Source organism: Salminus brasiliensis, chromosome 16, assembly GCF_030463535.1.
Source record: "Salminus brasiliensis chromosome 16, fSalBra1.hap2, whole genome shotgun sequence".
NCBI lineage: Eukaryota > Metazoa > Chordata > Actinopteri > Characiformes > Bryconidae > Salminus > Salminus brasiliensis.
This window is the reverse complement of record NC_132893.1, coordinates 9,138,691-9,282,255: the sequence shown is the minus strand read 5'-3', so window position 1 is coordinate 9,282,255 and position 143,565 is coordinate 9,138,691. Positions and strand designations below refer to the sequence as shown.

Genomic DNA, 143,565 nt, shown 5'->3' with positions numbered 1-143,565 from the left:
CAACAGGTTCCTTACTAATAGCCAATCTGACAATATGCAGTCTTTATCATATGCTGTACACATTCGGTTCTATTCCTAAGAACCAATTAATAAAGTATTTTACAGTATTTTACACTTTGTTTCACAGTTATACTCTTGCTTACGTGAGCAATATGGTGATATTTTATCATTATTGCTGGCCTCAACATATTGTCGCTGTATTTCACAAAAATGACAACACAGAAAAAAAACAGCCCTGTTGAATTAGATTTTGTGCATTATATTATGTGAAATGTCAAATGGTGTGGTTAATTTGGTGTGTTTTGTAAATCACTAGTATGTGAATCACAAGTGTGTAATGTTATATTTTTTGCTGTATCGCTTATCCCTAAGTGAAAGCCTGGGTGCTGCTTTCCCATACATAATGTAATATATTAAAAATAACAGTTCTGACCATGTATTCTGATTGGCGTAAAGGTATTCTGTCCAGCATTCTCTGATAGCTGCAGATGGCAGGACATTCTCAGATTTAATAAAATATACTTATAAATCAATGGTCCTTATTTTTCAAGCATTTCAGAGTAAGTAAAACCTAAAGGTGCTATGAATGTTTTTTTGAGTGATATCATAAAAAACACCTTTGGTTCCATAAAGAACTATATTTGTTAAAGAGATCTGTGAATGTGCCTCTAAATCAAGTGTTTACATGAGGATTCTTCACAATCTCTTTCACAAACATGGTTTATTATGGAACCGAAGGTGGTTCTTCTATGATATCACTCAAAGAACAATTGCAGCACTTTTCTTTTTAAGAGTGTAAGATCAGATGCTGATAGCACTGAGCAGTTTAAAGTATTCCTTGACTCAACACACCTGATCCAGATCATTCAGGGCTCGATAACCAGTTGATGAGCTCAGGTGTGTTTCAAGGAGTACCTAAAACCATGTAGTGTTGTGGGTCACCAGGAGCAGGATTAAAAAACACTGCTACAGGGCTCTGTAAGCAACATAACCAATCCCAAGTTGTTGTTTTCTTTTAAATTTGGCTCAATGTTTAAATTTACTTTCTTACTTTTCTATTTTTGTTGTGCAAACCGGTGTAATATACTATAATTCCTCCGTGTGCGACAAAAACATGTTAGCGGCAGATCCTTTAAATTCTATAAATTATGTGGTGGGGCCTCCAACAATCTGACTTCTTGTTCCAGAGCATTGTGCAGATGCTTGATCTTTTGGAGAAATTTGAAAACCAGGGCAACACCATGCACTTTTTGTAATGTTTTTCAAAGATATTACAAATGATCCACCTGAAAACATTCCCAATAATGCAACAATGCATATTACATCACTGGTAAAGATGGTAGTATGTTAATGATTTAGATCCCATTTTACATCATTGGTCCTAATTCACTGATATCTTCCCAAGAATTTGTTCTTGAGAAAATTCCTAACAAAACGTATTTGACTTAGCCAAACATTTGGGAACTAAGTTTTTTTGGATGAGTAATCCAATCTGCTTGTGGACATGGGTGGGTAGACTTGGCCTGAATAAAGGAAGTAACTACATTATCTTAAAGCAGCAATGGCCATGTGCTTCACCTCTCAGGTGTTATTTTATTATATATTTTTTTTTCATTTTAATTTAGAGTATTAGAGATTTAATTTATAATAGTGATCTGCTCATTTCTTAGGTTATATTGGCTTGCAAATGTATTCAACCCATAAAAAGCATTCCCAGCCATAAACACAAAACACGCCTCTAAAATCTCTTTAGACTTCTTGTCTAATCATGTTACACGCATAATCTCCTAACTCTTTTTGGAATAATGGTGGAGCTTGGAATTCATGTCATAATGATTGGCTGCTATGAGAATAGTTTAGTGTATTCATTGTCTGAAAGTTCTTTGTAATGAGTTTTTATGAATTTCATCAGTCACTACCTGTATTAGCAGGTTAGTATCGTTAGCTGCTAACCAACTTTACATATGTCTAAAGGAAGATATGCCCAAAGCATTACTAATATATCTACTCCATTTGTTATGTGAAGTCTGTCACTCAAAAGACATTCTCCAATAAACAAATTTTCCCACCTCAAGCAAACCTCTATTAATAGCTTTTTTTGTTTTCAGACATGGAAGCCATATTTACAATAAATAGTGCGGTGGAAAGTATTTTTGTCATATAATACTTTTTTACTTCTACAAGAAAAATCTGTACTTTTTATTCACTACTTTTCAAAACAGGGTTACTTTAAATGTTTAATTTAAATGCTAAACTAACATTTGAGGTTTTTGAGTATATCTTTAACCATTTCTGCTGCATTATAATGTTTAACTAAGCTAATTAACTAATGTTTAACAGCTAAATGTGTTCTTAAGCCTCAACCTTACTGTCAATATCTGTTTGGTTTGATCCAAAGTAAAAGTGTCAGAGATGCGTATCAAAAGTTGCTTTGACAGATACACTGAGGAGCTGAATGCAACTGTTTTTACCAAAGTTATAACAGTATTTAAAGTCAATGGCTTTAATTTGAGATTATGATATCAAAGAAATACTAAAACAGTATAAGTACAAATAGAAGATATGATGATATGAGAAGTGTATGATTTTGCAGATGATGCTGCAGCTCTACCATAAACCATTATTTACATTCACTGTCATAAATAATAAAACGTGAAAATCATACTTCATGGGATATTTGTACTTTAACTTAAGTATGGGACTTGTGTGCTTCTGGCACTTCTTAAAACATAATGTGACAGGGTGGTAAATTTTATCCTAAAATGGCTGTAGTTCTTCCTGACCTAGCACACATCCCAATCAATTTGAAATATAATTGTCTTTTCATTAAAAGGGTTATATGTTTTCTCTATCTGTTTGTGTGATGAGTGGTTAGGCTGAGCCTGACGAAAAGGTAAAAGAATATCAAGACTTTTTTGTTCCTTTCCTTTTTTTTTGTTCTTGGCCATTCCAAAGGCTCAGATGATGTCACTTCCTGTATGTGATCTCATTTAAAGCGACATATTACAAAACAGTAAAAGTGTGACGGGGTGGTAAGTCAAACTATGGGACACCAAAATCATAAATGTTTTTGCAAAAATGAGAAAATAATAAAGGTTTGATTTAAAAAATACATTTATTCTGTAATATTTTAGATGTAAACGTCATCTTATATATGCAAAAACGACTAATGACAAAATATAAAAAATATCATTATATTTATATATACTTTTAAAGAAAATAAATCCTGTTTTTCATGTAAACAAAAACTTTGGCACAAAAACAAATAATCACAACAAATACACATTAGCAGTGGGTTTCCTTATTGCATGTATATTGCAGTATATTGAAGGCTCTGTTGTGTTTGTTCATTACATTAATAAAAGCTATATTTAAAATTATAATATATTTTAATCTTTTTGTTTAAAACATTTGGGCATATGTTTCAGTGACATACATATATTGAAGATATATATTGACATAATAATGGGCCAATTTGTAATATTGCGAATATTCCAAATATATATTTGAAATATTCCCCAAATGCACGTCTTATATGAAGTAGTCCGTATGAAGAAGCCTAAACCATTTTTAACATTTTTCAAACGTGCTGACTTTGGGCGCTCTTCTTCCTCACAACGCAACTGTTGTCGCACCATCACATTTTCCACTGTTCCTGTCTTTGACAACAGAGGGCGCTGTTTCCTAAAACTTAGCCCTATCGTTTCACTTTCTGTCACACGGATACAACAAACTTTTTTCCACTATGGTTTTCTACAGATTGCAGTTCTGTAGAGCCTTAAACAACAACTCAAGCAAGCCGTAATTAGAAAGCGATACTCTAGCCGTGCAAAATAACACGTCTGGCGGAAGAAAGGCTTTACTTTCACTTTCACTTAACGCTGCATGGAGGTCAGCGTTTTTATTCAGGTTTGTTCATTATTTTTCAAGACGGCAAACCCGCTACAATACCATACGTAAATTAGTTAAACTAGGTTTGTCATCTACATGTGCTATGTCATTCAAATAGTTTGGGCCTCGTTTTACATTCAAGGCTAAAGTTGTTTTTGTTTTCTGCTGTAACTGCTACACCATTTAAGGTTGGAACCAGTAAGGACGTAAACAACGTCTGCTCATTATTTTTTTTATTTGGACAGCCCGGTAGGATGTAAACGCATTTTAACATGGTATTTCATATTACATCAGATTACAAGTGAAAGCTAGTGTTGCTCCCCCGGTCCCTCCAACTGAAAAGCACTTCAACCAGACAAGCAGAACAATGCTGCTGGTAAGCATGATCCTTCTCTCCATCGTCTCTTCTCTTGAAGCAGAGGACCATGGAAATTCAACATTTGCCAGTTTCCCATGGAATATGCGATTGCCAGACAGTGTTAAACCACTCCACTACGATCTCCTGATCCACCCAAACCTGAATTCCCTTAGCTTCACTGGAACAGTACAGATCCGTTTGGAGGTTCAGCAAGAAAGCAGTTACATATTTCTTCACAGCAAGAACCTTCACATCTCCAGAGCACTTCTTTTAGGATCCAGACGTCAGCATCTTCTTCACGTTCACGAGTCCGAACCTTTTGAGCAGATTGCATTGTCTTCTGAAAACCTTACATTTATAAGGGGATTATATGCAATCCAGTTGGATTTCTCAGCTAACCTCTCAGACAGTTTTCATGGCTTTTATAAAGGCACATATAGGACAAGCAGTGGTGAAGTCAGGTAAGAACATATCTTGTGTTTTTTTACATTCATTTAATTTTCATGCAAAAGTACAAGTTACTAAGTCAAAAGAAAATAAGTTAAAAAGCGGGAAACCTAACATCCATGCATGATATTTTAGGCCACACATTTCATCTTTGTGAAAGAGGAGAAAATACACATACACATACACATAGCAAGTGTTTTGATCCATCCTGTCAGTGTTATAGGACAACTCAACACTGTGGTTGTGAAAGAATATAGAGCTGTCAAGCAGACCTTACTGAGAAAATTTGCAAATCAAACAGACAAGCTGTGAGTGTAGGTACACAGTAGGTGTATCTAGTATACTGGCTTCTAAGAGTAAGTTGATTTTATGTATGTTTAGTTAGGCCATTAAAGATTGTGATACATAAAGTGACTTTAGGGGGCTTAAATTCTGGTAACTGATAATATCAGGTCATTTTAAATGTTACATTTGTACTTCAATACTTTTGTGCTTTACTGACTGATACGATAAACAGTTCTAGTCATATATTTAAAGGTGTTTATTTACTGTTTTATATCATTGTCTGATGTCTACGTAGCAGGGTTAATTTATTCAGGTGATTTTGATTTTGTTTGTGTTTTTAATGTAGTTATTGCTATATGTGTAAAAGAGTTAGTCCAGTTTTAATCTTGCATTTTTATTGTTTTACTATTTTAGTGTTTTACTATTGCTAACTTTCCTAAACACTTGCTTAAAACTTATATTATATTTAATAACACAATAACATTCAGTTTTACTCTGATTGAGAGTAAACTTTACAAAATAAAATCTGTTCATATGTAGTCCTAATTTAAGTGGAGCCCAGTTAAATTAATAAATCAGTGGTATCTGAAATTCTACAAAGGGTGTCGAATTTGCTGAACAGCTAAGCTTACACATAGGCCAACCTTTTACCAGCCTTAAATGACACTAAAAACTAAACATGAAATGTGAAACAAAGGTCAGAGTAAACATTATCATATGTTGCATACATACATCTGAAGGCAACATTAGCTTACTTTTTTCTTAATGTCTATGTGGTAGGTACTCAAATGTCATGGTCAGTTTGTCCTTTGTTCCACCCCGATTTAGAAAATGTCATTTTCCAGTCCTAAGAATAAAGTGTAGTATGACTGGTTTAAAAAGAAATGAGTTGATTATTGTCAGCCAATAAATCAGTTAAAGCCTGCTGTTGTGGTCTTGTTTTAGTACCAAAAATGTCAAGTCAGGTAACAGTTTAGTCTGATTTACTTTCAGACTGGAATTACTGCATATCCTCTGTCAAGAAAACTAGGACTTGGTAATCCTTGGGGTTACTTTGAAGTATAAATGAAAAATGTATTTATGTCCATTTCAGGGCATTGGCTTCCACCCAGTTTGAGCCCACACATGCTCGAGCTGCTTTCCCCTGCTTTGATGAACCAGCTTTTAAAGCCAACTTCTCTATCCGTGTACGGCGAGAGCCAAGACATATTTCTATATCCAACATGCCTAAGGTACAGTCAAATATATATATAAATGGTAAGGTTAATCATATATTTGTCTGTCTGTGATGTAACAGATGTTTTTCTTTTAAGTTGAAAACTGTGGAGCTTGCAGGTGGTCTGCTGGAAGATCACTATGATGTGACAGTGAAGATGAGCACTTATCTAGTGGCCTTCATTGTATGTGATTTCCTCTCCATCAGTAAAAGAAGCCAGCATGGCGTAGAGGTGTGTGCCTTTTTTTAGTCTGATTTAGTTGACTGCTGCTAATTGCAGATATTTCTATTGATGAAAATGTTCCTTGTGTAGATATCAGTGTACACAGTCCCAGAGAAGATCAGTCAGGCAGAATATGCCCTAAACACAGCCGTAACACTGCTTGACTTTTATGATGATTACTTTGACATCCCCTATCCACTTCCCAAACAAGGTAAGTAACAATTTTGTATACACTGTTTCAGAGAAAATCAGTTAGCACAGCAGTAACACTACACTACAAGAAGAGTAACATTGTGTAGTTACTTGCAGCAGAACAGATTGTAGATCAATATGAAAAGAGGCTACAAATGTAGATTTTATGTTGCTTTTAGTCAATCAACCAATCTACCTTTAGTTTTACACAGAAGTTAATTGATAAATTTTCTAATCATTATAATCTTTGCCAGTTCATTGAGAAGGCACATTTTAATGAAAGATTTTGGTACTACTAGCTCAGTTTCATATTATGTGATTCCATCTTTTAACTTTGTCATCTTTTAATGTTATTTTCCCAGACCTTGCTGCAATCCCAGATTTTCAGTCAGGTGCTATGGAGAACTGGGGCTTGACCACATACCGAGAGTCAGGGCTGCTATTTGATCCTGAACGCTCTTCTACCTCAGTCAAACTGGGCATCACCAAAGTTATTGCTCATGAGCTTGCCCATCAGGTTAGTGTTTTAGAGTTTTTCTAAATGTCTTGAGCAAGAACAAAGCACTTCCTCATTTATTAACCTATTTTCCCCAGTGGTTTGGTAACCTGGTGACAATGCAGTGGTGGAATGACCTGTGGTTAAACGAAGGCTTTGCCAAGTTCATGGAGTTTGTCTCTGTTAACATCACCAACCCTGAGCTTCAAGTGGTGAGGGATTTTTATCTCTGCATTGGTAACATTAGAATCTTGGGATTATTATATGTCAGTAACAGCTTTCCTGTTTAAAGACTTGTCAGTGTTGTCGGTCTCCAAACCGTGCTATAAGTAGGTAAAACCAACATGACACTTCTAGTAGGTAGTCACCAGAGCGCTGTGCTTCTAGGTGTAAACAGGTCATATGTGATGCTTCTGGTGTTGAATTGATTTTATACCTGTATTTCTGTTTTAGGATGATTATTTCTTAGAGAAATGTTTTACTGCCATGGGGGTGGATTCTTTAAGCTCATCCCATCCTATTTCTACTCCTGTGGAGAATCCGGCTCAGATCAGGGAAATGTTTGATGATGTCTCCTATCAGAAGGTATAGAAGCTAAGGACTTGGTTACTTACTTGAATGTTCTTTGTTTTCATTTATTTAATCAATGTTTCACATAATTGTTTAAAGGGGGCCTGTGTTTTAAATATGTTGAGAGATTTCCTGACGCCAGAAGTATTTAGGATTGGTATCATTCGCTATTTGAAGAAGCACAGCTACCAGAACACTGTGAATGCTGACCTCTGGGACAGTCTGACAAATGTGAGTTGTACATATGCAAATAACTACTACCTACCCATTTGCCATAATTAGCTTTAGTGCTATATTCTATCATTAAAACACAGCTTTTCAGGCATGTCTTTACTTTCTTTTATTTCTTTTTATTGGCCCTCCAGGTGTGGGCTTACAATTATATAATATAGATTTGGTGTTTACATGCTTGCATGGGACAAAATCTAAAATCGAAAAACACCATGCATAGACGGGTTCCTGACTGGTGCAACTGTCTAAATATTGTCCATATCATCAGAAGATTGCGAGGTCCCCTGTGATGTCACAGCCATCTGAGAGTCCAAAAGACCATAATTGGACTTGATATATTGTAGTAGCAGTAGTAGTAGTGTGTATGTAAATGTGCAGATAGTTTTGTTTTATTTAACTCAACTGATGTGTCTTTAAAAGTTTATGTGGGTTGTGGTTTGAGAAATTTAGATCACTGTCCAACTAGAATAAATCTATGTCATGGCATTCCTGGTGGCAAATACAGTAGGCACAGCAGCATGGATTATCCCCTGCATTGCACAAATAGACAGTTCAAACGAATAGTCATAATTGAAGGGTTTGGGGTTTGATTATCTGTTGGTATATGGAAACATTGCTGCTTTCAATTATGTAAATGCATTTATTGCTCTTTTCAGATCTGTCAGTCAGATGATTTAGACCTTGGGAGACTGAAAGTGGATGGATTCTGTTCAGACAAGTCCAGAACATCTGCCTCTGTATGTTACTATCACCTGTTTTGAAGATACATTAGTACAGTAAGAGCACATAGATATTTCATGATAAAATAGTTATGCTGTTAACAAAATCAAATAGCGATCTGGAGTAAAGTGTGCCATTCTTGAGAAACATGCAGAATGAGAATTGTTTATAGCGGTGGTGATAGGAATCACACTTCTGAACGTTTTATTTCACAGAAAACTATTATACAGAATGTTTATGAATATCGCCACTATCCAATGAAAAACATGTATCTCCAAAATTATGACTTTACAGAAGAAGGCAAAATGTTCTTAACTTTGAATGGAAGTCAGTGTAAAATAAGAGTATTTCATGTAATTATTCACACAGTGCACAGAGCAGCTACAGGGTTCTAACCAAAAATGGTCAAAATGAAGATACATAGTTTTCATTGGATAGCAGCGATATGTTTTCTGATGCCCCAAATAGTTTTACAGTTTTGAGAAGATTTTGTCCTAAAACATGTATTTTTAATCTATGCAAGGTAAGATAGTATATAATTTCTGTTTACCAGAAATGGTATATGGAAGATGACCTGAATGTGAAGGCTGTCATGGATACCTGGACACTGCAGGAAGGTTTTCCCATGATTACTGTGGCAGTTAAAGGACGAGAAGTTCAACTAAAACAGGAGAGGTTTCTCAAAGGGGCAGATCCTGCAAATAATTCAAGGTTAGTTTAGATATAATATAATGTTTTTAATTTTTATTAGGACTGTGTTTTGACAAGAACCTGGCAATACAGTTTGTATTGTGGTACAGGTTCAGTATATTGCGATGTATTCTGAAGAATGGTCATATATTGTGTTTTTTTTAACTGTCATAGTATAAAACACACCACCATATGCATACAATCTGTTCTCAAAAAGTTTACTTTTCATGCAGTTAGAACAGTCTTATCTAGCGATAGCACAAAATAACTCAACTGTCTGACACCATTCTTTGCATGTAAACTGTTTATTAATTTTTAAGCCTCAGTACAGTATTGCAAAACATAATATTGACATACTCATGTGTATTGATGTTTTCAAGTGTATTGATGTTTTCTTACACCCCTATTTTTCACTACAACTGAAAATAGTGCAGAGTCATAATGTATTTATTCTCTTGTACCCTTAAACAAAGCTTCCTTTGGCAAGTGCCCTTGACCTACATTACCAGCAGTTCCAGCTCTGTCCAGCGCTTTCTGCTAAAAAACAGACAAGGTTTGTACTGTTCAGGAGAATAGTAATTTCCTAATTTTTTTATTTAAAAAATCTATATTCTATCTATATTTTTTTAAAAACACTCACTTTTTCTACAGATGTGTTATACTTGCCAGCTGAAGTGGAATGGATTAAATTTAATGTGGACATGCGAGGGTATTATATTGTCCATTACGAGGATAGGGGCTGGGATGCTTTGATAAGGCAGCTTCAGCTCAATCATACAGTGTTCAGTGGAAATGACAGAGCTAGCCTCATCCACAACATCTTTCAGCTGGTTAGGTGAGAGCCACTTCCCACATGCAGTATTTATTTCACTTTGAGTGTTTGGCTTGTAGACATGGCATACACACACAGTAGAAGATATGTATTATTTCTACAATATTCAAAATCCTAGCAGATTTCATGGGATGATTTTTAAAAATTAAATGTACACTTTTTTTTTATCTTTCATGTGTCTCAGTTTGGCGCTGTTTGCAGTAAGGGCTCCACAGTATATTCATGAATCAAATTGTGCACACCAGACAGTCATGTCAGTTTGAACACTGTACTAAATATAAAATGTATCTGTAAGTAACTAATGTAATGTAATGTAAAATAGATCTTTTTTTTGTTTTAAGAAATACACTATATGGACAAAATTATTGGGGCATTTTCTCATTTATTGTTTCTTTCGAAATCAGAGATTTCTTGAGTTCTCTTTAAGGCTTTCGACTATACTTTGGAGCATTGCAGTGTGGATTTAATTGCATTCAGTGACAAAAACGTTATTAGGGTCTGAATAATTAATGTATGCATTTGCACATCTGTGTCAGCAATAGGTGCAACTTAAAGTAGCTGAATTTATATATTGCAAGTGGTGTCCACAAACATTAGTACATATAATGTAATTAAAATAATTTCAGTAGATCATGCAGCTGTTAAGTGCAGACTAGGTGTAACGTTTTACATTTCTCTAATCCTTTTAGTCATCATCCAGGTATTAACCAGTGTGAGCACATTTCCCAAAGTGAGCTCAATACTTTGTAGCACTTGATGAACTGGATAGTACACTGTGAAAGTACCTTTTAAGACAGATTGAATAATGTATTTCGACTGCTGATTCTGATGTTTCTTCCTGAATCTTACTTATCTTAGCATTGGAAAGATTCCTCTGGACAAGGCTCTTAGTCTCAGCCTGTATTTGAAGTATGACACCGAGATCATGCCAGTCACACAAGGTTTCAATGAGCTGGTGCCTCTGTACAAGCTAATGGAAAAGAGAGACATGGCAGTCTTGGAGAGTCAGCTGAAAGTGAGTAGAACCTTTCTTATGTCTGAACTCACATTCAGGTAATATTAATTGACCAGACAGTAATGATGTTCTAACTAATATCATGCAAAAATACTAACATGGCTAACAAAGAATGAAAGCTAATTTCCTGGCTAATCTGAACATCATGGCATTGATATTAGATCACTATTTAGTGTTTGGAAGATGTGTAATTATTTAAGCCACAAACAGTTGTAGCCTAAAGCAAAAATATTTGACATAAAACAGTTCTAAAATAATAAAAGTAAATAAATTATAACTGGCTGGATACTATGAATTTTCATCATCTAGCCTGAGAGTGCAACAAATGGCACCTCATTTTACATGGATTTTAAAGCTAAAGGAAGAAAGCTTTTGAAGTGATAGTCCAAAAGTTTTAGAAATCTGCTGAGAATGTGTAAGTGCACTGAGCATGTTTCACTCAGTTTTTCACAATGGTGGCTTATAGCTGCCTACTGGACATATTTGGCTATGCAGTACCAAACATTCTGGTTAAAATGAAATGAAATTAAATGTAAATACTATTGTTTGAGGACTTTGTGTACTCATGCAGGAAGTAATTTTTAACAGCATAATACTGACTGTTTAAGTCACTGTGTTAACACTTGGTGTAACTCTGTTTGCAGGGCTACTTGGTGAATTTGTTCCAGGGGTTAATTAATTCTCAGACCTGGAGTGATGAGGGCTCAGTGTCAGAGAGGATGTTGCGGAACTATCTGCTTCTTTTTGCCTGCATACGCCGTCACCCGCCCTGTGTAAGCACTGCCCAGGAGCTTTTTCAGAAGTGGAAGGAGTCAGATGGCAACTTGAGGTCAGTGTTTTCTACTAGCCATATACACCTACAAATACTTTATTCCTGTTGGTCTTTGTACTCTACTCTGTGCTCAAACCTCCAGATTGCCTGCTGATGTCCGCTTGGTGGTGTACACTGAGGGGGCACGCACAGAAGAAGGCTGGGACTTCCTATTGGAAAAATACTGTCACACCATGTACCCCTCTGAGAAGAGTCAAATTAAAGCAGCACTGTCTTACAGCCCACTGGCTCATAAGCTGGAGTGGTTAGTTCAAATTTGTCTAAATTAGAATTTGATAAGCACAAACATATGAAGTTCCTACAATGTTTCTGTTTTAAATGCCTGCATTTACTGTCAACAGGGTAGAAACCTGTGTTTTGTTTTTTTGTCTGAGTACAGGCTCATGGAGAAAGGTCTAGAAGGCGAAATCGTAAAGACCCATGAGCTGCCATCTCTTGTCATTAGTGTCAGTAAAAACCCCAAAGCCTACAAACTGGCCTGGGACTTCCTGAGATCCAATTGGCAGAAGCTAGTAAAAAAGTGAGTATTTGCTGACTGTGGAACATTTAAAAAAAAAAAAAACATTCCATAGCAACATTTTTCCTGAATTTAAATATTAAATTAAATAAATGAATGTTTTATTTTTTATAAGAGCCAGTTAAGCCAGAAGGCTTTGTGTTCTTGATTTCAAGAAAATAGACTGTCCGCACCACTCACTTAGAAATCATGTTTCATGTTATATTTTTTCCTGTTGTTTGGCTATTTACTTATTGGTAGTACAATTGTCATTTTTAACATCAGTTCTGTCATATGTATTGTTTTGGCTAGAGTTTCTTGTAACATTCTGTTCACCATGTAGAAAAAAGTTGGGAAACTTGGGAAGTGGGAATGCGAGAGAGGGCTACAATATCCCCATTGACTTGGATCTGCACTGCTAAAAAATTATTTAATCAGGGAATAGTAAATATTGGCCTTTTTTAAAATATGTAAATATTTTTAAGAATGTACATTTGTAAGATATATTTTTGCACTGTTTACAGTGGGGAAAAAAAGTATTTAGTCAGTCACCAATTGTGCAAGTTCTCCCACTTAAAAAGATGAGAGAGGCCTGTAATTGACATCATAGGTAGACCTCAACTATGAGAGACAAAATGAGAAAAAAAATTCTGAAAATCAGATTGTCTGATTTTAAGAATTTATTTGCAAATAATGGTGGAACATAAGTATTTGGTCAATAACAAAAGTTAATCTCAATACTTTGTTATATATCCTTTGTTGGCAATGACAGAGGTCAAACGTTTTCTGCAAGTCTTCACAAGGTTGGCACACACCGTTGCTGGTATATTGGCCCATTCCTCCATGCAGATCTCCTCTAGAGCAGTGATGTTTTGGGGCTGTTGGCAGGCAACACTGACTTTCAACTCCCTCCAAAAGTTTTCTATGGGGTTGAGATCTGGAGACTGGCTAGGCCACTCCAGGACCTTGAAATGCTTCTTACGAAGCCACTCCTTTGTTGCCCTGGCAGTGTGCTTGGGATCATTGTCATGCTGAAAGACACAGCCACGTTTCATCTTCAATGCCCTTGCTGATGGAAGGAGGTTTGCACTCAAAATCTCACAATACATGGCCCCATTCATTCTTTTATGTACACGGACCAGTCATCCTAGTCCCTTTGCAGAGAAACAGCCCCAAAGCATGATGTTGCCACCCCCATGCTTCACAGTTGGTATGGTGTTCTTTGGATGCAACTCAGCATTCACTCTCCTCCAAACAATGAGTTGTGTTTGTACCAAACAGTTCTACTTTGGTTTCATCTGACCATAAGACATTCTCCCAATACTCTTCCGGAACATCCAAATGCTCTCTAGCAAACTTCAGACGCGCCCGGATATGTACTGGCTTAAGCAGGGGAACACGTCTGGCACTGCAAGATCTGAGTCCCTGGCGGCGTAGTGTGTTACTGACAGTAGCCTTTGTAACGTTGGTCCCAGCTTTCTGCAGGTCATTCACTAGGTCCCCCCGTGTGGTTCTGGGATTTTTGCTCACCGTTCTTGTGATCATTTTGACCCCACGGGCTGAGATCTTGCGTGGAGCCCCTGATCGAAGGAGATTAGCAGTGGTCTTGTAGGTCTCCCATTTTCTGATTATTGCTCCCACAGTAGATTTCTTCACACCAAGCTGCTTGCCTATTGCTGATTCAGTCTTCCCAGCCTGGGGCAGGTCTACAATTTTGTTTCTGGTGTCTTTCGACTGGTCTTTGGAGTGTGACTGTTTGAGATTGTGGGCAGGTGTCTTTTATACTGTTAACGAGTTCAAACAGGTGCCATTAATACAGGTAATGAGTGAAGGACAGAGAAGCCTCTTAAAGAAGTTACAGGTCTGTGACAGCCAGAAATCTTGCTTGTTTGTAGGTGACCAAATACTTATTTTCCACCATTATTTGCAAGTAAATTCTTTAAAAATCAGACAATGTGATTTTCAGAATTTTTTTTCTCATTTTGTCTCCCCTAGTTGAGGTCTACCTATGATGTCAATTACAGGCCTCTCTCATCTTTTTAAGTGGGAGACCTTGCACAATTGGTGACTGACTAAATACTTTTTTTCCCCCACTGTAAGTCAATGTTGCATTTTCATCACAAGCCAACTCACTGATTGCTTTAGGGTATGTCTCAGTAAATAAAAGTGAATGCAGACTTGCAGGCTTATTCTGAACCCCTAAAGTGTCAAAATACTGTGTTGTTTTTTTACATACAAAAAAATTAACTTTATTATATCCCTTGTTTTAAATACACATTTTTTCCAATCACTGAATATCCTGCCTGATAAGTATTTAAATTAGCATGTAGGTATGACACTATTGGTTTCGGCTGCTTAGCCAACTTGCATAAACACATAGCGTGAGCAGAGTGTATCTCCAATGCATTACATTACATGCAGTGACACACTATTTATTGAAACTAAAAGCGCATATTGGTTTGAGTGATGTCACTATGTATGATATATATGCTTATATAAGTTCATTTGAGATCATTTGGCATTGGAAATTCACTAATGCAGTGTGTGTGAAAATGATTTGCACTTTTCTTCTAGGTTTGATCTTGGTTCTTCCTCTATCTCACGCATGGTTGTTGGAGTGACTAATCAGTACTCAACCAGGGAAAAGCTAGAGGAGGTAAACATCATGCAAACTACATTAACAACTTTATAAATACATTAAATACATTATCATGGTCTACTATACATGGATTAAAGGAAGCTTTAAAGGAAGCTTTACTTGGTATTAAATTCACCTCAACCTGCATTAGGGTTCTCCACCCCACCATGCTATACCAATAAACAAATACAAGAGCTTTTTTGCCCATTTATCCAGAAGAGCACTTGTGAGGTCAGACACTGATGTTGAACAAGAGGGCCTGTCTTGCGATCTCCATAATCTTCTATTTTAACCCATATGTTTTTTAATTGGGTTGAGGTCAAGGCTCTGTGCAGGCAAGTCAAGTTCGTTCACACCAAACTCACCCAACCATGCCTTTATGGACCTTTGTGCACAGGGGCACAGTCATGCTGGAACAGTAAATGGCCTTCCCCAAACAACGTTCCACACCATTGGAAGGTTGCTAAAGCATAATACCAAAGCATTATTGTTATTATGATAAACTAGATTTAAGGGGCTTAGGCCAACACCTTAAAAACAACCCCATGGCATTATTTATCTTCTACCAAACATTACAGTTGGCCCAGTGCGGTCAAGCAAGTAATGTTTTCCTGGCATCTTGAAGCTCTTTTGAATGTTAGTAAAGGCAGATTGCATGGCTTGATGGTCATTTTGTACACCTGTTGCAATGGGACCGAATGGAACACCTAAATTCAATGATTGAGTCACAAAACTTTTTTTCATTAATCAAAGTGTAGTTTTCACTGTTGGATAAACAGTCATACATTCTCTGTCATACATTGTCAGGATAGTTGTTCAGTTTTTGAGTGAACGTGAAACTGTTAAATCAACATTGCCAGGGTCAATAGCCTCATAGCCTTAGCGTAAATCAAAAGCAACTGACTTGTATTAGTTACATTTCAGGTAACAAGAAAATTTTGTACATCGTTGCTATCCCATAAAAACCTGGCATCTCCTTATTTCTTTACATTTTGTCTAAATATCTTGACAAACAGACCAATAGAAGTGCTCCAAAAAAATGTAACAAAAAGACAGAAGTCTTTTTACATTGACGTTCATTAAACGTAAAGATGTTTTCCCTATTCTTGTTAAGTTGTTGTTTTAAGATACAAGGTTTTTGCATGACCCCAAATGCATTGTTTGTAAATAAGGCCCTTGTTCCACTCTCGTTTCTACAGGTCCTGTCATTCTTCAGTTCATTAGAACAGAACATGGGTGCAGGACTGCGCAGTGTTCAGCAGGCCCTGGAGAACATTGAGGAGAATATACGTTGGATGGATAGGAATGTTCCACTTCTGAAAGACTGGCTGAACAGCCACAGCACCTGACTGTAGCTGTAGAACCTCTGCAAATTCAAAAATGAAGTTCATGGCCTTTACTGTAGTGCATGACCACAAGTAAAAAGAACCTACATGCTTTGGACTCCACTAAACTAAACAAGGTTCATGTGAAGCACAGCAAAGAATCCTGCAGGTCATTGTGTTGTCAAATATAGATAGATGTTATGATTCTATTTTTTCCAATGTTGTGTTTGCTTACTCCCATGTCTAATTTAAAAAGAAAATGCTATCTTTTTAATTCCTATGTGGACCACCCTCATACCTAAAAATCTGACATCCTTTTAAATAGTTTTTCCTGTTCAGAGTGCACAGTTTGGTATAAGAACTACTGATCTTATAAAGACAACTGAATTATTTCAGTCCAAATAAATGATTTGAGAAACAAAAAGATTTAAAAACATTTATTTTAACTAATACAAATGTTTAAAAGTCAAATCACCAAAATATCTGAAAATTCTAAAAATATGCAGGCATGATATTTGTATATTTACAGATATAAACATGTTTTGCACACTGAGAGATGCAACATTAAAACAAAATGAAGACATACAACATTCACAGTCTTAAACAACATGAGCATACAGCAGTTTGTACCCAAACAACCTATTAAGTGAAAATACAGCAATGTTGATATTGTTAGAACAGAAATAATAATGTATAAATAAATTAGCAGAAGGAATTAGTACATTGCAAATCTGGAACATCTAGAACAAGTCTTCAAAAGACCCCTTACAACCATAACAAGTAACATTAAAACAATTGGTGTAACTAATGTCAACGGGCACAAAAGCATGACTCTTAAACTCAATTAAATTCTTTTGGCCATACTGACAAAAGCTGCTTTGACCACTTATAAAACCATCCATGTTGATCATGAAGAACTAAATATGATCAGGGCATTACAAATAAGCAAATTTGCTTGGCTTTACCAATATACAGTAATGCCTCCCACAGAGAAAGCCTTCAGTGCTACCACCAGTCCATAACTGTATTATTCCTTACAAATGCGTTCTGACTATTTGCACCGAAACATGACACACCTTTCTAGACTCTCAGAGCTTTCATGCTCGGGCATCATAATCACTGACCATCCTCTTGATGTGGTTCAGCTTGGCTTTGAGATACTTGCATTTTCTTTTCTTCATCTGGTAATCAACACTCTGCAGAGACATTAATTAATTAATTAATTAATTAATTAATAAAAGAGGAAAAGAAAAGCATTACGACAACACTGCTGAATCAGTCCATGGTACTAGTGCCAACTATGTTTTGTTTTTGTTCTTCATAGTTTCAATTACAAATTCTTCTAATGCCTAAACAGATATTTCCACATCACTAAGCATTGAGCATGTGCAAAATAATAGTGAGAATTATAGCGCCACCAGACGTGTGACGGAAGGAAATGTGACAGAGTGGAACATTTCAGGTTAAACAGGTCACATTTGAGGGCCTTTATGAGATTCATGTATTTTTTACATGACCAAGGTTCAACCTCTTTAAGAACAATCTAAGTAATACATACGAATGGTGTTTTTTGTGACTAGTGTCAATATACGGATGTATTGACTGGGGAGTGAGAGGTACATGTTAAACTTTAAACTTAATTTTCTTTTTAATCAAATTTCTTAAATAAAGAAATAAAATACAAATAATAATAATAATAATTATTATTAAATTTATTGATTTATTATAGGAAAGGGAAAAACATTTAAAACCTTTAAAATGTAAAAAAATTTACTTTAAAAGTACTCTCCTCAACTTCAGATATAGTAACATCGCTTTTAAAACCTTGCTGGAGCAAAACAAATGACTGGGTCAGCATTTTTCTATTCTCAAATCTCAGGGTGTTTTTTTACACTAAACTGTGAGAAAAGTCTAAGACACGCTTACCTTCTTTTTGTCCTTTAGCCCGTTGTACTCATCCATAGCATCCTGTTACAGGACAATGACAGGTCAGCAAAAAAAAACTTGTTATACTTAAATTTCATGCAATTTTCATGACTGTGTTGCACTAAACCAGGAGCAACTGTCCAGCTGGAAAGCCTTCATGGGTCAAATCAGATAAATATGAATGTAAAGGTAAACACAGGAGTTTCAGGTCACGCTTGACTCAGCTCTACAGAGTGAATGGAAAAAGAAACAACCCAGATGTTTTTTTTCCTCCTTACCAGGAACTGTGGAGTCCCTTCTTGAAGCTCATCTAGCTCACGATCCACCTCCGCCAGTCGCTTGTTAACATCATCCATTTCTGCCTGCAGGCTCTTGTACTCTTGGTGCTGTCGATCAAACTCACGCTTGTAGTTTTCCCTCTCTTCGTCATAGGCAATGGGTGGGAATTCACTGTGAAGAGAGAAAAACAAACAAGCTTCCATGTTAAAAAGATGATTTTATCCATCTTTAGCTTGTTTAAGGAATACTCTCATTTTGCTGCTGCTTCTGTAGCCATGCATAGTTCCCCTGTGAACCATCGAGAGTGGTAACACTAAGTTTGGTAGTAGAAACCAAATTCAGTAATATTTGCTGATGATTTTGAAAATACCACAGCAACAGTACCCTATATGGACAAACATATAAAGACACTTATCTCTACTGTCCAGGGAAGGCTTCTGCTAGATTTTGGAGCATTGCTGTGAGGATTTGAGCAACAAGAGCTTTAGTCAAGATGTTGAACGATCACCATCCTACCTTATGCCCAACTCCCCAGCTCATTCATGAAAATTTACATAGAATGAATTCATAGAATGGGTGTATTTTAAGAAATCTTATTATTAAAGTATTTTACTTAATATGATCAGTACAAACATAAATGGAGGAAAATTTCAGGATGCTGCAGGCTAGGTCTATTTATTAACATATATATATTTACAGGGTATCATACAGTGCTCTACAACATGTTTACCTACTAAGCCATTTTAGTAAAAACAGACCAAAAGAGAAAATGTCATGTTTCGGAAAAGATAAACCCAGGTGTTATTTTTTGAGAGTTGCTAAATATTCATTTTTCTCAATAATGAAGCTCAGTGGATCAAGCATGAGTAACTGAATGGAATGCTCCATACACATAGGTGGCATAAAAATCCCAGGAAGAAGCAAAAGATTTCTAAATATTTTAGGATAAAAACTGACAATATAATATACAGTAACGAAGAGCTGCAAACAAGATTTTAAAGTGTAATACATTAACTTGCTTACTGCCTCAAATGAAAAAAATTCTCTTTTTGTGGTCCACTCTATAAATAGTCATGTGGAAACTGGGTCTACATTCATCAGGTCTCCAAACATAAAATGGATAAGAGTTTTAATTAGCTTCTCCACTTCATGAACCACCACATCTTTTATACTCAAAACATTATTTTTTTATCTTTGTTTCCCCCTATTGCGCATGTGAATTGCTTCATTTGAACTGGTGTAGAATTGTGGTACTAATATAACTAATATAACAGAAATACCATTTCTGTAAAGAAAATGTGTCATTTTTGACATTACTAGGATTAAAAGTCTACTGGTTTCTATTGAATGAATATTCCTTTTAGATTCTAGCCTGTTTTAGCAGCAGTTACTAATGTAACTTCTAATGTTCTTCGTTTTAATCTTTTCAAAGCTAACAAACATGGCTCATCTCGAGCCCTTCATTGGAATAAAAAGAGTGCAGGGTAGACACTTAATATGCTGCAGTATTCCAAAACCAGGATAATGAAACGGTTCTGTTTTCCACATAGTTTTTGATCTTGTATTTCAGGACTAGACCTAATCCCTGTCCAGGAAACCCAAGACTGTGAATCCTGAGATCCATTAGCCAGTTTCAATCTTTTTTAGGGCATCAAACAAGCTGCATGATCAGTTCACATTTCAAATGCTGGAGGCCAGGTGTGTGAGCTTACCTGGAGAAGTCTTGGTCATCAAGTTCATCTCCAGACGATGCATAGTCTGTGTCATAGTCCTTTCCATCCGTGCGGCGGGGGCGTCCAGCGCGTCTCTTCTTGGGTCGGCTTGCTGAGCTGCCAACATCAGAGCTGCTGTAGTAGGGAGCAGAATTCTGCACTGGAATATTATGCTCCACACCCCTAAACCATGCAAAAACAGAAAGTAGTTGATGACCATGATAAACTGTGCAACTGGGCACAGGGCAAGTAATGCTTATCAATGTAAAATAGACTGACTAGCCCATTTTCTCCCTTTCTGCTTAGGTCTAAATGACATTAAGCATACTTTCAAGGGAGAAAAAACACTTAAAATAAAAAGAAAAAAGCACTTTGTATTTAAAGACAATTACGGTTCCTGCATTTATTTCGAAGAGTATTTTTAAACAGTATTCATAACAGTTTATGGTAAATATAGTTAAAAGGGCAGGAATTACATACAGGCATGTCTATAGGAAGAAATGTAAAACAGCAACTCTACCCTCAGCCCCTACCTTGGCCATCATATATGTACACACACCCTTTGTACCAGATCATGTAACAGGAAACTGCCACATGTTTGTAACCTTCACTTTGCTTCTTGTTCTTTGCAATTAATTCACAGAATATGTATTCCATGACTGAAATGTAAAATGTAAACGGTCAATAATCTGAATAGTTTTTTAATTTATTAAGAAGTGTTTTGGAGTTATGATTTTTTTTAGGATTAATAAATGAATTGACTTTGGACAGCTAATAAATCTTATCTTACAAGAACATAATGCACAGACACATGCATTTTATCACGCAAAAACCTTTACAGGTGAATGGGGAAAAAAACTTTGGAAAAAACGTTCTTTGGAAATCAATATAAAAAATATTTTATTGTATTACTTATTTAGTCATTTTAGAGCATTTATGACTAACGAACAACTGCCAGATTCACATTATGTCAAAAAGTGAAACAGCAAAAATGGAGCTACAGAATGAAGGTTTTTGTGTGAAAGCGAGAATGTCTGCAGTTCACAAAAGAACTGTACTCACGCAAGACTGTCAGGAGGCTTGTCATAGATTGAGCTGTTGTCATCTAAGTAATTCCTCGAACCTCCAAACTTCTCAGGATATTCACTCAGGCCAGGCTCTGGAGCTCCAGACACATTATTCACCTGATAGAGCAAGAGAAAAGCATATAATATAACTCAATTTACAGTGTCAAATAGTATGGTGATGAAATGTAAAATAGTTTATAAAGCAGTAGCAAAGTTTTGAGTGCGTCTTCTGTACACTGCTGCGGACATGCATTAAATATATACTCACATATTATAAATAATATACTGATAAGTTCTGGTCAAAACAACCAAAACAAAAAGAAAACGTTTAACAGAAATCTACACCGGAGACTCAACAGCTCAATGCAATATCAATGATCCAGCATTATGTGTGTTCACTCTTTGAAATATTTTAATAATAAGTTCAGTTTAGAAGTTGAAACATTTTCGGTTTTATCATCATCCAAACATTCCAAACATATTTAATGATGTTGAGGTCTGGACTCTGGGGTGATCAGCAAATGTTTGCAAACGTTTTTTTTTTTTGCCATTTTTCATTTTTTCAGCAAGAGCTTCTTGATCAGATCCACATTCTTTCAGACCCACAGTGTTGAGTCATCCTCTCACAGCAGTATAATGGACAAAAACAGCTGTAGATTTTTTTCAGATCTGAAGCAAGAGTGGATTTCTATTTTTTCACTCTCTGACTTGCACTGTCCTGTACGTACATGTAGAGCGTGTGCCTGTTCATAATGCCTTTGGACTGATGCAAGTTAAAACATGCCACTGTACACTTGCTCAAAAGCAAGTGAAGCAGCCAGATATGTTATGCACAACCGCAAATGTAATGTGTATACATCTTCTAAAATAGTTGAATAGGCTCCTTCCCTTAGATGAGATACAAGTAAACTGAAGTGCTCTTTTCCTGTGCTGAAGGTATATTTTCCTATCACAGCTTTCGGATACTGGTTTAACCGGTCTGCCGTTGCACAGTCAATGTTATTTTGTGAAACTTATTCAAAACATTAGACGCACAAATTAATAAAAAATTTTAAGACAATTTGCAATATAATAATTCTAAAATGATAAAAAAAAAAAAAAAAGCATTGATAACCGTCTATTACTCCTCTAGTGTTTACAATCAAAGTACTGATGGCCAAGTGGTTTTAAAAATGAACATAGTCCTATTTCCTCAAATTATGCCCCAAGATTGTTCCACAAAACACCAGAGCGAAACTGTCACAACAAACCACACCCAGAAACCAATATGTGATTTTCCCTCCCCCACCTGCCACTGTGGCAGAAACTCGTTTTTCCACCTGCAGTACATTACTAAACGAGCAGCCAGGTCTCACTACATCAAAGAACAATTCCTCTGCTGTTTCACTCGCACCACTGAAGGTAAAGGCAGGTGTATCCAAAAGCACAAAAGCAAAAAAAACCCTCAAAATGTATCCAAATAAAAATTAATTAAATTAAAAAATTTAAATTAAAGACTACCAACAGCTCAAAACCAAACCTGATGAAATGAAACCAAGACTTCATAAAACTCTACATACCCAATCCTCTACATCTTGGGGAGGGTTAAGATCTTCTGCAAATTTCTCTCTGCGCCACAGAATATTCTCCTTCCCAAAAGAATTGATCTTCTGACGGGTCTTGATAGCAAACACCAAGATGATGACAAGGCACGCAGTAACCACAAACCCAAAAACTATGGCCACTGCCTGGAAGGGTAAAGGACAAGTGGGAGAAAGAAGTCATAGGATTGTTAGAAAATGGCTGCTGTTATTACTCAAACATAAATTAACTAAGAATATTATTGATTCAAATTTTCTAGGCCAACATTCTTTCATGGTCTTTGAAATGCTAGGAATAGTGTATTTTTGTTCAGTTTAGTTAACCTGTATTGTTTTATACTGTGATCTCAATTAATGGTCATCGTTTGATGAGCTGAATACTGCAGACGTTAAGAGTAATGAAGCTGAGAATGCAACCATAAAAACTTCCTCATATCCCTACTTTTGCCATGGGCTTTTACAAAACCTGAATATACGGATACGTTTGAGGAACTTCAGACAAACAAAAGCCACGGAAGTAACAAAAACAGAATGTGTACGCATTAAAACTTGATGGCACAAATACAGATTTGATACTCTTAAAAACAGAGGTGCTACAAAGGGTTCTTTATAGAAAAAACACTTTTGTTTTCATAAAGAACCATTGTGGAAGTGGATGTAAAAGTTTGTCACACCTATTTTAAACAAATAGATATATTTGGAATCAAAACAGTTCTTCAATGGCATTCCTCAAAGAACCCCTGGTAGCACTTTTATTTTTAAGAGTGTACCTCAAACCATTGGGGACTGCATAGTTTAATTTACTCTGAGAGTTTCAAGGATCACCATGGAGTGCAGTTGGGCAAAGTGCTTACCTCCTGAGGGTCCACCACGCAGTAGTGATACAGGTACTGGTTGACCATCAATTGACCTGCAACCTGAGAGTCCTGGTACTGGGCACACAGGGCTATTATCTGATTATACTGCATAGAGCCTGAGGTCTGAGCCATGGGGTTAACCGCAACCAAGTAGACTATGGTGGCTATAAGCATGAACAGAGCCAGGATGGCAGAGGAGATAATGACAATCAAGTAGAACTTCCTGCTGCGTCCTCGATGGGAGATCAGTATGATGAACATAGCCAGAAGAGCAGCGAAGGTGATTATGGCCATCGTAATCATGAAGCCCTTTGCCTTCCTGGGGTCATTCTGTGAGCCCAGAAGGCCATAGCCGAAGCCAGAATACGGTCCTGAACCAAAACCTCCACCAAAGCTTCCATAGGATCCATAACCTCCACTATAAGATCCTCCATAGGTGCCTCCATAGCCGCCTGAAAAGCCAGCCACCCCTCCGGTAGTGTCCCATGCTAATGTGGAGGCCACACAAGCAAAAATACCCACACAGAGGATAATGCAGATGACTGCCATAATCTTGATAACACCTGGTGGGGAGGTCCAGCGGTAAAAGTGCTGGATTTCATCATCAGGGTAGTAGGAATATGGAGGTTGGGGTACCACATTGCTAGAAGAGATTTTAAAAACATTACTTCAAATATTTGTTGTCAAGAAGAAAAAATCTGTTTTTGCATAAAGAAAAACTAAAGGTGAAGAAAACTATTTGAGCAAAGCCACAGATAATGTTAGGACATAATGTACACTCTACAGATAATACAAAAGAACATATTAAAAATATGTTTATATATTTTTTTAAAAAGCAAAAACACAAAACTTCATTGACTTACTATTCATTTTCAGACTCATAAGGAGGTGGGCTTCCGTTCGGCTTGGAGGACATTTTCTACAGCAGTAAAACGACGGGAAAACACGTTGCAATTATTTGTAAACTTGTAAATTACTCAACACATAACGATATACTATAGACAGACCGCATCTTGGCACCTCGTGTTCCAAGACATTTTTACACTGAGGACGAATTTGTACATCAAAGGAATTAAACTGTGTTTTGTGTGTGCTGTGTGCGTTTCGTGTAGCATAAAGCAATTCGCTACATTCTTTGAATTTGACGGAACAGCGACACATTATGAGAATAAAATAAATTGTTATAAAATTTATATATAAGTACTTAGCATTATTGCAGGTCATGTAAAATGTATGTTAGTTTGTATGCTGAAAGAAACTCACCTGTATGGACGGAGAGTTCACCCCTCCAATTCACTATGTTCCGGGTGCTGTGTGCTGCATTTTCCCCATTAGATGTAGTTGAAGCGTTTCTACGCCCAAACTTGCCCCGCCCACACAACGACTTCACCTCTAATCCCGCCTGCGTTTATCCGCCTCCATCAAGAGAGGTGAATTTAAAAATGGTCCATAATATTAATTGGTTATTTTGTACAAAAATGTAACAAACAAAACAATTTACCACATAATCACTATTTGGCTAATGTTATTATTCTAAAATAATATAATACGTGACAATATGCATCTTTGCACTGTCTATAGCTAGATAGCAAGCAAATATCGGTCCGCTGGCTTGATTGACCACTGCTGGCACACCCTCGGACCACCCAGATAATTGTCATGGGTACAAAATCTAACCATTTTTCACACATTTAAGAAAATAAACATTAATATGTTAATAATGTTAATAAACATTAATAATATACAAATATTACAAACAACTGAGAGGAAATCAATTATGACTAGGTCTGTTCATGATATATAAACCGTACAAAATGCTTTAGTTGAAAATTAATGTTAAATGTTTTTTCAAAATTGAACTGTTGGTGGAAAACGAACAATTAAAAGGGGCATTTTGTCGAATACTCAATTCTGGTTTAACCACCGGATGACCGCATGGAAAATGCCAATGTCAGCTTTGCCTTAAAACAGTGGGTTTCCTCTTTCTATTACCGTTTTTGCCCGGATCACTTCGCAGTTCAATTCATTACAATTACTGTCTATTAAAATCGCATCTCTGCATATATCTTTACACGTTACCAGCAGTCTCTATAAGTATGGTCTTTTGTTATGTAGATGTTATGCATCTTATGTAGATGTTATGCAGATGATCCATTGTTATGCATATGACACCCAGCTCTATATATCAGCCAAATCTGACGATAAATTTAGATATAAAACTTATGTCACATAACTTACTTCTTCTTAACAGTAACAAAACTAAGATTCTCCTTTTAGGTCCAAAAGACACTAGAAATAAAGTCTCAGACTTAATGTTAGACTTGGCTGATGCTTCCATTATTCCTGGTCTAGCAGCTAAAAATCTTGGCGTCCTATTCGATTCAGATCTATCATTTGAGCAACATGTAGCTAATATTAGTAGGACAGCCTTTATGCATCTTAGGAACATCGCCAAACTAAGACATTCCTTATCTCTACAGGATGCAGAAAAGCTAGTACACGCTTTTATTACCTCAAGACTAGATTACTGTAACACACTCAGGTTGTTCCAGCAGGAACCTCTATAAACTTCAACTAGTTTAAAATCCAGTTCTTAGTTAGTAAGTAACTTAGCAAGCATGACAAGCAAAATTCAGAAAACCCCAGCAGGGGAAAGAGTCTTTTCCTATAAAGCCCCCCAACTCTGAAATAGCCTTCCAGATAATGTTCAGGACGCAGACACAGTCTCAGTATTTAAATCTAGGCTAAAAACTCATCTGTTTAGTTTAGCTTTTGGTAGTTAATGTTTTCCCCTAGATAAATGTTGTAGGTTCAGGGAATTGTAGTATACTGAGATGCTGGAGCTGTAGTCTCGCTGTTTGCACACGATCACTCAGGTTTGTGGAACAGATGGTGGAGCAGATGGATGCTAGCGTTTCAGGGTGCTCCCATATCTGTGTTACCTTCTGGCTCTCTGCTTTTAATTAGGTTGTTACAGTCAGACCGGAGTTGTCAGATACACTCTGATACTGTCCAACATTCTCTGCTCTCTATAAAATCCTCTCAGAACTAACTCTGTCTCTTTACCTTCTCAGAGTAAATGGTCACCCAGCCCGACCTGTTGGAAGACTGCCCGCTGAGGTCCCTTCTTCCTGCGTCAGACCAGCTGCCACCCACCAGTCCGACCAGCAGGTCCATTCCCTCCCACCATCACCCATGCCAGACCAGAGGCACACCCTCCTACCACTGCTACCTGCCTAATGACCATGTTAAAACCTGAATGGACTCTTAACTATCATTACTCTCATTACTCTTACCATCACTGCCATGACTATATTAAGTTATACTACACCATGATTATTATATTATGATTATGATCAGAACAGTTTAACAGTATAGATGGTTGGGTAATTTTTCTCAATACTTTATAAGTAGTTCTGATGAGAGGAGGATGGGTCAGGATGGATTGTGAGTCAGGGTTCCTCCTAAGGTAAGGTAACTCCTAGGAGTCTAGTTTTAGTAAGGACCCTGGCTGCAGCATTTTCAACTAATTGAAGTTTACTGAGGTTCCTGCTGGAACAACCTGACCAAAGTGCATTACAATAATCTAGTCTTTAGGTAATAAAAGCGTGTACTAGCTTTTCTGCATCCTGTAGAAATAAGGAATTTCTTAGTTAGGCAATGTTCCTAAGATGCATAAAGGCTGTCCTACTAATTTTATCTATATGTTGCTCAAATGATAGATCTGAATCGAATAGGATGCCAAGATTTTTAACTGCCATGTTCTTGTCCACAGACTGACAATGAGGGAAGCAGGACTTAGGGTGCAACTCAGTTTGAGACGATTTTTGTGTCGAACATAGCGCACATTCAGAGAAGAGAACAGGTACAGTATACTACTGTATTTTTGTAATTGCACATTTACTGTACTACAGTATATGCAGCTGTTTCAATATACATTTGTAAAGTTAATCACTGTATATATTGTACTAAATAAATATTTTTTGAAAACTGCACTTCTACTTTTTGTAGAATTGCAAGACTGCCACTTGTAGGTGGAAGGACAGCTATATTTATTCAGGAGCAAGTTGCAGTTGTAGTGGGCATGGTCCTTCAAGATAATACAATCCGACTGCAGGAAAATAAATCCAGGAGCGAGAGATACAATACAACACACACTTCTAGGGATTTGACAGTGTGAGCATTTCTACAACAGGATGCAAATGGAAAGTACACAGAGTACCTTTTGAGCGTAACTCACCAAGGGTGAAAAAACTGCTCAAATATACAGTACTGCCACATATAGTACTATGTGAATGACATTACTCTAATGTCATTCACATAGTGACATTACATCTATTTGAATTAGAAGTGCATACAGTAGGCCTATTTGTATTCTACAGTATAGCTATACAACTTCTGTATACTGTAGTACATTGCAGTATTTTATAACCCTGAACATTGTGCTTTACATTTGTTTACAATACTGACTTCTCAATAGATTTTGACTGGTTGCAGGTTCATAAAAACAAAGAACAAAAATTGCAGTTGAGCTACTATGATAAATTTTTGTTCATCTTGACAGAAAAATGACATTTGTTTTGAGATTAACATTTTTCTTCTCCCTGAGAACTGTTTTGAACAGTGTGTTTTCTATTTTTTGTGTTTTGTTTACTGACAGCTTGATAGTGTGTCATTTTGATGGTTTGTTTCTGATTTGAGAGCAGTGTTTGGTTTTGAGCATAGGTAAATCTGTTTTGAGGCGAAGGTTTCAAAAATGCTGCTTGAAGATGAGGTTATGTGCTTAATGTTTTAAGAAAAGGTTTCAGAAATGTTTTAGCAATTGAGAGAAACTGTAAATATTCTTTGTTGTGGTGTGCAATGCTGTTTAATGATCCTACAACAAAGATACACATACACAGACTAGTGCTTAGATATGATTTTTAATGAATAAAAACCATTGGTAATACTTTGCACAGCTTGTTGCTTGTTGAACAGAAAACACTTTCTTTAACAAATACAAAACAAATATTCGACAACAACTGCTGAATAACAGAATATTCACGGAATAAACCATATTGAAACAAGCCAACTGACATCAGGAAAATGTGCCTTATTCACAGATTTATTGTTATTACTTTTTTTTTTAAACAAATTCAAAAACATTCTTAAGAAGATATTAATGAATGAGGCCCATTGTCAGTATTTCAGCTTTTAAACTGAAGTGCAGTTAAGTGGTCATCTCAAACGACACATTTTTGGGAGGAAGCAGTGAAGGAAACTGGAAAAACTTCACAGTTTTAAAGTGGTTTAAAATATGAACATTGCAGGAATCTAACAGTAATTCAGCACAAGTGCAAAAGCAACCACAGCAGTAAAAAGAACAAAATGAAGGGAAACAACAACAACAACAAACAAGCAGCAGGAGTTTAGTTATCAATACACCATAACAGAATGAGATCATTCTTTTTTTCAGTCAGTACTCCAATATTGTTCAGCATATTAACAATTCTGTGAAATATTTTTTCATGCTTCCCTTTTGTATATATTTAATATTATCAAATCTTTGTGGCTGCTTGTACAACATAATGAGATGTTCTAGGCAGAAATGAAAATGAAGGACCATAACAGTATGCGCTGTGATCAACTCAGCAACCATTTTAACCATATCCATCGTTCCATGTCATGACCTTGTCATACTCTTGAATTCTATGCTTGATGTGAGCAAGTTTGTTTTTCAGGTATTCACATCTCTCCTTCTTCTCAAGAAATGAAGGGTCCTTTAGGAGAGAAAAAAGAAAAAACAAAATGCTAGAACATTTGCCTCTCTAATTGTATGGCCCTGGATTTCTATAACTATATTACAGTAATTAAGGTAGTGTAAGGGGACTAAGAAAGAAGGGCGCTTTAGTGGGTTTTGACATTTCCCTTGTGGGCCAGCCCCTTTCCGTATCATCCCACCCTTCCTTCTCCGGTCATTCAGACAGTAACGCAACACAACACACGTAACATGGAAGAGGCAAAATAAACACTGGGACCCACCAGCAGGGGCACAGCAACATGTTTTGGGCCCCAGGCACATTAGAGCTTCCTCCTCATCCCAAGAAAACAAAGGAAAATATCAAATACATAATGTATTTGGGTGGAGTGGTGTGGGCTAAACAAAAGGCATAAAGTATCCTTTATGAAGATGCAGTATTATTTATTCGTTATTATAAGGAAGTTTAAAAATTTGTTTAGTTAGGTCTACCCCAACCTGCAGTCTGACTCCTGCCCACCAGATAGTTTTAAAAGACTGTTGATCATATACTAGGTGTGTAAGAAAATAGATCAAAGTATTGCAATATTATTTTGCAGTATTGTATCAATTATCGGCTACACTGCATTGGGATGGCTCCCTGTACAGCTATATGTAATTATGCCTCGCGCCCATAGATTCCAGGTAGGCTCCGGACGCACCGTAGCCCCTACTAGGAAGAAGCCAATAAGATGGATGGATGGATAGATGGATGCATCAACAAAAACACAGTATCCATTTTTAATTAACAGTTTACATGCAAATATTGGTGGCAGACAGAGGGTCATTTTGTGTTGTGTTTAATTCCCACTTTTCATCGACAATTTACTTTTCTTTCACTCAGATTTTATGTATATGGTGTTTTTTCCCATACAATAACAGTGCACAGCCTGAATTTATACTCTTACTATCTGCCACCACTTCTTAATTATTTTTATTTCTTTTTTAAACAAGCACAGCACTCTGCAAATCTAGCAACCTTTTGAATGGTTAAAGTATCAATGAATATTATTCACTACTCCAACAAGTAAAACTTACGTTTTTCTTCCGCTGATATTCCTGAAGGATTCGGTTTATGCGGTCAGATTCCTAAAGGAACAAAGAAATGTGTGACAAACAGTTCTGGTCTGCAAAATTAAAGTTATTTGGAGTTGAAATCCAATTCCAAATTACTATAGTTCTCCCAAAACACCCAGAATTAGAATTAGGTCTGGGGAAATTGGGTGCATAATATGGAAGTCTAGAAAAATACAACATACTACATAAAAACAGGACTGTTACTTCGCATTTTTCAAAATCGGCCCAGGATGGACTGTGTCAGATATCAGAGTAGAAAACACTTTCAGAGTAAATTTCAGAACTGAACTGAACAGAACAGAACAGTTCTTAACAGAACAGTTCAATTGATTACATTAATTCCTGAGTTAACAGAGTCCGTGTTGTATCTCATGTGTATACAATGCTCATGGCAATGTATTGTCGCTATCAGGCAAAGATAACTCTGGATAAGAGTGTCTGCTAAATGCCGTAAATGTAAATGTGTGTTGAAAATCTTATATTTTTTCACTTTTTGACATAATGTGAATCTGGCAGATGTTCCAAAATGCTTGGAATACAATACAAAACGTTGCAATTTTGGAGATGAGGTTATTGCGTAACAGCAACAATATGTATTATTAGGAACATTTCTCACTACTTAAAGTATAATTTAAAAATTACTAGGCATACAAATGTACAAACTGTTACATTTTCTTAACTTAATTAATTAGAACCCAGTTTTTGTGAGCTAGATGAAACAGAACAACATAGGGAACCAGTAAATAACAACAGACCATCTGATTTGAAGGGTGTTGAGGCAAGTTGCGCATCATGCCATCCACCTCATCAAACTTTTTGAGAGTTGCATTCACTTCTGCATGCAGTTCTTTATATTCAGAATATTGATCATTGAACACTGCTTTGTACTGGTCCCGCTCTTCATCAGTTCGGATGGATGGGTATTTCCTGCAAACAAACAAAACAAACGCATCACATATTTGCCAAGGAGAAGACATTCAAACACCTGAAATAAAAAGTACTCACGATATGTAGTCTGGCACGATCACAGGTTTAGGAATGTATCCAGATAAAATAGGCCCTTTAACCAGTTTGGTCTTAGAAGCTGGGGATGCTGCTGGGTATGCATTGTTAACTGGAGCTGCAGAGGAGACAAGTATCGATTCAGGAATTCTTGGTCTATCCACTGTCTGGAAGAGAAGATAAAATAATGCAAGTATTACCTTACAATTTGACATACAATACAACAAATACAACTTCTAAAAACAGAGAGTAATGGACTAGTTACCGAAGACTGGATTGCAGGAAAGTCTGATGGCTGCATCTGAGTAAAAGGAGGGTAGGGGGAAGACAAAAACAGTCAAATAAATAGTTAATATGAAAAACAATTATTATTATATTTTAAATAATGAGAAAAAAATTGCTTTTTATGCGTGATCATCAATATTTAGCATTTGTTTTATTCATTAATATTCACAGAAATGCTACTTCTGTGAACATGCTACAAATTACATTTAGATATAAAATAAAATGTAAAAAAATACTAATATTACTGTGGTTGTATTTACTACTAGAGATGTAACAACACAAAAGTCAATGTATGGTTTACACCACCGTTTGGTTTTGAACTAGTTCTTAAAAAGTTTGGTTTGGTAAAAAACAAAAACAAAAACAAAAATAACTGATTGGTACGAATACACATTATTACTATTAAACCTTTTTATTATTACTTAAGTGATTAGAAATCTCTTAATGAGATCTGATGTTTTCCAACACTCAGAAATACAACAGGCTCACCTCATGTCCATACTTTTCTCTGTAGCGTCGTTTAGCCTCACGCCTCCACAACTTCAGGCACACAATAGCTCCTATCAGGTACACCAGCATGGCCACAAAAAGAAAAATGATAGCTGCTGTCTGACCAGCCTCAGTACGGCAGAAAGCTGCATTGATGCCGTTATTGAAGGCTGGGTAATAGCAAAGCCCGCCTCGCGTTGTGTCCCTTACATAGACAATACCAGCAGCCATATAAAGTATAGCGAGAGCCAGGTTGATTGAAAATTCGGTCAAAGGCCACCAATTTGAATCTAAAAGGATAGCACGATAGTACATGGTCATGCCTAGCACTAGCATGATAACGGTCACTATCCATGCCAGCCCAGCCACAACAAGAACAAATGGTGTCTTAGGACCTGTGTAATAAGCCTCTCCATAGCCTCCACCATAGATGCCGCCATATCCACCGTAGAGCTGAGGCTGGGAGTATCCAAACAAGTTATTCCACTCATTGTCTTTGTGAATGTATGCACAGACACATGCAAAAACTGCTGCCCCTAACAGCAGCTCAATACAACCTAGAATCCTCAGCAGTCCTGCCCAAGACTTCATGTAGGCGTAACGCTGATGGTATTCCTCAACTCTCTCACTGTAGGTCATAACAGTGTGTGCAGTGCGACCATCCACTGATTCCAGATGGTCTCCTAATAGCATAGCTTCTCGTTCTTTGTGAGAGTTATAGCTGCCACCAGAGCCCCCATACTTGTCCTGGTATGAGCTGGGAACTGAGGGTGAGTGAGGAGGTGAGCACCGAACACCCTCTGTGGTGGTGTTGTAATTACTGGATGCAGGCATTGAAGTCTTGCTGCTCCTGTTGCTCCCACGAAAAAAGTTCTTCCACGAGTCTGGAATGAAGCGGTGGACGGGTTTGATGTCGATAGCTGGATCCTCGTTGTCTTCACTCCCGCTGGGGTCAAACTCAGGTCCAATAGGAGGCTGGTCTGGCAGAGGAGGAGGTGGTAGAGGGTCGGAGCTCAGAGCCAGGTCTGAAAACCTCTGACTTCCTAAACCAGGGAGGTCTTCATTTCTCTGTAAAGGGCCTATGGGCAAATCATCATACTGGGCCGCATTTCGGACACGCTCAAAGCGTTCCGGAGAGCCCCTTCCAGAGGACATGGGGAATGGAGTTTGCCCTGGATAGATGTGAATTCAGATTCAGAATTCAGAAATGAAATACATTTGACCTCAATACTTCTATATGAGGGGAAACTTTTTCTGTTGTAAACCATTTTATAAAACTGCAGGGATGCTTTTTAGTACATATTTTGACTCCATAACGCACATTACTACATTGCTCATTATTTTCCCCCTCATTTCAGAAGCCTTAATAAACAAACATTGGCTGTAGACATGCAAGTGCCACCAGGAAGCAAGCAGAGACATACTACCAAACCAAAGTTCACCATGGAAGAGATAATGGATTAGAAAGCAAAGAATACAGCCCATGACAAAAGGATATGTCTTATAGAGCAATGGAGTCCAACGCTGCCTTCACATGTTCCTCAGAAGCTTCTGTTTCCTGTTTTTCAAAACTGATCAATGTGTCAATGTGTTTAACTGATGGGAAGTTGTAGAAACCATTTTACAAGGGTACTTCATGTTTGTATTGTTTTAATATGCACCTGGAGTTCCCCAGTTAGAAGATCATGCAGTTCTGACAGCACATGAAGGCAACATCAGATAAAAACACACACAATTAATGAAATATTAGCCCCATATTTTTAGGCAATGTACACAGAATGTGAAGAATGTAAAGGGAATGAAATCCATGGACCAGCTGTAAGACAATAGGCCTATATCAGACACAGTAGCTCTCTCCAGGACAGGCTATCCAGCTCTGTAACATGAACAGATCTCTGATACTCCTGTAACCGAACCCCACATATCCCTCACAGAGAAACAAGGCTGTTGATTCAGAGCCTGTAGAGGAAAAGGCTGCAGCCCAAACATTTTCTAGGCACAGATAGCCTAAAGAAATTGTTAACTGGCAAGAGAGCAAACAGAACAAGCCCATTCAAGTCATTTAGGATCTGGTGTCTAATCAAAATTTACTTTCGCTGTTTCAGTGGTCAGAGCTTAGGTTAGGTTTGGTTAGGTTTTCGACCATCAAACTCCTTAATTAAACAGAATTTGCCTGCTGAAATAAGATGAACAGAATTATTTCCAAACAAAAAAAAAGCATTTTGTAGAATACCTCTTTCACACGCAGTCACTCAGCAAGACTTACATTGGCTTGCAGTTCATTGGGCATACCTTGCCTGGCTTGGCCATTCATTAACGCAGTGACCTGAGGGAACAAAAAGGCTATAAATGTCTTGCCTAAGCTGTGTCAGTGAATAAAAGACACACCTTGTAAACTACAAATATAGACAGAATTCATGATTACAGGAAATAATTTAATTAGTTTCAACTAATCTAAATTCACAGCTGAAAGATCACAGCTGAGAGATTGTCAGAGCAGGACCTCATCATATCTGACCAAAACACCACCAGTGCAACTTGATCAGAGAAAACCAAAAATGTGTTTTTCGGTAGCTGAATGCTAAACATGACTGAAAAAATACAGATCTGCATTTTTGTGCGGAAATAAGACCCCTTTCCGCTGGCATTCCATAGTTCGTGAGTACTAAGAATGTAAACAACTTTTCAACCTTACAGTGTGTAACCATTTAAAGGGAATTTGGGGAGAAACTAGCATACCTGCCTCTACTTATCGTTTCAAAACAGTCCATCCCTGTTCTGTGATCTATATCCGTCAACAGATAGAAAAAACGGGACACAACCAAAGCAAGCATGAGAGACACGCTTATAACAAACAAGTCTACCATTGGCTGCACAATATCGACGTAGCCACAAGTTATCATTCCGGTCTCTTAAAGAACAGATAAACAGGTAATACTTCAAAAGAAAGTCTGGTTTAGGGAAAATTATTTTGTTAAGAAAAAGATAGGTACGTGAAAATGCCACAGTTTACGTGTTTGACGCTCTTACCTTTCCTTTCTCAGGGAAAATAAGTTAGCAACGGCTCTGTGCATTTTCTCTCCTGAAGCCAGCCAGAGGTTTGGAAATTCACACCACGTGACCGGCCTATCCCCGAGTGTGACGTCAGAGACTGAAACTCGTACATGTACCTGAAGAGGGAAGTAAAGAAGCAGCAAAACTGATCATTAAATTCCGTGTGTATCATCTGCATTCAGTATCTGTGCCAGAGCTGTGTCATAATGACAGTTCTAGGAAACACTGAAACGTTTAGAGGGCAGTAAATTCAGAGGACGGGTAGTGGAAAGAGTTAAAGTAATGTCATGTGAGTTTGACAAAGAGCCCTTAATATGCCTAAAATAATAATTCCAAGAATGTCATACAATAAACACACATCTTCCTTGTGTGTTACCCTAAGTTGTTTAGACTGTATGGAAAGCTATAAGAAAACTGCTTCTAAAAAGGTGCTCATGTGAAGGAGAAGTCTGTGGATAAAATCAGATAAAAATAAACAAAATATAGATTAATTAGTACATTTAATACATATATTAGATTTTGCTCAGGATATAGGTCTTTTTTCCATTTTAGCTTCTCTGACTTAGAGGCTAAAGTCAAAGGTCACATGACCAATGACCAATAGTCAATAGCAGTATAAGAGGTTTTGCCATTAGCCCACCTATAACTCTCAAAAACAAACTTATACTGGTTTGAAGCACACAGCATTTCAGTTATATGATCACTGCAACAGCATATACAAACTATTATTTGTTTTCTTTAAATATTAGCTTTTGTTAAGATGGTGGCTTAGTTATTCTTTAAGTGTAGCTGGCTACAAATAGCATGACAGTATGTTACACACTTACATAGGCCTGTATTTGAATCTGTGCTGTCAGTAAAACACTTTGTCAGAGTTTACAGCCCACCTTTATAAATTGTGCACAATAATACAGTACATGTGGGGGTAGTTGTGTATGTCTCCATGTATATATATATATATATATATATATATATATATATATATATATATATATATATATATATATATATGAACACGCATGCATTTGTCAAATATATATATTGTGTAACACTGTGGCTTGGATGTGGTAATTCATCCACCTACACTCAGTCGTGTTGACCTGCAGCTTAGCAAATCTGCATGATTCTGAGCTGTGATGTACAGGCCACCCCCGCAGCCCAACGGTGCATGAAGGGCATAATCTTGCGAAACTCTGGGCATAGAAGTCTTTTGTGACTGGGACATTAACTGGCTATCCCATCAGTTTTCTTGTGCTTGTATGTTAGCGTATGTTAGGGTCAGGATGTTTATAAAAAAAAAATAAAAAAAAAAAATGTAAAAAAAGAGGACACACGGACGTCAACAATGAATTTTGTGGTAGGGGCATTTAAGGAGACTGTAGAAATGTATATGTGAAGGTAAATAGGACCTTTAAAACATGCAACTACTTTACTACATTAACATATACTCATTTATCAACAGGGATGAAGATTACTAAAATATTCTACTCAAGGGTTAAACTTAACAAAAATACAAAGAATACTCATCTCAGACTGAGCAGCAGAAACCTGTTCTCCAAAATAAATCAACCTCATTAAAAGACCCATCACTACAAGCCTCAGTGGATATGAAAAGTGTACCCCTGTTAAAATTCCAGGTTTAGTGATGTCAAAAATGAGACCAAGATAAATAATTTCAGAACTTTTTCCATCTTTAATGTGACCTATTATCTGTACATCTCAATTGAAAAACTGAAATCTTTAGGGGGGGGAAGTAAAAAATAAAACTAAAATAATGTGGTAGCATAAGTGGACACACCCTTAAACTAATCCTTTGTTGAAGCACCATTTGATGTTATTACAGCACTCAGTCTTTTTGGGAGCATATCAGCATGGCACATCTTGACTTAGCAATAGTTGCCCACTCTTCTTTGCAAAAACGCTCCAAATCCGTAAGATTGCGGGGGCATCTCCTATGTACAGCCCTCTTTAGATCACCCCACAGATTTTTGGATTCAGACCTGGGCTCTGGCTGGGCTGTAACTTGGACAAATGTTTTGGGTCGTTGTCGTGCTGAAAGAAGTTCCTTTTCATCTTCAGCTTTCTTGCAGAAACCTAGAGGTTTTGTGCTAACATTGACTGGTATTTGGAACTGTTCATAATTCCTTCCACCTTCACCAAGGCCCCAGTACCAGCTGAAGAACACCAGCCCTACAGCTGGTGTTGTTTTGGTGATGTGCAGTGTTGTTTTTGCGCCAAACATACCTTTTGTAATTATGGCCGAAAAGTTCAACCTTGGTTTCGTCAGACCATAACACATAATTTTTCCAAATGGTTTTAGGAAAGTTCGTTCCAGAAATTCTTGCAACTCCTTTAATGTTACTGTAGTCCTCTTGGTAACTTCCCTAACCAGTTTTCTACTTGTCTTTTCATCAGTTTTGGAGGGACGTCCTCTTGGCAATGTAACTGTTGTTCTATGTTTTCTCCACTTGATGATGACTGTCTTCACTATGTTCCATGGTATATCTAATGCCTTGGAAATTCCTCTGTAACCTTCTCCTCTGGTGACTGTTGCCTCTGACAATGTGATCCCGCTGATGCTTTAGGAGCTCTCTGCAAAAATATCAGAAAAATGCTACTAGAACAACTGAACTTCTTTGGGGTTAATCAGAGGCACTTTAAATGATGGCAGGTGTCTACTGGTTTCTATTTAACATGAGTATGAATGTAATTGGTTCATTCTGAACACATCCACGCCCCCAGTTAGAAGAGGGTGTGCACTATTTTTTTTACTTTTGACTTCCCCCCTAAAGATTTAAGTTTTTTAGTTTTTCCTCGTGCCTTATGTCTGGCATCTTTGATGAAGAGTTTCTCAACCAATGAGAAGTGCTGCAGCTAATAGAGGGCAGCAGGGATTATTCAGCGGACTAAGGCGCTATCACTATGATCTGAGAAACGCTGGTTTAAATCCTGGTCATGCTGCTAGCCATCGACAGCCGATGCCCCGAGAAAGCGCAATTGGACTTGCTCTTTCCAGGATGGGTAGATGGCGTGCTGGCCAACACTGACGTCTGCAGGCTGGTGCATTGGAGCCGGGAATGCGGCGATTCCCTCCAGGCACGTTGGTTTTTGCTTCGGCGGCAGTTCAAGTCAGTTTAGTTTTTATTTTCATGACAGTATAAAAAATAAATTAATAAAATGGTGAGCTACCTTTAAAAAACATTATTTCACTAAACACTTTTCAGTCCTCCTGGTCTGTGCAACTGGCTATATGTGACACCAATCTGATGATTGATTTGGACATATTCGAATATTTGGTCCACCTTAAATAAACCGTAAATGAAGAGTAAATAGGGAGTTCAGGAGTGAATGCTGAGGTAGACCAGTCTGGTTTGTAAACAGCATGTTGAACGTAAATAGAGAGTATGGTGCAGGAGTAAGTAGCAGCTAGTGTTCAGGTATAAAGAACAGTACACTGCTTATGTCCAGAAAGTAGTTCAGTTAAAAGTGCATACAGTCCCTGAGCTAGTGGACCTCAGTGTGGATATGGTGGATGAATTAGAAGGATCAGAGAAATTAGTGTGTGTATGTATGTTTTGTATTTGATTGGGTTTGTGTTGCTGATGTGTATTTAGGTTAAGGTTAATGGTCTTGAATTCTTGATACCACCAGATACTGTTCTTGAATCTGGTGGTGCTGGCTCTAATGTTCCTGTACCTCTTTCCTGATTGCAGGTATTGAAACAGGAAACAGGTAGAGGAGATGCTAGTGGCTTTCCTCCGGCATCTTTTTTCTTTTTTGTAGAGGTCCTGTATGGGTAGGAAGGCAGCTGCAGTAATGTACTGGGCAGTTTTCACCACTCACTGCAGGGCCTTCATCAATGCTCTCCTCACCTCTTCTGTAGCCAGTGACTGCTTGGATTCCCTGACACATTGACGCATTGAAGTAGGCTGTTATTTGTGCGCTGTCCTTGTGTTTAGCACCACTAATTCCAGCCTTCAAGTTGCATCTGGCAGCTTGTAGTTCCTCACTGTTGCCAGATTTAAAGGCAGCATGCTGCTTTCAGCAGACTGCAGACTTCACTGATCATCCATGTTTTTTGGTTTGGACGTGTGCTTATTAGCTTTGCTTCAGTCATATTATCCACACACTTCTCGATTAACCCAGTGACCATTGTTGCATATTCATTTACATCAACATGAGAGTCATTGGTGCCTAGCTTATAGTTTTTTAGCTACTTGGCAGAGTGGCGTTATAAGCTGCTGACAATACAGAGCAGTCATTGTGAATGAAATTACGAGTGATCAGGAATGTATGTTTTTTCACTGAAACTTTGATTTGACCTGATCAATGTTTAGCTGTCACTGTGTGTGGCAGAGGTGGACATACAAGCAGGAGTTTTATTACCAAGACAACAAAACAAAGCAGATAGACTACAAAGGAACACAAACTGGAGAAACCGAACAGGCATGGCCAAGCCAACATCATATACATGTGAACATGCAGAAGACCAGACAAGGGAAGGCTGAAACAAAGGGGTACCTATACAGAGACAAACAAGGAACCCATGGGACTAACAAGGAGGCGTGGCTACAGAGGAGGCACAGGTGGGAAACAGACACGAAGAGGGCCATGCGCTAGAAAGCACATGGTGAAACCAAACAAAGGGACAGGTGTGACGTCAGCACTAAATGAAGCACCCCTGCAGGCTTTAATTATGTACATAGCCCAAGATTATCAGGCAGATCATTTTATTTATCAGGCAGATTAATATTTAGAAACTAATCAGAAGCACTGTGACTGTGACACCTTCCCTTCTTTTGAGAGTCTTTCCATTACCATTCAGCCCAGCCACAAATAAGAAGGCTTTCTCATTAATTAATGTTTATCGGCCTCCAGGGCCCTACTCAAATTTGTGAAAAGAACAGTAATTTGGATTTGGTTTTTGGTTTGGAAGTGTGCGAATTAGCTTTGTACACACACAGTGCACCACCCCTTGTTTTGAGCGGCGCGTCTGTGCGGTTGGCCCATTGCGCTGTTAGCCCCTGTAGCATGGAGGCCGAGTCTGGAATGCTGCTACGAAGCCATGATTCTGCGAAAATAAAGACACAACAATATTTTAAAATACATATTTTAACCCTGGGTCATCCTGCTTGCCATCAGCAGCTAAGTCCAAGAGAGCACAATTGCTCTCTCCGGGTGTGGTGGGGTTGATGGCACTTCCTCCCCACATCGCTCCTAGTGTGATGTTAGTCAGCACAGGTCTTATGTCTGATGCCGTAATATGCTCTGGCCCAATTCCAGTGAGGTGCCGCACTGGGACTTAAAGTTCAAGGCTTTAATTATGTACATAGCCACGATTATTAGGCATCTAATTTTATTTGATTTAATTCCTTTAAAACTACTCCCAATTTATTAAATCTTAGATCCTAGTGTACTGTCTAATTACAGACCTATTTTAACATAACATTTATATCTAAGGTCTTAGAAAAGGCTGTGGCCCAACAACATAGCTCATACCTGTTCCCTCATGCTTTGTCATACCTCAGGTTTTATGCTTTGTTGATCTCCTGTCCTATTACTGATTCCTGTAAAGCTGCTTTGTGCCAATACCAGTTGTAAAAGTTGTTGAAAATAGTTGATTATTATTATATTATATATTATTATTATATTATATATTATTATTATTAAATGATATTAATAGTGTCATTTTCATTTGCGATCTTAGAACCGTCTGTTGATGGTCTGGTTCTGGTTCAACCTCAATACTAGAGCTGTACAAGCATGAAGCCCTCTGTCCTTCCCGATCCTGCAGCCAGCTGGGGGGGGTGGGGACTCAAAGAATGACAGAGATGGGTCTGTACTCAAATGATTTCCCATTTATTGGTCAGAAAGGCAGAATATATATATATATATACATTGAGAAGAGGAGAGGCACACACAGTCATTATGTAATCATGTGATGGGATACTAGAAATAATAGATAATAGATAATATGTTCCGAGCCCCAAGGACGCTCATTACATCTTGGGTCGACAACAGATAAATTGGAGACTAGTTCATCTACTAACACTGTCACTAAAATGTATGGCCAGATCATATGAAGCACAAGCTACGGCCTATGTGTCATACAGACCTAAATCCCATGTCTATCCCACAATCATGGGTATGCGCTGACACAGATTCTAACAATAGACTAGCAGCATGACCAAATCTAGCCAACCAGTTAGCTTGGTCATGCTAGTCAACCAGCTTCGTCATACTGATTGTCTGGCTTGGTCAGGTTGGTCACGCTTGTAGACCAGTTAAAGCATCAAACTCAAAAACATAACCTATGCTTTTCAAGAGCTACGATGGTCAACCACCTTGAGTAGCTGGGTAGTAGATGATATACAATTAGCCACCTATCATCATCTGTGCAGCTTTTATCTCTGTAAATAAACAAGCAAAAACATATTGTTTAATAGTTCATCAAAACAGACACTTTGCTGTGGGTGAATGTACAGTCATTATTCTGATGGTGGGCAGTTTCATTGTTAGCAGTCCTACTCAACCTCTATTTTAGAGTTATATTTGTGAAATATGTGTTTTCAAGAGTAATTCACAGGCTCCTTCGCCTGTCGCCTATATGTCTACTTTCTAAGTAGGTTACAGGCCCTGATTATGGCTTTCTTAATTTGTTATGGCAGAATGTCATTTTCAAGAGGTCCACAAACACTCACATTTTCTTTGTTGTTTGTTTAAGGAAAACTTCTCTGTACCTGCTGGACCAGCTCAGATCCTACTCTTGCCTCTTTTAACATAGTTTTCTTTAAGCAGTAAACTAATAGCTATCTTTATATGTAATTGAATGTGTCTCCCTTGCTTCACACACACACACACACACACAGCCACAGGTCACATCTATAGCTCTGTCAAATCATATGGAATTATTTCATTAATTTCACAGTTATTTTTCAATGCAAATGCTTTCAAAATATAATTATTCTTTAAATACATTATTAATTATTAATTAAAGTGTTTTCTTTACTGGTTTTCCAAGTGTTGTTACCTGCTAAGGGCAGTGGTGATTTACATAAAGTACATTTTGTACATATAGTAAAATTCTACTCAGTTTAAATGACAATATAGTTTTATGACACGATCACACAAAGATAATTTATGTTCTTACATTAGTGTACTCTAAATATTTATATAATATGATAAATATAAATAATGTTAAGGACCTTTATCTGATCAGACTGACCCTTTTTACACAGGGCCTCTTAATGTTGGATATTTATTTCTCTTAAAACATGAAACAGAACTGATAAACTGAACTCAGCCCATTTTATTAGTTCAACTTACCATATAGTCCATCTGTTTCTCTGCATACTTTGGACGCCTCCCTTCACCCAGTTCTGTAATGGTCAGGACCCCACAGGACCACCACAGAGCAGGTAGTATTTGGGTGGTGGGTCACACCTCTTAATGTGTGTTGCGCTGGTACGAGTCGACCTGATACAGCAGTGTTTTTTTATTTTATTTTATTTTGTTAGTTAGAAGTCTTAAACAATTATTTTTATATTTGGTCACCGAGAAGATCTCTCAAAATGCCTGGCACCATTAATAAAACCTAAAGAAAACATGGAAAACACTGAATGATAGGTACCACATTTACAGTACATAAGCACTGCCTGCTAGTATTAGCATTGATTACAAAACACTACTACTACTGCTGACCTAAAAGGAGTTGTCCTCTACAGTCTTGTCCTACAGTATCAGAGTGAACTTATTGTCTGTTATAACCTACCACACCTACTGCTCTTTGTTCTTAGAATTAGAATCGAAACAGCACAGAAGTGGATAATTTTGAAGGACCCATGTCCTACACTGTTCTTGTATTTCTTAGTAATTTATGTGTGGAAGTACCAAAGACAATCACAATTCATTCATTTCATGGTAATTTTTTTTATTACTTACAATTCCACATGCTTTTAGGGAAGGAAGTGGGGAAAGTGTATTAAATACATTTCAATATGCGTTGAACCACCAAAAAAATAATCCAACAATGAACCTTTTTTTAACAGTTAAAAATATTACTGTGCTTTTCTCACAGCAAATGTTGGCAGTGGCAGAGCCCTGCTCTTACACAAGAGGGGGCACAAACCTTTTTTTTTAAATGGTGTGTTGCACTTCCTCATATTCTCCTAGTCTTAAATTACATTTTGTTTGAGGATCTGAAACCATTCAGTGTGACCCATGCAAAAAGAAGAAATCAGCAAAAGCAAATACTTTTTCACACCACTTTATCCTGCTACAACATTCCTGATGTACCAGTGCCTTGCATGTTATAGTTGTTTCCCTGCTCTAACACTCAGTTCACCTACGAAAGAGTTAGTTAATTAGTTCATTTATCACATCAAGCCTGAGTTGAACTCTCCTGCTGAGTTTATAGTTGCAGTAGACAAGCTAGAATGGTTTAAGACTAGATTACAACAACTACAAGTTCAGAATTTGATTCTATGCAATATGAGTTTCAATTCAACATATTTTTCCATATTGAAAAAATTGAATGTGCTGAAAAAAGTGACTTACATTAGCATGTCATTGTTTTTTATATTTTTAATATTTTTATTTAAAGCATCATGTAGCATATTCATAGCTTTAAAATAATAGCTTTAGAAGAAGAAAACAATCAGTAAAAGCACCTCTTCATCAACTGTCAATCAATTACAATAAATGTCTCAAGTTTCTTGGTACAGCAATAATCTGAAATGGGACCCCAATACCAATCATCTAATATAAACGTGCAACAAAAACTCATTTTCCTGAGACAACTAAGAAAAACAGAGTAGGGTCTACCAGTTTAATGTTACACAGCACTTCCGATTACTGTTCTAAGCACATAATATAGAATATGGACAGAATTGTCATTAGAGCATCAAAGAGCATAGGTTGTAAACTTCCTACACTGGTTTCAATATACACACAACATACTATTTCACAAGCAACCAAGATCATTGAGGACCCTTACCATCCAGCTCACTCTGTTTCAGTTTCTCCCCTCTGGTAGAAGATATAAATCATTTGGGGGTAAGACAGAATGCCTAAATCAAAGTTTCTCCTGATCATGGAGTAGATTTATTCAATCATTAACATTTCATACTGTTACTGCAATATTTAACCAAAAAAGAAAAGAAAAAGTGTTTTATAAAATCCATTACCTTAAAAAGTGAAAACTGTCATTACTGCACCACTCATAACCAAAACATACAGTGGGGCCAAAAAGTATTTAGTCAGCCACTGATTGTGCAAGTTCTCCTACTTAGAAAGATAAGAGAGTAGAAAGATAAGAGAGAGTGGGGCCAAAAATACTTAAACTGTAACTGGTTATGATGGTAATTATTTATTTGTTTCAGTTTAGAAATAAGTGAAATGCATTACTTTCTAAGCTTATGTTCACTGTTTTCAGTCAGTACAGTTGTAAGACATCAGTAGACAGCTTTTGAGAAGGCATATAAGGCAAAAGATGATAAAATAAGTGAATTCTTTAGGAATCACCTGGATTTCTGCACCAAAAACAATAGCTCAGCCTTGGCCATTGTTAAGTCTTTGCTTAAGATGAGACACGGCAGGGAAAAACAGTTTTATCATGCACTGGTCAAATCACAAAAGTGAGTACACCCCTTACATTTCTGCAGATATTTCCCCTTCCATGGGACAACACTGACAAAATGACACTTTGACACAATGAAAAGTAGTTTGTGTGCAGCTTATATAACAGTGTAAATTTATTCTTCCCTCAAAATAACTCAATATACAGCCATTAATGTCTAAACCACCGGCAACGAAAGTGAGTACAGCCCTTAGTGAAAGTTCCTGAAGTGTCAATATTTTGTGTGGCCACCATTATTTTCCAGAACTGCCTTAACTCTCCTGGGCATGGAGTTTACCAGAGCTTTACAGGTTGCCACTGGAATGCTTTTCCACTCCTCCATGACAACATCACGGAGCTGGCGGATATTCGAGACTTTGCGCTCCTCCACCTTCCGCTTGAGGATACCCCAAAGATGTTCTATTGGATTTAGGTCTGGAGACATGCTTGGCCAGTCCATCACCTTTTCCCTTAGCCTCTTCAGTAAAGCAGTGGTCGTCTTAGAGGTGTGTTTGGGGTCATTATCATGCTGGAACACCGCCCTGTGACCCAGTTTTCCGGAGGGAGGGGATCATGCTCTGCTTCAGTATTTCACAGTACATATTGAAGTTCATGTGTCCCTCAATGAAATGTAACTGCCCAACACCTGCTGCACTCATGCAGCTCCAGACCATGGCATTCCCATCACCATGCTTGACTGTAGGCATGACACACTTATCTTTGTACTCCTCACCACACATGCTTGAGACCATCTGAACTAAACAAATTAATCTTGGTCTCATCAGACCATAGGACATGGTTCCAGTAATCCTTTGTTGACATGTCTTCAGCAAACATGTCTTGTGTACAGACTTCAGAAGAGGCTTCCTTCTGGGGTGACGGCCATGCAGACCGATTTGATGTAGTGTGCGGCGTATGGTCTGAGCACTGACAGTCTGACCCCCTACCTCTTCAATCTCTGCAGCAATGCTGACAGCACTTCTGTGCCTATCTTTTAAAGACAGCATTTGGATGTGATGCTGAGCACGTGCACTGAGCTTCTTTGGACGACCAATGCGAGGTCTGTTCTGAGTGGACCCTGCTCTTTTAAAACGCTGGATGATCTTGGCCACTGTGCTGCAGCTCAGTTTCAGGGTGTTGGCAATCTTCTTGTAGCCTTGGCCATTTTCATGTAGCGCAACAATTCATCTTTTAAGATCCTCAGAGAGTTCTTTGCCATGAGGTGCCATGTTGGAACTTTCTGTAACCAGTATGAGGGAGTGTGAGAGTTGTACTACAAAATTGAACACACCTGCTCCCTATGCACACCTGAGACCTAGTAACACTAATGAGTCACATGACATTTTGGAGGGAAAATGACAAGCAGTGCTCAATTTAGACATTTAGGGGTGTACTCACTTTCGTTGGTGGTTTAGACATTAATGGCTGTATATTGAGTTATTTTAAGGGGGGGGAAGAATACATTTACACTGTTATATAAGCTGCACACAGACTACTTTTCATTGTGTCAAAGTGACATTTTGTCAGTGTTGTCCCATAAAAAGATATACTTAAATATCTGCAGAAATATGAGGGGTGTACTCACTTTTGTGATACATTGTAACATTGAATGCCCAAATATATGGCAAAGATGTTTTTTATGGCTATTGACATTATTTTCTGATTTATGGAGTCATAAAAAGAGAGATCCGATGTAAAACCATTGATTCTAATGTGTCACAATTTTTAGCCTGATTTTATCGACTTTAGATGTACTGGTCTAGATATACTGGTTTATCTCTATTGGGTAAAATGTTCACTCAATTCCGCCGTAGTGCCTTGCCTTAAAGCATGTAAACATTGTATTGACATTAATAAAAAGTTCATTTTTTAGCTTTTACGTTATGTTGGTAAAAAAAAAGAGTAATTGAAGAATCGTCTGAATAAGGAGAGCCGGTCTGGAGTGTGGGAGTGAAAGAGCTGTGCTTCTTAACAAATATGAACACTGCGCCTTTAAGAGAGTTGCTAACCTGCTAACGGGAACACACCGGCGCACACAGCAGCAGAACTGAAACAACTGTGGGATTTATGTGGAATAAACAGATTGTTAGCTTACGTCAATCACTTCAGAAGAGGACCGAATAGATCCAATAAGGCACCGAAGACCGAAGATTGAGCTATGAGGCATTTCATGGTAGCTAGCTTACAAAAGATGACTAGTCATTTCACTGGGGCTTGTTTGGGTAAACGGTTAGCTTGCTAACGTAGTGCTAACTAAATTGGAAGCGAGTGAACAGCGAACTTAGCTAGCTCTAGCTGCATTAGCTAGCTAGCTAACTAGTTGTTCCGTGTTGGCGAGAGTTTTACATTTCATAGCCTGAAACATAGCTAGCTATTTAGGGTAGCTCGATAGCCAGCAGTGTTTCCTTTTAACGTACACCACTGTGATTTACAGATGTTTAGTTTAATATATCTATTTATATAGCTAGTTAGCTAGCTATGTGCTATATTTTCCTGAACGTTCTGTTGCCCAGCTACTGAAGTAAAGAGAAATACCGTATTCAGCTCACTAAATAGGACATTTCTTGGCTAGACTTTGTAGCTCATTAACTTGAATCTAGTTCGCTATTATTAGCAACGAAGTTAACAAAGGTCAGTCTGAACGACTAACTGTAGCTAGCTAGCTCAGTGAGGAAAAGAAGATTATCTCGCCAAACTCAATTTAGCAAGCTTGTTGGACGTTTGAGGGAAAAAATATTATATAGTCATTGACGTAGATACAGTAGCTAGCTATAGCTATGTATTTGAATGTCAACTAGCAACATGGCTAGCTACCCTGTTGGAAAACAAACAGCTTGCCTAAGCTGGTTGATCAGTTTAGCTCTTGAGCATTATAGGGTATGTTTGAGGTTGATTGTTTAGCTGGTCTAACAGCATGACCCACCTTACCCAGCTAGTCTACCACGATGGTTTGGCCAGCATGGCGACCAGTATGACCAAGATGGCATGACGGACACGATCACACTGATCCCCCAGTATGACAGGCTTGATAAAACCAGGTTAACCCACTTGGTCACGTTGGTCATGGTGATAGACCAGCTAGTCCATTGAACTGGATTGAAAACATGCACTATTCTAATTGAGAGCCAAGATGGTCAACCCCATCTCTAACTCAAAACGCTTCTTTCTACAGGGGTGATAGAAGCATATTGTTGCCCCTAGGATGGACAGTTACTTCAAAGCTGCTGTGTGTGACTTGGACAAGCTTTTGGATGACTTTGAGTTAAACTCAGGTGAGAGAAAATTTTCTTTCATTGTACTGTAATTACCCATGTGGAAATAAGAACATGGCGTATTTTTTTCAGATTAATTGCTGTGTACACACTGAAGGCATGGCTATTATCTTTTATTCAGACATTTGTTGTTTTGTTAATGTTAATAAAACTCAAACTTCAAAAACATCAGCATTGTGACTCAATAACTGCTGGGGTAGAAGAGCAAATAATAACATTGTTCAAAACTGGCTGGTTGTCTGTAAAAAGTACCTGTGTGAACTGGTTTAAGTGCATCTTTATAGAGAGGTAGGGTGATTTTCGGTTAAGAATACAAATGTAAAATTGTTATGAATTTTCACTTTTCCAGAGAATCACAGAATGGCACCTAATTTAATGTGTAATCACAGCAGAGATGATCAGCTGCTTTCTTTGTCCCTTCTCTGATTTGCCTTGCCAAACAATTAATCAGCAGCTGAATTTTTTGGTGAAACATGGCCAACCTTAGTTCCAGACAGTGATGTTGCAAAAAGTATGATTATGATTTGAGGAGAGTATAGACTTCTTCAGCTAAGCTTTCCGGAGTCTTTTGAAATGACAGCGCTGCCATATCATATTTTTGGCTCTTACTTGTTTCTAAAACCTTTCCCTTTTGCTCCTTGAGATTAGTATTTTCATTTGTCACTGTCTTTAAAAGCCATTGACTGACTTAACAGCTGTGAAGATCTTTTTTTTTTTCCTCAGTTGTCTTATTTCTTAAGTGAGCTGCCACCTTCTCTGTGTCCAACAGTTATTTTTATACTACAGTCACATGACAAGTAATGGAAGCATAAAAACAAAGACATGGGACAAATCAGATGTTCGTTAGAACAGAATATTAGTGTATGTATAGTACTGACACATTTGTTTGGGGGGGGGGCACTAATTGTACTAAAGCTGTTTTATGACTTTTTATTTACTTGTTTATTCTTTCTTTACAAACTAACCAATGGGGCACTGCACTATAAAGCTTACTAACATGCTTTTGTTTGTCAATTTTTGTTCTCTTTTCAGAGGAAGTGGAGAGCAAAGCTACATTTGCAGATTCAGCATGTCAGGACCCAACCCTCTTTACTCATCACTGTTTTAGCTCGCCATGCTTTATACCTGAGCCACCCACAGTGCCACAGGTCCTACCTGATGTAAATGCACTGTGCTATGGTCCAGCTACATCTAGCAGTACCCAGAACCAAAGAGATGAAAATACAAAAGTGAAAGAATTAACAGGTGTTGACCTCCTGTTTTCTGTCGACAGCAGAGCTTCCAAACGTTTGACTCCTCCTTGTCCAGATAGGTCCTTGAAACCTGTCTGTGACCTTGTTAGTGATACAGGATCTGCCAAGCTCCCACAGACAAACAGTCACGATGCCTTTAAACAGCTGGAGGTTGTTGAAAAGCGGCTTGATGAAAAACTGCTGGTAGATTTTGATAGTCCAATCGTGTCATATCCAAGGGATGTTTTTAAGTCCAGTCATGATGAGCTACAGGGATTTGATTCTGGTGGCCATCTCAATGACTCCTCAAACTCTCTTAGTTTGCTAGATATTATACTGCCTGCAGCTGTGGACAGGACTTGTGAAAATCAGCATACTTCAGATGACCTAATACCTTTAGAGAGTAATGAAGTAAGGGGGCCTCAAAGTAGCTGTCCAGGTGAACTAGCCTCTTCTGAACTTTACAACAACTCTCAGTGCTCTTTAGAAGATGAAATAACCCTAAATAGCCCAATTTCCTTAAGTGGAATACAAGACATTGTAGCGCCCAATGATGTCAGTACAAGTCTGCCTAACTCAACAACCATGCAGCGCCCTGAAGACAACAGTGTTAAGGACCAAGACGGTTCATCACCCCTTTCCTCCAAAGAAAAGGAAACTTCCCTCTCCTGCCTCCCAATAGCTGTATCCATGTGTGGATCTCTTGTGGCCTCTTCAGACCCTGAGGAGACAACGGTGCATGAAACCAAAGACAAGACAGAAGTCCTTTCCCCTGACTCTGAAGAGCCACCACTCACTGAAGATGCAAGGAGCCTTTCTGTTCCTTCTGAGGAAGTTGGGGTGTCCATATGTCACAGCCAGTCAGATTCCTGCCCTGAGGATGACCCTGAACTGGTACAAATAATGGCAAATCCAGAAGGGATGACATCAGTTACAACTCCTCTTTCTGACAGAAACTTTGAATGCACCTTATCTCTTCCAGAGAAACTTATGTCTAGAGACCTGCCTGATAGTAAGTCTCCTAGCGATGCCGGGACTCCCGATTACCCCTCAGAGTTTGGTTTTACCAGTGATTACCTTCCAGAAAGTGAGCAAAATATGATAATGGTAACTGATGAAGAATTGGATGCATATTTAATGGGTCAAGCACAGAGAAGCGATTCTGAGATTCCAGGTGAGAAATTTGTAGATGATGGCTTTTCAGAATTCAATGGAGATTTGGAGGGAGACAGCCTTTTAGAGGAAGAGTTGCAAAGCTGTAGAGTAACTACATTTGCATCACCTGAGAGTGATCGCTCTCTTCGTTTTTTAGAGGAGAGCGAAGGTTCCAATATTTCCTCATCATCTCAGGACAGTAGTCCCTTGAAAGCAGAAACAATGCAGACCATTAAAATACAGGACATGCCCAGCTCTGCTGAAATTCAGGCAGTCTGCAATGCAAGTCATCAACCATGTTATGGAGGAGCACGGCCAAAGCAGTTGTCTAACCAATCAGCAAGAATATTACCACAAGAGGGCCAAAGTAGTAACAGCCAGTGTGAGGACAACGTGTTTAGTTCAGAGGAGGAGAACAGTGGACAGTCTTCTCCTGCAACCCCTGTAGTGAGACAGACTCCCAGCTTCAGTGAGGGTAACTCTGAATGTCCCAGTCATGAACAATATGATGACAGTTATGGCCATGAAGAGCTTTCAGAGCCTCCTCCATACCCAGGAGAGATTTCCGGAGAAGGAGAATCCTCACTTGAACTTGACCGTTCAGAAACAGAGGAGGGTGGCCTGGGCTCTAGGCAGCCTCCTTGGGTCCCTGATTCTGAAGCTCCGAACTGCATGAAATGTGGGCAAAGGTTTACCTTCACAAAGAGGAGACATCACTGCAGAGCATGTGGTAAAGTAAGTAAATTCCTGCTCTTTTGGATCTCTCTTGGACTCTGTAGTTTCACTAACAAGTGGAGTGTATATTGGATTGGATTAAATGCAGTGTTTGCTCATAGCCTCTGCTGACTATTTCAGGTGTACTGTGCAATTTGTTGCAACCGAAAATGTAGACTGAAATACTTGGAGAAAGAGGCCAGAGTTTGTGTAGTCTGCTATGAAACCATACAAAGAGGTGAGTGTGTTTGATTCCATCCCTTATTTACCTTTAAGCTTGTACATTGGTACTGATATTGTTTGTTGATCATTATTACTAGAACTGTCCAAATATGGTTTTGTCCCTGGTGCGATCTGAGCACCTCAACATTGAGTATTGTCAGATACCTTTTTCATACTGATAGCAATTGGTACAATGAAAAATATTATAGTATGTTATATATCTTACAATGCAATTTCCCTGATTTTACTGGATGATACCAGGTAGTAAAACATTTTAGTAAAATCACTTAATGTTTGATGTATACAGTAGCATGTGCTCTACACACATATGTACTTTTTATTATTGTAGACGAATATGGAATAACTGTTTCACGGTTCGCTGTGTTTACGGTTTATTAGCCAGAGTTTAGAGGAAGTATTGGATGTGGATCAGGCTTAAAATAGCAAATACTCAAGCTGCTAGATCAGTTGTTCTCAGATGTTCTTTTATTTGAGTGATCTGACAGATAAATATATTTTTTTAAATATGCAGGCTGATCTTTAAACAAAAGATCTACCAATCTGTTTTAATGTAATGCAAGAGATATGACTATTACTATTTGAAGCAATGCAATCACAATATGGCATTTTGTCCATGTTGTGCAGCCTTGCTTTACATCAGTTAAAACAGTCTTTATAAAGCTTGTATTTGATTCATTGAAAGAACTACTGACTGCGTGACTTGCAGATGACCCTTGGCTATAGAAACAGGATGGCTCGGGGTGGCTGGATTTTACACTCTGATGTTGTGAGGTCAACTTTGTGCTCTTAGAGTATGTTGTCTGCAAGTGGGTATTTTAATAGCATTTTAGATGCTATTACACATTTTTAGAAGATATTCTCACTTAGCATATATAGTAATACTTTCAAACTTTTTTTAACCAATGTAATTGACCATTTTATAGTGTATTTTTAATATAGATTTTGATTCAATTTGGCTTAAACAGCATCTCCCAGCCAACTTTGTAATATTTGTTTCTTAGTGTGACTGATCTAGTATAAGGTGTGCAAAAAGAGTTACATTATTCAGGTGTTAGTACAATATTGGTGAGTAGGGGTAAGCTCCAGAGGAGTCTAAAAAGGGTCTCCAACGTTTAGCAGTGCATGAAGTCCATTTGCACATTAAAAAGGACATTCATCAGCTTTCTGAGGTAATGGTGCAAAGAGAGCGAGAGCGATGCTGGGTGGAGCCTCTGGGTAATGGTGTGTGTGTGTGTGTGTGTGTGTGTGTGTGTGTGTGTGTGTGTGTGACCCACCTGGTGCGAGTGTGCTCTCAGACTTTCCACTTTTGGCACAGATTCTGACACACACACATTCAACCACCTCCTCGACATCTCCCATAAAGAGAGGGAGATGTGCGTCACCTTCCTTCATTCTGCTCAGTCTTCCCTCATCCCGGGGCAGCCATTTAAGATACACTCGTCCATCTTAGCAGGCATTTGACAAAGGTAGGGAGCGAGAGAGGATTTGGAGCGCATTTGTTTTATTGTTGAGGTTTGAGCCAGGACAGGGCTGGAGGGGGCCCGGGGACAGACGGGTCCTCAGCATGAGCAAGCGAAAGTGGGCCGCTCCACGTCCTGAGCAAAAATACTAAGGCAAAAGGATGCGTGCCCTTCCTCGCGCCCTTTTTCTTTCTCTCTCTCGCGCTCGCGCTCGCGCTCTCTCTCTCTTTCTCTCCCTCTCCGTCTCGCTTGCTCGTTCGTCAGCATGGGATATGCTCACACCCCCCCCCCCTCCTTTTAGTTCAGGCTGAAACACTCCAGGGAGACTGCATCTAACACACTCCACTGGGCTAAGATGAAAGGGAATTCGGGTGCTGAATTGAACGAGTGAGGTAAGAGAAATTATTAGTCAGATGAAATCAAGGATATGTTATGCAGTTTGACAAGCAGGTTCTGTATTCTGTATGTAGTGGATTTGGGCTTGTATTATAACTTCCTTGAAGTCTGCGTTTGTACTAATGAAAGTGCATTTGGTCACTGTTTGTGGTCAGAACAGGGTCAGATACAAAACATGGTTGAAGGACATCCTAGCTCTTCCTCTCTGTCTTAGCTTGCCACTGTTTTGATTCCTGACTTTAGTGTCTTCTAACTAGAAGCCCTCTCTCTGTATGTGGATGTTTGGAGGTTGTACTCCTTGCTTTACATGTTCACTCGTGTTCAGATCCGATGCCAGTGTAATCGGGTTGATGAGGTTGTATGATACTTAATCAATATACTGCAAGGCAAGGCTTACTCAGCACTTTAGTAGGAGTCAGCAGCTATGGCCACAGCTGGCACTGGATGTTCTTTTTGAAAACAACTTTTACTTACCCTAATGTACTGTCCCTTGACCAGGCCTGTGCAATTGTTATGCTTGTCCGTCGGCTTAAACGTACAGGCTGTAACTGATCTGCATCGTTGTGGTAAACATTAAAGCTGATTCTCTTGTCTGAATGTAAAGAGCCATTACTACATTGATTTCACTGTATTATTAATTGTTGGACTTTAGCCATTACTACATTATAAATGTGTGTATTCTATTGGTTTATAATTTTTATTAATATTCAGCCAAAATAGGAAAAGAGCCTAAGGTTGGTTCAATAACTAACATATTTTTGCTCTTTTTGACACATCCTCTCAATATAGTTAAATATATATATCCTCTCCAAAAAACAAAAAAAAATTAAGAAATGTTGTTTTTTTCTTTCTAGCTCAGGCCCTAGAGAGAATGATGAGCCCTACTGGGCCTAGTCCCAACCCCAACGTACCCTCTGAGTACTGCTCCACTATCCCCCCCATGCAGCAGGCTCGAGCTGCCGGCACCCTCAATTCCCCCCCACCTACGGTCATGGTGCCTGTGTCTGTACTCAAGCATCCTGGCAGTGACGGTACACACACAGCAACACATATACACACAAGCACACACTTCTCCTACGCTTCATTGCGCCAAGCTTGAGTATACATACAGACAACAGCTGTTTTTCAGCCAGTTCTCACTGCTTTTAGGAAAAAAAGCATTTGCGTCAGGTTATCTAACATCTGAAGTGAGATCAGGTTTATTCTTCCACATAAGGTAAAGGGTTTTCAACAAGACAGCCATGTTATCTAGATCATTTTGGTGTGGATTGGGGCAATACTTTGCAAAAATATTCAACCCTCTTGAAAGTCATTAGATTTGTCTGATTTACAAATTATGTACACATGATGAGGGCTTTTAAAATAACACAACACAGCTCAAAATATCAAGGTGTTATTTGTTATCCAGGCAAATATGTTGCCTTTCAAAGACGTTGAATGCTTTTGTATGTAATTGAGTAATCTACTAATTACTTTGCTTAATCAAGTATACTGTGAATATACTGTGTGAAGACTGTGAATAAACAATTACGAGCTTACAAGCTATTTGTACAGTATTAAAGATTCCAAAATACATATTGGACAGTGGATAAACTAGGAAGCCTTTAAATATGTAATATTTCTAACGTTAAAACCACTGACTGGTTAAGTGAATAATATTGGTCATTTGGTTCCAGTAGCACCTGTCAAGGGGTTGCTTTATATGGCAGCAAGTGAACAGTCAGTTCTTGAAGTTAAAAGGCTAGACGAAGGCTAGACAAATTGTGGATCAGAACAGCCAAAACATCAGGCAGGTCTGTGGGTTTTCTGCAGTGGTTTTTATGCAGTGGTTCCTATTAAAAGTATTTCAAAACGGGGCAATCAGTGAAACAGAGACCAGGTCAAGGACACTCAAGACTCCTTTTTGCAGTCCGTGGAGGCCCTACACAATATGCCACCTTTAATATATAAATGGATCTTTTGCTTTGCTGTAAGAATTATAATATTAAATACTCTTTACCCTCTTGCTCACAGGTTTCCCTAGAGAACAGAAACACGTATGGTTTGCTGATGGAATACTGCCCAATGGTGAGGTGGCAGATACCACAAAGCTCTCTGTAAGGCCACGGAGATCCTCACAGGAGTCAAGCCCTGTTACACCCGACCTGCCAACAGTATGTCTATAACTCTTTAGTAATGTTTTACATCTGTTAAGTTTACTTCCTATTTGTAGTTTTAAACAGTTAAAAAGTTAAAAAAGTTAAATATTTAATAATTATAATAATAAATAACAAGCCATTTATCTTAATGACCCAGTTTTACAGACAACAATTCCCCATTTAAAATGGTCATGCCACATCAGAACATTTAAAGATGGTTTAATTATCTGTTATTTAATGTCGTCTTTTAGTTTACTGGCAAATTTCCAGAAGTCAGTGATTGTCCCAGGGACATTTCTGAGAGTAATGCAGAGATGCCACGCCGGAAAATCAGTGGACCCTGGGACTACGCCCTACTGTGCGGTCTTGCCAGCAGTGTACAGGGTGCTGCCAGTCTTGTGCCAGAGGATGAGGAGGGGCTGCCTCCGCTGCTTATTACCACAGGAGAGGAAGATGGAGGGGGTGAGAACAGCTTCAGTACAGTGCTAATAACTTGGGGTGAAAACAGAATATGCTGAAGTCACACAAATATGTTAAGTATGAGGCTTATGCTCATCAATCTGATGACCATAAATGATTAAATATGTATGTGTATGTGTCATGCAGTGTGTTAAACTCCATATTTCTCCATAACTCTTGTTTTGACATACAGGGGTGAGTTTCTTGAAAGCGTCTTTGCACAAATATAATTCTTGAATGGTCAAGTGATTACACACTTTCTCTACCAATTAAGATGATTTGAGCACGGATTGACTTTTACAAATACCATATTCAGCATTTGTTTTGGACAGCATCTGAAATTTGGCTGCTAAATGTCTTAAATATAAATGCAGTGGACAGTGAGGACAGTGGCCAGGGAGCAGCGAAGGTTAAGGACCTTGCTCAAGGGCCTAAAAGTGGAAGTATACAGAGCATGGGTATCAAACCCACAACCCTGTAGTCAGTAGCCTGGTGCTCTTTATCTGCTGAGCCACCAATGTCCCTGTTATATGGTTGTACAGCTCTAGTGTATGTCCTGGTATGTCCTGACCTGGTGAAGCCTTATGCACCCTTTTACTCCTCATGCTCCGTTAGTTCTCTCACTCTACAGCAGCCTCCCTGCAAAGTTAAACCCATGGGTGAGAGAGCTTTTTCTTGTAGAGCACTTCAATTATGGAATTCCCTACCTGACACTATTAAAAAAAATAAAAAAACAAAAAAGGTCCTTCCCTTGAATGTTTAAAAAATTACTTAAAACGCATCTTTTTAGGGACATTTGATATTTGGTGTATTGCTGTTTTATTTGTTATGATTTTTTTATGGTGGGACTTTGAGTTTATGAAAAATGGAATTTATTATTATTATTGTTGTTGTTGTTGTTGTTACAGATTTACTAGTAGAGGAACGCCCTGCTGTCTGCCAGATAATGCTGCTGTTAGAAGAAGGAGGTCCAAGACCTTTGACGTTTGTGCTGAATGCCAACCTCGTGGTTAATGTCAAGCTGGTCACATGTATGTTTTATTTCAAAAGATCAAAATAAATGTATTTTCTCATACTTTTTCTAACCCCCTTTTAAATGTCTAAGTAAATTAAACCTATTTACTTATTTAGTGTCTATTTCTTTCCACATTTTACTGAAAACTGTGTGTTTTTTATGTGTTTTAGATTGTGGGCGAAAGTGTTGGTGTTTGAGCTCTAATGGTCTGCAGGGTGTGGGCCAGAGAGAGCTTGCATTTGTTATTGAGTGCCTCCCAGAGGAAAACAGTCTGCCTAGAGATGTCTTTAGCCTGTATGTTAACATATACCAAGATGCTCAGAAGGGTAAGTCTCTCTCTCTCTCTCTCTCTCTCTCTCTCTCTCTCTCTCTCTCTCTCTCTCTCTCTCTCTCTCTTTTTTATGTGTGTGTGTGTGTGGATAGAAGAGAGTGGACAGAGTCACACTTCTTTTTTTTTTTTCCTTTTTCTAATAATGCTATTCGTGGGACATATTCTAATATTGCTATTCATTCCAGGAAAATTTCTTGAGGAACTCTGCAATGTGACGTTTACGGACAGTTTTCTGGGCAGCAAGGAACATGGTGGCTTTCTTTTCTTTTCTCCAAGCTTTCAGCCTTTGGATGGGCTCAGCCTACCTCACAGATCCTTTCTATGTGGGGTTCTCATTCAGAAACTGGAGGTACCCTGGGCCAAAGTGTTCCCTCTCCGCCTGTTACTTACTTTGGGAGCAGAATACAAAGGTAAGCTTTCACAAAATTTTGGTTTTTTTTGGTCTTGAAACACTCTGGCAATCCTGGAACATAATGTGAATGCAGTCTTTGAGAACCTGTCATTTTCAGGTGTTCACGGAAAGGAAGAAACGCATAATGTACTGGAGATAATGGTAGTTTGAAATAATGTAGTTAGATAACAAATGTTCTCACCGCCTCTATAGGCATCCTTTAAGTGAGTGCAGTCTAAAAAAAACTTACAAAACCATTTGTTGCTGTAAAAGAATGTGAAAAGTGTGGTGACTGTATGAGCTTCGTAAAGTGAAGTGGGTGTCACTAAAAGCAGTTGTACAACAGTCTGTATTCATGTTAAGGAATTCTTACTCATGGCTATAATGTGTGTTCAAATTCCTGCATACCAGTGTTCACCAATGGCTATAATATGTTCATGCTTACAAATGACTTGACAGTGTATTGACGGTGTATTACCTTTAACCCTTCCTGTGCAAATTTCTTTGGTTGTTTATTTATTTTCTTTCCAGTGTATCCCACCCCACTCGTCAGTATCAGGTTTCGTGAATCTGTCTTCAGAGAAACAGGACATACAATCATGAACTTGCTCGCTGTACGTACTATCGCATCACTCTACGTTCTGTCTCTATTATGAGCCTGTGCAGCAGTCCATATTCATGAGATGCTGCTGAAGATAAAACTTTAAACTGTATTACCTCCAGCCAGTTCTTAAAGTAACTTATGCACTTTAAAATGTACATTTTAATGGTAAACTTTGTACATTATAGCGAAGGTTTAAACTAATCCAGAAAAATGTGAATTTATTAACATAGAACATCAGCAGGCAATGACGCAGCGGGGCATTTACTGCTTCTGTTCGCAAAAGTTATACTGTGCTTTATTCATGGCACCAAGTTAAAAACAGAAACAGAGCTATGCACGTCCAGCCTTTGTTTCAGGTGAGAAAACATAAGGACCTTTTGCTAATTTCAAGAAACATTTTATTGGAATGAATACTACTAAACATTTTACACCCATACATAAATGTGGTCGTTAAAAGTTTCAGACACTTTCTACTACCTGAAGTATGTGATGAAATCCTTACTTTTACAAATTACTGTTTTAGAGTGTGTGTGTTAAATGGTGTATTGTTTTATGCGCATTTTGTCAGTGGATAAAGATACATTTGTAAAACTCTTATTTTGTGGAGTGACTTGGTTCTTTAGAAGGGAGCTTTTGTAATCTTCTGATTGAGCAGACAACAGACAAGCAACTGATTAGATTAGTGCTGGATGTGAGTGTATGCATCCTCTGGGGCGGGGTGGGGGGGCTTGAGTCTTGGACATGTTTCATTCTTTTAATCTTGCCTGCTGCTACTCACATACAAACATGGGATCTTAACAATATAGAATATAATAATAATATCAAATGTCTTGACTTGTTAGTAGAATCATTCATTGTCTTACTTTGAAAAAATGAGTATCACACTGCCAGTGGCAAATTTGCTTTATGATTTCTAATGCAGGACCTGAGGAACTACCAGTATAGTGTGCCTGTTGTTGATGGTCTGCACATCCACATGGAAGTGGGTAACAGTTATATTGACATACCCAAGTCAAAGTTTAACGAGGTGAGATTTCAGTCAAGTAACTGGCTCCTTAACCTTACTTAATGATGATATTTATATAATAAAAAAACACATTGCTGAATTAAATGGTATGTGTTGTCTACAGATGCTAAAAGTGGTAAATTCATCCAATGAACACGTAATAAGTGTTGGAGCTTGTTTCAGTACTGAGGCAGACTCCCACTTAGTCTGCACTCAGAATGAGGATGGAGGATACCAGACACAAGCCAACAGCATTCAGGGAAAGACCAGGAGAGGTTAGTTTTTTTTATTTTTTCTTTCCTCAACACTACAATTCATTTTGCTATTTTATGAACAATAATAACTTGGAACTATGTTGATTTTAATCGTTAAAATTAACACTATTTTTATATGTAACAATGTACACTGCTCAAAAAAATAAAGGAAACACTTAAACAACACAATATAACTCAAACTTCTGTGAAATCAAACTGTCCACTTAGGAAGCAACACTGATTGACAATCAATTTCACATGCTGTTGTGCAAATGAAATAGACAACAGGTGGAAATTATTGGCAATTAGCAAGACACACTTAATAAAGAAGTGTTTTTGCAGGTGGGGACCACAGACTCAGTTCACTCCCTTCTCAGTACCTATGCTTTCTGGCTGATGTTTTGATCACTTTTGAATGTTGGTGGTGCTTTCACACTCGTGGTAGCATGAGACGGACTCTACAACCCACACAAGTGGCTCAGGTAGTGCAGCTCAACCAGGATGGCACATCAATGCAAGCTGTGGCAAGAAGGTTTGCTGTGTCTGTCAGCGTAGTGTCCAGAGGCTGGAGGTGCTACCAGGAGACAGGCCACTACACTAGGAGACGTGGAGGAGGCCGTAGGAGAGCAACAACCCAGCAGCAGGACCGCTACCTCCGCCTTTGCGCAAGGAGGAACAGGAGGAGCACTGCCAGAGCCCTGCAAAATGACCTCCAGCAGGCCACAAATGTGCATGTGTCTGCACAAATGGTTAGAAACCGACTCCATAATGATAGTATGAGGGCCCGACGTCCACAGATGTGCTCACAGCCCAACACCATGCAGGACGCTTTGCATTTGCCAGAGAACACCAGGATAGGCAAATTCGCCACTGGCGCCCTGTGCTCTTCACTGATGAAAGCAGGTTCACGCTGAGCACATGTGACAGACGTGACAGAGTCTGGAGATGCCGTGGAGAGCAATCTGCTGCCTGCAACATCCTTCAGCATGACCGGTTTGGCAGTGGGTCAGTAATGGTGTGGGGTGGCATTTCTTTGGAGGGCCACACAGCCCTCCATGTGTTTGCCAGAGGTAGCCTGACTGCCATTAGGTACCGAGATGAGATCCTCAGACCCCTTGAGACCATATGCTGGTGCGGTTGGCCCTGGGTTCCTCCTAATGCAGGACAATGCTTGACCTCATGTGGCTGGAGTGTGTCAGCTTCAATGCCTTCATCTTGCAGGAACTGCTATGTACTGGCCCGCCCGTTCCCCAATCCGTTTGAGCACATCTGGGACATCATGTCTTGCTCCATCCACTAACATCATGTTGCACCACAGACTGTCCAGGAGTTGGCTCAGGATCTCTCAGGAGACCGTCCGCCACCTCATCAGGAGTATGCCCAGGCGTTGTAGGGAGGTCATACAGGCACGTGGAGGCCACACACAATACTGAGCCTCATTTTGACTTGTTTTAAGGACATTACATCAAAGTTGGATCAGCCTGTAGTGTATTTTCCCACCTTTCCACTGTTGTGTGTGACTCCAAATCCAGGCCTCCATTGGTTAATAAATGCAATTTATGTGATTTTTGTTGTCGGCACATTCCACTTTGTACAGAACAAAGTATTCAATGAGAATATTTCATTCATTCAGATCTAGGATGTGTTATTTGGGTGTTCCCTTTATTTTTTTGAGCAGTGTAAATATGACAAGTATTTTAGAAACAACAAGAATTTAGTCACTGTGAATGAGAGGTATATGTCTGCTATGAGAAGATCATATGAAAATAGTATCCCATAAATCCATAACAAATTAGTTTTATTGAAAATGATGCCGAATTTTGAATGATTTCAGCTTTTTAAATAGAGTTTAAATAGTCCACACTTTTGCATCAGACTGTATGTAAGTTAATTAGTCTGCCCTACCTTAAATTATTTCTTCAGTGGCATCCATTTTCATTTTATTGTTTTATTTTTGCAGTGACTGGAGCAAGCTTTGTGGTTTTCAATGGTGCTCTAAAAGCCTCTTCAGGATTTATTGCCAAATCTAGCATTGTTGAAGGTAATGTGTTTCCATCTTCTTTGGGCCATAGGAGTTAAGAGCACTATGCCACCAAAAGGTAGTTGGCGTATTATGTATTTTTTATATATATATATATATATATATATATATATATATATATATATATATATATATATATATATATATATATATATATATATATATATATGTGTGTGTGTATTTCATACATGACATATACAAAAACAGTTTTAAATGCTTTCATTATTTTAAAAACTAGGATGAAACTGCTACATTTTGCTACATCTTAGATCTTTTAGGAGGTGGTTCCAGGTCTATGTAGCATAAAAGGTAAAGGCTGCTTCATGTGTAGTTTAGACTCTAGGCTCTACTAGCTGACCTGCGTCCATGGATCTTGGAGCCCTATTCAGGTTATGCTCCCCAAACATTTCAGTGATGTATTCTAGGCCTAAATTATTGGGTGATTTTATAGACTAGTAGCAACACTTAAATCTATTCTTTGTCTAACCTTCAGTTCCACTTTAAATCTAATCCTGTTGGCCATCTAACTAACTGAAGATGTATAGAGGACTCCCAAAGTGTGTTCCTAACATTAGCATTAGTGAGCGAGCTACTGCAATAAAATACTTGGTATTATAGGTTATGTTTTTTTAGTAGCTTTATCTAACTTGATGCGTGATCTTACATTTCCATTCTGCGGAACTTTCAGATGGGTTAATGGTCCAAATCCCTCCGGATACAATGGAGGCTCTGCGCCAGGCCCTAAGGGATCAGGCAGACTTCCAGATCACCTGTGGGAAAGCCAACTCTGCAGACACCCGGGAAAATGTTAGCGTGCGCTGGGTGGATTGGACAGCTCCCGTCAATACTGGGTACTACTGGGAGTTGCTGAATTTCATGCAGATCAATACTAATCAAAAGCTTGAGGTTACTCACCTGCTTGTCAGCTTGAGTGCTTTGTAGTAAACAAACCTGCTAATGAGTTGTCGATATTCAGTACATTTAATATAGTCCCTGGCCTTGTTTTTTTTTTTTTAAATCAGTGTTATGGGAGTCATCACGAACACTGATTAGTGTATGGCAAAGCTCATGTAGTCCCGTTCACAGTAAAGGGAGCCATTCAAGTGCTTTATCATCACAGGCATCATGTATTTATTGTGCATCTATGCATGCATGTGTGTCTCTTTACCTGTTACATTAACAGCATCACCAGCCCTATAGATGGGAAGTCTCTGGAGGGGGTATCCAGTATCCAGATCCAACAGGACTCAGAGTTTGAGATGGATGCGCGGACAATCAGGTGTACTGAGGTGTGTTTAAACTGTGCATGGCAGTAACAGGAATACATATTACCTTAATATTAAGTTTTTATTGTTCACTCTCCACTTGGTAAGTAGAGCCTGTTTCCTTTTCATGACCGTCAAATAATGGAGAAATTTGAGAGGGTGTGATGCATTAAACTATTTTCAAAAGAATGAAAATCTAATGGTTGGGAGTTGAGCTCTACAGCTGAACTTCACACTCTGCTCTATTCACCTGTCTCCTGTCATATCAGGTATTTTACTTGCTAAAGAGCCCAGACTGCTCCCTTTCTGCCATTCTCCAATCCTGCAGCCAGTTCCAGAGAGAGATCGCCACTGCAGGCTGTGCAGCACTCTGTCCTCACCTCTCTATACTCATAGGAAATGGAATCAACTTTCTTGCCCTCAGAGTTTCTACTGATACTGACATGGTTAGTAGTCAGTCTGTCTCTGTCTGTCTTTATCTGTGTGTATAATCAGAAACTGAGGTTTTCTGCTCTCTGGTGGATTATCCATGCATTGCATGCTCCAGAAATGTACAGAAAAACCTGCTGTGAGCAGTAAATTCTAGATGTGTAAATATGATGCATAATAAGTAATATATGCAAAGTGCAATTGAAATTCTTTTTTTGTAGTTGCTCAGAGGGTCAAGAAACACTTCAGTTTAAAAAAAAATATTTCAGACATTAAAGGTTTAATGCCTAATTAAGCAGAGTACAAGTTATCGCTTAGTCCACTGTCAGACAAAGGTGTTGCCCTTGTGTTCTAATCAGTATTTGTCCATGCAGAATGGAACACTTTTGGCACACTGAAATAATTTAATGCATTGATTTTTGATTTATTTTTTTAATATATATGTTTAAAGGTTGAGTACCAGGCAGGCTCAGGCGGGTGTCCTCTGCCTCAGAAATACATGAACGAGTTGGATGGAGCCCTTATTCCTGTCATTCATGGCGGAAGCTCATGTGTGCCTCACCAAGCAATGGATATGGAGTTCTTCTTCTACATCACTCAGAGCATTTAAATAGATCTTGACACCAATAAATGGAAGTGCATGTCGAATGTTGCAGGCCTGTGATAAACACTTGCAAAGGTATGCAAAGTATAAAATGTTTGTAGGGGAAAATTGTTTTTGTAATTAGTCATAGACCTCAAAATTACCAGGAAGGGCATAGGCTTGCAATGTGTGTTCATTAGATGCAGATTGATATGTCTGTGGACGTAAATGAGAAGAATAAGAACATTTATTATTATTATTATTATTATGTAAGTTTAGGGAGAGCAGACTTTGATCCTTACTGAAGTGCAACAAAGCTTGTATTGAATGATTCTTCTTATGACATACATCGAATATACGGTCTGTTTTTCATCCATAGTTCTGTCACGCCTTGAAGTTGCATCATTTGAACCCGTGGTCCATCTGACTGTTTTATTCGCGGTTCTATATCTTTAATTACAATTTACGACCTGTCAGTTTTCTCTGGTTTGTAAAATACACTGGGGTTACCAAACGCCTCTGTTCGTTTTGAAAAGTGTAGATGGAATCATCTCTTACTTCTGTTAAGCTTTTATTAAGCTTACTGTTTTGAAATAGTCCCATTAGTTAAATAAAAGTGATATTTTTGATAGACCATTTATGTTACTTTTGCAAGATGTCTGATTGCAAAAGAGCTGATTTTGAACTGCAATTCAGTGAGTCAAGGTTTTTTCACACACATTCATTGTATGTTATATGTTGTGAAATGTTAAGAACACTTTAAACAAAAAAAAGACACTTATTAGCATTATTTGCATAATGAATACTTTGTTTTCTTCACTCTACTGCATGGGGCAGTTGGTTTTGAAAACTCATTAAACCTAATTTTAGGTATGTAAAATAACACTAAAACAAAAAAAAACTACTTTTTGTATCAAAACATTGTACATGAATATATATATTTTTTTCAGTATGGCTGTTTTAATAATGAATCAATAAAATAATTGCAATACAAGTAATACAAATTTGACTAGAGCAACATCAGTCAACCTACAAATAATGCAAATAATGTAGCTCTGAAAAATGTTCTGATTTGTTTTTTCAGGACTTCTCACTTGTTGTGAGGTTATTTCAAGAATGTTTAACAGCCATAGTTTTTCCCCCTCAGTAGAGAATGTTTTTGTTAAATTCGGTTATGTTACACCATCATCTTAGATGATGGTGGAGCCTTAATTCCTGTACCAGAGTTATCTTGGAAATGTAGCTGCTAATTTCTTGAAGAATCAGTCACTATAGTATTTCCTCAAAAGATCACAATTCTCATTTCATGATCAGCGTAGGCTTCATGCTTCTACTGCAGTTTGCTGAAGAGAGTAGAATTAAATGATGTCTATATGACATGATTTGTCCATTAGATGGTGCTCATGGAGTTTTTAGGTCTCACCTTAAAACAGACATTTTGCACCTCTGGCAAATGAGGCTGGTCTGTATGAAGTGCCACTTGTGCTGCTGTCACATTTTTGTGATTTGTTGTATGTGATGACTTGGATGACCCTTACACCAAGAGAATAACGCCTATAATGAGAAGTCATGGTTGTTCCATTGGAGCGAATTTGATAGATGCCTAGTAAATGCAGAAAGAGGGAGGGAAAGGAGAGCGCTTAAAAAATGTGTCCTTGAAAACCAGCAAAATGAAGTCCTTAGATGCCAACCATTAACATTGTTTTGAAATTTACAATATGCACTTTCACAATGAGATGTGAACTGACTAAGAAGTGATTGTACTTTCTTATTTCATTGTCTTGTACTGTGCTGACTGGAATAGTACACTCCTTAAGTGGGATTTTTATCTGAGGTCAATAAGGTATGATAGACCATGTATGATTCAGAATTCAATATACTTTTTAAAGTCTGTGTTTCCTTGTTAGGTTCCCATAAGAACAGTCTAGTAAATGATTAAGCAGTGTTTTTCTTTTTCAGTCTCAGTTTTGTTTATACAGATTTGACAAATTCTGTAAGTCTTCACATACTTTGAGAAATGCAAATGCTGTGTAAATACAGATGATTGTTTTGGAAGGTTTTGAGATTAAATGTGATCATTTTGTAGACATCCTACATTAATTTTTACTCCTTTATATCTGGAGTTTGCAAAATATGGGGGGGATCTAAATTATTTTTCACAGTCATTGATTAATTAAAAAATCATCACAAAGTATTTTATGCTTTACAAAGAGCTGTTTAACTGTGTCATTTTGCATAATGTATATCTATTTATTCATGAAAACCAGCTTTATTTGGTAATACTGGTATCTGGGACCTAAGGATGTTCTTCAAACATTCATTTCTAATATGTATCACATGTAGAATAAAATTTTGATATACATATGAGCTTGTTTTATGTGTTTATTTTGTACAATTTGATTGCTGTTTATCATATTTACAAAATAACACCACATGGAGAAACACTCTTTTTATCATTTATTAACCATTTTACCCTTTAGGTGTCCAGTAATGGACTGTAGCTCATCCATCTTCCTCCCCTAATACATAAAAAGGGACTGTAGGACCACCACTTAACATATTACTGTTGTTATTGTTATTATTATTATTATTATTATTATTATTATTACTATTTTGCATGAGTTCTTGTTCCTTGTTTCAGCAGTGACAACAGCGTGGTAATGGTGTCACAAACACTGCATTCTGTAGACATGCTTGTCATTTTATCAGACATATTTACATTGGCATATTTTGTAGGTGGACATTTAGAGACAGTAGCTCCTCTTTCTCTGCACTCATTCTGTGTCAGCCGCCCACTAGCTCCTCATCAGTAGTCTGTTTCCAGAATTCGGCCGAATACTTTGGAAACTGTAGTAATGGGTGATTACTGAATACAGTTGCAGTTGCTTTAGCAACACTAAGATAAATGGCTATATATACATACACACTAGGTTGAATGTGTGCTGATTATCATCTGAACATTTGATCCAATTGGTCCTATGATTCTTATAGGCTATTATGGCCATTTGTTGGTCTTGTAAAAGTACAGCGAAATGTGTCCTCCGCATTTAACCCATCTGTGGTAGTGAACACACACAGTGAACTAGGGGCAGTGAGTACGCACACCCAGAGCGGTGGGCAGCCAACTCCAGCGCCCGGGAGCAGAGAGGGTAAAGTGCCTTGCTCAAGGCCCAACAGTGACAGCTTGACAAGCCCGGGAATCGAACCCACAACCCTGTTATCGTCTGTTGCAAGTGTTTTGTGTGTTTGTTGTTTTAGTGAGAATGAAAATAACTACTAACTTTAAATCAACCTGATCAGGGACTGCAGATAGATAAAAAACAATTATTCAAAAAAGTCAAAGAAGGAGAGTTCAGGTAACATGATTTATTTTGGAAAGCCAAGAACAGTTTTTTTTTTTGTTTGTTTTTTTTTTCCTGATTTTGGTCATTGTCCTAATGCACAGTGAAGCCCCATCCAGTTATTAGACATTAAGTTTAATCTGAGTAAGTGCTGGTTGAAGAGCGTTCTCAACTGTCCATAAGACTCTTGCTTGCTTTTTTGGCTGTCTTGTCTGTATTGTTTACAGCAAACTATAACCAGGCCTTTCTGGTCTTTTTGTCTTTCAGTTCATGCTGGTGCTGGTTTTCCTATTTATGGTTCACTAAAAAGGTGTGTGTGTGGGGGGGGGGAGATATATTTTGATTCTTATATGTTTACTTAATGTATATTCAAGTACCCCCTAATGCAGAGCCATGTCTGGCTCCCAAAAGTTCCTAAAATTGTGTTGGTTTCCTGTAATGTTGAACAAAATTACAGTCCATTTGGTACCAATGTATGCATTTATTTCCCCCCAGAAATCCAAATGCCATCAAATAGTTGTCAGCAGAAACGTGTCCTCAGACTACTTTACCACCAGACCAGTGGTACCACTTTAAAGTCAAATAAACTCAAATTCAAACATTGGTATTTACGTAAGTATTACCCTGCAAAATAGCTTATTTTTTAGTTGTCAGCTGTGACCAGGCCACAGCTTAAGTTCCATTGTAACAACAACATTGTAAGTTCCAACAGAAGGTCATTTTTTTTAATTAATGTTGGGTGTCATTAGCTTCACTGTAAGCTGTGTATTGTTAGCAGGCCATGATGTATTCCAGGCAGCTTCCCTTGTATCCTAAGTCTGACTTGTGAGATAATAATATATGTGTGGATCATTTTACTGTTAGTTTCTTTACAAGGAATATAGATTATACACTTCCTGAGCTCTTTATTGGGAACTATTAATACTGAGTTGGGCCACCTTTGCTCTAAAAACAGATTACATTCTTTATGGCATGGATTCTACAATATGTTGGAAACACACCTTTGTGATTCTGGTTCCTTATGATGTCCATGCTGCAAATCACCCCAAAACAACAATGGTGTTCTGTTGGATTCAGTTCAGGCTACATTTTGTCCAACCGTCCAGTTTGGGTGAACCTGTGCACCCTTAGCTTTCTGTTCCTGGCTGACAGAAGTGGAACCCAACATGATCTTCTGCTATTGTGGTCCATGCCTCTCAAGGTTGGATGTGTTGTACATTCTAAGATTAGATTAGATAGCTTTTTTGCTCAACACAATTGTACAAAAGGGTTATCTGAATTAGCGTAGCCTAGCATGATTTTATGCATTGCACTGCTGCCACACGATTGGCTGTTTAGATAATTGCATGAATGTGTAGTTGTACACATAAAAATGGCTTGGTGAGTGTACATAGTACTTAATTTGTAAGTCACAAAAAAACAAAACACACAACAGAGTTGTTCATGTTTAACTGTGTGATTGTGTGCTGCATGAGAAAAATTTGATGTAAGCAGAGTTTTAAAGGTATGGGGATATTGACCTTTTGCAGACCCCATTCAAAACGTTATTTTTTTTTTTAGATCCGTTAAAAGTACTTAATAATAATAATAATAATAATAATTCTATCCTGGCATCTTTACAGTATTTCCAATGCCATCATCTCAATCAACCATTTATGAGTAATCAATGGCCAAGGATGTCTTTGAAATCACCTAGCTGTTTGATTTGCTCAGTTTGCATGGAGTGCCTTCTCATGAGCATTCTCCTGGTCTTTAGATCCTTTGGGAAGCCAGTTGGAGCGGATGGGAGGTAGGGCATTATCCCTGTCACTAAACCACAAGTTGGCTTGTTGCTGGCACAAAGAGCATTGGAACTGCATGCTCCAGCAATTTGAGAGATTGGAGTGTGCTGATTCAGTGGTGGCAGGAATCCTGGCCGAGGGTGAGAAGTGTGATCCATGAGAAGAGCACCCGATCCCCTGCGCTCAAGGTTATTTGGATATTTTTTTTGTGTATACACCAGCGAAGTGTTGTCAAGAGACTCTCGTGAGCCTATTAAAGTGGAGGAGCGTGAGCTCACAAGTTGCCTTCTCTCAAGCTGTCTTTTCCGTTCCTCTGGGGTGTTTCCTGATACTGAGAGCTGGGAGTCAGAGCTGTAGTGGTCCATTCCAAGCCTTCGACGCTGGATGATGTTGCAGAGACTGGACACTGCTAAATTAGGAAGAGACTTTTCTGGGTCCTTCTCTGTTGCTATGACCTCTGTACTGCTTTTGGAGTGAAGATTTGGGTGAGAGTGGGAGTGCAGTGAAGACAAACCATCAAAGGACATGTTACGAGACAGTGCTTCCTCTGGTCTTAGACAGCTACCATCTCTTGCTTTGCTGTCTTGAAGCAAGGTCTGGGTTGAACTGGTTGCTTCTTTGAGGTCAATGCTGCAGTGGCGCGATAGAGGTGAACCAAAAGCTATTCGATTCATTCTGAAAGAAAGCTCTTCCTCAGGTGTTATATCAGGTAGCTCTTCCATTGGAAAGGAGCATTTGTCTCGCTGTTGTGTTAGGAAGGATTGGGGTATCTTCAGCCAAGGTTCTGAGTGTAGCCTCTGGAGATGATGAAGCTTGTTCACTTTCCCATGGACCAGAGGTGGATGATGAGATGGAGAGGTTGGCTGAGAGTTGGTCATGCTCTGTAGGTCCTGGAACGAGAACATAGGCTCTGTGGAGCTGGAGGAGACTGTTCCTTGGGGTGATGTGCTAAGATGAATCTCAGAAGGAGATGCACAAGGTATTGAAGAGAAATTCATCTTACCCCATTGGTCTGTTGTTCCCAGTGGAGGAACTTTAAGGTACTGCTTGGCCATCTGCCTTCCACAAGCAAGTGTGTCTGTAGTGATGATAATGACTTCTTTACCTCTAGCCTTGCAGGCTTCCATTAGCAGCTTCAGTGTTTCCTCATCACTGACGTGGATGGCATGGACCAGAGCAGAAGAATCCATGTGGTCCTTTAGGCAGGGATCAGCCCCACTAGCTAAGAGCAAGGACACTACCTCAGGTCCAGCTTGCTCTAAGCAGGCATGCATCAATGCAGTCTTTCCGCTCTTGTCTTGGATGTTTGGGTCAGCGCCATTCTCCAGCAGATACCCCACCATCTTTGCCTTTGGAACCCCCTGGTGGTCAGTTTGTCTGCTTTTGCAGGCAATCATTAGAGGTGTCTCCCCACGCTCATTGCTCTCATTTATGTAAGCCCCACCCTCAAGGAGAAGGCGTGTGAGACGGAGTCGGCTCAGGTAAACAGCTTTGAGGAGAGAGTTGCTGTCTGTGTGGACTACCTGCGCACCATTCATCCTTACTTCTTTCACTGTGATTCACACTTGGCAGATGTTGCCATCACAACCTGTGAAGACATGTAAAACCATGTTTAGTGTTTTCATTGTTCTATTTCCTCTCTTTTTTTCCCCTGCCACAACCCCCTCTTTTAGGAGAAACATATATTTGTTAGGAATTATACACACTGGGCAGATCATCATGTCTGAGGGAAGTAAATAAACTTATACCATGATATCAAATGGGAAAAAAGGGTAAGGAAGAGGAAACAACAAGTTTTACACAGTAGCTCTATAAATGTGAAAAATGAAAGTTGTAGTAAGACAATAACTAATTTATCATACATTATGAAACCCTCACAGCACCATTAACTATTAACATTGTCATTATTTAATGTGTGTGTGTGTGTGTGTGTGTGTGTTTCCAAAGTGGGTATGAGTCTCAGTATGTGGTATTGCTATAATGGTTTCTCTGAATTGTTCTCTTTCATAGTTTTTTGTTCTTCATTGGTTTACTCTAATATTGGCATTCGCAATTCAATGTTTCCTTAATTTAAACATAATTTACATAATTTAAACAAAATTCTAACAGCTAGTCATCAAGTCTGTCATAATATTAATCTGGTGAGTGACAGAAAACAGAAAACACTGATTTCTGCAGTGTGGTAGTCTTGTAGGAATTCATTTTGACATCACTGGTCCATTAGTTTTGAATCGTGGTCCTAGAGTACCCCGCCCCCACACTTTTATCCCTTCTGATTCAGTAAATCAGCCAAAAACTAAGCCTTCCCTGAATTGAGTTGAGTTAAGCAGGAAACAGATTGACCTGTTCAGGGCAACTCCAAGTTGTACTCCTAGTATATGCAGTATACTCTTAATATACACTATACATACACTATTGCACTATTCCAAGCTAGTTATGAAAGTTATGAATAACAGTCATGGGAAAATTAAAGTATACCCTCTTTGAAGTCTATGGTTTACATATAAGGACATAAGACATTAAGCATCTAGCCCTTAGAAGATATTAAAATTAGGTAAAAACAACCTCAGATGAACAACACCTCATGAAAAATTTATTTAGAATATTTAGAACTGTAGAACTACCTTTTGAAGCAATAACTTGAAGTAATCATTTTCTGTATGAAGTTTCTCACATTGTTCTGAAGGAACTATGGAGGAATGACTAGGCCATTACAACCCCTTAATTAATTTCAGCCAGTCTGTTGTTCGGCCAAGCTTTAGATGTTGAATAGATGGTATCAGTATTTTTATTTCAATTGTCTTAGTTTTGCCACAGTGGCATCACTCTAAAATACTTTGGTATACAGAGGACCTTATGGTCGATCTAATGACTGCAAGGTTCCCAGGTCATATGGCTGCAAAACAAGCCCACATCATCACTCCTCCACCACTGTGCTTGACAGTTGGCATGAAGGGTTTTGCTGATATGCTGTGTTTAGTTTTTGCCAAACATGGCGCTGTGCGGTATGGACAAAAAAATCTACTTTGGTCTTGTCCGTCCAAAGCAAATTATTCCAGAAATGTTGTGGTTTGTTCATATGCTACTCTGCAAACTTCATGCAACTTCATGCAACCCTTCCAAACAAGCCATACTTGTTCAGTCTTTTTTTAATTGTACTGTCATTAACTTGAACATTAAACATGCTGAGGACTGTAGAGTCTGAGGTGTAGCTCCTTGGTTTGTTTTTTTACAATTTCTCTGAGCATTACACGGTCTGACATTGGGGTGAAATTGGGGTGAATTAATCTCTCTCACTGTAGGATGGTGGACTTTAGATACTTCCCAGATTAATGGGCAGCAGCAATTGCTTCTAAACTGCTTAAATGTCTGCTTTTATAGAGATGGACTTGATCAATTATTTAAGGGGATTTGATTACCTTTTCAATTCCCATGGAAGCACTTAAAAATGGGTGTACTTCATTTTTAACACATTTTTGTATTTTGGTCGTTTTTGTTAAATAAATAATGAGGTTGTATTATGTCCTGATACATATAACCATAGAATTGAAGTTACACATTGCAATTTACATACAGACATATACTAAAGTACTGTGACTGGCCTTTTAGTTCCAGTTCCAGGTTGTGCAGGTCTCAGTTTAAGCCTCTCCAGCTTTCTCTGCAATATTTTTGTATGAGGCTATGTGAACTCAGTAAGCTGATGCAAAGACCTTGGCTTCATTGTTTGCCAACAGCACAAGATAACATCTTTTGAAGTGCCTGTTCCCTTTCAGCAATCATAGAGAGCTCAGCCTCCCTTTCACTTTCCTGAGTGATGCCATCACTGTAAAGCCCATTGTGTCAGCTGGCCTTGCTGTTACCATCTCCACACAGCACCCTGTGCTTGCAGAACGTCATGTCTCAGATAAGCTTATTGTTTTGAAAATTAAATGTCTGAATGCATCAGTTGGACAGAACATTACACAGGTCTTACCTCAAGCTGTTGCAGAACAGACCCTGTAATGTGAATCTGAGCTATATGTATGTATTTAAATAAATATTAACTATCAAAGGGTGATTATTTAATTAGGGAAACATTTATAATTCATGCTAGAATTTTTATATTTATTCCACCACCAAATAATTAAGCACTGATATCATTATGATTTAAATATAAAAATTTTAATTTTTTAAACAACAGTACTTTGCAACCTTGTCTTTGTCCCCAACCTAGACTTTACTGCCCCAGAAAAAAAGATTAAAAGTGAATAATTCACTACAAATGAATGTTTTTATATAATGACTTACAAAGATAAAATATATATTATTTACATTCATATAACTATTTTGAATATTTTAACAATATATTAACATCCCTAACATTACCATCATGTACTATAACAGCCTGCGATATATTTTCTAAATATGACACTTCTTATATTATATAACAATTTCTTAAGATGTATTCAGTCAATAACATTTATAGTTACACACTATTTTACCAAAACAATTAAATGTTCACATTATTGTTTATATGTATTTAAAGTGCATTGTAAACTAGCTAATAAGCATTGTTAGAAAAAAAAATCCTCTTTTTTCTGATTTCCATTTATTTAAAGTGTCATTACCGTAACACATCTTTACCAACACAAAACTGGTTATGTTAATGACAGGTTTTCAATTTCACCATCAGTGTCTTTAAACTGTTTAGAAGTTATCTTAAATACATTACTTCCTAAAACTAATGTTTTATAGATAATATGGCTGTAAGAAATCAGTAGAGCTCTAGAAAATATAGGAAATAAGTAAAGTGTGAAAATTAAGTAAACCCTTTGGAACTACCTGGATTTCTGCTACATATCCATTATCATTAATGCATTAAGCAAAGATTCCCCTGAATGACACAGCCTCATTCCTCCTATATCTGTTTTTTTTTTTTCAAGTTGGCTTTTGAATGTAATGAATGTCTTTGCTGCATTAAGAAAAAGCAACGTGAAATTGCAGCTTTTCAAAGCTGCCCTTGAGAGACTCTGTCTGTCAGATAGTCAGTAATGACAGTCCATTTCCACACAGCAAACACGACTGAGTGTGTTAAGCCAATAGAAGAGATAGCAAATGTACAGCCTTTGTTGTTTTTCCTGGAATTGGCCTTAATTCAAGCCGAGGGGATGTGCATAACCACAGTGTGTAAACCGCACTTTCCAGAATGTTCAAACGGAGATCGTTTTGAATTAATTAAAAAAAATATTCAGTCTGGGGATTTGAGTAAAATCCTGGAAACAAATGTATGTTCTAAAGAAGATGAAGCATTATCCCTGTTACTAAATGCATTATTAACATTTTATTCACTAGACTACAAACACCTAAAAAATTTACCAACAAGGTGGTCTACAAAAGTGTCCACTAAGTCTACACAGTGTTTAAAAATATCAGCAACAATAGTATGCTTTACAATACTGTAATAAAAACAAAGTATATATTTTTAATTAATAGTTTACATGTAAAGATTGGTGTCAGACAGTGGCTCATTTCACAAGTTGTGTTTAAACCCTGACCGCTAGATATCAGAGTTTGTCTTCAGATCTCACTGTTCTGATTGTGTAAAAAGGAAACTTTTTGTTTACTGTAGATTTTCTGCATATGATGGTGTGTTTATAAAAAAATTTATAATATATCACCTTGCTTACAGTATCACAATATATGCCAATATATTTAATTGTAACCCCTGCATTGTGATACATATTGTAACTTCCATCATCATGAACCTACAAAGTGCATCAATATGGTATCAGATGTAACTTATAAAGGTGTTTCACCCTTATATCATCACAGTATCTTATCCACTATCTCAAATTACACTGATAAAAAAAAATACAAAAAATGAAAGAAAAAAAATTAGAAATAACAACAAAAGGCAGGATGGATACAGAACGCATTGCTGTTAGCAACGGTCACCCAGTTACCATGGAGCACCTGTGCATTGCATGAGTGTAGCAACAACTTCTGCCCCTGTCAGCAATGTTCTGCTGAGCTCCACCGGGAGAACCTGCGAAGCTTCATTTGTGTAGGGATTTAAGCAGGAACCACACAGATGAGTGTACACCAAACAGAGTGAAGAGGCCTCTGGACCCCCTCCAGCTGTTCTACTCTACCAAATTTTGTAAAAAGCAAAGAATCATAGTCTTGTATGCATTTGCACTGAACATGGAGAAAGATGTATTGGTTGTACGCAGTGTGTTAAAAGGGATGCTGAATGTGTACTCGAGATTTTGAAGAGGTCGCAGAGTGTTTCTATTCTCATCAAAGTACAGCTATTGAAAATGCTTTCAGTGCTGTTCTCTAACAACAGCAGTGCTCAAAGGGAAATGAGAGAGATACATTTGGTTGGGACTTGAATTTGTGCACATCAAATACTGCAGTGAATACTCTTGTTTATATCCTTATGAGGAGGGGAAAACAGGTACTACTGACAATTAAATGTATTGAAAATAAAAAGACATGCTGATGAATGAAGCACTCACCCAATAAGCTTGTAGGGAGATGTTAGCCGTGCTGGTCTCCTCTTGGTTGTGTTAACGCTGGTTTGCCTGGCTGATTTGCCTGAATGTGGAGTAAATGTGATAGAGTGTGCGTGCATAGCAGGTGTGACGTTGGTTCGGTCTGAGCGACAATGAGCAGAATTACTCACACGCAAGAGAGCTGTACTGGGAGGGAGAAGGAGAGAGGGAGAGAAATAGCAGCGAATAGACAGTTACAGACTCAAGCTCTTGATTTTCAGGCAAGAACATAACATGAACATATGAGAGTTAGTGTTTTCTAGGCAACATTTTAATTCGGACAAGTAAAACATCCACATCTTCATTGAAGAATGAAAAATAGTTCCTTTCTCTACCTTCAGACAGCAATGTATGGAAAATTACATGTCTTCTGTGAAGACATATAAATATCAGAAGGTGGGATCCATAAAATAATCCCTCAGTGGAATTACTGGGCACTTTATTAGAAAATATGTCTTGGTCCACCTACATCTAGAAAATGTTGCCCATCTGCTGATGCATAATTCCTGTTATGCTGTTTCATCCTGTAGTTCAGTTTCTGACCACAGAGTCGCTCTTGGCTGGAAGACCATTCTCAACCCAACAGAGAGATGACTGAGGTGGGTAAAAAGCCCAGGCAAACACGGACACACTCACACCAATACCACCCACAATACATAGTTGTTGTCTACTACTGTGCTGAGAATGATTCACTGCCAAAATAATATTTGATCAGCAGCAGTCCTGTGCTCAGAGTTCCAATAATGAGGAGGTAGATATGAGGTAGAGGAAGTAGGACAAATTGTACATAACATAGATATAGTCTATAGTTGTACACCTACAGAGAGAGGGCCTAAAAGGTATGAGGAGCTTATAAAGAGGTCAATAAGTGGAAGGACAAGATATGTGTTTCTTATTTAGGGAATGATCATTGAATGTTCCTGTCCATCTATTTTCTTATGTTATTTGCTTCAGCGCAGTGATGCCCAACTCGTGCCAGTGTCATTTATCTGTCTCTGCCATCTGTGAGTGTCCTACGCACTGGTTCCCAGACAAAGTGGATGATGGCGCCATCAAGTGTATTGCAGGGCCTGTACAAAACAGGAAATAACTCTGACATGAATTCGAGAATTATGATTTTCCTGAAATAATGAGAATTGTGTATCTGCCTTGCTGGCTCTAAAATAAGAAGCAGCTTTAACATCTACAATAACTGTCGCCAGGTTGAGTGGAAGGTGAGATGGCGTAGTTTCAGTGCACTTGAGCAATGCCATCGCCATGACAACCAGTGAAGGGAAGATTGGACGCATATGAGCCTTGTTTCGTGAGATTGTGCACACAAAAAGCAAGGGGGGCGGTGTCACTCGAGTTCACATGACGATTACTTCCACTTTACAGCAAGTCGCCATTTCTGTCATCAGTGCCTGCTTGTGTTTTCTTGTTTTTTTTTATGACATAGATGAAAAGATGACATAAAGGTTTGTTATGTTGTATTACTACTCTGTAATCACCTCTATAAACTTTACAATCTACATGAAACTCTCTTGTAATATATAAAATATAGCTTGTGATCTCAGTCCAGGGAGAGGCTGAGTCACCAATCATACCCAAAACACTACATCTCTTGTATGAGTCTCTGTGGTGGCTCTCGCTACTTAGCTGGGAGGCTAGAGTCCTCTCTCTCATGCCAGAAAGAACTAAGCTTTTGCTAAGCTTCGCCACTTCACCCCACCCCACCAGCCACCCAGGTTGAAAGTGCCTGGGCATGCACTGGAGCCCAAGGAATGCAGTATTGCCATGTACAGGGATTTTCGAATGTGACCTGGCTTGCTCTGCCCCAGGTCCCGAGGCTGCTTGAGCACAACCTCTGCCCCAGCCTGCATGGCCATGCTAAGGTGGCAGGCAATGACATCAGCTTTGCCACAAAGCTCTGCTTCTGCTACTTGTAGCTACACACATGGACAAAAGTGTTGGTACCACTCGGTTAATGAAAGAAAAACCCACAATGGTCACAGAAATAACTTCAAACTGACAAAGGTAATAATAAATAAAAATGAAACAATGATATGAAATATATAAATGAACAAATGAAAATCCAACACTGATTTTGACCCATGTTTCAAAAGAATTATTTTAAAAAGTTATCTCATTAAACAGGCCTGGACAAAAAATTATGGTACCCCTGAAAATAATGTGACCAAAGGGACATGTTAAATCAAGGTGTGTCCACAAATTAGCATCACAGGTGTCTACAATCTTGTAATCAGTCAGTGGGCCTATATATATAGGACTACAGGTAGTCACTGTGCTGTTTGGTGACATGGTGTGTACCATACTCGACATGGACCAGAGGAAGCAAAGGAAAAAGTTGTCAGAAATTATTTTCCGAAATTTAAGATCCATGGGACTGTAGCCAACCTCCCTGGACACAGGAGGAAAATTGATGACAAATCAAAGAGACAAAGAACATCAGTGTTAGATTGCACCATCCATCATTGTTTGAGCCATGGAGGACACCATTGTTGAAAACAAATAATAAAAAAGCCAGGCTGGAATTTGCCAAACTACATGTTGACTTTTGGGAGAATGTCCTATGGACAGATGAGACTTTTTGCCAAGGCACATCAGTTCTATGTTCACAGACAGAAAAATAAAGCATATCAGGAGAAGAACACGGTCCCTACTGTGAAACATGGAGGAGGCTCTGTTATGTTCTGGGGCTGCTTTGCTGCATCTGGCACAGGGTGTCTTGAATCTGTGCAGGGTACAATGAAATCTCAAGACTATCAAGGGATTCTAGAGAGACATGTGCTGCCCAGTGTCAGAAAGCTTGCTCTAATCGCAGGTCATGGGTCTTGCAACAGGATAATGACCCAAAATACACAGCTAAAACACCCAAGAATGGAGGAAAACATTGGACTATTGTGAAGTGGCCATCTATGAGCCCTGACCTAAATACTATTGAGAATCTTTGGAAGGAGCTGAAACATGCCTTCTGGAAAAGACGCCCTTCAAACCTGAGACAACTGGAGCAGTTTTCTCATGAGGAGTGGGCCAAAATACCTGCTGAGAGGTACAGAAGTCTCATTGACAGTTACAGGAATTGTTTGATTGCAGTGATTGCCTCAAAAGGTTGTGCAACAAAATATTAAGTTAAGGGTACCATTATTTTTGTCCAGGCCTGTTTCATTAATTTATTATTAATATTTATATATATTATTTATATATAAATATATATTATTTATATATAAATATATATTATTTATATAATAATTTATTTTTTATAATTCTGTTGAAGCATGGTTAAAAATGTTTATGTTTATGTTAAAAATGATTATTATTACTACCATTATCCATAATCATTACTTTCATTATAATATGATTACCAACCACCGGAGCAGAAGAACATATGTGTCTTAAGTCTTATTAGGTTTCTTCCTCCAGCTCTGAGGGGGTTCCGTATCACTGTTGCCTTTAGCTTGCTAAAGGGGGGTTGGGGGGGTGTTCATGTGTTTCATTTCATCTTATGTTTCATTACTGGATACCTGTAAAGTGGTATTGCAACAACGCCAGTTGTTAAAGCGTTATACAAATAAATTTGATTTGATTTGATTTGAAAATGCTGCTAACTGCACTATGTAACTCTAGTGCAGTTGGCAGGACAATGCTTGCAAAAACTGTATAATGCTGTGGAAGTCATATTTGTGTAAAATCCTGCAATATTTCCCCAGCCCACATGCTTTTTTTTAAACATTGCAAATATGACACCAAAATGATAGCAAACGGTTCAAAGGTAGTGTATTTCTCATTTCACGGTAGTATGTGGTTGTATGTATGTAGTTTTGTTTGTTTGTTTGTTTGTTTGTTTGTTTTTTGCTTCTAATCCACAAAGAACCAGCTGATTATGGTCATGGCAACTGTTCAGGGAGACAGTAGTATATTGCTCTTCACACTAAGGCTACTAACCTCCTCTTACTTCCTTGAGGTGAGGTTAGGTTACTGGATGAAGTTTTCAATTGCTTGAACTTTTAAAGAACTGCCATAAGATGGCAGTGTGTGAACATGTTGTACCTCAACATGAACCTTAATGTCAAGGTGAACTGTGAGGAATTGACTGGCTGACCTAACAATACACAGCTTTTATGTTAATCACACTTCCTGACATACAATACAAATTCACTGGAGCCAGTGGATGCTAGAGAGAATCCTTTGTGTTTTTGGCAAGAAGGCTTTCTGGGGTCATAAACAAAAATCTGTCTATATTTCAGAAGGCTGAAGCCACGGTTATCTCAGATTTTATGATATTTAAACAATTTTTCAGTCCCTAAACAAACTGCTCAGAAGAGGTTTTGTGTAGTGGCCTACCCATCATGAGCACGCCTGGTCTTTAAAGCCTTTTTCATTTTTAGCATTTGCTGCATCTGTTTTAAAACAAAACATCAACAAAATGGATTGCCATACCAGCCCCATTTTATGGACTTATGAGCATGTAGCTATTTTTGGGATTGACAGACATACTAGTAATCCACTATAATCCCCCAGTATTGCCTTTCCCTTCAGCACAAACACAGGCTAAAAGAGAGAGCTCTAACAGATTTTCAATAACTGCCTGTTATCGCTGGGATTTCTATTATTATTAATGTTATGTTGTGATTTTTATTATAACCTTATTGATTATAGTCAATACTGGCTTTCTAAACTCTTTAAAGATCACTGTTTTACTGTGTTTCTATAAGGATAAGTCTTAGTGGTAATTGTGTAGCTATAACAAGTTCACAAATGAATACTGCTAATTGACTAAATTCCCCATCTGAGTCAACAAGGAAACCTCTTAGTGCACAGCTGCTACTCTACAACCAACAGACAGGCTGTGCTAGTGTCCTGATTTCGCCTTTGCCTCAGAAAGTGCTACATTTTTCCATTTGTCCTACTTTGCTCATCATTACAGGGCCAATATCTTTTTATATTATTGCTTTATATACTTGGGGTTGTGGCCTACAACAAACAGATTGTGCCATGAGACTTGTATATGTAAAAGAGTGCTGTAGATAAGTTCAAATTGTTTGCCCTGTATTGTGTGTCACTCAAAAAGCAGTCCAGGTGAAAACACTCCTTATAACTTATGTGGCTAAAGTGCAGAAGACTAAGTTGGCGCATATATAGTAGCATCATTTAAGAATCCCTGCTCATTCACCTTTTCCTCTGAAATCAAGGGCATTGAAAGAGTGTATCCTGCTTTTGTTGGAGTAACTGTTTCTACTGTCCAGGGAATCTTTCTACTAGATTTTGGAGCATTGCTGTGAGGATTTAATAGAATTCAGAGACAAGAGTGTTAGTAAGGTCAGGATGTTGAATGATCACCACTTCAACTCATGTCAAACTCCCCAACTCATACTCCAAAAGTATTAGATGGAGCACACCTATTCCGGAGAACACAGTTCCACTGCTTCACCCTTCTAGCCCACACCTGCCATTCATCTTATGGAACCCATACCACAGAGATCTGAGGCTTTGAGAACTGGTTAGAACTGTGTAATGCTGAGTAATATTTATGTAAAATCCAGAACGGTTCTGCATGTCTCAGCTTGTCCAGAAATGCATGTGAAAAGTTGTTATGGGAGGTGTTCATTGTGGATTGAGTTCATTTTAATAAACTTGATGTGTGGATTTATCTCTGTGACAAATTATTCACTACAGCTGGAAATGTCTATAAAACAAAAAGGTTGTGTTTTTTCATGTAGATACTTTGTATAAAGATCACTAATAATAAATGCAGCTCTATATCTAAATGTGTATATTTTTAAGACATTTTTACAAAATCCTACTGATCCTACTGATCTATTACCTTTAAAATCTATCCTTACTCCACAATAACACAGTTTTAATGTTGTACTCTGTTTTCATTCTGCCGGTGTCTGAAACCAAAATAATCAATAGACAGAGAGTAAACTCTCATTACTGGCATAAACACTTTAAAACAAAAGCATTCAACTACCCTTATGCTCCTGTGATTCAGTTTTCTGTTAACTACCAAAACAATAAAAAAAGAAATTACAATATCTGATTTATGGAGCTTAATATTATCATAAAATATGAAACACACTTTCATATGAGAATATAAACATAACATAACATTTTCAGCATTCAACGTTCCTGTGTTTTCTGCAAATGATATCAAACAACATATATATCAAACTGCATCAAACAACATCTATAAATCTATAAATGTGCTTTTGACACACAACATTGTCACAACATTGCCTACTTTCTTGCGACATTGCTACTATGTTGTCAAAAGGTGGTACTGTTTATGTTATCTCAAAAAGGTTGTCTCAACATTGTCACAACCTCATTGTTACATTAAAACATAAGGGGGACGAGATTACATTTCTACGAGGTCCTGGGGTAGTTCTGTGTTCCCTTATTATTTCACCTTACCACTGCGTTGTCACAACCTCTTAAAACCTTGTCAGATAACGTTTGCACAATTTTCTGAGGAATTACATTAAACGTCAACGTTCAACGTTGTGACCACGTAAAGAGCATGGCACAGGCAACGTCGTTGGCACCAAAACAATGGGTTGTCCCAACGTTGTCTCAATGTAACTGTGTTTGCTGGGTTATTATTATATGCGTGATTCACGGCACTGGTGTTTTACTGGGGGTGTGACAAAATAGACACAAAATATCAGAATATGCCAGAAAGGGGGTGTGTATGTTTTTTTTAAACAGTTTTAATGCTTATGGTTGCAGCAACGCTGTGTCTGCTGGGATGCAGTTAGCCTAGCACATCCTCCCCACACCACCGAGTAAACAGAGCTGTCTCTTTAAGTTGGTGTCAAAGCCGATTACCGCTGATCTCGGTCGTGATTCTGGTTTTACCGTCTGTTCACTGAATCTGTTTGTGTTTTATGGAGGATTCCCGAACAAAAACGCAGGAAAGTCTTAGGTGAAAGGTTTTTGTTTGTGGATTTACCTCAGACTCGTCGTGGTAAAAATTGAGACGGACTACTGGAGTGTTTTAAGGAGCTCAACGCTCCGTTTAGCGCGCAAGCAACTTTCCACAGCGCGTCCCAGTGCGTCTGGATTATCTTTACGCGGCTGTGTTTCACTTCCTTCACCCTAAACTAGACCCTCTTTGTTGACCTCTGAGGAAACATGGGCTCGTTTGAAGCGGCGTGAGACACCGAGCTGGAAGATGCAGAAAAGTGTGCGCTACAATGAGGGGCACGCACTCTACCTGTCCGTGATCGCGCGCAAAGAGGGAGCGAAGCGCGGCTACCTGAGCAAGAAGACGACCGAGAACAGTCGCTGGAATGAAAAGTACTTCGCTCTCCACCAGAATGTTCTGTTTTACTTCGAGAACGAGCAGAGCGCCAGACCGACCGGGATTTACCTGCTGGAGGGCTGCACCTGCGAGCGCGTCCCCGCGCCCAAAGTGTCCGTCGTGGGGAGAGACACCTCGGATAAGCAGCAGGTAGGCCTACCTGTCTTTCATTTTCATTATGAGCAGATAAAGGACTTTATTTGCTTTGTGATGGGAAGCCTAAAAGAGAGGAGAGACTATGCAGGAGCGCGCACGCCAGACGGGTGATGAGTGAAGTTGGTACCACGTGTGCACGCCACTGAAGTGCGGTTTAATTGTACAGCTTGTACAATACTATGTTTGCATTAATAGGGAACTCTATCAGTCTGATAATAAATCATTGAATAATATAACAAATCTTTCGTCACTGTCACGCAAAAACTAATGTTTCATTTTCGTTTTTTTAGTTTGTGACAATGTGAATCTGTATCAATATGTAATGATGAATGTTTCAAAAATGTCAGGAAAGCTATGCATCACATAAATCTAATCAAATAGAGGATAAATATCAAATAAATTTAAAACGAGGAACATACACTATGAATTAAAAAGTACCTACAGGTGCTTTTATGACATCTCATTCTATATTCATGGATGTTAATATGGAGTTGTTACCCCCTTTGTAGCTATAACAGTTTACACTCTTCTGGGAAGGCTTTCTACAAGATGGGTCTGTTAAATATTGTTCAAATTAGTAATGCTGGAACAGAAAAGTGCCTTCCACAAAGTTGGAAGCATAAAGTTGTCCATGTCTTTATATGCAAAAGCATTACGATTTCCCTTTATGGGAACTAAGGCCAACCCCTGAAAAACAACCCCATAGCATAATCCCTCCTCCACCAGTTGGCACAATGCAGTCAGGCAGGTAACATTCTCCTGTCATTTGCCAAACCCAGGCTCTTCTATCAGACTGGCTGATAGAGAAGAGTGATTTGTCACTCCACAGAACATGATTCCGCTGAGTCCAGTGGCGATGTGATTTACATCACTCCATCTGACACTTGGAATTGTGCTTGATGGTGTAAGGCTTGCATGCAGGTGCCTGCCATGGAAATGCATGTCTTGAAGGTCTCAGCGCACAGTTTTCGTGCTGATGTTAATGCCAGAGGAGATTTGGAACTCTTAAGTCGGCAGAGCGCAGACAATGCACTATGTGCTTCAGCACTCAGCGACCTCGCCTTATAACTTTACGTGGTCTGCCACTTATTCTCTCACAAATGTTTATAAAGGTGACTGCATAGCTTAGTGCTTGACAACAGCATAGAATGTAATTAGTAGAAATACAGTTAGAACACCCTCACATTTATTACTACTTATAATTCATGAATTCAGACACATAACATCAGCTGAAAATCATTAGTGAGGATTTTGAAGGAGACTATCTTATTTAAAACTTATTTAAAAGGAAAAGTTTCAGAAATAAAGTTGTAGATGCCTATCAGTTAGGGAAAGGAATTTAAAATACCCCATGAACAATTAGACATCAGACATTCCAATGTCTGCAAAATAATTTACGAGTGAAACAACTGCCAACATGACCAGGTCAGGTCATTCTAGCAAGTTCAGCCCCAGAGCAGACCACAAGATGCGTTAAAAAAGTCTCCAACAATCCTAAAATCATCACGGGACCTACAGGTAGCTCCTGCCACAGATGTCAAGTATAGCATCTACCATCAGAGAGAGTACGAACAAGTTTGCAAATGAAAATACATTTTTTGGTTTTATGTGTTTAGTTATATTAACTCCAAATGAGAGGCCTTTGTGATGTGCAAAATGTTCAGAATATTGATAACACTGTAGTGTATGGATAGAGCTATTATAAGACCAGTGGCAAACCACAAAAAATTGAAAGAGAGAAGACATTCTAAATCTTCTCAAGAAATACAGGTACAACACACTAAGTAAACATGTCTGTGTATGTGTGCTATGGCCTTTACAGATAGAAATCGTATGAGGAAATGAGAATTCAGGGTGAAAACAGAGTGTTACTAAAACGTCACTGTATAGTATTTTATGTTTTTGTGATAATATAAGACTTAATTGTGAAAGACTGCTGTTGGAATGTAATTTGAAAGCCTATAACATCTTAAAAAATCATAATAAATTAAATAAATTTTGTGGTTACACATTCAGCTGCTGTAGAAAAGATCTTCAGTAAGTATAATAAATTGTAATTGGTTTACTCAAACCATCAACATGGCTATAAGTGAAGGTAGTGTAATTATCATTGTGTAATTGCCATTTGCTGGGGAAAAATGTACTATAAATTTTTTTAATAGTAAAACTTAAAATTTACCATCAGTCAAATTTTTATGTTTCAATGTTTACAGTCCTGCATTTGGACAAGCGTGAATTGTTATTCTTGCTCCTGGGTTTCCCAGTTGGGAAATGTAATTCGCATTTGAGTCACCCCCTCAAAAATTTGGAATATGACTTGGGTTACACAGCATTACGCAGATCTTGTGAGCATTGTCCTGTCTGCTTTACCAGAGCTACATAGTGCGGTTAGCAGAGTGCCGAGCCTGGAGTAGCATCAATAGAGATTATATTATCCCTTGTACAATGAGTGAGGCATCATTATGATTTTGAAGTGGCTATTTAAAAAAAAAAAAAGAAAAGAAAATGTTTAACAAATTAACATGTTGGCTTAATGTCCACTGAGAAAAATATACCTTGTGTAGAAGACATCAAGTTTCCTCAGCAGCTGTTCTGATTAGTATTGTTAGTCTGCTAAAGATCACAAAAAGCTTCAAATTCCCCTCAGCAATATTTAAATGATAAAACATTTTGAAATGTATCATGGCCTATACTACAAACTTTTCAACTTGTCTTAAGTGACATTTTAAAAAGACTAAGCTTTGGAGAGCTTCAAAGTTTAAAAAGTCTGAAAAGTAAAAGCAAACGACTCATTGTGATTCGCTTTATCGACCAGCTTGTTTGAAGAGGTCTTTGTGATGTGTAAAGTATTCTGCATATTGATAACATATTGTTTGTGGATAGAGCTCTTAAAAGCTCAATTATAAAGTCAGAATTAGCTCAAAATACATACAAAACATTCCTATTAAGCTGTTATGCTGAGCAAACACTGCTGAGTCTGTTAACGACACAGTCTGTTTCTTTGATGGTACCTGCTAAAGATTCAGATGCAAATGGAACATACTTGACAGAACTGCCAGCAACCAAATGACTTGGGTTACCATGGAAATCGGGGTTGATGTTATGCTGAAGTGGCACTGTATTATTATGCTCGAAGCACTTGCCACAAAATGTTACGCAAGATATCCCACCACCCTCCTACCAAATTGGTGAACCCTGGCCACAGGGTTGCATCCTTTTGCAGGGAATTAGATTAGATTGTGTCTTTTTATTTGCAGTGTATCAGTTTGTTGATTCTAAAGCCGGCTGTGAGGCCAGCATGTTTGTGCACTTGTTTAGTGCACTGTTCCTGACTAGGTTCTGTAGACCACTGGAAGTATATCTCTGCTCAATGCACAATGCACTGCCGACTTACTAATAATAGCAGCCCTCCCGGTAGCGTGTTGCCCCCGGACACCGCCACTTGAATAAAAAAAAAATTCTACAATGTCTGTAGAAAAAAGTAATCCAGTCTGTGTGAGCGAGCAGAGGAGTAGATCTGTGCATGAGAGATGGAGCCAGATAGGACATTATGCACACAAAGGAGTCTTAAATGTGAATTTTACCCTTGAGCGTGAGCGTACTGGGTGCAGCGGATAGTCAGTGTTCTGAATTTATTTCAGAGGAATAGAAGGAATGTCAGTTGAGGACTGATGTGGTGGGTTGGTGAGTTGGTTATGTGGTAGAGGTGATTGAGAAGTGTGTGTGGGGAAGCAGTGGCTCTATTGTTATCTCCCAGCTTAAACAAGGCCTGGGGCTGAGGACAGCGCATTAAAGGCAGAGAGGAGAAGCACTGGCTGTTACATAAGTATGTGCACACACACACACACACACACACACACACTCACCAGCCGCTCTGCCATGCAGCAGGAGAACATGAACAAGCCCTTAAGCCTGCGTCCTATAACATGCTTGCATTCTCACACAGTCTCTCTCACACTCCTAGTTAATCACTTTTGGACATTGCAAAACACACCTGAAATAAAAAAAAATCTCCTGAACATCTGCTTAAGATGAGTTGTATTTTTGGAAAATGTCAAAAGCATGACCAAGTCTAGTCTAGTCCCTGTTAAGAAGTATTGCCAATAAAATAGGATTAGGATAGGAGAATAAAAGCAGATAAACATGAACCTATTAGCCATGCTTTATGCCATCACTGAGCTGTGAAGCAGTGGAACTGTGCTCTCTGAAATGATGGCGCTCCATCCAATACTTTTGGGATGAGTTGGGGATGAGGTAGGGTGGTGATCATCCAACATCCTGACCTCAGTAACGCTCACTGAATGCAAGCAAATCCTCACAGCAATGCTCCAACATCTAGTAGAAAGTCTTCCTGGACAGTAGAGACAGTTACTCCAACAAAAGCAGCATAAACTTCCATAAAACCTTGATTTTGGAGGAAGCAATAATTGAGCAGGTGTCCCAATACTTTTGTCCATATAGTCTATGTCCTGTACATAAAATGCAGATGTTTCACAGCGTGCATTAACTAATCCTTTTTCTTTTACTGTCCCTCACTAAGCACTATTTCCTGGTCATCTTTGGCCATGACGGCCAGAAACCTCTGGAGCTGCGAACTGAAGAGGATGCAGACTGCAGTGAGTGGGTGGAAGCCATTCAGCAGGCCAGGTACAGCAATAAATGAAGGCCATTTTATTTATTTTTTTCCCTTCTGACAAAGAAGTAGCTTCAGCTTAGGTATGGCCTAGTTCACTTACATTCCAGATGTACCAAAGCTCTGAGAAGTCCAGGCTGTAGAGATGGGCAGCATTCATAAGGCTACGACACCAACATACGTCTTTCATGGCATATGTATAAAGCCATATTACAACTGTGATGAGAGTACGTTGTCATAAAGGCTGCATTTGTAAATTTTAATTGACTGTACAAAAGCCTTTATTAATATCTGTATCCCTTTTAGTGTCAGTTGTCATGAAAGGCTTATATTGGTGTTGTACAACTTAATGGAAATTCTCTTTCAGTAATGGATTCTTATTATTATTATTATTATTATTATTATTATTATATGTTAACTTATATTAATATCATGACCCTTAGATCATCACATAATTCTAATTCTTTAAACTGGAATGGTTATTCAAATACACACAATTACTAAATTAATTATAAATATTATATATTAATAATGAAATATTATATTATTATTATGGTCATTAACTTGCTACTGTGATTTCTATTTTCATCACGCACAGGAAGGAAAAACATCAAGGCAAAAAAATATATATATATTTTTAGAGGGATTTATGGAGAACTATTTCGGTGTTGGCCAGCCCAGAGAGAGAGAGAGTCAGAGAGAATCTGGACTCACTGATGATCCACACAAATCCCTGTGTTTTCCCACACATTCACCATCTGTAATTTTCAGCACTCTGAATTTTAGTGGTTCAGTGTCAGGTCACCCGCTGATGCTCTATGACACCAGTGTTTATAGATTACATCACAGTGTTGAAGATGGCATGCATAGTTCAGGACCTCTGCAATGCCATACTGGCTTTTTCCAGAGAGCTTCATTACACACACATGAATATTCTTTCACGGATACAAAAAAAATGAAAACAGTTGCAAATACCAAAACATGTACTCACAGATGGATTTCAATGATTCACTAGGCCATGCCCACTAAATGTCCCTGACATTGTCCTTGATGTTCGAGAAGCATGAGTGGGATGCATGTGCAGATTTGCTTCATTAGGGTCTCTTAGATAATCAAGATCATGACAAATAGCATGGTCCAAAAACACCAACACGACAATCCATAGAAAAAAACTAATGTAATCAGAAGTAGGTCAAAGTTTATAGTCCAAATGAACTGGACACCAGCCAAAATAAAACAATGCAGACATCACTACATTTGTTGTAAACATTAATTTTCACATCCTACAGTGTGCCACAGTAGTAGGTAGAAAACCACCTTCTAATGACATATCATACAGTACAACAGCTTTAGATGGTTGAGGCTATTTGATTTTTTGTTGTTATTTGTTTTTGGCTAGCTGGCCAAGCCTGATAGCGAACAATACTGCTAGAACATTGCACATATGCTTGCAAGTGTTTAACTGTAGAAGCTTTTTTGAAATCATCATTACAATAGAAAGAGTGAATGACGGAATGACAGAACTGAAATGACAGAAAAGACAAACAAGCTAAAGTTTGCATGGTAGTTACCTTGAACTGTTCTGTTTCTGTTCTAATAGAAACAAACAAGAATATGAAATTAATATTTATTCAAATTAAGAACATCATGGAGAGGAGCTGTGTCATTGTAATCTATCAGCAAAACTACATGTACCACTGCATCGTTATTAGAGACACTGAGTGGAACTGAAAATTATTTCAGAATTGTGAATACTTACTTGTTTGGTTTGTACATGATGTTGTTTGTGTCACTCTTTTACACTCTTTTACACCCATTCTTCATCCCATCCAGCTATTCTGACCTCATCATCGAGCGGGAGGTGCTCATGCAGAAGTACATTCACCTGGTGCAGATCTTGGAGACTGAGAAAGTGGCAGCCAATCAGCTTCGTACACAACTGGAGGACCAGGACACAGAGATCGAGAGGCTCAAGTCTGAGGTCAAACCTCTCCTCAAAATTGACAGTGACAGTCTATAGATCTGAACTTAGACACTCCAAATAAAGTGAAAAAAAGTCTTCAGTAAAGGTCTCTTGATAATCTACTGAATGTTCAGTTGCTGTTACATTATTGATGTCTGATGAGTGTTTATTTCATTTAACAAGGACCACTCCAAACAAAGTGTCTCTCACTTTTAAACAAATGAAAACATACAGAAAACAAAATTGTTTAGCCCATTTTACTCCATGTTACCTTTAAAATGTAAGTAATTTTATAGCAATTTAAAACTTGATTATCAGTGCAGTAATTGTATTGTCTTCATTATTTATTTTTTTCATTTTGAGTAAAGTTATTATTTGTGGGTTATACATTTGGCTTTGAAAGGTAAAGGAAAAACCTTTATTCCACTATGATGAGGTTAATAAGGCGATTTGTATCTTTTTTCCACAGATTGTTGTCCTGAACAAAACAAAGGAAAGAATGCTACCATATCAATCCAATCAAGAAGATGAAGACCCTGATATAAAGAAAATCAAAAAGGCATATAATCTAAATTCACTGGGTTTTTTTCTTACTTACTCACTTAGGTTCTATACTAATCATACTTGCAGTTTAGTACATTGAGTAAACATCCAAAGTTCAGGCTAGAAAAGGTAAGTGAGTCCCTGTGTTAATGGCAGTTGGCAAAAGGTTTTTCAATCAAGGAAATTAGATGATTAAATGATTGGATGAGGGCAATTTACATATTACTGAATTCATTGTCAACTCAATTAACTTTTTTTCCTCAATACAGTGCTAGTTAGAGAAAATAGTGAATGCTAACATATCTACCAACAACAACCAATGCTCATGTGGCTAATAATAAAAGCAAACGTTCCCAAGTCTGGACTTCATCATTCTGGAATGTTATCATGTTTTGGTCAAACCATACCCTTTAACTATGTGTGGGCTTTTCTTTCAGGTGCAAAGCTTCATGCGTGGATGGCTTTGTCGGAGAAAGTGGAAGATCATTGTGCAGGACTACATTTGCTCCCCCCACGCTGAAAGCATGAGAAAGAGAAACCAGATTGTCTTCAACATGGTTGAAGCTGAGACTGAATATGTGCTTCAACTGTCCATTCTGGTCAATTGTTTCCTGCGGCCGCTCAGAATGGCTGCAAGTTCCAAGAAGCCTCCAATCAGTCATGATGATGTCAGCAGCATTTTCCTAAATAGGTATTTAGATAAGATAAGCAGATAAGCCAGCCATTGTAGATGTATTGTGGTGTTATAGCAAGCATATTATATAATGTGAAAGTACAATGTATGAAGTGATCTGTTGTCTCCATTCTGATTCATATGTTTTGTTTTCTTTTTTTTAAGTGAGACTATAATGTTTCTTCATGAGATCTTTCACCAAGGACTAAAAGCGAGAATCGCCAACTGGCCAACATTAGTTTTAGGTGAGTGCCTTGGCTTTAAAATGATATTTGTGCTGCCAGGGAAAAAATAGTATTTCACCATTAAAATTTTCTTCATTTTCTTATAATTCTCTTATTTCTTATCATTAAAGCATGAACAGATCCTACAATTCAAAAAATATTATCACTGTATATTTTAAATGCCTTTTTCCAGCTGATCTCTTTGACATTTTGCTGCCAATGCTTAACATCTACCAAGAGTTTGTGCGGAACCACCAGTACAGCCTGCAGGTTCTAGCTAACTGTAAGCAGAACCGGGACTTTGACAAGCTGTTGAAGCAGTATGAGTCCAATGCTGCCTGCGAAGGCCGAATGCTGGAGACATTCCTCACCTACCCCATGTTTCAGGTAAGCAACAAGATTTCAGAACCTTTCACTGCTTAGATAATGTTCCCCTGAGTCCTTCATCAGTTTGTTTGTGCACAGTGTAAATAGACACAGTGTTAATAATAAAGAATATAAATATTTCATTGAAATGTCAAAATTGTTTAATCATTAACATTCCTTCTATTACAGATACCTCGATACATCATTACACTCCATGAATTGCTTGCCCATACACCCCATGAACATGTTGAGCGCAAGAGTCTGGAATTTGCCAAGTCAAAACTGGAGGAACTCTCCAAGTAAGTTGTGTACTAGTCATGTAGCTGTTGACAATTGCTTAATCACTGACCTCATGCTTTCTTTGAGAAATGAATAAGAAATTATTAAGATTTTTGCTAAAATGGGATCAAATTAATTAAATATAATTGGTGCAGCTCACATTCAGAAATGACGTGAAGTAAACCTTCTTTTAGGCCTCATTATGGAGTTTTGAGACCACTGGCAAGCACCATGTAGTTATATGAACATTTAAGAAAGAACAAATCTGACTATTATAATTATAAAATAAATAACATCTCATAAAAATTAGACATTTTCCAAAGAAAATAACCATCCATTCATCTATTCATCCATCCATCCAGATAGAATTGTAGTTGTAGAACTGGACAATATATCACTTCAGCATCGCCATCACAATGTATTCACCAGAAGCAAGTTTTATCTTGTAAAACATTTCTTTTACTCCAATATTCTACATTATTGGATTACTAATATCATGACATGTCGGCTCACTGACGTTAAGTGACATCTAGTAAACATTTCTGTATTTTTTAATATCACAATATATTGCTGAAAAAAAATATTGCTATGTCTTTTTTTCAATACCCTGCAGCCCAGATAGAAAGATAGACGGATAAATGGATGGATGGATGTACAGGGACATGTGGATGTTACAGCTGTGCCATTTACAAGAACTGCATTAAGTGGTTATTGAGTTATTGATCCTGGAAGAACTGTCATTGTATTATGGAACTGTTGACTGTCATTATACATTTATTTAAAAGAATGATGGCTTGTGTGTGTTTGTTTTCAGAATGATGCATGACGAAGTGAGCGACACTGAGAACATCCGTAAAAATCTTGCAATTGAGCGCATGATAGTGGAAGGCTGTGACATTCTCCTGGATACCAGCCAGACGTTTATACGGCAAGGTGAGATTAACATTGCCACACACAGAATCCTGTAGCTTAAAAAGCGTTTGTATGTCAATGCAAGGTACCTCTTTCTGTACACTTTTAAATGCCTTATCAGCTAACTCATATTTCATTTGATCTGGCATTAGGTTTTATCCAGTGTCTTCTAATTAGACTGAGTGCTAGTTTAAATTACACACACACTCTCTGAAAGCCTTCCTCACTAGGACAGCTCTGATCCATTTTCCTATTATCATTAATGGAACTTTCAGCTTCTTATTCTTGTATTTTGTGTGGATAATTATATTTCTTTTTATTATAATTATATTGTAAAGTAGCTTTGTATAGCAGTTCTGCCTTAAAAACTTTCATGCAGTGCATATGATAATAATAAAAAGAAGAATAATGAGAAGTTATTTTATTTACAAGCACATTTCAGAATACCCAAGGTCAGAGAAGAGAGCAAGGAATAATAACATATATCTTTATTCTTGCCTGTTTTTAGTTTTCTCATACTGTTATTTGTCATCGGGAAAGTGGTTTTTATGATTTTTGCTTCAGAAATCAATGGTAGAAGTGATTCCAAAATCTTTTTCTTATTTTGATGTTGGAAGTGAATTGTATTATCCATGATGGGGAAAGGTGTTTCTTCAGTTAGTTTGGGCAGGTGAAGATTTGTCTACTTTCTTTGCTCACCTATCTTACTCTGACAAACACACACATACAATTATACACATTCCTACATACACACACACCTGTACTGGCCAACTAACCCTCAGTCATTTATTATCTTTCATTATCATATTTGATATATATATATATATCATATAAGTGTTACAATTGTTAAAGTTGTAAAAGTTGTTGGTAGTGTTCAATATGTATTGAATATTTATGTTTTTCTTCCATCATATTTATATAATCTGACTTAAAATAATAATAACACCCTCCAAAGAAGGGGGGGTGTAGGAATATTAATAAGTAACAATTAATAAGTAATATTTACAAATAAACTACAATAAAATACAAAGGTAAGATTATTATTATTTATTTATCACACACACAGTCAAACACTGTACAACTAGCAGTGGAATGCTTTGATAACTGTCACATTACACAAAAGGATAAAATAATAAGGATAGTATGTATAAAATATTAAGATTAAAGCACAAATGTCAAATAAAAATAAAATAAAGGTAAGATACAAATATATACAGAGATTATAATAATTTAAAATATATAGCAAAAGGGATGGCATATTTATATATATCAGCATTGTGCAGGAGGTAATTAAGAAATAAATCATTTAAATAATTATATTATAATAAATGAAAACTAAATGGTGCCTCAGTTTATGATACCAGTGACAGACTTTTACATCTGGGAATTTATAATTGCTTATTTTGGCTGGACTTGATTGGCTGATTCTATGATGATATTAATGAGGATTTAATTTTATTATATTATTGTCCTCTATCCTTTTGCAGGCTCGCTGATCCAGCTGCCTTCGGCAGAGAAGGGGAAGCTCAGCAAGGTGCGACTGGGCTCTCTGTCTTTGCGGAAAGAGGGTGAACGCCAGTGTTTCCTATTTACCAAGCACCTCCTCATTTGCACCCGCACTTCTGGTGGCAAGCTTCATCTGCTCAAAGTGAGTCTTTTGCAGGCAACAAAACTGTTGAGGTTGTATACAGCAATACAGTACTGCCTAAGGGGGGAACAGAATGAATAACTGAATTATGAATAATTTATACATTTTCTATGCATGTGTAACAATACATAAATTTAACAAGAATATGAATAGTGTGTTTTGCAACATAATATATATGAGTGCATACCTGGTGATACAATCACCATCACTGGTGACCCTGCTCTTTGACGACTCGCAACTCGCACCCGCACAGTAGAAATGAGGAACAAAGAAAACAGAGCCCAGTGTTTGTATGTAAAGAACGTGAAGGGAATAGCATAAATAAAATAGATCACATACACATTGATAAGAGGTAAAAATACCCTGCACTGCACTGCTGACTGTTATGCTGAGGTGCTTTTTTAAACCTACAGTTTTGCACTTAACATCTAAAGCTTTACTTACAGTTTTGTCAAGCTCAAAGCTGAACCTTTTTGGAGTAAAATTAATTGCTTACATTAACTGACTAATTGACAAAAATTAATCTATAGAAAAATAGACGTTAGTGGCAGCCCTATGCTCCATGCGTGTTTAGCTGTCCAGTAGTGTTAGTGGTAGCTGAAAAGATGTAAAGGCACTTAATGGAGGAAGCATGTGCTAGCATATCTCCCAGTGGCGATAGCATCCTTTGATTGGAAGACCTAATTAGCAGAAAGACAATGGCTAAGTATACAAAAATAATCATAATTTTAATGGAGCTGAGAAACTATCCTTCTGATGTCAAAAAGTTGTTGTTACAAAGGTACAGCCAATCTGTTATCTTGCCTGTCACCAAGCCAATACAACAAACAGGTTCATGTCACAAAAGGGTCAAAATTAAATGATGTGGGGAATGTTTTCTTTGGGGCATTAATATGAATCACTTGAATATTGTTATATATATATATATTGTTGCTGACCATATTTATTCCTTAGTGGCAACAATTCTAATGGGTTTCAGCATGATAATGCACCATGTCCCAAATCAAAACCAGTCTGAAACTGGTTTCATGAATGTGACAATGAGTTATTAAGTGTTCTTCCCAGAGTCTAAATTCAGTAGAACACTTTGGGATGTGGTAGAACAGGAGATTCCAAGCATGAAAGATCTGATTTTTGTTTAAGAATTGCGTGACGCAGTATAGACCAAAATCTGAAAGGAATGATTCCAACATCTTGTGAAATCCATGCCAAGAAGAACTGATGCTGTTTTGAGAGTACAGGGAGGCCCTACCTACTAGTTTAGTGTTCCTAATAAATTGTTCAGCGAATTTAGATACAATTTATACAACTCAAAAGCACACTACTTTAAGGGAATAACTGTACAGTGACACAGCACTTGCTATATGTTGTGATTTACAGCAAGGAGGCACACTGTCTCTGATAGAATGCACCCTCATTGAAGAACTAGACTCCAGTGATGAGGACTGTAAGTACTCTGCCAGCCTACAAATTTAACTGGGTGATGAATTTTGCCTTGATTTTTGATCAGCTCACTGTCCACATTTTTACTGATTTAGTTTGGAGATTGACATAAATAGCTGTTAGATTGTTCAGATCATTACTTTGCCTTGATTTTTATGTCATGTATTTCGATATCTTGTAGATAATGCTGCAGGTCAAGGCTTTAGTCATCTGGAGTTTAAGGTTGTGGTCGAGCCAACAGATGGTCCGTCCTTTTCAGTGGTCCTGCTGGCTCCTTCTCGCCAGGAGAAGGCAGCCTGGACCAGCGATATCAGTCAGGTAGGCTTCAGTCTGCATTGGTCTTGTGTCTGTACACTACACCATAGCTATAGGAGATTAAAGGTTTTAGCCCCTATTGTCTTAAGGGTCAAAAGTGACCCACCACTATTTTTAACATCACATCAGAGCATCTCAGATTTTTCAGAGCATCTCAGAAAAAGGAGCATCTTTTTTTTCAGCTCATAATTTAATGATTTGACCTTGTGTGACCCCAACATAATACACTGCTTTTGTTCAGACTTCCATTAAAGTTGTACATCATCAGGGTACATAGATTAATTTTTGACCCATGGACAAGGGGAGTATACAGAATGTTAAGACTACACAAGGGATAATGATTGGCTGTACTCAGGACACTAGGCTGAAAGTAAGCATCATGCTTGTTTTTCTGTAATTCTCAAGATTGTAAATGCAGAGGGACTGTAGTGTGTGTACACAGACTAACATACACAAGAATAGAACACACAGAGAGTCTAGTAGAACACCAGGCCCAGTAGCAGGTGTGTCTCTGGAGTGCTGTATGTTTTGTGGTGCAGGCGAGGTTGAGGCTCTGGGGACACAGAGCTACTTGTTTTGTTTTGAAGATCAGGGTGTTTCCAGTCCCTCCCTCCACCTGCATTATCCCCACAGGGCCTGAACACTCTGTGGTGTTCGCTCAGCTCACTCAGCTATGTATGCTCCCATACTCTAGCATGTAACATTGTTTAACCATTTAACCCTGATCTTAACCTTCTATATACTCTCCTTGTCATAATGGTCAAAAATGACCCATAGAGTGAACAGCTTTTGTGGAAGAATAACCTATTATGAAGTATGAAGCTAAAATGTTTTGTGTAAATACTTTTAATAATTATATTTTCATGTTTAATAAGAGTGATGATTTTAGAGGCTAGGTGCACATTTCCCTGCTGAAAAAACAGCTTGGTTGTCCAGCTTAGCTTTTGACCAGAATAGGGTATTTTTTGTTTGAGTTTGATAGATTAGATTAACAGGCATTAGTTAACAGGCATGACCAGTCTGACCAAGAAAATGACCAGTATGATCAAGCTGGTTGATTAGCATAACCACATTGGTCGACCAACATGATCCCACTGGCCCACCAGTATTATCATCTTAAAAAAACTGATCTACTATCCCACCACTTTGACCAGCTTGACGGTCACCTTGGACGAGTTTGTCATGTTGATAGATCATCTAGTCCATCAAATTCAAATAAAACATACGCTATGCTGGTCATGAGCTGGTTAGCCAACTGCATGACCAGTATACCATCTGAACCATCTGAAACAAGCTATCAGCAAAAACAGGTCTTGAGCTGGATTTTTCCGAATGGCAATACAATGAAAGGGAAGTGAAAATATTGACAGATAAATATACATTGTTTTTCTTCCTGTTTCTGGGTCTCTCATGAAGTGCATCGACAATATTCGCTGCAATGGCCTGATGACCAGTGTGTTTGAGGAGAACTCTAAAGTCACTGTGCCTCACATGCTCAAGTAAGATATTCAGCAAGATACATTTACAATAGCATTTATTTTAAACTGCTAATATGGATAGCAAATGAAGGGGGGGGGTCATTCTGCGTTATTTATTTTAAACTTGAAGGGAAAGCTAAGTGTATCATATATTTGATACAGTTTTTAAACTTCTGAAACATCCGTATGATAAAGCATTTCTTAAATTGGTAATAAATAAATTTGAAATTACATAAATAAGTATATATTTTATACATGCACCAGAAACATACTTACAGATTTCTAAGTTGGAAATCACTTAAGTAAAATGCAAAGGCAACTTATAGTATTAGGTGTTAAAAATTGTATTCTACAGGTTTTAGTTTGTTTAAAAATGTTGTAAACAATAAATACTGAATGTATTAAATAGTATACAAAATGAAAGTCTATATGAAAGTGTATATTTAGTTTCTTAAATAATTAGTCAGAAGGTAAAATAAACACTAGACTTTTGCCAATTATTTGATGGTTCAGGCTTTAACGGGTTAAAACACACTATTAGTTATTTTACTACGGGCCCTCCTGAGTTCAAGTGATGTGACAGTGTGGAACTCTTGTAGAAATCATAACTCTTAAGAAACCCTTTCCAACTGACTTTCCAAGTGGAAATTATGATTCAAGACAAGGCCAAGTTTCTGTGTGGCCATAAGGTTAAAGAATTGGTAATGTTGCTCATCAAACAAAGTCTGTGTCTACACCTTGCAGGTCTGACATCCGGCTACACAAAGATGATGTGGATATTTGCTTCAGCAAGACGCTGAACTCCTGCAAAGTGCCACAAATCCGCTACGCCAGTGTGGAGCGGCTTCTGGAGAGGCTGACCGACCTGCGTTTCCTTTCCATTGACTTCCTTAACACCTTCCTGCACACATATCGCATCTTCACCACCGCAGCCGTGGTCATGGACAAGCTGGCTGACATCTACAAGAAGCCTTTTACCTCCATCCCTGTCAGGTCAGGCCTGTGATTATATCACAAGATTGGTATTGTGTTGATAATTTGAATTGCAATGCTAATAAATGTGGACTATTCATTTTAATCCGGCATTGGCAATATTCACATTTCTGGTTAATTTTAATGTAATTATTATTTTTTTAAATTTGAGTTATGAGTTATTTTAAAATATTGAGTTATTTATTCAAATTGAGTTCTATTTCATGGTTTTTATCTTGTGTGTTTAACACAGGTCTGTTTTTATCCTCAATTTAACACCTTTAAGAACAACTATTGGTCAAATTAATAGTCAATTCCTGTCCTTTTATCTCAGTTAGGTCAAATCAAAGTAAACCACAGTCTTTATTGCATCATTAATAGTTAACTCTGTTGAACTGGTGGAACTAATTAGCAAAATGAATCTTATATTATACACTGTTAGTTCACTTGGCAAATTTACCACACTAAGTATAACAGCAGGATAACTAGTAGATTAACGTTGTAGTTAAGATTGTTAAATTCAGCAAAGCTTATTAGTGTATCTGATGAAGTGTTTATACATTATTACTTGCCACCTCTGTCTTTTACTGCTGTCTATTACCAGCCTTGCACATCAGGATGAGGTTTTCTGGAGAATTTCTCGAAACAAAAATGTTTCAGTTCATGTATATTTCTGGTGTGTCTTGCTTCAGTGGTCTGTTGCACCTAACTTTCCCAGCATTACAGTGAGTCTGAGGCCAGCACTCTTCATTCTAAAACACATAATTTATTTTCACTTTCTTGTGATTTACTTGTATGCTTTGGGTTGCTGGTATATGACATGTCCAAATGTCCAATTTTTCTGAATGTGCAGTTAATAATATTAATAATTTGCTTAGGCATGAGGGTTTTATTCTATTTTTGCCCAGTTGCTGTTTCCAGAAACAACTGAGCCTTTGTGGATGTGGATGTAGTGGCAATTTCATTGTCCAACAGTGAGGAGTCCCATTCTTAACACAATTGCAAGTGAAAAATGATATACTTCAGATGCTTTAGAAGATCTGTTCTCCAAATCCCCTCAACTCCTTCAGAAGGCCACTGTTGCCAGTCTAGAGTGCGAGTAAAATTCAGAGCGGCAGCTGTAGTCAGATATATCTGGAGGTTGTTACGAGGTTGTTGAAACGGGTTATTAAAAATATGTGAGATATGGCAAATGTGGCATGGGAGCTTGAGATTACAGTCCATTACTTGAGTGTCACTGCAAGTGCATGTAAATTGGCAGTCCTGTGGTTGCAAATAGAAATTGTGGTGAAGTGCAAGAGATGCCTGAATATCTTTAGCTGTTGACAAGGGTTCTTGGGTTCAAGGGTTTTTATCTATTTGCCATCTCCATTGACTCGCGCTTCTTCAGATATGTGTCATACCTACGTTACAAAAGTGGAAACGAAGAAGGATCCGAATTTTGGATCGGAATGCACCCTCAGCTTGGTTATCCCAAGTGTGCTAATCAGCTAGCCATGCTAACTTTACAGTATAAAATGTTTTCTGAGATGTTTGAACAAAAAATGAACAAAAATATAATATTATATTATAATATTTTCTGTTGTTATTAGCCATGTAGCCACCCTTCCTCAGCTAGCTAGTAGGCTGGAACAGTAAAGTAATGAGGCATAATATTACAGACGGTGATGTTTACAATGTAAAGACCAGCAAATTGAATGTTTTATTTTTTAAATATTCAACTTTTTTATATTTAAAAAAGAGAAATGCATCAGGATGCAGTGATTACTGGGTTCAGCCACCAGAGTTGACACTAAGGGTCATTTGATATCTTGCCCCAGAAGGCTTGTGTAACAAGGGTTTGTTAGGCAAACAGTTTAAGCCCTTGCACCCTTCTAAAACATCCTTTACATAGTTCTCAGTATGCATTGTTGCTGAATCTCTTTAATCTTAATAAGTCATTCATGTATACATTTCGAGTGTTCCAAAAGGTTCACAACTTCTTACAGCTGTGTCATGATACCAGAAATTTGGTAGTCTATACCAATACCACTGAAATTCTACTGAACTTCTACCAATACCACTGTAATTCTCTATTTTCAAATCCAATTTGATTACCACAAAAAAATAAAAAACCAATTAAAGAAATGTATTTCAACATCAACAGGAAGATAGGAAGGCAGGAAGGCACCCAGTCATGTCTAAGACGAATGTTAGTCAGCAAGCTACTTCCTGTTTCTGACAAAGCCTTTGTCAAGCATTAAAATACAAGCTAATGTCTGTATCGTTTAAATAACAGTGTGAAAAACTGAAGTAGCAGTATGCCTGTTTTCCACACTATTATGGTTCAACTTTAGCAGTTCGTTGTGTGCACGTCAAGCCATACCAGGGGCCATTATTGATGCAATGGTCATTGCATGCCTTGCAATCTTTTCCTACACGATAGCTGTTGCTGTATGCTCACAGACTCATCCCCGCCTCCGACAGAGAGCAGACAAGAGAACAGAAGAGCTCAACAGGCTAAAATCAACATCTCTGCTAAAAGGTCATGTCCATATAATGTGCTATAAATCAATAACCTAATTATCATGGCCTAATTGCAATAAGTCCCTTATTCAGGTTTTCTGTGCTTTTTGATGAATGAAATCCTGCATGTGTTTGAAAAAATACTTGTAGCGCAGTAGTGCAGGCCAATCTATAATTATATTATAGATTATATGCGTAATATTTTGTCCACATTGTGCAGTGCTGGTGTACAGTGTAAGGAACAAATATAAAAGTATGTAAACTAAATCAGGTATAGACCTACATGTGTTCCTGTGTAATAGCAGTAGGTACAGTATGGTTGGCCCTAACCCAAACCCTCCTCCCTTCCTCCCTGCTTCACTCTCACTGTCACTCACAGGATTCAGTACCACTCATCTGACCGTTTGTCCATCTCCTCCATCTGTCCAGACTACAGTCTGAAGATCACAAGGCTTGCCCTGGACCAGTCTAAGTAAACACATTGTGCCTGTCTGTCTCTCCTTCCCCTCCTCCATGTTCTCCTCCTGGTGATCTTCTGTGTGTCATACCTTTCTACTTATATATATATATATAGAGAGAGTAAACCATAAAAACACTGTGCAAGATAAAGATGTAAAATTAGCTGCTATATGATGAGATGAGATATAAGGGAATAGTATTCTAGAGTTTTGGGCCTGCCACACTAAAAGCTCCAAATCTCCAAATGTGTGGAAAAAAAAGTGCCAGTCAGGTCTCTTATAAGGTCAGACTTATCAGGTCTGACCATATAAGTAACTATAATAAACCATAATAAGTAAAGTAAACAATAATGTGTTTTGTACTGTATATGGAAGTAAACAGGGAGACCGTGTAATCGTATCATAGAAGGCATTAAATGTTTCTGTAGTGTGTGAGCACTAGGAGCTACATTCAGGACATTTATATTTAAGGCATTTAGCAGATGCTCTTATCCATAGCGACTTACAAAAGTGTTGTTTACTCAGGAAATATCCTTAGCTAGTTTGTAGAGACTAGGATCCAAACGATAGCTCTAAACTTAGATGCTACAAAATCCAGTCGTTAAGAACTCAGCTCAAGATTTGGAGATCTGGATCTGTTTTTTTTTTTTTAAGCAGTTCTGAATGTTCTGAATATTCATTTATATCTCTCTGTCTTTCCTCCTCACTCTGTCCCTACCTTTGCACCTATTCTTTCCCCTCAGGTCTCTTGAGCTCTTCTTTGCAACTAACCAGGGCCCCTGGGGTAGCGAGCACCTGAACAACAAGTCCCCCCGACTGTCACGCAAGTTCTCCTCACCCCCACCCCTCTCCATCCCCTCTCGCACCTCCTCGCCTGTGCACTCCCGCAAGCTCTCGCTCAGCTCCCCAGTGGGAGGCGGGAGGACAGGAGCTTTGGACCTTTCAGCTGCCGCCTCGTCCTCTGCTGCCAGCAGTCCCACCTCCACCTATAACCCTGTGGTCTCTTCCCCTCCACCCACCTGCACGAAGGCCCCACTAGACCTCAGCCGGGGCCCCAGCTCACCTGAGCTGGTCCCCACCACACCAGAGGAGGGGGGCGAGCTGCCCCGGATAGACGCTTTCTGTGGCAAACTAAGGAGAAGCATCCGACGGGGTAAGTGTCATCCTCAGTGAGTGTACCCGGGTTGAGGCTACACCAACTGGCTATTTAATCAAGTCTCTTTAACCCTTGTGTTGTCTGAAGAGTCTGAAATGACACGTCCCCCTGTTTAATAGAGAGAAAATTATAACCTAAATTATCTTTTTATGTTGGAATTTAATAACTTTTCCCCAACAATAGAGAAAGTGAAACATTATCTTTAAACAACACCATGAAGTTGTACACCACCAAAGTAAATGCATTGGCTTCAGATCAAATATAGTGAATAATGCAGGCACAGTGCCTTTAGTAGTCTGGCGCCCCTTTTTTTTTTGACTGGTGCAAGCCACCGTCAATGCAGCACCCATCTAGTTAATTTAGTTTGGGATTTATTTTGGGATTTCGCCAAAAACAACAACACCCCTGTGTGTCCCGAAGGATGCACTACAGCCACATGGCCTGAATCAGCAGCATCACTGCAAATCTCAGAGCACACACTGGAGCACCTGCATGCCCCCTTGACAGCTCTGCCAGAGCCGCAGCCTGATAGCTGACCTAACCAGGCAGTCACCGTATACCTCATCAGTGCTGCAGATACATTTTGCATAATGCAGTCCTCCTCAAGGGTCCAACAGTGGCAGCATGGCAGGCCTGGGTATTTAACCCAATCTGTCATGATAACGTTTGGCATAAAGCACAAGTGCTACTAAAAAATCACAAGTACAATAGTCATAACTGCTGACCATTGCTGGTGTTCCATTGTGCACACATGCAGCTTGTAAAATGTCTACACTGGATTTAAAATGAATCAGTCACGATACGATTAATATATAGAATATCAGTTTTTATTGAATAATTTAGGCATAACTAGCCATCTTCTACTTGCCGTCTGCCCATTTGTGGGAACATGAGTAATTCAACAATTGGCTACCCAATTGCTTCTTGGCTTGTTGTGTTTTATTGCATCAGTAGTTCATATACAAAAAATCTAACAAATGGACAAGTATTGATTGTATATGTGGCACTTCTCTGGATCTGGTATCAGAGCAAAAAGTGTTAATGCCAGTAAAGCAGAAAACCTAGAATATATAAAGCATAACAGATATATAGCAAAACATAAAGCAGGTCATTATTAGCTGTTAAATTGTTAAGAAGTAGGAACTTGTAAACAACCTGCCAAACCACATAAGGCACAATTACAGTGCAAATACACTTAACCTGAACTGACAGCACATGGATTTACTTAATGCAAGCAAAAAAGCCCTCTCAAAGACAAAGGAACACATGCGCATATGAATATGAACTTCACAGGTCAGTTGGCTTTTAAACAAACAGTATTCTAATCCTTACTCTAAACCCTAACTCATAATATAGATGAGTTGCATTATGTAAGAGCTGTGTAGCCTGTTAACTGCCTTCTGCCAGTCTGCCAGACTACAGAGTTTTATATGGGAAGGTTATTTAATCACTCAGAATAAATGTATGTGCAAAGATAATGGCACATTAAAAAGTTTTTTTTCTTCCAATATGTTAAATTCAGAAAATAAACATGAATTGTGCTTTAAAATGTGAAGAAAATGCAATATTAAGTTTTGTAGATCACAACTAGTTTTTTATTTTAGGCCTGACTTTGCCTGAGAAGGGTTAATGTCACTTTGTGATGCATTCTTGGAGAGGGACTCCTAAAGGATTCCCACAAACAACTAATAAATGTAGATGGCTCTTACTGAGCATTTCAGATATGCAATGACTGCCTGAATAGCCTTCCTTAATTCTGGTTTTACTGTTATCATGATTAGGAGAAAATTAGCATTGTTTTATACCACAGTTATATATTACAAATTTAGATTTTTTTTGCAATATCACCCACCCATGTCTAAAAGGTTCTCCTATCAATGTTCCTATAGTGTTTCTTTTAAATTGCTAAGTCTTTGATTAAAGGAGCATACCTAGACATTCCACTATGGATTCATGAATACATATTAGCAGTGTTAGTGGATCAGGTACTTTAAGAACATAAAATATTTTGTTATATTTTGTTATTATAATTTTCATTCCTGGATGAAACAGATTATGCCATTTGCTCTGCTGCCACCAAGAGGACAAGTATACAATGTTGTAATTTCTACCCAAAACACTTTACACCAGAAATGATGGCCTTTATTACTAACCATCTTTATACTACATTGTACATTGGCTATGCTGTTATGAATGTACTGCATACAATGTTTAAATATTCTTAAATATTTCTTAAATGTGTAATTGCACATAAAGTTCTACAAAGGGTTCTTTAAGAGATGCCATAGGAACATTTTGTAAAAGTGATGAATGTGTAAAGAAAGTTTAACAGGTTCAAAGCAGTCGATTTAAAGGCTCTTTGTTAATATAAAGGTCCTTCAAACTCACTTTTCCTAATTACTGATTGTGTAAAGCCGCTTTGAGCCGCTTAAAGCCATTTGACTTGACTATTACATTACATCATTTTAATAAAGCAGGGTATTTTGTGTCTTGACAGCTGTGTTAGAGTCTGTGTCATTGGACAAGTTCATCCCAGAGACGCCCACTTCCGCAGAGGCAGGAGACATGTCCCCATGCCGCTCACCGTCAACCCCCCGACACCTCCGCTACAGACCACCAGGAGGTATAGGATTTGGCATTACTCCTAAATATTTTCATTAAATGGATATATTCCCTAGCATTTGTACATACCATAGCTGTTATTTGGTCATAAAATGAACTTTCTGGTTTACTGTAACGTTAAAAAGAGATATTGTAATGTATTTACCTATCCATACATTAGGATTATCTGTTAAATTACTCCCAAAAAATGTGGCACTAGCATGTTTTTCCATCATTTGTATGCTCTGTTTGCAATTCATCAATTCATTATTACCAAAACACTGTAATGCAGAATCAGCTGTAATAGTAAAAGGTAAAATATTCTGGTAAAGAAAAGGAAAAGAAACCTAGTCAGCTGAGTAACCAGTTTAAGATACATTTTGATATGTTTGATTTTAGCATGATAACCAACATGTTATGATTATTAATAGTATTGTATTTTATCTTTTTGTATCATTTTCATCATTTTTATCATTTATATAATTTTTTATATCAATAAATTTTATATCAATAAATGGTTTTATTATTTTTTAAAAAGGTTCTCGTCTACTATACCCTGACTTCAACATCGAAATGTTGTGATCATTTTTGTTTTCTTTGAAAGTTGTCATGTTATTTGACACACTTTTACCCTGTTGGGTTCCGACAGGGCAGTCTACAGAAAACACGCGCTGCGCCATGTCCCCCGCCTCTGCTTTCGCTATTGCCACGGCTGCAGCTGGACACAGTGGCCCGCAAGGTCAGACGGCGCTGATGCACTCGGACAGCTTCCCACGACTCTGTTACACATCCCCTGCTGGGTCGTTGTCCGATATGACAAGGCCTTGAAGGGTGGCTAGCTTTCCTCTAAACCTCTGTAAACACAATGTGTGTTATGTTAAATTTAATGCTGCTGTATCACTCACTCTCACTAGGTTTTACCAACCCGGAGAAGTCATATGACAAGGAGTTCCTCATCCGCAGGGCAGCCACAAACAGGGTGCTCAACGTTCTGCGACACTGGGTTTCCAAGCACTCACAGGTGATTTTCTTTTTTTTTTTATCAACTTAATACTAATCCATTTTTTTCGCATATGAATCTTGTTTTTGCCTCTGAATAACCCAATTGCTGCCATTAGTTTACATTACCATTCATTGCCAATGGATTACATTGAATTGAAAATCTTTTAAGATGGCACAAGGTTTAATATAGTGATTAATAAAGTCTGTTAACAGTAGGCTGTAGTGACCAAGCAAACATTTTGCAGCATCAGACATGACTCGGCCTATTAGATGTTTAAATGGCTTTATGAATACCTACAAACAGAAACGGATTAATGACACAGATAATGATTCTGAATTTTAAAGCTACACAGAATTCTCTAAATTTTATTCCAGAATTCAGTACTGTGCAAAACTCTTAGGTCCCTGTGAAAATAAAGTGTTTATTTCCTCAGTAAAACACTAATATTAGAATAAATACAAATAACAGCGGTTTTGCATCACTGTGTTCATTAACACATCTCCAAAGCTCTCCTAATGGGAATCGAGTATTATTTATAGTTATCATCCAATACCGGGTTTGGTAAATCATTGCTTAATAATGTTAAATCACATGAACTCATGATGGAACTGAACACAGTAGCTGGGCAAGTCCATGCTTTTTACTGTATTTGTGTTCACCTGCATCTGTTCACATTTGATCTGCTTTTAAACAATGTGCTTAGGTGCTGCACAGTGTTTGTGGGAAAATTCCTGCTTTAGTTGGAATACTGTCAACAGCGAGTAGAGATACAGCGAGTTGCCCCACACCTTTACTTGGTAGCCACTGTCAGACTTGCTTTGCTTCTCTGCCCCATGCCGTGCATGGTGACAATGGCAGTGAAATGTCAGCAGCCACCCAACCCAACCCCCCGGGGCTCTGCACTGTTAACCTCAGTGTCCATCTTTGTCAGGGCAGGGGTGAAGCCAAGGTTTTAGCAAGCGACTAGTGGGATGAGGCTCAGAGGGGGGTTCTTGTCTTCTTTCAAACATAAGCTGACCTGCTGTGTTTATTACAAGTTGCATATTACAGGCTGTAATGTAAAGTGTATGTTTGTATACTGCACAGGACTTTGATACGAATGGTGAACTAAAGGCTGGAGTTTTTACTCTGCTGGAGGAGGTACTGAGAGATCCTGACCTGTTGCCTCAGGAGAGAAAAGCTACAGCCAACATACTAAGGTTAAATCTGAGGAAATTGCATTCATATTCAGTATATTATGACTTGTGCATTTACCAGTTACACTCATCATATATGTGCATTTTGTAGTTGTACAGTTATAGCTTATCTGTTGCTGCACAATCTGTCAGACACTTTCTACCCAACCCAAACATGGAATTGGACCACCACAGGGCCACCACTGCCTTTATCGTATATAAATGGTAGACCTTTCACAGCACAGCAGTGACCTTGACATGTTAGTAGCATGTTAGTGTGTGTTACACTGGTAACCGTGTGCCGGGCACATCAGTGCTGCTGTGTATATCTTATAGATCACAACAATACATAGAACACATATCAGATGTTGAAAGTGAGTGTCTACAATTTGTAGCATCCCCTCTTCTTTTAACAACAATCTATAAACGTTTGGGAAGTAAGGAGACCAATTGCTGGAGTTTTGGGAGAGGAATGTCCCATTCTTGTCTGATGTAGGACTGTAGCTACTGCCTCTGTAGCTACTGTCTTCTTTGCCGGATTTTTCTGTTTCATGAAGTACCAGATAGTTTCTCTTGGTGAAAGGTCTGACCTGCAGGTCAGGCCTCTTCAGCACCATGACTCCTCTTTTGCGAAGCCATGCTGTTGTGATTGATGCAGTATGTGGATTAGCATTGTCTTGCTGAAATATGCAGACCTTTCCTGGAAAGGAAGAATGGGACCATATGTTTTTAAACCTTTATAAACTGTTCAGCATTTATAGCGCTTTTCCAGATGTGTAAACTGCCCACACCATAGGCACTAATGTAACCTCATACCATCAGAGATGTAGCTTTTGAACTGTGCGGATTTCTTTCCGCAGACATGTTGTAGTGGTATCTACAAAGAATTTAAAATTTTGATTCGTCTAACCCTTATACCCTGAACAATATTTAATTTTGCCTCAGTCCATTTGAAATGAGCCATGCAGTGATTTCCAGTAGAGAATCCTGCCTATTTTTAATACAGCGCTGCCTGAGGGCCTGAAGATCACAAGCATTCAATATTGACCGTCCTGTTCCACAATGTTTAGATGTAGTTTTTAGTGTTCTATGTTCTGTTGTGAATAAAATATGGTTCACTGAGATTTGCATTTGTTTTTATTTATATTTATCTATTTACATTTTACATAGCATCCCAACTTTTTGGGAATTTGGGTGGTAAATATTTAACGCCAAGTGGGAAAGACAAAGACCATAGTGGCAAGGAACCACATGTGCACACCACATATGTGTACTATTATAATCATTGATATGTTTAGCAGCAGTGATATAAATAATTAAAAGCAATAATATTAATAATATTAATAATATTAAAAGCAATGATGACGGTTAATAATACGAAGAAAAATAGCAGCAATTATATTAATAATTGAATGACCAGAACTATCACCTGCACAACCTATTAGATTTAGCTTACACTAACAATTAACATTACTCACACTAATGAAACATGCAATTCACAGGGTTGCATCTAGCTTTAGGGAACATATACAGTTGCCTTGGGCCTCCAGGCTGTTGTGGGCATCCTCATTTAACAGTGAAATCTTGCCTTGTGTGCTTATCTACAGCACAGATGGAAATGAAGAGTGTGACTATGGTCCATAACTCTGTAGTCATCCTTCTCTTCTTCTTCAGTGCCCTTTCTCAAGAAGACCAAGATGACTCCCAGCTGAAAATTGAAGATATTCTCCAAATGGTAAATTATTAAGCATAAAAGTATGTGTGCTTCACTGTGAATGCTAATTGTAGGGGGGTAGTAATGATTAGGACATATAATCAGTCTCTGTTTATTTGGTTTGTTCTTGAATTGTGGAACAGAAAACTTGTCCACTACTTCACTTCATCTTGGTAAGCCAAGCGCCAGTGTGATGAGAAACCAGAGCTATAGATCCTATGTGCATCTCCTTCACATATCTGGTTGTGTATTAGCCCAAACAAATAATCACTTCTGATTATTGAGCTGATCTGCTAGTCTTGATAATGGTAGTAACTGGTTTAACTGGTTTAATCTGTGTAACCAGTGATACGGTTTATAATCATGTAATTAGTACAGCTCATTTAGCACTTGTGTTTTAACTGAATATGATAATAATCTCCCTGTCCTTTGTATGTGTGCTTCTAGGCTGAATACCCCAAAACAGAGTGTTTTGAGTCCCTCTCTGCCATGGAGCTCGCAGAGCAGATCACCTTACTGGACCACATTGTATTCAGAAGTATTCCTTATGAGTGAGTACCCTTCAATGCCAAGACTGTCTAACTGTCTAATATCACAAATGGCTCCCGACTCTATACATGGTCAGGAAATAATGGGTCCAACATTCAAATAGTGCTTTAAAGCAACAGTATGTATCATTTTACCTTAAAAACACGGCTTCAAAATCATTGTGATGCTCCACTGACTGTAGTAGGGAGAACAGCGTCTTTATCGTTGCTACTTCAGGCTTAGCAAGCTGCTACCTGCCCTATGTAACTTTAGTGAAGTGGGCAGGGCAACATTGTAATGCTGCATAACCCAAGTCCAATTTATGTAAAATCCTGTAATACTGCCCCCATATTGCCTCAGTCCACATGCTTCTTTCGAATCCAGTGATTGTTCTGTATCTCTCAGCTTGTCCAGGCATGCAAAAAAGTGTATCAAAGCACAAATTGCAATTCCCTACTGTAGGAGCAACAAATACAAATTGTTGCATAATGTATTTTTAAATGTATCTCATAGTATCTCATAAATAATGGTATGTAATCTAATGTTATAATACTGTATTAAAATTTAAAAGAAAATGATTGCCTTCCTGTCATCACAAACCTGTTGCTCTCCAATAGGGAGTTTCTTGGTCAAGGTTGGATGAAAGTGGACAAAAATGAGAAGACTCCATACATCATGAAGACTAGCCAGCACTTCAATGATGTAAGCAAGTATTAGAAACAGAAAGCAAAAGCAGCCATATGCTATCAAGTAAAGCATGTTTAATTATTGATCATCCCTCTCTCACTCACTCTTTCTCTCTCTCTTTAGATGAGTAATCTGGTTGCATCTCAGATAATGACCCACACAGATGTGGGATCCAGGGCCAGCTCGATTGAGAAATGGCTGGCTGTTGCTGATATCTGTCGCTGCCTCAACAACTACAACGGAGTGCTGGAGATTACTTCCGCTCTCAATCGCAGTGCCATCTACAGGCTGAAGAAGACCTGGGCCAAGGTCTGCAAGCAGGTGAGTGCAGCTTCAGTTGCTTTTGTAAAGATGAATTGGTCTAAAATGAATGGAAAGTTGATTTATTAAGACAAAGATTTATTTCCTCATAGACCAAAGCACTTATGGACAGGTTGCAGAAAATAGTCTCATCTGAAGGGAGATTTAAAAACCTGAGGGAAACCCTGAAAAAGTATGTTTGTATTTTATACAGAGCTGTTTTCAATTAAAAAATACTACAGTGATACAATAATGGTGTTTTGTGTTTACAATATTTTTCACTCACAGCTGCAATCCTCCATGTGTACCCTATTTGGGAATGTATCTAACAGACCTGGCATTTATTGAAGAGGGTACACCCAACTTCACAGAGGAGGGGCTTGTTAATTTTTCCAAAATGAGGATGGTAGGCATGAGTCTCCTGAGACATATCACATTTGTGCACTGCTCAGTGTGTGACACTAATAAAGAATTCTCTCTATGTAAATGCTCTTTGGTTATGTCCTGCAGATTTCTCACATCATAAGAGAGATACGGCAGTTCCAGCAGAGTCCCTACCGGATAGAACACCAAGCTAAGGTATTTTACTTTAATTGCTGTCTTTGTTGCTAAAGAGGTTACTGTGGTGGGCTCCAGTCTGACTCACATAAGAGTTTAAGCTTTTTTCCAACCATTCAGTAATGCTTTCTATTCAGCAGCTCACTGTAAAGAATATCCTAGCAAAATCATATTGAATCTAGTCGAATTATCTGCTATTTCTCATGTTTTTACATTGCTCTATGAATATTATAAGACTATGACTAAGTCATTTTACTTGTTTAAGGTAACTGTATTTAAATTTGGTCTTATTCCACTGGCAGATCATTTTGCTTCTTCAAGAGGTATTTCTTGTCAAGAGCTTCCCGAATTTAGCAAAATTATCTCAATAATCTCAATCTCAAGTCTTGCATGTCTTGTATTCCTTGTTCAGTGGGGACAGATATCCTACTCTTTAATATCACTTTACAGTTTACACACATTTTAATTCTTTCAGTTGATGGTACTCATTACTTCATACAATCCAATCTATACATCACTCTGTACCATAACATCATATGATTAAATCTTTAAAAGTAATTACAAGATTTTATATAAGATTCACCCACTTTAGGGATTGCCAGACTGACAGACTAAAGATTGACCACAGACACTTGTTTACCTTCATATTAGTGATAAAAGCTGACATTCTAAACCTGACTTTGAGGTTTACAATGCAGGAATAGACATTGTGATCTAGAGCGTGATTAACACACCTGAGCTACTGAGATTATTTATTCTTTTAAAAATTACAATCATCCTGTTTTCTGACCAGGTGACACAGTTCCTGTTGGACAAAGCCTTTGTTATGGATGAGGACACTCTGTACGATTTGTCTCTAAAGATCGAACCAAGACTGCCCCATGCCAACTGACAACTGACGTGCTGTAGCACTTATGCTGCACCAATGCTGGAAAAGAACATACAATGGATGATTTTTTTTTATTGTCCCCAGTTTGCCAGTAAACACTGATGTGGGAATGAGGTTTGAAGCAGTTAATAGTGGAGCCAAGCACACATGCTGTGGCAACAACAAGGGAACCATGGCTATCATTCCAGAAGCATTCCATAGGAGCATTTTTATACATTAGTACAGCGATGTCATGAAACCAATATCCCTCAGCTTTGTTACTGTCAATCCAAATGTTACAATTTTTGCGACAGAATACAAAACATTCTTTTTATCTGGTTGTTATGAGTGTTCTGTTGTATAAGTGAAATTTAGATGTTTATTCACAATACTCAGGTCATAATGTGCCTTTATCTAAATGCAAAATATAGGAGTGACCATTTCATACTAATAGATATTTAGGATTGTAATTTTAGGATTTTTGGTCACTAAAAATGTCAAAACTCAACAATGGCATCACACTACTAGCCTGGCCTTTATGAAGAGGATCACATTTTAGCATTGTTGTTGACCTCTTTTTATCAGTTTTTAAATAGCCAACTAAGTGTTCAGTATGGTAGGGTGACATACCAGACAATGTTTAGGGTGAAACCCTGCAAAGCTTTGTTTTCTTTGAATTCATCCTAAATAGCATATGCGATGATGTTATTTATGTAAAAAAAATCATTATTTGTTTTACCTGATTTCAGCAATGGCAAGTTATTGAGTATAAACTCTTTTTTTTAAAAAGCAAAGAATTCTGCTTTAATTTAGTATTTAGTCATTTATCTGTTTATGTTTATACAATTGTTTCATAGTTTTACGCATGTTGTTTTAATAGCATGGATTTAGTTTAATTGCATTCTGCTCCTAATTGTTAAAACATTTGTAGCAAACACAAACGCAAATTGTGTGAATGGATTTACTCTAGAATTTGAACACCTCTGCCAATACTTCAGGTTTTGTAGTGTTTCAGAGCTCCAAATTAATCTTTAGAAGTATTTATGGATCATATGTTTTACCCTTATTTCACTGTAAAAAAAATTCTTGTTACAAATTTACATAGATTTCGATTTACACAAATAATTTAATTAGTTCAGCACATGACATAAATATATGTCATGACATTAATATATGTATTTTTTCTGTGTATTTATTTGTTCTTTTGATTTTTTAATTAAAATATAAAGAAAGAATTTAGCATGTCCTGCACAATATAATTGCTTCTGTTTTTATACAGTGCTGCAGAGTTGTATGTAAGCCAATGCGGTCAGTCAATGGAGGTGCCTAATAGATTCAAAGTCTTCACTTTTATATGTGTTCTAACAGTCTATGTTTGTTTCTGTTTTTCCATAGGCATCCATAACATTACATTCACAGAGTAGGCATTGTATATGTAATAAAATATCTTCAATTGTTACTAGATTTTTTAAATTGTTTTAATTTATTAGTCAATGCCTTGTCTATACATATATTTTGGACACCCAGTTGTAAAATCTCTTAGTTTGTCGGCTTTGATTGAAACATTAGGACTGCTTGAGAATTATCATTTAGAATTGTCAAGTGATGACAAGTTTAGAGCATAATAATTTTTTTGACTTCTCAAACCTTGTGTTAATATTCCAACTATGCTGTCCTCTGAGCAGTTAAATGAGAATTAAGATAATGGACAGCTCAATTGTTACTGTACAAAATGTCCTCAAGAACATACCTTGTAAGACCTCAAGCAAGGTAAAATCTGTAAGACAGAAACAAAGACAGATCTGCTTGCATTCTGACCAGAAAGGCAAAGAAAAATCCCTGTATGACAGCAAAGGACATGAAGGATGTTTTTGGCATATTTTGAGTTGAGGTGAATTTATTTAGTTGAGTTATACTGACTGCACTGAACTGTGACTTTTAGTATGTGCCTTATGTTTGGGCAGTGCAACCTTGCACCCCCTGGCACCATCTGTTTGCATCACCCCCCCCCCCAACTCACACACACACACACCTGTGTGTAGTCATGTCCCCAGGCGCTCAACCTGCAGGCGCAATATAGATTACATACTATATTTTGCCTCTATCATAATTTAATTAAAAAAATCTATAACTTGAGAACATGCCACACATCAAAACAATTAGAAACTTTACAGATTTATTTGGGAGTACACTATGTGATAGCCTTTTTTTTGTTAGCCATTTTTTGTGCATGTACATCATTAGGTGGTGCAATAAATACTACATAAAAATGCTCAGCAGCCATATATTCAATCAAGTGGATTTTTTGCAGACTTTGCATTCATTGATAAATTGAAATATCTGGATGCTGTCAGCCAATCAGCATTTAGTAGGCATTTGACAGGCTTATCATTGACCAATCAGGATGAAACGTGAATGGTATGTTAATGTAGACCCTGAACTGGATTTAAACAAAAATTAATTTAATTTAACTTCATTTCTTTTAATTAATCCTTAATAGCTTGAAAATAGTTTTTTCAAACTAGTCTGGAATTGTGTCCAATCACTTCAAATTCAAATTCAAATGTTTTTCCTTAATATGGTCTCTATCAATTAATCATTGCAACCTTGGCATTTTAAACTTAAATTGCTATAGCTTATCAGCATTGGACCTATAAACTCAAAATTACGATGATGATATGATGTCTATAGATGTCAAATGGTACTGTTCTCTGACCTGAATAATGTTGCAGTTACATATCATGTCAGAAATTAGCTGTGACTAGTGGTTACCTTAGAGACCTGATTGTTAACTCTCACTCTTCTGTGTTATAGGGATCAAATAAATTAAAAACCAAACTATGAAAGATAGACATGAAATAGGATTCACGCAGAGTGACTCCTGCAAAAGTGTCAGACCCTCCATGTCCTCCATGTTGAGTAGCGGTGATATAGAAGCTCAAGGGTGAACTGGATGACAGACACACAGGTCATGACCTGACACTTTGAAGAGGATTGGCCAGCAGGACAGGGTCTAATCCAATAGCAAGGCTGGAGAGCCATCTCTTCTTACAGATTGTGCTTCTTCTGAGTGAACACTGGAGTCTGGAGCAACAGCGACAGGTACCTATTTCAAATATATCCAATTTTGCTTAAGCTTTTGTTTAGAGAACTGATAGAACTGTCTTGTCTGAGTACATTGTTCACAACAAACTTAAATACTGAAGTGTCATAGGTTGATTGGAGAGAAGCAGCTACTGAAGTCATTTTGAATGGCAATGTAGAGTGTATTAATAAAATGGGGACTTATTGTTGACAGTCCATGCTATAGGAACTGAGGCTTATGCTATTGATTCTTGTTTTGTCTAAGCATTTTCTGCAACTGGCTTATAAACTGCAATTTAAATGTTAAACAAGCAAAATGTAGTCTTCAGTGAAAAAAACAGGTTTGATCTTTACATTAAGGCCCTATCATTAAAGGGTTATAATCCACTGGGACCAGGACCAGAGCTAAATCTTAAATGTGGGTAAAACTCTGACAAACTACTTGTTAAGGTCAAAAAATCATCTGCTTTCAATATTTTATACAGTAAATAGATGTAAAGATGTTGGCCTTTGGTTTCCCAGCAGAATGCTATGATTGCCCAAGAGGCTTTTAAGTAGGATTGGTCCAGGATCCAAATATTTTATTTTCAGTCCTCTATTCTATGTTACAGGTAAACTAGACCATGCTTGCTTTTTGGGTCTTGATGGATTATACAGTTGTGCTACCTCAGAACTGTATTTTAAAATATAGTGAAGGCTATGTCAGTCAGGGAACATGTTGCTGAAGGTCAGCCACATTGTTGTTTTTAATAAAGGGAAGATTCTTGATGTAATAAATTCAACTTGAAAGACCATCAGTCAATTAACTTCCAAAGGTGACCTATGAACAGGACAGCCATCTTGGAGTAGTCAAGTCAAGCCTGTACTGTAAGTCGAGTGTCATCCCTCAGCTTAGGTCATCTCACTCTATCAGCTCTATCGGTCAGCCTTTATTTTCACTTGAAAGCACATTGAAAGTGACCATTTTCAATGTAGCCAGGTTTAAAGTATAAGTAAAGTATAAGTAACAAATCAAACCGAACGAACCAAAATTACATACATAAAACCCTAATAAAACTCCCAATAAAAGCATTGGGAGAGAAATAAAGATATGGAAATATATAGGTCAACATAAGAAATGACCAACAAATTTTGTTATTATGTCCCTTGATAACTAGGTCAGTGCAAAATTCTCATGAAATTAGTGATAACAGAAATAGGTTAACATCATTTAACTGCTGTGTTAATGCTTCATCTTTCATTCTTCCTCCTATGTAGCCCTAACCGGTGTGACTTGGATCTAGAAACACATTTACGATGGCAAGCTCCTTCACCAAGTTGCTAACTGGCCGGAACACTAGCCTGCTTCTGGCCAGCTTGGGCGCTGGCACCATAGCAGCTGGCTACCTCATGCGGGAGAATGCCAAGATCTCAGCTGCAGAGAAAAGGAAGCTCTACCCCCCAAGGTATTTCCACTTGCCCTGTAGATCACTATATTGATGCATATTGCATATCTTTAACTTTACTCATGTTAAGTGTCTGGAGAATTGCATAGTAAAAAATAAAAAATTGCAAAACATTGTAGTACAAGTTTGATATATGTAATGTAGATGCACTAGCCTATAGTACAGACTGCTATAGTGTCACACTGAAACTAAGTGAAAGGTAAAAGGGGGGGAACTGTTAAACTTAAGAAGCTTATGTGCAGACTTGCCAACAACCTCCTGCGCCCTTTCTTCTTCACACTGGAAAGATCAAAACAGATTTTCTGTCGAGACATAAGCTTCTCTTCAGAGATATCCCTAGACAGTCTGTTGCGTTAATTAACTGGCAAATTGGTGGAATGTGTAAAAGCAGGGGAAACACTACACTGCAAAAAATGATATCTCAGCAAGTGAAATTCTGTAAAAAGCATATGTTGTTGTAAGTATATGATTATTCAGCTTATTACTAACTTATTTGTATTTTTTATTTAATTTAATCTACGAAAAGTATCTTTTTCCTCTTGCAAATCATTTTGCTTTTTTGAAGCATTATTTATTGACAGGCTAAATTATCTATTTTTATTTGTTGAATTAAACTAATAAAGTAAGTACATTTTAGTAGATAAAATCACTTAAGTAAAAATAAGTTAATATAATGAATAAATATTAACATTAATAATATTCCTGCAATAATCTGAAAATGAGAAATATTAGATATTAAGCATACACTTGCTAGGATATTTTTTGCAGCATAACCTGTATAGGACTGTGGCATCCTGATACTGGCTTTAAAAACCTCTGTTGCAGAGATTTTTGTTAATCAATTAATTCATCACTCTATAAGGCCTCAGAAGACACCTTGACTGTAAGGATCTTAGGAAGGCCTAACTTTGTTATGCTGTTTCTCCTAATAGCGCTGACTTCCCTGATCTTCGAAAGCACAACAACTGCATGGCCAGTGCTTTGACCCCAGCCATCTATGCCAAGCTCAGGGACAAAGTCACCTCAAACAACTGGACCCTCGACCAGTGCATCCAGACCGGTGTAGACAACCCTGGTCACCCCTTCATCAAGACAGTGGGTATGGTTGCTGGTGATGAGGAAAGCTATGAGGTAAAGTACAAAGGATAGTATAAATGTGTAATTCATCTAACATAATTATAGCTCAAATATTTATTTAAAATATCCAAAAAAAAAGTCCCTCACATATCTTCAGCCCATTGTTCTTTCTCTTCCCTTTTTTCTACAATGACAATGCAGGTGTTTGCTGAGCTTTTTGATCCAGTGATTAAGGACAGACACAATGGCTACGACCCAAGGACCATGAAGCATCCCACGGACCTGGATGCCTCCAAGGTCTCATCTTTGTCATGTTGTGATTCTAACAGCTTGGTTTCTTTGAGTTCTACAGTTTGTTTACACCATGCTGTTTCCATTGGCTCTATGTAGATCTCTTCTGGCATGTTTGATGAACGCTACGTGCTGTCATCCCGCGTCCGTACAGGCCGCAGTATCAGGGGCCTGAGCCTACCCCCTGCATGCTCCCGCTCGGAACGTCGAGAGGTAGAGAAGGTCGCAGTCCAAGCCTTGTCTGGCCTGAGAGGTGACTTGGCTGGGCGCTACTACAGCTTGAGTGAAATGACCGAGCTGGAGCAGCAGAGACTTATTGACGTGAGTAGCAACCTCAAGAACTTCAGGATAGTGGTTTTTGCATAATTCTGAGAAATAGGAGATGAGTGAGTCATTCCAGTTACAGAAAGCCATTGTCATTCTTAAAGACACTTTCTTGAAGCCCATTGTCAGACTTGACATGCTCACAGAACAATCAAGTGTGGTAGAGCTGAGAGTGCAGTCCTGTGGTCTTCTAGGGCTGACATTTCCCATTTCCTTATAATCTTATAGACAGGTTGTATTGGGGTTTCCTCTCACAAAGTAATAACAAACTCCTAATTTGCTTTCCATGCTGCTGTGGTTCAGGAACACTTTCTGTTTGACAAGCCAGTCTCTCCCCTGCTCACTGCAGCTGGGATGGCCAGGGACTGGCCAGATGCCCGCGGTATCTGGTAAGGCAAAATGAAGAGCGACTTGAGAGAGACCAGTTTAGAAGCCTGACCACTTCCTGTTCCTGTCTTTACATTCACACTTTAGGATGTTGTTTACCTTAGCTTTCCCCAGTTTTGTAGCATTTTTTTCTTCATTTTTCCTTTTTTTTAGAACCATATCTTGTTTAACAAACCTGTCTCTCCATATGTTGATGGTAGCAGTTGAAATCCTCTTTTAATTCCTTTTTCAATTCTTTCTATTATAAATGTCATCAATGACATTTTACTTTTGCAGATGATTTTATTTAATTCAAGAAATAACAGATGATTTAACTTTTGTCAAAAAATGATGCTTGAAACAAAGTGTATCTTATCATTTTACTACAGTAATCCCAAAAATGTTAAGAATTAGGAATTACCCACAGAGTCTCTGTTTAACTCATTTAGAACTTGAGCTGCATGCTCTTGAATCACTAAAACATAACATTTCTATTATGATTCAAAAGGCACAACAATGACAAGAACTTCTTGATATGGATTAATGAGGAGGACCACACCCGCATCATCTCCATGGAGAAAGGTGGCAACATGAAGAGAGTGTTTGAGAGATTCTGCAGAGGGCTTAAACAGGTATGCAAGCATATCACAAGCCTGTTTATAAAATTAGAACCTTATACATTGTTTCCCAACCTATTCCCATTTTACTCAATCATGCTTATTAATTTTCAGGTGGAGCACTTGATTCAGGAGAGGGGCTGGGAGTTTATGTGGAATGAACGCCTGGGTTACATCCTTACCTGCCCATCCAACCTGGGCACTGGTCTGAGGGCTGGAGTACATATCCGCTTACCAAAGCTAGGCAAGGTGATCACCAACAACAAACCCAATCATTTCTACTCTGCATGTTTTCTATTATAGATTTAATACAAACAATATGGTTGATATTTAAGATCACAGATGCACAGCCACTTCATTAAGACCACCTCCTTTTTTCACTTTTGGCCATTTTATCAGCACTTCACCTAGCATTTAGGAGCACTTTGTAGTTCTATAATTACAGACTGTAGACCATCTATTTCTTTGCATATATCAGCAGGTATTATTTGGGTGGTGGGTCATTCTCAGCACTGCAGTGAATCTGACATGGTGGCGGTAGTGTGTGTTGGCTGGTACACGTGGATCAGACACAGCAGTGCTGCTGGAGTTTTTAAAAAATGTGTCCATTCACTAATCACTCTATTAGACGTGATGACTAGATGTTTCTGGTTGGTGGACTATTCTCTGTCCAGCAGTGACGCTGAGGTGAGGAGTGAGGTGCTGAGAATGACCCACCACCACAGGACCACCTGCTCTGACCATTAAAGAACAGGATTAGTGGGGCCCTAGTTATGCTACAATATGCAAACACCTATGTTGCCTTCTGCAGGATCCTCGCTTCAACAAGATCCTGGATAACCTGAGGCTGCAAAAGCGTGGCACAGGAGGAGTGGACACTGCAGCAGTTGGTGACATATTTGACATCTCAAACAATGACCGTCTGGGCAGATCTGAGGTAGGCAAAAAAAAAGAGCCTTAAAATGCACCCTTGGTGAACATCCTCTCTTTCTAGCTGTGCAAAAACAAGATTTCTATTACTGTTTTCATAGGTGGAGCTGGTGCAGTTGGTTATTGACGGTGTTAATTATCTAATCGAGTGTGAGAAGAGACTGGAGAAAGGCCAGGACATCAAAATTCCAGCCCCTCTATCTCAGTTCAGGAAGTGAGATGTTGTCACTTGGTCAAGCTGGTCCCAGCACAACAGCGAAGCACACAAACACTTTTACCAATCATTAACAGTCTTCTCCTAACCTCAATAAAAATGAGCCCTAAAAACATTTACAGTTCTTAAGACTGATTTCTTATTTGAAAATTGTTCTTTCTTCAAGGATGATGAGATCCATCATAATAAGAGGAGAATTGTTAGGACCTTCCTCTAGAACAAATTTAGGACAATCCTTAGGAAGATATTGGTAAATGACACCCAATGTCATTGACTTGACAAAGTTGTAGGAACCTCAATGGGAATAGTTCTTGTATTTAAACTGTTGTGTTTAGTCACTTGTTTAAGTGCCAGTGGCCTGTTCCTCTAAGCCCCAGGGTGGCTTTAGCAACATAAGTTACTTCATGCTGATCTTCAGTTAGAGCCTTTAAAGGGTTTATAGTAGTAACACTGACATAAGCTCCTAAGAGACAAGAGGTCTGACACATAACCCCCATTTACTCTGAGCAGCCATTGACTGAGGCCTAGTCTTTCTAAAGCCAGTAACTCATGAGTTTATTTACCTGTTACAACTAACTAACAAACAAAACAAAAAGTTTTACTGCTTCAACCATTGTTAGAGAGTTAGAGAGGGTTATTAAACACAGGGTTGTGGGTTCGATTCCCTTGCCTAATAAGCTGCCACTGTTGGGCCTTTGAGCAAGGCACATGGCTCTCTTTTACAGGAATACTGTAGCATGGCTGACACTGTGGTCTGAACAAGTGAAGAGAACAATTTTGTGGTACTGTACAACGACAATTATAAAGTATAATAATAATGGCAAGCATAATGACAATTATGACAATTAAAAGTAATAAAATTTGATTTTTCCTTTTAGATTGTAAAACCAGTTGATTCAGTTGATTCAACTGATTAATGCAAGATGTCCTACAGTAATCACTGGGCTTTCCAAAAGCACTGGTGCCGACCACAACCATCTTTAAAGCTTATTAGAACTATATCTACACAACCTTTTTGCCATGAGTGGGAGATTTACCTTAACTACAGACTACAACCTCCCATCATTAGACAGTCTAATCCTGTGGGCCTAATTTCTCCTCGTAGATCTTCTTAGTGACGTGTACCTAATAACGCTAATCTTCAGTCTATACCTAAGAACGAAGTGGGTTAAGAATGGGCATATAGCATGCAACACAGTGGCATAGTGGTAGTGTATGTCTCTGTGTGCACAAAATATATTTAGTCTACTGTTGCTTGTCAAAAACCTTACTGTAGGTGAAAGGCTTATGTAGAAGTCAGCCCAAAGAATACTGCCCAGTTACAGAATGGTTGTACTGTGAACTGTGTATAGAAAACACTGGAATAAAACAAGTAAGTGCTGAAGTAGTTTTACATGCAGACCACCGACATTCCCTTGCAAAAAGGCAAAACATCAACATGAAGACAACTAAACTATGTTAATGTACAACACCTCAAACAAAGAATACGCTGTAATAAAACACAGAGCTTACTTGTTCTCATCCATATATTTATTGTTTTGTATCAGGCTTCCTATTCTCCCTTCCCTAAAATTATTTTAAAGCAAGCAAGGCTTTAATGTAAAACACCCTTTTGAAAAAACACATGGGAATCAGTTCAGCTGCACAATGACTATATTAGAAAACTGTTTGAAAATATCTAATGTTTTGGCAGTCCCACAATACTGTAAGAGATGGGACCACCAAGAGATAAGTTATAATGCCGCTAGCCATTTCTACCTTTGAGTTAAAATGCCCCCTAATGGCCACAAGGCTCAAACACGCCAACTTAAACAACCCAGCTTATTTAATGCTGTGCAAGATTTTAAGAAGACTTTAAAGTTATAAGCCTCATGTGGAGTCATCCTCAAGTTTATATATTTTTTTCTGGTTGTAAAGGTGAATAAAATGAAAAGGCAGTGAAATACCTCTTAATAAATGAAAGTTAAATAAATTACTTCTAAAATAAATCTAAATGTTGCTGCCACGCCAAAACCTTTTAATAAATCCAAATTTCATTATAAATAATCCAGCAGAAATACTCCTAAGATTTCTTCCTTCTCCTGTAAAGATTGCAATATTGGAAATACAAGGTTTTTGCCCGACAGCAGCAATATGTATCTGTTATAAGCTTTTAACATGGCCAGATTAAAAAGCTATAAAAAATAAAGTTTAAAAATAAACACATATCAGCTAGTGTTGACTTTCCTGTGGTGATTTACAGAATTTGCAGAGTATTCGCTATACAAACAGGAAATATCTCCATCAACCTTATTGTAGTATTTTCTAGTTACCACTTCTGCCCCTACGAGTAGCCCCCACACCTTTCTTTCAACATACGTGTTAAATGTTCTTAAATGCATGTGTTCTTGATCTGTTAAAAACTGGAGAAAATGGACCAAGTAATAAGGTATAGAGAACAAATATACATTATCTGCATTCTAATAACGCTGAGAGAAGTTTATAAATTTGAACAGCTCTGGACTAAATGATGTGAAACCTGCCTTCCACCTTGAGCCAAGGCTTAGTATTGCAGTTCTATGTAAATGAGCCAAATAATTTTAGTGTTTAATTCATAAAGCATAGGTAATAACAGATCCGAGTAGTCCCCTACACCTCATGTACAAACCAAATCATACACAATCAGAGATTAAGCCTGGGTTGAAAACTCTGATCCTAAAAGGCGGAATTCCTTTGCAGTTATGTGTTTTTCCTGCTTAATCACACCTTATTCTATTCAACTGTTAGTCGGCAGGTTTGGGAGATGTGTTCGATCAGGAGAATCAGCAAGCTGTGCCAGAATTCTGCATGGTCCAGGACTAGCTCCATGAAACCGACCCACTGTTGGTTCATTTTAGTGGTGCCTTTTAGGCACAGATATCATTTAAATTTGAAATAAAAGCTGAGCATAAAACTACATCGTTCCAGATCTACCAGAACTTGTGAGGATTATTAACAGAATTAAACAAGTGATCTTGGTCCCAGTTTTCCTGCTTGCCAAACTAATCAATGTCCAGGAGCAGTTAACAGTGCAACAAGTGGTAAAATGTAAAATGTTCAGAAGTTCAAGAACATAACACAACACAAAATAGTGTTCTTTATCTTCTTAGTCAAATTTGAAACTAGTTTAAGGCAAACTACTCCCCAGTGCTTTGGCTTACAGGAACATGACTAGTAAAGCATGATAAAAAAGGACTGTTAAATGAGACAAGTTTTGTTTTTCCTTTTTTTTTTATAACATCATAAACATTGTATTGGTAACAGTGACTAAGCTGCAGTTTTGAATATTGGATGAGTTACAAACAGAGGTTATGAAGAACATAACACCTTGTTCCACAGAATACAGTGCAATCTAAGCAAAAAAACAACATAATAAAAAGAAATATAAAAGAAATGTCTGCCACACACCTTTTGAACCTCAAATGCAATAAGTGTCGCCTATCATTTAGTACAAGGTTTTCAACAAAAGACAAAGGTGTGGAAGGGAAAGACAGTGAAAGGACATTATATTATAATCAAGTTTACCGTAGTACTCTGCTCTGAAAACAGTCAAGATTCATTGCACAGCAGGTTGCGCGACCAGTACACATCTCTGTGCAAATTAAGAACAAATTAAAAGAAACAGCATTCACCCCCAACTCTCACTCCCACCGTCCAATTCTTGCAATTTTTTCTTTAAATCAAGTTCCCATTTAGGCTCATATTTGGACCATATTTTCTTTACACTATAGAAAAATCAGCCATCCAGTTGGCACCCAAAGGGCAAGTAGACTGATTCAGAAAAATCCTGTAGCAAGGTTGAAACGCTTTTGAGATGCTCTGCTCCAAGCTCTGAGAGGGTGTTGTGGGTTTAAGTGTGAGGGCAGGTTGGAAGGGTACAGGTAGAGGCAGAGGTTTATAGATTTGGAGGGATGGGCAAAGTGAGTGGGAGCCACACTCGCGTTATTAGTCCACTGGTCGCTTTTCCCCATGTTTCTTTGTAAACTCTTCTGCGTTCTTAAAGAACTTTTTACGGTCTTTTGAGTATTCCTCTGCTAAGTCGGCCCTCAGTGGGTGCTCTGGTTGAGGGTCGTTGACAAGGGCGATGAGGGACTGGATTACTAATTGGGGGAAGAAAAAAAAGAACACAATGCACTGTTGGATAAAAATACCATGACACTTACTCCTCACCTCCATAAAAGAGCCAAATACAGGGCTTCATTCAACAATACCGTTCTAAGAATACGCTTATATTTGTTTTTGAGAAAAGTGGCTTTTAGGATGATTTTTTTTCTCTTAAGAACAGTTGGTAAATAATGATCACACTCTATATTTGTTTTCTAAATGCCACATGAAAGTGTCATAGGAGAGTTAAAACAGCTGAGGTACTGTACCTTGATCAGTTTTGGTTGCTGGTTTCCAGTTTTCAGCACTTATAACTGGCAGGCAGACCTGGCCTTTCTCGTCAATGTTTGGGTGATAGATCTTTGTTTTGAAAGTGATTTTGGGAGGCTTAAACGGATACTCCGCAGGGAATATGATCTCAATCCGGAATGCACCTTTATCGTATGGGGGGTTGTCCTGCACAAAACAAAAAAGAACACATTTTTAACAGCATTTTGTTTTCACATAACTGTGATTCACATTCAGCAAGGGCAACATTTTAATTTTGGGATATCTTCCACTACATATTTTATAACCCGTCAAGAGTCTCTATGCTCAACAAACAGTATGTCTAACTACCTTTTGTCACCGTACAAAGACAATTCCTACCACTTGCTGTGTACCACTGACAACACTATGTACAATACTCCCCAGTAGTGTAACATACAAAAAACATATCTGAAGGTTAGATCTATCCATCACAATGTAAACTGATCTCAGGTCAGTTTTAAGCCTCTTTCACATAAGCACGTTTACCTACGCATTTATTTATAATTAAACAAAAAAAGGGTTAAGTGTGAATACAAGCAGGAGTTAAAATTTGACCTACCATTTTACCCACACCAGACCTAGTATAATACCTGGGTAGTTACCAGGAGGGCTTGTGTAAACAGAAGCAGATATATTATCTAGGAGATACTGCAACATCAACGGGTACAGACAGCAAAGAGAAATGTTTATCTGGATTTAGTTTGACAGTTTAAGTTTAGTTTTTGCAAACAGTATTTTATTCATGATTTTAGAAACAAGTAGCAAAAAAGTACCCTGCTTGTGCGTACGTGCAGCAACAAAGCACAACCAGCAAAAACTTCGATTGCATCCTGCTTACTAGGACTTCCACTGCAAGTATAACCACATGCATCCTGGTTGAGTGTAAAATGAGCTTTAGGTTTAGGATTTTAGGTTTACATTGTAAATTAATACAATTCTGTATACAACAGAACATACATGCAGGTGATAAAATAAGCTCCACAAACTGCAACCACTAAAACGGACAGCAACTTCAGAGTCAACTCATGAGCCGCTCCCTACCTAAACTGTAGGTCATACCACTGCTCATAGGCAGTCTTTATTAGCGTTCCAATTTAAAGTCCACTGTGATCTTGAGAAGGAGAAACTGACAGGCCAGTGTTTTCTACTGAAACAAAGGCATATGAACAACAACAAAGGAGCAAGACCACACCCAACATTCACCTTGCGCTCAGTTAGTAAAATCCAGGGTCAGCAACATTGCTGATTCAGCCGTCCTACAAAAGGGCTTTAAACAAAAAGAAACTAGGGCATTAACCTGAGCAATGGCATTTAATGGCACCTGTTAAAAGGGATTTGAAAGTATTATTTTAATTAAGTTATAAATGAGAAAATGTTTCTACTGTATACTGTGTTTTTATTTTTGTTAAATGTTTATAATGAAAAGGCTTATTATTCATGGACTAAATAATCATTTAAATGTTGCCATAATTTAGACGTGTTGCTTATCTGGACCTTACTAAGTAAGCATTTTAAGTACTTCCACACTTTTTGCTGAATAACTGTGCTACATCGTACATATCAAAGATAACTATGTCTTCGGAAGGATAGAGTACAAATACTTGATAATACTCACTGGAACAATGAGCCCTTGCCAAGTCAAAATGTTTGACTCGTCAACTTGGATGTTGCGGAAATTTTTCATTCCAGACTTGCGGATTTCATCAAGTTCCTGTATTTAAAAATAAAAGAAAGAAAGAAGAAAAAAAAAAAAGCAGCTCACATCTGAGATTCTCAACATCAGAGTTAGTGTATCTCCCCTTTCCTATTTAGTTCACAAACACACTGAAACAAAACACACATGACTTAATCATTGAGTACATCATGAGTGTCTGAGTTTTCAATACCAAGAAAAAAAATAAGTATCTTTCAATTGATTAAATGAGATCAAATCTAAATAACAATGAAAACCATATGTGGCCTCAACTAATCCACAGATCCAGCTTTAATTCAAATTCACCAGAATGTCTCAGAGAAAAGATAAATCACGCGACCCACAGATTGGCCTGTGAAGAACGCACCTTCTACCTTTGTCTGAATAAGCGGTCAATTTCCATAAAGGGAGAACAGAGGGATCAGAGCTGCTAATACCGACTAGGCTGTGAAACCTCCTAACTTTATTTATTAAGAAGTGACAGGGGGGACAAAAATAAATAAATAATAAAACTGCGCTCTGAATGCCCAACATTTGATGTCCTGCTATCAGAAAGCATTAAGCATGCATACGACAAACAATGCTAAATAATCCAACTGTATAATGCCTTTAATACACTTGTTAGCTAATGTTATAAATAGGAGTAAACAATTCATACAGAGCAGGTAAATATGAAGGTAAATATCATTTAATAAACCTTTCCGTCAAAGTAACACATTGTTTAGATTTAGTAAGTCCTTCCCTCGGTTTCCTTGATTTACTAAACCATTAACTACAGCCTCCCCTCTAAACTTGATTTATTAAACTGAAAGAACAATTTCAAGTGTCTAAATGTTATTCGTCTCCCTTGATACTTTAGAGGCTCAGTATTTTAACAAAGTTGGTTAGGCTATAAGGAGAGTACACAATTCTCTAATTAACCTAAATAACATCTTTGTTGTTTAGTTTGAAGCTCAAACAGAAACTATACTGTCAGGCCATCTGGGTCATTAGCTGGCTAGCGCTAACTGTGTTCGCTAGCCTAACAGTTTCTTTTTCCTCAAAACCAAAGCAGGCAGTTGGCGATGGCCGGCTGAACAAAACCGCTCCAATTACAAATACGAGACAACCCATTTAGGAGAAATACGGAACATCTGAGCGAAGTTCACATGTCGTCCATGGCACGTCCGGATCTATTTGCCAGGACTTCTGTGGAAGAAACGGGCGGCTGTTTTCCCTAGCTCACGGCTAACCTGCTAAACGGCTAACTAGACTTGATAGCCAGGAAGCAATGATAAAGGCGAAGGAACATAGTCAACTTCTTTAATGATTTTTAAATGTTTAAAAAGATAAAAATCAACAACGTTGCCTCGTGTTATGTGGTGTATTTGAGACTTCACTTTGCAAATTACCATTGTAAAATTATCTACTGAATTGTTAAATTAGAGCCATTAAACCTGAGAAACGCATTTAGTTCAAACCTGAAAACACCAGCCAGACATAACAAACAGGACAAGTTAGCTAGCTACTTCAGCGCAGAGCAAATGTCGTAACAGGTGTTACGCCAAAATTTGTGGACGCGGATGTGTGTGACCGTGGAGGGCGCTGTTCCGCATTATCTGTTCACATGCACGAGTGCTCTACGTAGCTAAGACTACGTAAAGTACTCAGACAAGCTTTAGCTTCTTCCTTGCATAAACACATCACTGTCAATACGTTGTCTCCTTCTTGTTTATATTGTTTCAAATGGATTGTAACAACCTACACTACTGTCAGATTTTACAGCTTTAGCACCCACTGATTCTGATCGCTACCGTCAGAATTTGTTACCTTAAAAGTATCTCCATAAACAACAGGTGAACACTAAATAAATCTTGTCATGTGACATTATGCCTTTTGAGAACGTTATTTTCTGCGGTGTTCATATAATGTCTCAGATTTTCAGGATTGTTCAACGAGAATCCAAAGCGCGTCCCAGTAATTTACGTAGTCTGCGTAAGCTCTAGCGTGTGACCATATCTTGTGAAACAACGCCCTCTACGGTCACACAATTTGGCGCTCACAGTTTTCGGTGTAACACCTGCTATTTCTGGTCATTTTTACCGGGACCTCAGCGGGATAAGCTGCTGCTAACTAGCTTTCGTAGCCTGCTGTCATACAGAGAACCGAGCTCTCTCGATAGATTCTCTTACATATTTATAAGTCGTCAGCTAAAAACGTCGGAAACCTTCGCTTTTACATTCGCCTGCTGTGTGAGCGAAGCTCCTAATTTCTGAGCTCCTCTTTTCTGACTGATCGGTATATTTACCTTATGCAGCCTCCTGCTTGCCGCCATCTTGGACTCACTGTCTGATTACCCACAATCCAGCGGTGGAGTCTCTGTGAGTCGCTGTGAGGCTTCTGGAAAAAAAAACCCTGAGATCACCGCGTACCGAGCCTCCATGAGTCAGCACCGCTTACACACACACTTACACTGTATTAAAATAGTTTTTTGTTTTTTTTTTATCTCATGGACGCATACACATAAAACGTGGAATTATACATTTTATAATAACTGTATTCCAAATATCTATATTCCACATAAATGCATAATGTATGAACTATGTTTTAAATGTATCATATGTTGTGGTATTTTGGTTATACTTGTATGTAACATATACCTTTCATATTTGCCTTAGAAACAGAACTAGAGACTTAGAGACTTGATCGTCATGTTCCTGATTATCATTTTTAGTGTGCAAGACTGAAGTTCATTTCAAGAAAGATCTAGCCAATATATATTTTAGCTAACAGATGCAGCACAAAAGAAATCTTATGAAAACTGACCTGTTATGCAAATACATCTCTCTTTCTCTGCAAGGGGCAAAGTGATTTGAACAGCATTAAATATATCCATGCACATGGGGCTGTATGTGTGAAAGGTATGTACACACAAAAAGATGTAGAGCAACAATCTGGAAAATGTAATATTTATTAATATATGTATTTTATGTATTTTAAATGTATATGCTCCTCTGAATACTCTTGAAAAGTGCCATCGTTTTGGGAGAGAAAGGGGATTACTGACAACCACTGGAAAGGAGAGGAACTGTATGTAATGTCACTTTTTCCTCAGGTTTGAATATGATAGTAAAATATTGCCAATGCCACTGGAGGTAGCATGCTTTACCGTTGGCCAGTTTCATCACAGGTAACGTTTCTTTATGACTCTTCCATGAAGACTACATTTGTTCATTCTGCACTGCACAGTAAAACGGTGCGCCACCACTCTCGACTCTAAACCTCCCTGCAGGTTGAAGGAAGTCTTATTTTGACTTGCCTTTTTTACCAGCATGTTAGTATTTCTCTCAAAGAGTGTTCTTGGTCTTTCAGCTCTCATCTTGACCTCTTGTATGCTGGTCTTCTAACCATAGAATAAAAAAAACTTTTAACAGCAAAGGGACTGCAGGAAGGATCAGCCACTACAGGAGCCGTGGTGCACTGCTCTACCAGTGTTTCTTACAGAACATAACTTGCAAAAGAAAACCTTACCTGCAAGCTCATTAAAAAAGACCACAAGCTTTCAAAATGATCATACTACTCAGGCAAAAGCAGTGTCTTCATAACCATTTCAGGTACTTTTCTGTGAGGTACCTTCAAAGATATTTAACACTTTAGATGCCTGGTTCCCTTCACCACCATTAACAATTCACATCAAACCACTCTGAATAACTTTCCTGACATATTGTGAAACCAGTCCCCTTCAAGCTCCTGCTTCCTAATTCAAACCTAGAGGTGTTGCTATAGGTGCATCACAAAAAGATCATATTGAACAAGCATATATCAAAAAACATAATTAAGATAAATAAGTAAATATCGTTGCTGTCTAATCTCTAAAAAGTATCTCAAAAATGTTACAGTATTTCTATTGGTCTATTCATCCAGAATTATTTACACAGTGAACAAAGCACCTATTCATATATTAGAAAAGCAACTTAAAGTGCTTTACATAACAAAGTAAAACAGAAGAGAAAAAATGATAATCTAATAAAAACAACAAATAAAAATTCAACAAATAAAAGTGATATCAGAAAAGGTTATATATTAATAAAAATAATAGGCACAATGCATAATATAAAAGAACCTATAAAATTACATTAAAAACACAAGAAGAAAAAAGAATATTTCAGTAAAACAAGGAAAATTTGCACTCGTTTAAGTTTCGTCCTCGGAACATGGAAAAGGCTAGCACTAGATGATTTATTTGCAACCAAATCTAACCATTCGCTCCTCCCACAGTCTGTCCAGATAGCTAGCTTTTATTTATTATTCATTTCTTTATCTACTATTCCCAACAGATCCTTCTAAGTGTGAGTGTGTGTAATGACATGTACCGGTTTTGTCCAGCAGGTGGTAGCAATGACATTTTTTGTTTTTTTTGAGAGAGATGATTCTCTAAACAAGAATTCTGGGATTACATTATTCTCAATATTACCACAGTAGTAGGAACTAATTATTATGCCACTCATATATAAATAAATAAACCAATTGTACCAACCAAGAGCTTCTAACGACACTAACAGCATCTCATATACAGAGATGCTCATACACATTTATTTTGAATTGTATTTGTTATTATTATTACTCATTTAAATGTTTGGAATAATTCACCTTTACAGGCTTCAATTAGGAGGAAACTGAGAATCTGAAAAACAACAGAAAGGTTAGATTAGGGGTTCTAAATCTTTTGCAGCCAGATATATATATATATATATATATATATATATATATATATATATATATATATAATATATTAATATTTATTTGTATCTACTAACATAAGTTATTTAGTTTTGCTGGTCAGGGTGCTTTATAACTACATTTTGATGGTTACTTACAGAGTGATGAGTAACATTTTTGGGCCATATCTTATGTTTCTTTTGAATCATGTTAATGTTTATATTGACTTTATTTAAAAAAAATCGCAGACCCCTTGGCTATACATCACAGAACCCACTTTGAGAACCAAGTATGGATATATACAATACACTCATTACAGCTACACCATCAGCTATTCTTCTATTTGTGTAATTTGTTTATAGTCTGTTCAGTTTTACTGTTAGATTAACAAATACTTTTTTATTTATTAAAGTAACGGGTATAAGGTTTGCTCTGATAGTACTCACAGTTTGCTCTGGTCAGCACAATAATACAACACAAATAATTCCAAAAACATCCTTCACCAGAAAAGTATTCATTAAAAAAAGGAAATTCATAATAAGTGGCAAGAAAAATATTATTTGGATGTCCTGAAGGTGGCACAAGAGTACACGGTATAGGAGAGCAGGCACTGATTTGTAAGAAACTTTTTTCTTCCAGACCTGGTGAAGCACCAGCACACATGATTCTGCTTAGGAAGTAATTAGATAACAAGTTAGATCAGGTTAGGGGCAGAGAAAATGCCAAACTGTGTGCTGCATGGATGCACTATTAGCATCATTGGGAAACTAATCTAAAACATTAGCAATATTTTCAGAAAAGAACAAACTGTATTTTAATGGCTTGTATGTGTTTTACATTTTCTCCTTAAACCCTTAAATATTACTATATTGTGAATGCAGTTTAAATCATAAGATAATGAACAATATAGAAGAATTTACCATGCTTCTACCCCCAGCCAGTAGTACGGTGTATCAGTCCAGTCTGTCGCTATCCCACAGGTCATCACACAAGATATCTCATCACACCTCCATCCCATATAAATACACTCTTACTTACTTACTGGAACTTTGACCAACTGTTCAGTCACACTGCACCCACCAGACCCCACTCGCACTACAACTGAACTCACATCTTATCTAATGTCTTTATGTAAAGAGTAATGTAAACATTTCACAGATTGTATATTGAGCCTGTACTTGATAAACAATGCAATAATGTTTGTAAAGTGTAAGTAAATGGTTGGAAAAAACAATGCACTATGCAAGTTTTTCACTCACATTTACACCTGTGTTAATGTGATGGGACAATAAACATGATTTGATTTTCTTTATTTCATTTTGCTGAAAGGTTTTTGTCCAAAACAGCATGAACTTACTAATAAATACATCAGCTATTACATAATACCTCAGCTACCATGGAATATAACTGTATTATAAGTAATATCATATTTTTGTCAGTTCCCTAATATCTTTTAATAATTAATTTATAATAACTGTTATATTGCACACACATCAGTTAAAAGTAGAAGAAGGCAGCTAGCAGATTATAACATGAGAATAATGTAAAAGTAAAGTTAGTCCTAAATTGCATTTACTAGTATGACCACTGTGTCTTCATAAACATTCTGTGGCCGGTCAGATCTCCAGAATGTCAACCCTGTTCTTGACCCTTGAAAGGTAGGTGTATCATATGTAATACATCTTTGAGTTTTTGATACCTCTGCAACATCAGTATGATCAATAATGTTATCTTAATTATTCAATAATAAATACACAATAACAATAATATATAATTCATTACATAAATAAGAAAATATATCAATGTAAACATGTAATCATGCAAGAAAATATACATGTTTTCTGCTCCCTTGTGGATTATCCATGTACTGCATGCAACAGAAAAATACATACAGATTTCTACACTCTGAAATGGTTTGAGAACATTTTTTAAACAGGGGTTTAAACAGTTTTGTGTTATATATGTTGTGGTTTGTTTAAAAAAGCTATTGTCAATTACTGCGTATAAATTCCGGATGTACCAAATATTGTACAAAATAAAAGTCATGTGAAAAGGGATATATATATATATATATATATATATATATATATATATATATATATATATATATATATATCAGAAGGTTAAATCAATACTCCAGTTGTTGGAGTCATGGAAATATGTGGAAATATTGACATAATATAAAGATCAGTCAGATTCACATTATGTCAAAAATTTAAAAACGACAATGAGATTTTTTTGTTTGTGTGTGGCATCGTTGTTTGTGTGTGATCGTATTTAGCCAAGCAAACGTGTGTTTGACTCTTACTCGTTTTATCCCTACTGAATTTATATTTGAGATATCCTTACGGGCATCGTCTTAGCATTAGTCGTCGCAGAAATCATGGCGAATACGACATAAACTAACCCAAAATAACCCGAGCAGATTCGTGGCTCCTGGCTGACAGAGTCATTCCTCCCCTTTCACCCCCTCTTTACCCCTTCTTTTACTGGCTTTCATTCAAATTTGGGTCAGGGGTGAGGGTTTTTCACGTCACAAGCTTGCAAGATGGCGCTCGGGAAGCTGTGAGATGAGAAAACAGGATGGCTATTTGAAGAGCTTCGGTCGATTTATTAAGGTATTTGTTGTTTTATCGTTATTTCGGTTTGGTGGTATTTAGTGGTGAAGTTGTAACTTCTCCGACGCGACTGTTTTGGGGTTGTTTGTGTGTGAGGTGGCTTTGTGGTCAGCCCGAGTCTTAAAAGAAAGCCAGGCTGCTTCAGCGCACTGGTCTCGCCGTGTGCCCACTGGGGCTTCTCTTGTTCAGGGCGCTACTAGCAGCGTAGCTTGGCAGTGGCAGTGTGCCCGAGCTGTGGGTCTTTCTGCTTTGAGCATAAACCGCTGTTTTTTCCATTACAGCGTCTCTAAGTAATTCAAAGCGTACAAAAATTACAGGTATATATTTTTTTTTAGGTAGGGGGTGTTTTTATTAAACTTTTAATGTAATAATGTGCCTGGGTAAGGCAGAGGGTTTTGTCGACCTTTAATACTTTTTAGACGACGGTCTTCTCTTGGATGTGTTGTGCGTGTTTTCACTTATTAATATTTCTTCTCTCATACATTTCATATTTGAGGGTTTTTCGTAGCAATGTTGGCTGTTTAATGTTGACACGGGTGCCACCAACTCATGCCCCCCCCCCCCTCGTATTTTTATGGACCGTACGTGAAAGTGGTGGAGAAGGAGGAAGAAAACATACAAAAAAAAACTTAACTAATGTCTTTGTTTTTGTCTTTGGGACATGCAGAAAACCCAGAAAGCTTGTTAGATGCATTGCTAAAGTATGCTTTATATTCTGTGTTAAGTCAGCCTGCCAATGTTGTGCATTTTAGCGTCGTGAAAATATTAGCCATCAAATGGAGCAACGATGTTTTCCTAGTAAATAAACCATTTATTTGGTTTCTCCCATTTGCTTTCCTAAGCTTCAATACCTCAAATTGGGGCTTTTTTGAGACACCTTTTTATCTACAAGAGAAAGGATGGTACCTGGGTGTGTATTGGAAGGATAAATTATTGCATGTCTGTCTTCGTAATCAAGGTTTTAATTTTTTCCGTGTGGGACGTGATTGGATTGCTTTAATGAACCGTTTATCTCATCAATTTTAGTGTATGGGGGGATGGGTCTTGTTTTACAGTGGTCTCTGCACAGATCTGCTGCACATAGGTAAGGTAGAAGCTCTTGCGATGGAGTGGGATACTTTCCCCTGAATGAGATCTAATGAGAACCAAAAGGTCTTCTTTCTTATTCCACTAAGACTTGGTTTAATGCGTAAACTTTCATATTAAAAGGTGTACTCATGTGGTTGTGTCCATATAGTCATTGAGCTTGAGGAATGATCATCCATTATGAGAAGTTTGAATATCTTGGTCATGGTGTTCGTTTAGCAACCAAATGGCTGCAGTTTAAGTCATACTGTGACTGTGATCACAAATTAAGTTTGTAATTGTATATTTTTTGGTCAGAAGGTTTTGGGAGTGTAACTTGGACCTTTGCAGTTGCAGAGTAGTATGGATCTACTGAACATGTACCTTATAGTGGGCCCTCAACATTAATTGGATAATACTAATAGAACCCAGTGGAGCCACTGTCACTGAAAAAGGAAATAATAGTCATATTTTGACAAGTGCCCAACCCCTTTCACTGATTCCATACCTGTGTAACCAGATCCATGCAAATATATTTTGTGCTGGGGTTGTGTTGCTTTCACACAGGGTCCTATGTTTGAAGTCTGAAGACTGAAGAGCTTCTCTAAATGTAAACTATTATGATTGTTGCTTGTGCAAATACTACATTGTTTGTATGTTATTGGTTTGTCTATGGCTAAGAACTGGTTTACCTGTGGTTCAGAACCAAGTTTATATTATGGTCTCTAAGAGGGTTTGTTGACAATGTATGTCTTTTGCAGCTCTATCTGTAAAATATGATTACCACTGCTAGGATAGGGAAGAGTGGAAATAATTTGTTGTTACCAGAACTAGCTGAAGCTCTCACCAGTCCCCAGTCCATAAGACTCCTACTTCTATTTGTGACAGTCAGGTTTTTTTTGTTAGTCTGCACCATATGAATTGACAGGGTGTGTTTTATCTTTGTATGTAGAGAACATTTATAGTGAATGAAAATGGGTTTGGGCAGTGAAGGAGCTGCCTTAAATTCCTGAGATAACATGCTTTTGGAATTGTAAGATTCTGTCTGGCAATTTGGACAAAGTGGTTTTCTTAAGTACAACTGTCCTAAATCCTCCAAAAAGATGGGGATTTTTGAAGTTCTGCTGTGTTGAGCTGAGGATGTCACTGGAAATTATGTTGGTTAATGCAAACTGTAAATAATAACACATTTCCTATCGAAATGGTAGCATATAATAACAATTTTTCCATTTATACCAATTCATGTCCCTGGTCATATTACTGCTTCCCATTTAAAAGGATGATTATATTTGAATAGTCGTTCAACAAAATGTAATGACATCTGCCTGTCTCTTTTAAAATATTCAGTCTCAAATATTCAGAACAGTGAGATCTGAAGACAACACTGCTATCTAGTGGTCAGGGTCAAACACAACACATAATGAACCATTGTGTACTATCAATCTCCGCATGTAAACTACTCATATAAGTCATTACTGTGTTTTTAAGAAACTGAAACTGGCAAAGTGCATTTAAGACTTTAATGAAAGGCGAGGGGTTGGTTGCATTAACTCAGAAAATGATTTGCTTCCGTAGCTATCTCTCTAAATCCCTTTCTTTATTTGGGTCTTAACAAGTAACAAGACAGTTGCCCAGCATATTGTCACTGTCCTGCAAAAACTTGTACTTTTGTTTCACTTTTTGACTATTTGAATCTGGCAGTTTTTCTCTTTTCATGATTTTATTTGCATGGCAGCGATGATAAAAGTAGAATGGAAAGGGCAGTCAATTTTGTCATGCAGAAGACCATGATAAACATCTTGGTGCATTTCAGCTGTCAGGGTCATGTTTTATGAGGTTCATAAGACTTGTACAAGTATTTTATAAATGACAATAAAACAAGTCCTCTGAGGTATGTGGAATTGGATGAAATTGTTTACAAATCGTATCACATTCCCTGCTAGACTTGCCAGTGCTGTTACTAGCCTCAGTTCTGTACTTTGTCCCCCCCCAGTCAGGAATCTTTCTGATTAGACCGGTTGTTTCATCTCTGTGCTGGTGCAGGCCTGTTCATTTTTGAGGAGGGGTAGGAATGTCTGCAAAGCAATAAAAGAGGGCAGCAGTGCCTTATCAACTCTTGTGTACAACTCCGATAAATGCTTGTCTCTAACTTTCTTTGCGTTTTTAAAGGTTTTTCTTGGCTTTAGAGTTTTCTTTTGTGGTCTTGGTGTGACTTTTAGAAGTTCAAACAGATATGCTTTATCTGTATAACTCCTAAACCTTTTGTATGCTGTACACCAAAAAAGGCTTTTCAGAGATGGTATCACTTTAACTAGGTTAGTATTTAGGGCTGGTGTCATATGCCTAACTGAAGATCTTACTGAAAGCTGTTTTGAAATGTTCTTACTGCTGAATAATATCATCTGCAATGTGTGTCTTTTAAAGATGGATTTTAAAATACGGATTACCATGATCATGAATACAGCAAAGTTCGCTGCAATGTTCTTAGATTTTGTGCAAATATGATATGTTAGTTCTAGTCCAAGGCCCTTCATTTTGGAATGAAACCACAACATAGTTCACACAAGCAAACCTGGCAGCCTCTGGTAAATTATGATCGAAGTGGCTGGTAAATTGTAAAAAATAATTTTGACCTATATAGTAGTTTAGGATCTGTCAAAGGAAAGGCCTATATAGTTCATTCAGTTGACCTCCATATTCTAGTTGTATTCTGATTAGTGGAAGCCTTAGTGGAAGTCTTATCACTGATCTAGCAATACAGTGCTTTTTAGCTATTTTGTAAAGATTTCACAACCACTAACGACATGGTTGCTGAATGACAACCTTTATCTTGCGCATTGCAAAGATTCTGTTGCAAGCCAGGGCCTGCTTATCCAGTGGAAGGGTTGCTGGTTTACCTGTTCCCACCACACCCTTGGTGATCCCTTTTGGCTCAAGTTTCACGTTGTCCTTCATGCAGGCCAGCCAGAAACATCCACTGGTCTCCCTCCCCCAGCCCCCATCTCACAACAAAGAGAATGACCCTGGAGGCTGGCATTAATGGCTGGTGGCAGGAACGTTAAGAAGGCTCAGAAGGAAAAATGTTCACTGTTACTCTTCAAGCCTTTATTTTCCTGCCTGCTTTGTGCTGGGGCTGGTGTTTGTAAGCTTTTAAGAATATGAAGCTGCTTTTTGTGCCCGAGAAAGGGATGGGCCCCTTGATTCTCAGTCATAGTGACTGGCAGGACAGTGTTTTTCACAGTGTAGGCTTCTGTTTGAAAGTTTAGTAGGCTCATCATAGAAGTGCTGAGATTTTGTTTTTACCTTTTTTTTTTTTTTTTTTTTTTTTTTTAAGGTAAAAAATGGATTTTTTAAATCTGTTTTTACCTTAATTTACCCTAAACTGTAATGAAAATTGACTTGACATTGCTGAATAATGGTCAAGCATTAATTAACAGAGTGCACAATTTACCACCACGACAAACGCAGATGCCATATCACCAACAGCCTAACCAAAATTGAAACACTGATTTCCTACCAAGTTCCTATCAATTACAGGACTAAAAGCGCATATCTGCCCAAACTCCTGCCAGGAAAATAGCCTATGAGCTGTCCTGGTGTTAAATTCCTATTAGCTAACTAACTAACTTTTTATTTGTATCTTTTCAGGTTTGTAGGTGCAGAAAAAGAGGCTGGAAATGGAGTTGCCAAATCATGCCAAACAATTGCTGCTGCAGCTGAACCAACAAAGAGCCAAAGGTTATCTGTGCGATGTGATCATAGTAGTAGAAAATGCCCTCTTCCGGGCACACAAAAACATCCTTGCAGCCAGCAGTATCTATTTCAAGTCCCTCATCCTACACGACAACCTAATTAACCTTGACACAGATATGGTCAACCCATCAATATTTCGGCAGGTGTTAGACTTCATTTACACTGGGAAACTTTTGTCCTCAGACCAGGTTAGCGACCACAATTTTAATGCCCTTCTAACGGCAGCAAGCTACCTCCAACTTCACGACCTGGCTGCTCTTTGCAGAAAGAAGCTGAAACGCAATGGAAGATCCCTCCACAACAAACCTACAACCCCTACCAATGGAAGAACTTCTAGGAACCAAAGGTTGTCCTCTACGCCTGTCGCCCCAAACCAAATTTCAGGGTTTAAAGACACTGAAAAAACAAAGAGACACGAAGAGCTACTCAAAGATGAATTGTCAGAAGAAGAGGTTTTTGCTGGGAATGCCCATTGCGCTGCTAATTCTCTCAGTCCCTCTACCAGTAAGAATGGGAGCAATGGTCCTGTTAACAGTGGTGGCCTTCTGGAGCTTGGCCTGGACCTCTCCAAGAAAAGCCCTTCAGGGAGCACAGCTACTGAAGAAGTAAGTCCCAGCAGCATCCCGCAAGAATCACCTCAGTCTGCCTCAGAATCCACAGCCAACAGTGCCTCTTTCGATGAGATCTCCACCAACCCGCAGAACCTCACTGGGGGAGAGCCCATGGAATTAGGTGAGGGAGGAGAATGTGAGGAGAACCAGCATCCTCCAGACTCTGACCAACATAAAAGCTCTCGCCAGACCACACGGTCAAGGCGACAAGCCAAGGGCGAGAGCCACAAAGGTGAAGATGCAGAGCGAGCCACTTTGCCCAATGGAGTTGCCAAGAGGTTAAATGTGGCAAGTGGTGGAAATGTTAACTCTGATATGTCCTTCCAGTGTAAGGACGAAGAGGAAGGTCTCGAGAACGGTCAGGAACAAAGCGAGGAGAGTGGCCAGAGCGAGAGCGAAGGTGGCCGGAACAGCGCCAACTATGTGTACCGTCAAGAGGGCTTTGAGCCTGCCCTTGGCGACAACCTTTACGTCTGCATTCCCTGTGGTAAAGGCTTTCCCAGCTCTGAAGAACTGAACGCCCACGTAGAGACTCACACGGAGGAGGAGCTGTACATCAAAGAGGAGGATGATGATGGCTACCCAAAAGAAGATGAAGCAGAGGCTGAGGACTTGTCATCCCAAACAGTGCAAGTGCATGGTGTGGAGACACGCCGCTTCTGCTGTACGGTGTGCAATAAGAGCTACAAGGACCCGGCCACGCTAAGGCAGCACGAGAAGACCCACTGGCTCACGCGACCGTTCCCCTGCAACATCTGTGGAAAGATGTTCACTCAGCGTGGCACCATGACCCGCCACATGCGTAGCCACCTGGGCCTGAAACCCTTTGCCTGCGAGGAGTGCGGCATGCGCTTCACACGGCAGTACCGGCTCACTGAGCACATGCGGGTCCACTCGGGGGAGAAACCCTATGAATGTCAGCTATGTGGTGGCAAGTTTACCCAGCAGCGGAACCTCATCAGCCACCTGCGCATGCATACCTCCCCGTCATAAGCCAAAGATGTTCGGGACAGGAGAACTTCAGCAAAAATATCTCAGTACAACGCACACCTCTTTTCTGTGAAGACAACTGCTAGTGGCAACCCCAAAGTAAGATTTGCTTCTGACTTGACTGACAGGAGTAGCAGTTCAAAACCTGGAAGCCCTAAAAGGTGAAAGTAACATCAGAAATTTGTATGGTTATTTGTTTTTGGGGATTTTTTGGGGTTTTTTTGGTTTTTTTTTTTTTTATTGCTGTGAATGTATGAATGGGGTAGTAATGCTGTTTCTATATTTGCTGGGGGTTCCAGACTACTACAGTCTATGCATAGGTTTTATGTCTTTTGTCCATTTGGTCTGAAATTTTTCATTTAGGTATTCCAAAAATACACCACTTCTCTTCCTTTGGCCCATCTAATAAGGGGTTGAGAGTTAAGAGTATCTTTATATGACCATATTATCCAAAACATTCTTTTTAATTCAAAGAAACATTTACAAAGTATGACACAAGTGTTTTTAAGAGTCTTAAAGAAAGTGTTGCAAGACACAAAGTGTCTGTTTTGTTTTTGTTTTGAAAATAGTGGTGTTTCATAAAAGCTTTGTGCATTCAACCAAACAACTTCAACATTTCTACTCTGTACCATGTGGCCATTGGCTATTTCTAGATGTGGAACAGGGTCCAACAAACTTTCAAACCATAGCATCTTGAGGTATTTTGGGACACCAGTTTCTCAGTTTTAAACAGCCTGGGTTAGATTTGCCGCATTAAACAAATAGAGATGCGGAGGCAGCCTTTATGATGAATGATGAATGAATGACGGGCTACTCACTGATTTAAGCTTTTTAGTTGTTACTGAAAAGTGAGTGTTGTCAGATCTGCTGTGTTCCCTCTGCACCTGAACGTGGGCAAGTTGGGCATGGGTATAAGTGGTCCTAAGTGTCCATTTAAGCTGTGTCGTTTACTTATAGTATATAGAGGTTTACTTTCAAAGAAAAGCCAAAATGAACGGTACTTGTTTTTAGATAACTTATTATTATGTTTCTGTGAATGTTTAAACTGGAAGTTGTTTAGAAATTTCTTTTGAGGTGAGTCAGAGAGGTGAGATGATTTGGGTGATGGGTTGGGTAGGGTTTGTTTTAGTGAATGTTAAACTTCAAAATTCTGTCGGTACTGTGTTTACTCTTGTTTTTTTCCAGTTTTGTCTTAGTTTTCCTTTCACTGAAAAGGCAAGGCTATTTTTAGTCTTGTTACATTGCTACCTCTTAAATCTAAAGAACAATACATTCAATGATGGAAATATGGGGGTTTCTGAATATAGATGTATAAAGTTTGCTGATGCTTTCAAAGTAGTTTAACCTGCCCATCTCTCAACATAGGTTTTAAGTTTTACAAAGTTTTAAAACATATTAGCTTAGAAGTTAGCTTGTTGGGCGCATGTATTTAAGGTATTAAATTTTATGTCAGTGAAATCCAAAGAGAAAATTAATATTGAGAAGAATAATGGCTTACCAACAAAATATTTCCTGTAGAATATCCCTACCAAAGTTCAGAGTAAATATAAAAAAAAATGACAGGTGAGCGGTGTTATTAAAAATGACCTTTTTTTTTTTTTTTTTTTTTTCTCCCCCAACACAGAGCCTTGTGGGAATGTTAGTTTATACTGGATATTGTACTGAAAACCAATTAACTTCTGCTGATTGGTGGGTCGGTTGCTTTCCATTTTTGAAGTTTACAGTAGTTTCTCAAGAGTGTCTGAGTTGCTTTGTGGTTACTTTTGTCTTCACAAGAACTCTGTTGAAGGACTTCAGAAAGACTAATTTATTTTAGTTCAGACCAAAAAAAAAAAAAAGTTAAAGGAACAGTGAGTAGAAAGTGTGCGTAGATTTTTGATAACACCGTAGCTGAGCAATCAATGCACTGGATTGCCTCTATTGTCTGTAGAAAAGCTTTTGAGTTACACAGATGCCCAGCTGAGTTAAAGTAGATCACACCAGAACTGATTTCATTTCATCAATTGACTAAGTATTGTATAAATTTCTTGCATGGTTTAAAGAATGCATAGAGGTTATTCAAAAACACATTTAGACATTTAGATTACTGACTTAGGGTCAATGTTACATTACCGTTACAGATACTTATTGAAGTCAGCAGGTTCAGCACTGCTGAACTTTTTTTGATGTCTTGTTTTCCATAATTCATTACCAATAGTAGCTGGTTAAAGCCAATTCCAGTGGATCACATTCCATGATTCCATGAACTTTTTCGCCTTCTTGATTCAAGTCTTAATTGCATTCCCTTTGGTTCTGTTTGCTCTGGTTCTTGCTCCATAGTCAAGTTTGAGTACTTATTGATGACCATAAGGACAACTTTGGTCACTTTAAGCTATTGAGTACTGTTTACTGACCTCCCTTTTCCTGGAATTCCTTTCTCTACAAGTCTACCTGTACTGAGATGTTCTCCGACATTATTGAACTTGTTATACTAGACATGCTTCTGTGTTGTTGGGGTAAAGTGAAGCTTAATTCCCCTTACTGTATCACTTCATAGGCCTCATGTGGTGTTTCAAGGACAAAATCCGAATGGTGTTTCATGGACTATCCAAAATCAAAATTATTGTAATGCTATTAACACTTGACCTTTATGTTCATTATCAAAACATTCTTCTAAATGTCCAATGAACTGAGGATGTACATTCTGTCACATTCATTGGGGGTGTCGTAGGACATCTGTGTTCGCTCCACCATTTAATCGTCAACTCAGGGAGACTTAATTTTGTCCTCCTTGTCACTTGCTTAAGAATTCCAGGAAAAAGTTGCCATCAATCTCTTGTCTATGTATCAGCACTTAACAACATGGCATCAGTGTCGGAGAAAAGAGATGTTTTGCATGGTGAGGGGTTGTTGTTTTTTTTTTGGGGATTTTTTTTTTATTATTTTTTTGGTTGCAGGGGTGGTGGTCATTAAAGCATTTGGAGTTATAGCCGAAAAGAACTGAAAAGATCAGCAAAAGGATGACAAAGTTTCAAACTGTGACAATAATGTTTCTACTTCAAACTTCAGGGACAGTTCTGCATATTTTGACC

General features: G+C 38.1%; 9 protein-coding genes across 19 annotated transcripts; 5 read left to right on the top strand and 4 right to left on the bottom strand.

Moving 5' to 3' along the window:
* Positions 1-3,697: 3,697 nt before the first annotated feature.
* On the top strand, positions 3,698-16,881 carry erap1a (endoplasmic reticulum aminopeptidase 1a). Of its 2 annotated transcripts, XM_072658482.1 has the most exons (19): positions 3,698-3,909; positions 4,137-4,710; positions 6,075-6,213; positions 6,295-6,429; positions 6,511-6,631; positions 6,975-7,129; positions 7,207-7,320; positions 7,562-7,693; positions 7,778-7,909; positions 8,566-8,646; positions 9,183-9,340; positions 9,793-9,872; positions 9,971-10,154; positions 11,010-11,166; positions 11,811-11,995; positions 12,081-12,242; positions 12,378-12,518; positions 15,069-15,150; positions 16,332-16,881. In XM_072658482.1, exons 2-19 carry the CDS (start codon positions 4,259-4,261, stop codon positions 16,479-16,481), a joined length of 2,760 nt encoding a protein of 919 aa, XP_072514583.1. In that variant the 5' UTR covers positions 3,698-3,909; positions 4,137-4,258; the 3' UTR covers positions 16,482-16,881. The 2 variants fall into 2 exon arrangements, with proteins under 2 accessions (XP_072514583.1, XP_072514582.1); XM_072658481.1 differs by having other exon boundaries at positions 3,698-4,710.
* oclna (occludin a) lies at positions 16,880-26,282 on the bottom strand. Of its 2 annotated transcripts, XM_072658492.1 has the most exons (9): positions 25,142-26,282; positions 24,742-24,797; positions 23,876-24,521; positions 23,001-23,168; positions 21,437-21,558; positions 20,375-20,557; positions 18,662-18,833; positions 18,384-18,425; positions 16,880-17,653 (listed from the first exon to the last, which is right to left on the bottom strand). In XM_072658492.1, the coding sequence occupies exons 2-9, from the start codon at positions 24,792-24,794 to the stop codon at positions 17,555-17,557; spliced, it is 1,485 nt and encodes a 494-aa protein (XP_072514593.1). In that variant the 5' UTR covers positions 24,795-24,797; positions 25,142-26,282; the 3' UTR covers positions 16,880-17,554. The 2 variants fall into 2 exon arrangements, with proteins under 2 accessions (XP_072514593.1, XP_072514592.1); XM_072658491.1 differs by having other exon boundaries at positions 24,742-26,282.
* A 2,499-nt stretch (positions 26,283-28,781) lies between these two features.
* Positions 28,782-35,598, bottom strand: marveld2a (MARVEL domain containing 2a). Of its 7 annotated transcripts, none has more exons than XM_072658488.1 (9): positions 35,538-35,598; positions 35,247-35,292; positions 34,774-34,833; positions 32,508-33,679; positions 31,999-32,034; positions 31,737-31,900; positions 31,487-31,658; positions 30,693-30,743; positions 28,782-29,637 (listed from the first exon to the last, which is right to left on the bottom strand). In XM_072658488.1, the coding sequence occupies exons 4-9, from the start codon at positions 33,660-33,662 to the stop codon at positions 29,518-29,520; spliced, it is 1,698 nt and encodes a 565-aa protein (XP_072514589.1). In that variant the 5' UTR covers positions 33,663-33,679; positions 34,774-34,833; positions 35,247-35,292; positions 35,538-35,598; the 3' UTR covers positions 28,782-29,517. The 7 variants fall into 7 exon arrangements, with proteins under 7 accessions (XP_072514589.1, XP_072514585.1, XP_072514587.1 ...); XM_072658484.1 differs by having other exon boundaries at positions 34,800-34,833; XM_072658486.1 differs by having other exon boundaries at positions 34,741-34,833; positions 35,251-35,292.
* An 11,570-nt stretch (positions 35,599-47,168) lies between these two features.
* Positions 47,169-66,529, top strand: zfyve16 (zinc finger, FYVE domain containing 16). 2 transcript variants are annotated; one of them, XM_072658242.1, is made up of 18 exons: positions 47,169-47,350; positions 48,350-48,449; positions 49,482-51,571; positions 51,692-51,788; positions 54,504-54,680; positions 55,663-55,802; positions 56,039-56,249; positions 57,155-57,277; positions 57,432-57,587; positions 57,778-58,002; positions 58,515-58,597; positions 59,510-59,614; positions 59,718-59,868; positions 61,808-61,888; positions 62,577-62,739; positions 63,072-63,177; positions 63,423-63,599; positions 64,034-66,529. In XM_072658242.1, exons 2-18 carry the CDS (start codon positions 48,380-48,382, stop codon positions 64,190-64,192), a joined length of 4,314 nt encoding a protein of 1,437 aa, XP_072514343.1. In that variant the 5' UTR covers positions 47,169-47,350; positions 48,350-48,379; the 3' UTR covers positions 64,193-66,529. The 2 variants fall into 2 exon arrangements, with proteins under 2 accessions (XP_072514343.1, XP_072514344.1); XM_072658243.1 differs by having other exon boundaries at positions 63,482-63,599; positions 64,034-64,122.
* A 76-nt stretch (positions 66,530-66,605) lies between these two features.
* On the bottom strand, positions 66,606-76,246 carry ankrd34ba (ankyrin repeat domain 34Ba). Its single transcript, XM_072658683.1, has 3 exons — positions 76,159-76,246; positions 75,788-75,970; positions 66,606-70,875 (listed from the first exon to the last, which is right to left on the bottom strand). The coding sequence occupies exon 3, from the start codon at positions 70,823-70,825 to the stop codon at positions 69,170-69,172; it is 1,656 nt and encodes a 551-aa protein (XP_072514784.1). The 5' UTR covers positions 70,826-70,875; positions 75,788-75,970; positions 76,159-76,246; the 3' UTR covers positions 66,606-69,169.
* Positions 76,247-82,625: 6,379 nt separating this feature from the next.
* Positions 82,626-113,733, top strand: rasgrf2a (Ras protein-specific guanine nucleotide-releasing factor 2a). Of its 2 annotated transcripts, XM_072659021.1 has the most exons (28): positions 82,626-83,279; positions 87,826-87,932; positions 89,752-89,899; positions 90,351-90,440; positions 90,862-91,115; positions 91,263-91,342; positions 91,515-91,708; positions 91,877-91,986; positions 92,781-92,899; positions 94,366-94,526; positions 95,907-95,973; positions 96,151-96,287; positions 97,701-97,783; positions 98,507-98,755; positions 101,619-101,711; positions 102,441-102,850; positions 105,351-105,476; positions 106,104-106,193; positions 106,369-106,475; positions 107,544-107,656; positions 109,307-109,367; positions 109,794-109,897; positions 110,492-110,576; positions 110,685-110,882; positions 110,975-111,054; positions 111,150-111,267; positions 111,372-111,440; positions 112,213-113,733. In XM_072659021.1, exons 1-28 carry the CDS (start codon positions 83,001-83,003, stop codon positions 112,309-112,311), a joined length of 3,831 nt encoding a protein of 1,276 aa, XP_072515122.1. In that variant the 5' UTR covers positions 82,626-83,000; the 3' UTR covers positions 112,312-113,733. The 2 variants fall into 2 exon arrangements, with proteins under 2 accessions (XP_072515122.1, XP_072515123.1); XM_072659022.1 differs by lacking the exon at positions 106,104-106,193.
* A 999-nt stretch (positions 113,734-114,732) lies between these two features.
* Positions 114,733-120,750, top strand: ckmt2a (creatine kinase, mitochondrial 2a (sarcomeric)). The gene is made up of 10 exons (XM_072659653.1): positions 114,733-115,389; positions 116,629-116,816; positions 117,749-117,947; positions 118,095-118,190; positions 118,284-118,505; positions 118,812-118,897; positions 119,383-119,506; positions 119,606-119,740; positions 120,303-120,428; positions 120,523-120,750. Exons 2-10 carry the CDS (start codon positions 116,668-116,670, stop codon positions 120,637-120,639), a joined length of 1,254 nt encoding a protein of 417 aa, XP_072515754.1. The 5' UTR covers positions 114,733-115,389; positions 116,629-116,667; the 3' UTR covers positions 120,640-120,750.
* Positions 120,751-123,865: 3,115 nt separating this feature from the next.
* On the bottom strand, positions 123,866-129,131 carry ube2l3a (ubiquitin-conjugating enzyme E2L 3a). Its single transcript, XM_072659249.1, has 4 exons — positions 129,047-129,131; positions 126,682-126,777; positions 125,027-125,213; positions 123,866-124,753 (listed from the first exon to the last, which is right to left on the bottom strand). Exons 1-4 carry the CDS (start codon positions 129,071-129,073, stop codon positions 124,599-124,601), a joined length of 465 nt encoding a protein of 154 aa, XP_072515350.1. The 5' UTR covers positions 129,074-129,131; the 3' UTR covers positions 123,866-124,598.
* A 4,875-nt stretch (positions 129,132-134,006) lies between these two features.
* On the top strand, positions 134,007-140,988 carry hic2 (hypermethylated in cancer 2). The gene is made up of 2 exons (XM_072658673.1): positions 134,007-134,075; positions 138,789-140,988. The coding sequence occupies exon 2, from the start codon at positions 138,818-138,820 to the stop codon at positions 140,495-140,497; it is 1,680 nt and encodes a 559-aa protein (XP_072514774.1). The 5' UTR covers positions 134,007-134,075; positions 138,789-138,817; the 3' UTR covers positions 140,498-140,988.
* The last annotated feature ends 2,577 nt before the right edge of the window (positions 140,989-143,565 follow it).

Bases quoted from the DNA above. Each gene is read 5' to 3' on its own strand.
- erap1a (XM_072658482.1), top strand. From the start codon at position 4,259: ATGCTGCTGGTAAGCATGATCCTTCTCTCCATCGTCTCTTCTCTTGAA. The intron at 4,711-6,074 runs GTAAGAACATAT...TGTCCATTTCAG, and splicing joins ACAAGCAGTGGTGAAGTCAG to GGCATTGGCTTCCACCCAGT. The intron at 12,519-15,068 runs GTGAGTATTTGC...CTTTTCTTCTAG, and splicing joins TGGCAGAAGCTAGTAAAAAA to GTTTGATCTTGGTTCTTCCT.
- oclna (XM_072658491.1), bottom strand. From the start codon at position 24,794: ATGTCCTCCAAGCCGAACGGAAGCCCACCTCCTTATGAGTCTGAAAAT. The intron at 24,522-24,741 runs GTAAGTCAATGA...AATCTCTTCTAG, and splicing joins TATGAGTCTGAAAATGAATA to CAATGTGGTACCCCAACCTC. The intron at 23,169-23,875 runs GTAAGCACTTTG...TTACCCTTCCAG, and splicing joins GCGTGGTGGACCCTCAGGAG to GCAGTGGCCATAGTTTTTGG.
- marveld2a (XM_072658484.1), bottom strand. From the start codon at position 34,821: ATGAATGGCCAAGCCAGGCAAG. The intron at 32,035-32,507 runs GTGAGCCTGTTG...CCTTTTACTCAG, and splicing joins GAGAAAAGTATGGACATGAG to ATGCAGCCATCAGACTTTCC. The intron at 31,659-31,736 runs GTGAGTACTTTT...GTTTGTTTGCAG, and splicing joins ATCGTGCCAGACTACATATC to GAAATACCCATCCATCCGAA.
- zfyve16 (XM_072658242.1), top strand. From the start codon at position 48,380: ATGGACAGTTACTTCAAAGCTGCTGTGTGTGACTTGGACAAGCTTTTG. The intron at 48,450-49,481 runs GTGAGAGAAAAT...TTCTCTTTTCAG, and splicing joins TGACTTTGAGTTAAACTCAG to AGGAAGTGGAGAGCAAAGCT. The intron at 57,278-57,431 runs GTATGTTTTATT...TATGTGTTTTAG, and splicing joins TAATGTCAAGCTGGTCACAT to ATTGTGGGCGAAAGTGTTGG.
- ankrd34ba (XM_072658683.1), bottom strand. From the start codon at position 70,825: ATGAATGGTGCGCAGGTAGTCCACACAGACAGCAACTCTCTCCTCAAA.
- rasgrf2a (XM_072659021.1), top strand. From the start codon at position 83,001: ATGCAGAAAAGTGTGCGCTACAATGAGGGGCACGCACTCTACCTGTCC. The intron at 105,477-106,103 runs GTATAGGATTTG...GGGTTCCGACAG, and splicing joins CCGCTACAGACCACCAGGAG to GGCAGTCTACAGAAAACACG. The intron at 111,268-111,371 runs GTAGGCATGAGT...TATGTCCTGCAG, and splicing joins ATTTTTCCAAAATGAGGATG to ATTTCTCACATCATAAGAGA.
- ckmt2a (XM_072659653.1), top strand. From the start codon at position 116,668: ATGGCAAGCTCCTTCACCAAGTTGCTAACTGGCCGGAACACTAGCCTG. The intron at 117,948-118,094 runs GTAAAGTACAAA...ATGACAATGCAG, and splicing joins GTGATGAGGAAAGCTATGAG to GTGTTTGCTGAGCTTTTTGA. The intron at 119,507-119,605 runs GTATGCAAGCAT...ATTAATTTTCAG, and splicing joins TCTGCAGAGGGCTTAAACAG to GTGGAGCACTTGATTCAGGA.
- ube2l3a (XM_072659249.1), bottom strand. From the start codon at position 129,073: ATGGCGGCAAGCAGGAGGCTGCATAAG. The intron at 125,214-126,681 runs GTGAGTATTATC...TGTTTTGTGCAG, and splicing joins GGCAAGGGCTCATTGTTCCA to GACAACCCCCCATACGATAA. The intron at 124,754-125,026 runs GTACAGTACCTC...TCCCCCAATTAG, and splicing joins AGCAACCAAAACTGATCAAG to TAATCCAGTCCCTCATCGCC.
- hic2 (XM_072658673.1), top strand. From the start codon at position 138,818: ATGGAGTTGCCAAATCATGCCAAACAATTGCTGCTGCAGCTGAACCAA.